The sequence below is a fragment of the Urocitellus parryii genome, chromosome 1 (assembly GCF_045843805.1).
Source record: "Urocitellus parryii isolate mUroPar1 chromosome 1, mUroPar1.hap1, whole genome shotgun sequence".
Taxonomy (NCBI): domain Eukaryota; kingdom Metazoa; phylum Chordata; class Mammalia; order Rodentia; family Sciuridae; genus Urocitellus; species Urocitellus parryii.
In genome coordinates this window covers 95,046,235-95,189,436 of record NC_135531.1, presented here as the reverse complement: position 1 = coordinate 95,189,436, position 143,202 = coordinate 95,046,235, and the positions used below count along the sequence as shown (strand labels likewise).

General features: G+C 39.7%; 8 protein-coding genes and 1 non-coding gene across 11 annotated transcripts; 4 read left to right on the top strand and 5 right to left on the bottom strand.

Moving 5' to 3' along the window:
• Positions 1-81,836: 81,836 nt before the first annotated feature.
• On the bottom strand, positions 81,837-88,593 carry Zmat2 (zinc finger matrin-type 2). Its single transcript, XM_077800866.1, has 6 exons — positions 88,526-88,593; positions 88,085-88,178; positions 86,437-86,560; positions 84,947-85,020; positions 84,251-84,396; positions 81,837-82,930 (listed from the first exon to the last, which is right to left on the bottom strand). Exons 1-6 carry the CDS (start codon positions 88,541-88,543, stop codon positions 82,787-82,789), a joined length of 600 nt encoding a protein of 199 aa, XP_077656992.1. The 5' UTR covers positions 88,544-88,593; the 3' UTR covers positions 81,837-82,786.
• An 889-nt stretch (positions 88,594-89,482) lies between these two features.
• On the bottom strand, positions 89,483-96,675 carry Hars2 (histidyl-tRNA synthetase 2, mitochondrial). Its single transcript, XM_026384341.2, has 13 exons — positions 96,412-96,675; positions 95,132-95,206; positions 94,082-94,201; positions 93,868-93,963; positions 93,087-93,212; positions 92,884-92,991; positions 92,615-92,713; positions 92,073-92,166; positions 91,623-91,750; positions 91,305-91,547; positions 91,029-91,145; positions 90,690-90,836; positions 89,483-90,272 (listed from the first exon to the last, which is right to left on the bottom strand). Exons 1-13 carry the CDS (start codon positions 96,517-96,519, stop codon positions 90,213-90,215), a joined length of 1,521 nt encoding a protein of 506 aa, XP_026240126.1. The 5' UTR covers positions 96,520-96,675; the 3' UTR covers positions 89,483-90,212.
• A 75-nt stretch (positions 96,676-96,750) lies between these two features.
• Hars1 (histidyl-tRNA synthetase 1) lies at positions 96,751-111,534 on the top strand. Of its 2 annotated transcripts, XM_026384338.2 has the most exons (13): positions 96,751-96,909; positions 97,189-97,278; positions 101,967-102,086; positions 104,890-104,985; positions 105,651-105,776; positions 107,157-107,264; positions 107,420-107,518; positions 107,745-107,838; positions 108,013-108,140; positions 108,233-108,475; positions 110,177-110,293; positions 110,632-110,778; positions 111,118-111,534. In XM_026384338.2, exons 1-13 carry the CDS (start codon positions 96,820-96,822, stop codon positions 111,187-111,189), a joined length of 1,530 nt encoding a protein of 509 aa, XP_026240123.1. In that variant the 5' UTR covers positions 96,751-96,819; the 3' UTR covers positions 111,190-111,534. The 2 variants fall into 2 exon arrangements, with proteins under 2 accessions (XP_026240123.1, XP_026240124.1); XM_026384339.1 differs by lacking the exon at positions 110,632-110,778.
• Positions 111,535-111,925: 391 nt separating this feature from the next.
• On the top strand, positions 111,926-114,162 carry Dnd1 (DND microRNA-mediated repression inhibitor 1). Its single transcript, XM_026384470.2, has 4 exons — positions 111,926-111,949; positions 112,083-112,200; positions 112,557-113,018; positions 113,705-114,162. Exons 1-4 carry the CDS (start codon positions 111,926-111,928, stop codon positions 114,160-114,162), a joined length of 1,062 nt encoding a protein of 353 aa, XP_026240255.2.
• A 268-nt stretch (positions 114,163-114,430) lies between these two features.
• On the bottom strand, positions 114,431-118,622 carry Wdr55 (WD repeat domain 55). The gene is made up of 7 exons (XM_026384402.2): positions 118,341-118,622; positions 116,195-116,295; positions 116,028-116,115; positions 115,749-115,928; positions 115,562-115,661; positions 115,291-115,460; positions 114,431-115,207 (listed from the first exon to the last, which is right to left on the bottom strand). Exons 1-7 carry the CDS (start codon positions 118,529-118,531, stop codon positions 114,889-114,891), a joined length of 1,149 nt encoding a protein of 382 aa, XP_026240187.1. The 5' UTR covers positions 118,532-118,622; the 3' UTR covers positions 114,431-114,888.
• Positions 118,623-119,890: 1,268 nt separating this feature from the next.
• Positions 119,891-119,964, top strand: Trnaa-agc (transfer RNA alanine (anticodon AGC)). The gene has a single exon. It is a non-coding gene; the product is annotated as a tRNA-Ala (tRNA).
• An 864-nt stretch (positions 119,965-120,828) lies between these two features.
• On the bottom strand, positions 120,829-132,904 carry Ik (IK cytokine). Its single transcript, XM_026384380.2, has 20 exons — positions 132,765-132,904; positions 132,113-132,179; positions 130,184-130,276; positions 129,649-129,708; positions 128,464-128,631; positions 128,221-128,335; positions 127,698-127,768; positions 127,423-127,469; positions 126,390-126,553; positions 125,664-125,772; positions 125,078-125,117; positions 124,689-124,914; positions 124,428-124,446; positions 123,697-123,775; positions 123,338-123,418; positions 123,050-123,107; positions 121,514-121,602; positions 121,289-121,397; positions 121,094-121,128; positions 120,829-121,005 (listed from the first exon to the last, which is right to left on the bottom strand). The coding sequence occupies exons 1-20, from the start codon at positions 132,778-132,780 to the stop codon at positions 120,978-120,980; spliced, it is 1,674 nt and encodes a 557-aa protein (XP_026240165.1). The 5' UTR covers positions 132,781-132,904; the 3' UTR covers positions 120,829-120,977.
• Positions 132,905-133,063: 159 nt separating this feature from the next.
• On the top strand, positions 133,064-134,779 carry Ndufa2 (NADH:ubiquinone oxidoreductase subunit A2). Its single transcript, XM_026384383.2, has 3 exons — positions 133,064-133,206; positions 133,327-133,433; positions 134,574-134,779. Exons 1-3 carry the CDS (start codon positions 133,106-133,108, stop codon positions 134,663-134,665), a joined length of 300 nt encoding a protein of 99 aa, XP_026240168.1. The 5' UTR covers positions 133,064-133,105; the 3' UTR covers positions 134,666-134,779.
• A 91-nt stretch (positions 134,780-134,870) lies between these two features.
• Positions 134,871-142,558, bottom strand: Tmco6 (transmembrane and coiled-coil domains 6). Of its 2 annotated transcripts, XM_026384381.2 has the most exons (12): positions 142,408-142,558; positions 142,167-142,279; positions 140,181-140,296; positions 139,900-140,083; positions 139,334-139,438; positions 139,087-139,172; positions 138,746-138,862; positions 138,417-138,528; positions 138,009-138,195; positions 136,078-136,172; positions 135,595-135,762; positions 134,871-135,340 (listed from the first exon to the last, which is right to left on the bottom strand). In XM_026384381.2, exons 1-12 carry the CDS (start codon positions 142,490-142,492, stop codon positions 135,227-135,229), a joined length of 1,482 nt encoding a protein of 493 aa, XP_026240166.1. In that variant the 5' UTR covers positions 142,493-142,558; the 3' UTR covers positions 134,871-135,226. The 2 variants fall into 2 exon arrangements, with proteins under 2 accessions (XP_026240166.1, XP_026240167.1); XM_026384382.2 differs by lacking the exon at positions 134,871-135,340 and having other exon boundaries at positions 135,600-135,734.
• Between the last annotated feature and the right edge of the window lie 644 nt (positions 142,559-143,202).

Genomic DNA, 143,202 nt, shown 5'->3' with positions numbered 1-143,202 from the left:
CAACTTCAGTACCCAGAACTTTCTCTTTCTCTCTCCTCGATCCTCCTCCCATTCCCCTTTCTACTATACTTGCCTTCCTTTTATTTATTTATAGTTTTCTAAATTGGGGGTTTATAGGTATATATAAAGGTAATTCATGATGATATATTTATGTGAACATACCATAACTATGTTAATTTCATTCCACCAACCCCCTTCCTCTGTTCCACTTATCTCACTTCTATTTTCATGAGATTACACACACACACACACACACACACACACTTTCCCCCTTATTTTGTTCTAGCTTCTACATATGAGAGAAACATTGGACCATTGACTTTCTCAGTCTGAGTCATTTCACTTATCATGATGTTCTCTAGTTCCATCCATTTGCCACATAAACACTGATGTGCCTGTACCACCATAGTATGCTTATTTTAGTTATTTTGGACAAATACTGAGTAAGATAGGTGGGTTATATAATAGTTTCATATAATAAAGAAATAGTCATACTTCTTTCCAGAGTAGTTGTACTAATTTACAGTCTCACCACGAATATATGATTTTATCTTTCCCCCACATCATCATTATTTATTATTAATTGTATTCTTGATGATTGGCATTCTAACTAGAGTAAGATGAAATCTCCATGTAGTTTTGTTTTGTTTTGTCTTGCATTTTCCTCATTGCTAGGGATGTTGAACATTTTTTCATATATTTTGGGCTACTTGTAATTTCTTCTTTTGAAAAGTGTCTGTTTAGTTACTTTGCCTATTTATTAATTGGCTATTTGGTTTGATTTTTTGTAAAGTTTTTTTTGAGTCATTTATATATTCTGGACATTAATCACCTGTCAGAGGAGCAGCTTGCAAAGATCCAAAGATCTCCAATTCTTTAGGCTCTCTCCTCAGGCTACTAAATTATTTCCTTTGTTGTGTAGAACAAATTCATAGAATAGATACTCTGTTGCTGAGCCATACCCAGCATAGAGACGATGTATATTACTCCACACATTAATTTGCCATGCTCAAACTTTAGCAAAAATTTAATACAAAGAATATATAAGACAAAACCCCCAAACTAATGACCAGGTCTCAAGTAGGAATGGCTTGAGGAGGCCTCTCAGGTCCTACTAATGGACTTCAACTCCTACAGCAAAAACAAAGAGAATAAACACAAAGGCTGTGGATACCACACCTATAGGGGTGTCTCCATCTAGTTCACTCTAATATACTTTGGAAAGAGAAGGCTCTGTCCTACAAAAGCCCACAAATTAGAGTGGCTGACTCCAAAAAATATTGAAGTGGATGAAATGCATGAAAAAGAATTCAAAAAGATGATTATGTAAATTATAAAAAATTCCAAGGGAACATAGAAAAACAACTAAAGGAAGTCAGTAGAGGATATGAATGATAAATTCAATAAGGAGACAGATATTGAAAACCTTAAGAAAATCTTGGAAAAGAATGACAGCAAATCAAATAAAACACTCACTTGAAAGAATCTCTTATATAGAAGATCATGATGAAGACAAAATTTCTGAGCTTAAAGACAAAGGGGCTGGCTTTGGACATTCAGACATTATTAAAGAAAAGAGAATAAAAATTACAATAACCATAATATACAAGAACTCTGGGACAACTTTAAGAGACCAAATTTAAGAATCATTGGAATTGAAGCAAGTTGTGAGATGCAGGCTAATGGCATGGAGAACATCTTTAAGAAAATAATAACAAAAAAATTTCCAAACTTTGAAAATAAGGTGAGCATCCAGATATAGGATGCATTCAGAACCCCAAATAGACAAGAAAAGAACCTCTCCATGACACATTAATATTAAAATTTCTAAGATACAGAAAAAGAGAGAATTTTTAAAGCCTCAAGAGAAAAATGTCAGTTTTTCCACATTTAGAGGAAAAGCCAATTAGAATTATTTCCAATTATTTATCACAAACTCTAGAATCCAGGACTTGGGACTGAAAGAAAATAACTGCCAATCAAGATTGCTATGTCCAGGGGTTGGGGTTATGGCTCAGGGGTAGAGCACTAGCCTCACACATGAGAAGATGTTGAGAGCCACAGCTGAAGGGGCCCCAGCAAACTTCCAGCTGCCAATTGATTGGCTCCTCTGCGGTGATGCTCACTGGGCTGTTTCCCCGCCCTTTCAGACCACAGAGCTGCTCATTGGGAGACTCTTTTGGCTCCGCCCATGTGACCCAGCCAATCGGCCTCAAGAGCAGGAGGAGTGGGGGGGTTGAGAGGCTCATGGGAAGCTGGTGATGGCAGTTGGTCTCTGAGGGAATTCCTGAAGAGCTCCAGAGTGCGGTGTGTGTGTTCTAAAAATAAAGTTCCTTTCTGCTTGATAAGTGGCTCATGAATTGTGCCCAGCCAGACTGCGGCATTTGGTGGCCCATACAGGGAACAATTGAGGGTAAACTGCTCGCCCCTGAGGGAAGGGTGAGAGGATGGGTAGCCATTTTAAGATTTTTCTTTCATTTTTGTTTCACTTTTGTTTTAAGTTGCCTGTCCCTGGAGATGAGTGAGATGGAAGAAAAACCGCTCACATCTGAGGAAAAATTATTTGCATCTCAGGAGCAGTTAGGGAGAAAGGACGGATGGACATTTCAGGAGGACAGAAAGGCTATCATAATAATTTTTTGTTGTTCCATTTTTGTTTCATTCTGTTTCGGTTTTGTTTGGCGTCATCTTGTTGCGTTATATTATAGTAGAAATATGGGATCCGAAATTAGTAAAAAACAAACCGAAAGAGTGTTAAGTAAATTGTTAGAGGAAGGAGGCATCTCAGTAAAATCAAGGTCAGGGCATACGTTGATACAATACAAAATGTAGCCCATGGCTTTTTAAGGAGGAGTTGTTAAATATATCACAATGGAACCATCATGGTGAAGATTTAAGGGAAAAGGAAAAGAAAAACCCAGGAACTCTGCCAGTTGGCACATTGCCATTGTGGGCATTGGTATCTTGTTTGCTTAGTCCAAAGCTTTCAGTTCAGACAATAGTAGAGGAAGGAGAAGACATATTGATTCAAGTAAAAGAGAAGGTCTCTCAAGTTAGTCAGACAGAGGAAAAGATTCAAGTAAAAGAGAAGATCTCTCAAGTTAGTCAGACAGAGGAAAAAATTCAAGTAAAAGAGAAGGTCTCTCAAGCTAGTCAGACAGAGGAAGAAAGTTTAGAGCAGAAAAAGCCATCAGGGGAAAAGTTACAACAGGAGACTGCTACTAACACCTTTCTATCACCAGAGGGTGTAAGTGTCCAACCAACAGCGCCACCTCCATATGCTGGGAGGCCCCCAACCCCCGTAGTTGATAGATGGGATCCTGAGACAGGACCTAAAATATTAGCATGCCCTGTATTTGAGCAGGCAGGAGGGCAGCGAATTCACCATGCTTTACATTTCAAAACAGTGAAGCAGCTAAAAGAGGTTGTAACAACTTATAGTCCTCAAGCACCCTTCACTGTAAGCATGGTCGAATCCATTACCAACTTGAACATGACACCAGCAGATTGGACTAGTATGTGTAAAGCTATGCTAAACGGAGGACAATACCTGTTATGGAAGATTGTTAATGAGGAATTTTGCAAGGAGATGGCTAGGCAAAATGCAGCAGCTGGTTATCCTCAGAGAAATTTAGATATGTTGTTAGGAAAGGGACTTTATGAGGAACAGCAGCAACAAATTGCATATGATCCTGCCATATACTCACAAATTGCTGCAGGTGTGGTTAGGACATGGAAAACTTTACAAGGACATGGAGGTTTACAAGGTCAATTATCTAAGATAATACAAGGAGCTAATGAACCTTACACTGAATTTGTAGATAGGCTTATTCAAACAGCTACCAGAGCTTTTGGGAATACAAAACAAGCAATGCCATTAATAAAACAACTGGCTTATGAGCAAGCAAATCATTGGTGCAGAGAGGTCATTAGACCATGGAAACAAGAAGATTTAAACACATATATTAAATTATGTAGAGACATTAATGAACAAGGGCAAGTCTTGGCAGCTGCAGTGCAACAGGTTTTAGATGCCAGGCCAAAAACATGCTACAGTTGTGAACAAACAGGACATTTTAAAAGGAATTGCCCCATAGGAGGAGGGTTTAACAAAACTAGGTATAAAAGGAGGGAGACATTGGGCTAATGAATGCCGTTCTCAAACCACCATACAGAGTACTCCATTATCAAAAAATGAACAAGGACCAGGTGTCTATCCACGATATCATGGAGAAAGGCATCAGGCTCCATTGCCAAAAAATGGACAGGGGGGCCCAATGCTCCGGGACCCAAGACCACAAATATACAGGGCACTGGAGGAACCCAGCAACCCCATCAGGGTAGTGCCCAGGACACATTGTCCATTAGATCCCTCACTAGACAAACCAGAGGAAGCACAGGATTGGACATCTGAGCCTCTGCCAGAACAGTACTAACACCAGAGATGGGAGTTCAAATCATTCCCACAGGGGTAAAAGGACCTCTTCCCAAAGGAACAGTAGGCTTATTACTGGGACACAGTTCTTCTACTCTAAAAGGACTTATGATAAGTCCTGGAGTAATTGATCCCAATTATGAAGGTGAAATAAAAATTATAGCCAGTTCTCCAAAGGGTATATCAGTAATTTCACCAGGAGATAGAATGGCACAGTTACTAATAATACCCAGCCTACATGATAAATTTTCCAGTCATACTATAGAAAGAGGTTCCAGGGGATTAGGCTCCACAGGTGTAGATTGGGCTATGCTTTCTGTAAATTTAGATTCTTGCCCCATGCTAAAACTAAATATTCAAGGACATGAATTTAATGGGCTACTGGATACAGGTGCAGACCTTAGCATCATCTCTCATCAAGAATGGCCAAAACATTGGCCATTACAACAAGCCACTCAAACGCTTCAAGGCCTAGGAGTGGCGACTAATCCCCATAGAAGTGCAATGGTATTAGATTGGAAGGATCCTGAAGGATGTGAAGGAACTATACAGCCATATGTATTAGATCATCTTCCTATAAATTTATGGGGACAAGATGTACTAGATCAATTAGGACTAACATTAACAAATAACATCAATTCAAATGCATCCACTATTATGGCTAGACAAGGTTTTAGGAAAGGAAAAAGATTAGGAGAACAAGAACAAAGTATAGCAGCACCAATACAAATAGATCAAGGAACAGACAGACATGAATTGGATTTTCAGAAGGGGTCACTGAGACAATAAAAATTACTTGGAAATCAGAAAACCAGTGTGGGTTCCTCAGTGGCCCCTGACTAAAGAAAAGATACAAGCAGCCCATGACCTGGTCAAACAACAATTAGAGGAAGGACATATACAACCTTCTGTATCTCCCCATAATACTCCATAATACTCCCATTTTTGTCATCAAAAAGAAATCTGGTAAATGGAGATTATTGCAAGATTTAAGAGCCATTAATGAGATGGTTATTATGGGACCTGCTCAATCGGGGATTCCTCAATTGTCTGCTTTGCCAAAAACCTGGTATGTTTTAGTTATAGATATTAAAGATTGTTTTATTTCAATTCCAATTCATAGTCCACGTTTTGCATTTACTATCCCTGAGGATAGTCCACATTTTGCATTTACTATCCCTGCACTGAATCATGAAGGTCCTGATCAGAGATATGAATGGAAAGTACTCCCTCAAGGGATGGCTAACAGCCCAACTATGTGTCAAATTTATGTTAACAAAGTAATCCAGCCACTTAGAAATCAAAATCCTGAACTACAAATATTTCACTATATGGATGATGTATTATTAGCACACAAAGCTAAAAACACATTGCTAGAATGTTATGCCACACTTACAAACTTATTAAAAAATTATAATCTAGATATAGCAATAGATAAAGTACAATTAAATTTTCCAATTAATTATTTAGGAGTTCTATTATCCTCAACCATGGTCCATCCACCAAAAATTCAAATACAAGTAGATCAACTCAAAACGACTTTCAAAAGTTATTAGGAGACATAAATTGGATAAGGCCTTATCTAGGCATATGAACAGGAGAGTTGGGACCTTTACTTGATGTCCTAAAAGGTCCATCAGATCCAAATTCACCCCAAATGTTAACACCTGAAGCAAGAAAGACATTAAAAATCTTTGAAACATATATGGAAAATATTTGGATAGAATTGATATGTTTGCCTTTATTATTTATTGTACTACCAACAAAAAATATTCCTACAGGAGTATTTTGGCAAGAAGGTCCATTATTATGGATACATTTATATTATTCTCCAAACACTATTCTTACTAGGTATCCTGAGGCTGTAGGACAATGAATACTCAAAGGAATAAAAGCAGCAAAGGGAGTGTTTGGAATTTCTCCCAATAAAATTATTACTCCATATACTATGGATCAAATTGATGAGTTAGCTAATGAGTTAAATACGTGGGCAATAATCATGTGCAAATCCAATGTTTCATTTGATAACCACTTACCATCTAATCCTTTATTGTCTTTTTGGTCATCAAATCCTGTAATTTTTCCAAAAATGACAAGAAAAACACCTATCATGAATGCTCCAAATATATTCACTTATGGGTCAAATAATGGTACAGCAGCAATAGTTACACCTGATCAAACTTTTACATTTTTAGTACCCAAACAATCAGCTCAAAAGGTAGAGCTTGGGGCTGATAATGCCAAGGTTGCGGGTTCATTCCCAGTACAGGCCACCAAATGCCGCATGGCTGGGCACAATTCACAAGCCACTTATCAAGCAGAAAGGAACTTTATTTTTAGAACACACACACAGCACCACTCGAGCTCTTCAGGAATTCCCTCACAGCCCAACTGCCACCACCGGCTTCCCACAAGCCTCTCAACCCCCCCCCCCACTCCTCCTGCTCTTGAGGCCGATTGGCTGGGTCACGGGGGCAAAGCCAAAAGAGTTCCCCAATGAGCAGCTCCGTGGTCTGAAAGGGTGGGGAAACAGCCCAATGAGCATCACTGCAGAGGAGCCAATCAGTTGCCAGCTGGAAGTTTGCTGGGGCCGCTGTGAGCCAATCATCAGCTGGCAGCTGGAAGTTTGCTACCCTGGGTTCAATCCTCAGCACCACATACAAAAATAAACAAGTGAAATAAAGGTGTTGTGTCCAACTACAACTAAATATATATATATTTTTAAGATTGCTATGTCCAGCAAAGCTGTCATTCAAAATTAAAAATGGAAATAAAAACCTTTCAAGATATGAAGAAACTAAAAGAATTCATGATTACTAAGTTAGCACTGCAGAAAAAACTTAAAGAAATAGTACACATAGACAAAATAAAAAACAAGTCTTGAAACTCACAAAACAACAAATCTCATTTGAAGAGTGGCTAACCAAATAAGAAACAGAGTGAGAAGGTGAAAGACAGATACTAGGGTCTGAATTACAACAGGATATATTCCAAACTCTAAATAAATAAATTATGGATTTTTTTGAGCCATCGCAAGGCAGAGGCATTGCTCTTCTGAGAACTCTCAGTGTTATCTCACCGATTCAAGACTCTTCAGTCGTTGCTGATGCCCTGCTCATGCCCTATTGGTTCAAATAGCCCTGGGTTCAAATGCAGATCCCTTGGCAGTGGAAGAGATATCAGTGTGCTTAAGTACCCTTGAAGTATCAGCTGCCTGGAGAAGGAAGAAATACTGTGCAAGTTGAGAAGCCCCCAAATTAGGCTGTTTTCCCCATAGTCTTACTTTTATTCATCTTGAAGAAATTTTTTCTCACAATAAATCCCATTGATGTTTTTGCCTATAAAATAAAGCACTTGGGCTATCACTCTCTTTTAGAGATCAGACCCATCAAGCCTGACCTGCCCACAGAGTCCTGCTATTCAATTGTAATTGAGGGCTGGGCTTGTGGCTCAATGGTAGAGCGCTTGCCTAGCATGGACAAGGCACTGAGTTCTATCCTCATCACCACATAAAAATAAATAAATAAAATAAAGGTCTTGTGTCCAAATACAACTAAAAAAGTTTTTAAAATTATGATTGAGTCTTTGTCTTTATTTATTATTATTTCTCATAACTTCTAATCTTATTTTCTGACCCACTGCCTGTGTTTGGGGAACTGTTCATTCACTGTGCAGGATGCAGCAAGACATGCTTTTATAATTATGTCAAAAATGGATTTTACTGTGATGTATAATTAAAAGGAACCAAAAAAATGTATAGTTTTTGCATCCTATCTGAGCCTAATGAATGAAACTAGAAAGCAATAGAAAAAAAAAACCTACCAAAACTAAATAAACACATGGTTATTGAGCAACATACTTTTGAATAATGAAGTGGGATAACAAATCAGGGGAGAAATTTTAAAATTCTCGGAGTCAAATGAGAATAATAATACAACAAATCAGAAACTCTGAGACATTATGAAAGGAGTTCTAAGAGAAAAGTTTATAACTTCTAGTTCCTGCATAAGAAAATCAGAAAAATCCAAAATAAACAACCTAATGATGCATCTCTGAGCCCCTGAAAAACAAGAACAAACCAATTCCAGGAAAAAAAATCCCACTCACAACCTCCAAAAAATACCTAAAAATAAATCTAGCCATGAAGATGAAAGACCGTTTTAATAAAATTTATAGAATATTGAAGAAATAAATTGATGAATACACGAGATAATGGAAAGACATTCCATGTTCTTGGATAGACAGAATCAATATTGTCAAATGACCATACTACCAAAAGTATTATACAGAGTCAATGCAATCCTCATCAAAATACCAAAGACATTTCTTATAGAACTAGAAAAAAACAGTTCTTAAATTTATTTGCAGGACAAAAAAAATATCCAAATCAATTCTAACCCCAAAAAGCAAAACCAGAAGCACTAAAATACCTGACTTCAAATTATACCACAGAGCTATAGTAACAAAACAGCATGGGGGCTGGGGTTGTTGCTCAATAGTAGAGCACTTGCTTAGCATGTGTGAGGCACTGGGTTTGATCTTCAGCACCACATAAAATAAATACATAAAATGAAGTTTTTATATCATTTTCAATTAAAAATATTTTTTAAAAACAGCATGGGACTGGCATAAAAATATACATATAAACCAATGGAATAGAATAGAAAACACAGAGACAAACCCCAAATATACAGTCATCTGATCCTTGGCAAAGTTTCCAAAAAATATGTTGCAGGAAAAAAAGCCTTTATGGTAATAGTGCTGAGGGAAATATCTACCCATATGTAGCAGAAGGAGACTAGATCTTTATCTGTCATGCAGCACAAATGTCAACGCAAAAATGAATCAAACCTAGGAATTAGACCATAACCTATGTAACTCCTTGTGAAAATGTAGGTTCAGTACTCCAAAATATCCCAACAATTCAGGAGGTTGAGACAGAAGGATTGTAGATTCAAAGCCAGACTCAGCAAAAGTGAGGTGCTAAGCAATTCAGTGAGACCCTGTCTCTAAATAAAATACAAAATAGAGCTGGGGATGTGGCTCAGTGGTTGAGTGATCATAAAGATCAGGAAATAGCAGCAAAAATCAATAAATGGGAGGACATCAAATTAAAAAGCACATTAAAGGAAATAAGAATGCAAAGAAGACACTTGGAAAAGCAGGGATTGCCAGGAGTTGAGGGAGAGTGAGGGAGGGATAAATAGGTTGAGCTTAGGGGCTTTTTAGGGCAGTAAAGCTGTTCCAAATAATGCTGTAATGGTAGGTACATAACACTACAATACAAAAAAATCAAATTCTAAAGCATATTTAATGTTCATAATAATGTATTTGTGTTGAAAAATCAATTGTAACAAATGTCTCACATTAAAACAATAAATAATCCAAACAAACAATGTCAATAAAAGGGGAAATCTGGGGTGGACAGCATGGGAGTATAGGAGAACTCTCTGCAACTCCTATTCAAGTTTTTTTTTGCCCTAAAACTGCTCTAAATATACATAAAATTGAAATTCACTGTTTATCTCTAAAGCACTAATATTGAAACTATAAATAAATAGAAGAAAAACAAGTAGAGTAAAAAAAGGAGGACATGGGGAGGGAGAGGAGGAAAAGGGGAAGTACAGGGGACTGAAGTGAATAATCCACATTTGTATGATTGTGCCAAGATGAACCCCAATATTATATATAACCATAATACACTAATAAAAAGTTTTAAAACTGCTCTAATAAATAAAGTCTATTTGTATTTAAATGCTAAATGTAGCATACAAACCAATGTTATATAGGGGTTTTAAAGCACAACCAAAATAACAGAACTTTCCCCTGATTATCCAAGGAAAATTTGCTTTCTATATGGTGGCTATTACAACTACTACAACTATAATCAGCAGGAATTAGTGTTTCTATGAATTTGAGGATGTAATGGAAGAAATGTCAAAAAAACCATAAGGGAAATTTTAACTTAGGAATTTGATATCCAGAGTCCCCTTTCCTTAATGAGCAAAACTTTCTAAAATCCATCAAGATGGCAGGTTAGAAGAAGGTTGTATTTCTTATTGTTCTGTGACCTGGGATTACAGGAGCAGGAGTACTGTGAGGTGAGTGAAAGAGGCATTTTACTAAAACTCAATATTGGACAGTCAGAATGCCTTAGAGACTTAGAAATTTAGGTACATTAAACAAAGAAAAGAGATCACATTGGAACCAAGCAGTAGCAGTAGCAGTAGCAGTAGCAACATCAGTAGTGGTACTGCAATGGCACAGAGTAAGGGAAAACACTGGAAAATACAACTGGCAGATTTAGTGCAGAAAATCCTGAGAGTGGAGGGGCATTCTGACTAGGCTGAACCAGATTCTTTACTATACTGTACACTGGTGTATGAAGGGTGCCCTGTGTTTCCCAACTGTCCGTGGACAGCTGAGGCAGGAGCCACTTGAGGTAACCATGCTGGCAGCAGCTGCTACAGGGGCAGGGAACTAGAAGATCTGAGCTGGGACAGATACATAATTATGCTGCATGTCTTTGGCTATGCCTGGCAGAGTGTGAGCAGAGTGTGAGACCCTCTTTGAGTCTTGTTGGAAATTGAACTGGCAGGTATTAATATGCTCAGGGACTATGCCTGGGAAGACTGGAAAGGCACTGTCCATGGGCAGCAAAGGGAGCAAAGGATTGCCTACCCTACCCCATGAGTGAACCCTGGGGAGACTCTGGGTGTACAGTATCCCAGCAGAGATCAGAAATTGCTGGTCACTAGAGGTGCAGTGATATAATCTCTACAGAGCACCTGGGGTCTGGCTAGACCTAAGCTCCACCTTCAGGAACTCCATCTATGAGCATACCTCTCACAGAACTCTATAGTGCTCCACCCTGGGAGTGCATTGAGCTGGTCTATGCAGCAAAAACTCCAGCTTACAGTACTTCCCATTCTATCCTACCTCATATTGCCAAGAAGAGAAGCTGAGAATTTTTGAACTCCTACAGGCAACGTGGTGAGCAACATGAAAAGAAGAAGGGTTTTAAAAACTCAGCCCTTATGCTCATATTCAGTACCTACCTCAAGAAGAAATGGAAAGAAATATGATTGAGCATAGACAGTAAACACACATTCTCAATGATTTTTGCCACCTCAGTGGAAACAATTTCTTCATTTTTCATTTAAAAAATCTCCTTTTTTCTCTTTTCTTCTCTTTTTTATTGTGTGTGTGTGTGTATGTGTGTGCACATGCACACATGCTTGCATGCTGAATGGTACATGTATATTTATACATATACATATTTGTTTCTTTTTTCTCGTTTGTAGTATTTTTAAATATAGTTATTTTTCTTTGCCTTTTCAGGTTTAGGGTTTTTGTTTGGTATATATTTTGATTTTATTCTGAATTGTTTTTAATTTGTCTGCTTCTTTTATCTCTTTTCTTTGCCAATATCCAAATTCTATTATTCTTACTTTCACTCTTCCTTTAATTTTTTACTTCCATTTTTCTCCTCCTTCCTCATAACCATCATATCCTACATCTCTTCTGCATTCTCTCTGTTCACCTTTTGAATTTGTAAACTCTTTTCTACCCACTTATTGCATTTTATTCCCTCTAAATAAGCTATTTTTACCATGTTTTATCACTAATTGATTATATAATGCTTTCTCCCACCATCAATGCTGTTGCAATTATTACTGCTGTGGATGCCATTGTTGGCATCTATTATTTGATTTAATGCCAGATATAATACATGATTAATTTCTGTTTTTACTGAGAGCAATTGCTGACGCCACCACTTGCCGCAGTCTGGCTGCAGCAAAATAACCGGGGGGTGACGAGCAACTTGTGTACATTGATACAGCAGGAGTGGGAGCCGTTTATTGTAGGACAGGAGGGGTATATACACATTCCACACAGCTTATCTTAATTAATGTAAACTAGATACAGCAGTCAACCAATAAGGAATCTCCACACTTAATGGCTGGCTGGCGTTACTTCACAAACCACTCCCTCTGCAAAATGCCAGGCGCCATCCTGACTTGTTTACAGACCCTAACAACCACTTCTATTTATTGTGACAATTAACATTGTAGATATCACAGTAGGAGCCAAGTATTTACTTTAATGCTATGTATTGTTTGCATTGGTTGTTGCAATTATTTGTCTTCCCACAATATTTGAGATATTGGAAACCTACAGGGACACTACAAGTTCACAGGGTAGAAACTCTGCTGCTTCAGAACCATACTAATAGATGGGTAGACACAAACAATATAAAAAAGTCAAGGGAAAAAACCACTCCAAAAAAAAATACAAAATGTCTCAAGAACCATTGACACCACAGTGGAGGAAATGTCAAAGAAGAAATTTAGAAAATTCATACATTAACTCTTTTATGAGATGGAAGACAATTTAAGGATTAAAATCAGAGAAAATACAAGAAGTGAATGATCACTTTAATTAGGAGATCAGAGATTCTGGAAAAGAATCAATCAGAAATCCTCAAAAAGAAGGAATTAATAAACCAAATTGAAAATTCAATGGAAAGCATTGCAAATAGACTAGACCACTTGGAAGATAGATTGTCAGGCATTTAAAACAAAATGTATGATCTTAAAAATAAAGATGACCATTGAGAAAAGATATTAAGAGACCATGAACAGAATATTCAAGAACATGGATAATGCTGGGTGTAGTGGTGCAAGCCTGTAATCCCAGCAGCTTGGGAGACTGAGATAGGAGAAGCATGAGCTCAAAACCCGTCTCAGCAACAGTGAGGTGCTTAGCAGTTTAGTGAGATCCTGTCTCTAAATAAAATAAAAAATAGGGCTGAGGATGTGGCTCAGTGGCTGAGTGCCCCTGAGGAGTTCAATGCCCAGGGCCCACCCCCAAAAAAAGAATATGGATAACATTAAAAGGACAAATTTAATATCAGGATAGATGAGAGCTCTGAAATACAAACTAAATGAATGCACAATCTTTTCAATGAAATAATATTAGAAATTTTTCCAAACCTTAAAAATTAAATGGAAATTAAAATACAGGAGTGTTATACTTTCATTGAGAAGCCCTCAAAAGCTTAAGTGTGAGACAATGCAAGAAGGTTTACAGGAGCAATGATAGGGTCATGAAAACCTTAATCCAATCATTTGAATGATCATATGATGAGATTAACTGAGTGAGAGCTGAAGGGGGTAGTGTGTGGCTGGAGGAGGTAGGCTATTGAGAGTGAGGCTTTGGGGTGTATATTTTGTATCTGGTGAGGAAACCTCTCTGCTCTTCATCCTAATTATCATGTGAGCTGCTTCCCTCTGCTATGCTCTTCTGCTATGATATTCTTCCTCACCTGGAACAATTGTCAATGGACTGAGACCTCTGAAATCATGAGCCCTGAAATAAAATTTTCCTCCTCTATAATTACTCTCGTTAAGTCTTTTAATCAAAGCAATGAAAAAGATGACTAAAACAAGGAGGTATACAGAACTCTGAATATACAAAATTACAATAGATCCACTCTAAGACACATTATTATGAAAATGCCTAACATACAAAATAAGGATAAAATTTTAAAAGGTTCTAGAGAAAAATGACTGGTCACATTTAAAGGCAAACCAATCTGGATCTCAACTGATTTCTCAACCCAGACCCTAACACCTAGGAGATCTTGGAATAACGTATACCAAACTCTGAAATAAATTTGATGCCAGCCAAAAATACTTTATACAGCAAAATTAAGCTTCAGAATTGAAGATAAAATCAAAAACTTTCCATAATACGCAAAAGCTAAAAATTCACAACTAGAAAGTCTGCACTATTAAAATGTACTCAATAATATATTTTATGAAGAAGAAATAAAAATAAAAGTAAAAACCAGCAAAGGGAGGAAATACACAAAACGAATATCAATTAAAGAAGAATTAGCTGCCACTTAAAAACTAGACTAAATCAAAATAACAGGGAATAAAAATCATCTAAGATTGAATGTAAATGGTATAAAATTTTTAATCAAAAGACATAGATTGGAAGACTGGATTTAAAAAAATACTCAACAATATGTTGACTCCAAGAGACTCACCTCATAAGCAAAGACATCCACAGATTGAAGGTGAAAGGATGGAAAAGTAACTAACCATTCACATGGATTTTTGTAAACAAGCATGGGTTACTATTCTTATATCAGAAAAAGTGGACTTCTTTTCTTCAAACAGAAGAGACAAATAAGGTCATTTATACTGCTTAAGGGAACCATAAGGGAACAACAAGAAATAATAATCATAAATATATATGCCCCAAACAATGGAGTATATAAGTACCAAATCAGAAAACTCTCATAATATTAAGGAGCAAATAGACTACAACATAATAATATTGGGTGACTTCAACATGCCTCTCTCATCACTGAATAGAATCATTCAAACAAAAACTAAATAAAGAAGCCTCAGAACTAAAATATACAATTAATAATTTAAGGTTAACAAATATCTATAGAATATTTCATCCATCAATGACTGAATTAACTTTCTTCTCAGCAGCACTTGAAACATTTTCTAAAATATACCATATATTAGGCCACCAAGAAACTACTTCAGGGAGAGAGAGAGAGAGAGAGAGAGAGAGAGAGGAGAGAGAGAGAGATTATACCTTGCATTCAATTAGATCAACATGGAGTAAAATTAACCATAAGATAAAAAATAGAAACTAACACCTGGAAACTAAGTAATACGCTTTTTTGGTATTTTTTTTTAGATAAAATACCTTTATTTTATTTATTTTTATGTAGTGCTGAGGATTAAACCCAAAATGCCACTACTGAATCCTAGCCCAATAGTACACTTTTAAATAATTAATTAATAGCAAAAGAAATCAGAGTGAAATAAAAATACTTAGAGGTAAATGAGAATAGTGATACAACATATCAAAATCTCTGGGACATTATGAGGTGGTTCTCAGAGGAAAGTTCATAGCATTGAGCTCATCCATTAAAACAACAGAAAGATACCAAGTAAATAATCTAACATTACATCTCAATGTCCTAGAAAAAGAACAAATCAACAATAAAATCAGGAGAAGACAAGAAATAATTAAAATCAGAGCCAAAATGGATGAAACTGAGACATTAGAAAATTTTTTAAATCAATGAAAAGATGGATCATTTGAAAGAATAAACAAAATTGATAAATCTTTGGCAAAGCTAATCAAAAAAGAGGAAAAAATTCAAGTTACTCATCTGTGATAAAAAAAAAGAAAATATTACCAGTCACTACTGAAATACAGAGAGTTATCAGAAATTATTTTGAAATTTTATACTCTAATAAGCTAGAAAATCTTAAAGATATTGACAAATTCCTAGAGACATGTAACCTACCCAAATTGAACCAGGGGATACAGAAAATTTAAACAGATCAATTTCAAGTAATAAAATTGAAGAAGCCATCAAAAGCCTATAAACAGAAAAGTCCAGGGCCAGATGGATTCTCAGCTGAGTTCTACTAGAACTTTAAAGAACTAAAACCAATCCTCCTCTGATTATTCTACTTAATAAAAAGGAGGGAAAATTTCCAATCTCATTCTATCTGGTAGAACCACCCTGATAGAAAAACCAGAAAAGGACACATCAAGGAAAGAAAACTTCAGACCAATATCCTTGATGAACACTGATGTAAAAATTCTTAATAAAATACTGGCAAATTGCATACAAAAACATATTTAAAAGATAGTGCACCATGATCAAGTGGGTTTCATCCCAGAGATGCAAGTTTTATTCAACATAAATAAATCAATAAATGTGATTCACCACATAAATAGATTTAAATACAAGCATCACATGATTTCCTCAATAGATGCAGAAAAAGCATTTGACAAAATACAGCAGCCATTCATGTTTAAAACACTAGAAAAACTAAGGATAGAAGGAGCATGCCTCAACATTGTAAGATTTACATACAATAAACCCAAGGCTAACATCATTCTGAATGGAGAAAAACTGAAAGATTTCCCTCTAATATCAGGAAAAAGACAGGGATGATCACTTTTACCCCTTCTATTCAACATTAGCCAGAGTAATTAGGAAAAAGATGGGAATTAAAGGGATATAATTAGGAAGTCAAAAACTCAAACTCTCTCTGCTTACTGATGACATGATTCTACGTTTAAAAGACCCAAAAAGGCTCCACCAGAAAACTTCTAGAATACACAAATGAATTCAGCAAAGAGGCAGGATACAAAATCAACACTAATAGATCAATCATGTTCCTATATTCCAATGATGAATTAGCTGAAATAGAAATTGGGAAAACTATCCCATTCACAATAGCCTCAAAAAAATAAGATAATTGGGAATCAATGTAACAAACAAGACGAAGGATCTCTACAATGAAAACTACAGAACAGGGCTGGGGATGTGGCTCAAGCGGTAGCACACTCGCCTGGCATGCGTGGGGCCCAGGTTCAATCCTCAGCACCACATACCAACAAAGATGTTGTGTCCACCGATTACTAAAAAAATAAATATTAAAAATTCTCTCTTTCTCTCTCTCTCTCTCTCTCTCTCTCTCTCTCTCCTCTCTCACTCTCTCTTTAGAAAAAAAGAAAGAAAACTACAGAACATTAAAGAAAGAAATTGAAGAAGACATTAGAAAAGTTGGAGAGACTTTCCATGTTCTTGGATATGCATAAGTAATATTGTCACACTAGCCATCCTACCAAAACTTCCATGCATATTTGATAGAATTTCCATTGAAATTATAATAAAGTGCTTCATAGAAATAGAAAAAGTAGTTGTGAAATTCATTTGGAAAAATAAGAGGCCCAAAATAACCAAAGCAATCCTTAGCAAGAAAATGCAGCGGGAGGTATCACAATACCACACATTAAGTTATACTACAGAGCTACAATAACAAAAAAAGAGCATGGTATCAGAACCAAAACATGGATAAAGACCAATGGTACAGAATAGAAGAAATGAAAACAAAGACACAAAAACATGGTTATCTTATACTAAAAAAGGGTGCCAAAGACATACGTTAGAAAAAACAACACTTCAAATGCTGCTGGGAAAACTAGAAATCCATATGTAATAGAATGAAATTTAACCCCTTTCTCTCAACCTGAAAAATAGTCAATTCAAAGTGAAACAAAGACCTAGGAATTATACCAGAAACTTTGCACCTACTGGGAAAAAAAAAAAAAGTAGGCCCAACACTTCAACATATGGGTTCAGGAACTGACTTCTTTAACAAGACTCCTAATGTGCAAGAAATAAAATTAAAAATCAATAAATAGTGTGGGGCACAGTGGCTCACATCTGTAATCTCAGCAGCTTGGGAGGCTGAGGCACGAGGATCGTGAGTTCAAAGTCAGTATCAGCAACTTAGCAAGGCCCTAAGCAACTTGGTGAGACCCCATCTCTAAAAAAACGATAAGAAAAAAAAAGGTGATGTGGCTTAGTGGTTGAGTGCTCCTGAGTTCAACCCCTGGTACAAAAAAAAAATCAATAGGGCTGGGGTTTTGGCTCAGTGCTAAAGCACTTCCTACCATGTGTGAGACACTGAATTCAATCCTCAGCACACATAAAAAAATTATTATGTCCATATGTGATTTTAAAATATATATTTTAAAAAAACAATAAACAGGATGGCATCAAATTAAAAAGCTTCTTCATAGCAAAGAAAACAATCAAGAATGTAAAGAGATAGCCTACAGAATGGGAGAGAATCTTTGCCACCTACACTTCAGATAGAGCATTAATCTACAGGATATATAAAGAACTCAAAAGGCTTAACACAAAGAACAAATAATCTAATTAATAAATGGGCAAAGGAACTGAACAGACATTCCAAAGAAGAAGAAATAAAAATTGTCAACAAATATATAAAAGAATGTTTAACATCTCTAGCAGTTAGAGAAATGCAAAATAAAACTACACTGAGATTTCATCTCACTCCAGTCAGAATGGCAATTATCAATAATGCAATAAATGTTGGCTTCCGCAGTCCAGCTGCAGCAAAATAACCAGGGGGTGACGAGCAACTTGTGTACATTGATACAGCAGGAGTGGGAGCCGTTTATTGTAGGACAGGAGGGGTATGTATACATTCCACACAGCTTATCTTAATTAACATAAACTAGATACAGCAGTCAACCAATAAGGAATCTCCACACTTAATGGCTTGCTGGAGTTACTTCACAAACCACTCCCTCTGGCAAAATGCAAGGCGCCATCTTGACTTGTTTACAGACCCTAACAGTTGGCAATCATGTGGAGGGAAAGGGACACTCATACATTGCTGGTGGGATTGAAAATTGATGCAACCACTCTAGAAAACAATGTAGAGATTCCTCAGAAAACTTGGAATGGAACCACAATTTGACCCAGTTATCTCACTCACCCAAAGGACTTAAAGTCAGCATACTGGGCTGGGGCTGGGACTCAGTGATAGAGCATTTGCCTAGTATGGGTGAGTCATTGGGTTCAATTCCTGGCACCACATACAATAAACAAATAAAATAAAGGTATTGTGTCCATCTACAACTACAAAAATATTTTTTAAAATGTCAGGATACCACAATTATGCAGCCAATTAATGTTTATAGCAGCTCAATTCACAATAGCTAAACTATGGAACCAACATAAGTGACCTTCAACAGATAAATGGATAAGAAACTGTGGTATAGGGCTGGGGTTGTGGCTCAGTGGCAAAGTGCTTGCCTCACACACATGAGGCCCTGGGTTCAATCTTCAGCACCACATAAAAATAAATAAACAAAATAAAGATATTGTGTCCATGTATAACTAAAAAAATATTTTAAAAAGAAAAAAGAGAGGTCAGGCCCAGCAACCTGCCGAGTGACAGAGCTGCCACACGTGCCTGCAGGGAACGCAGACCTGCGACCCACCAGCAGGACAGGTCCAGCGGCCTGCTGAGGGGCAGGCCCGCCCCCTCCCCCAGTGCCTGCAAGGTAGGCGGACCTGCGACCCATGGGGAGGTTAGGCCCAGCAACCTGCAGAGTGACAGAGGTGCCCCTCACGCCTGCTGGGTAGGCGGACCTTTGACCGACCAGCAGAGCAGACCTAGGGCCCACCAGCATGGTAGACGGATCACACCAATTGGAGGAGGATCACAGCCACTACCTGCCCTGCAAGGGTGATTTTTCAACTATACAAGAGCAATATAAATAAATAGAGGGAAAATTTCAAAAACACAACAGTTTCACCAAGCAGAAAGAAACACCAGCAGTATGAAAAGACAAGGAAAGAAAGGACCACAGGCAATGCAGGTCAACTCAACTTTAGAAGAGGTAATAGCTGCAACAGATGGAATGTCAGATAGAGAGGTCAGGATATACATGCTTCAGATGATCTGGAATCTCAAGGAAGACATGAGACAGCAAAATCAGACAATGAAAGATCACATTGACAAGGAACTACATAAACAAATCCAGGAAGTAAAAGATCAATTTCACAGGGAGATAGAGGTAATAAAAAACAAACAAATAGAAATCCTAGAAATGCAGGAAACAATAAACCAACTTAAAAACTCAATTGAGAATACTACCAGCAGAGTGGTTCACTTAGAAGATAGAACATCAGACAATGAAGACAGAGTATTTCAACTTGAAAAGAACATAGACAGCTCAGCAAGTCTGCTAAGAAACCATGAGCAGAACATCCAAGAACTATGGGATAATATCAAAAGACCAAACTTAAGAGTCATTGGGATACAGGAAGGCACAGAGCTCCAAACCAAAGGAATAAACAATCTATTCAGTGAAATAATACGAGAAAACTTCCCAGACTTGAAGAATGAGACAGAATCCCAAATCCTAGAAGCCTACAGGACGCCAAATGTGCAAAATCATAAGAGATCCACACCTAGACACATTATAATGAAGTGTCCAACATACAGAATAAGGAGAGAATTTTAAAAGCTACAAGAGAAAGGAAGCAGATTACATTTAGGGGTAAACCAATCAGGATAACAGCTGATCTCTAACACAGACTCTAAAAGCTAGAAGATCCTGGAATAGCATATTTCAAACGCTAAAAGAAAATGGATTCCAACCAAGAATCGTGTATCCGGCGAAATTAAGCTTCAGGATGGAAGATGAAATTAAAACCTTCCACGATAAACAAAAGTTAAAAGAATTTGCAGCTAGAAAACCATCTCTTCAAAAAATCCTTGGCAAAACACTACAGGAAGAGGAAATGGAAAACAACAATGAAAACCAACAATGGGAGGTAGGACAGTAAAGGGGGGGGAAATAATCAAAGAGGAAAACAAATCAGGTTTAATAGCATTAATAAACAAATATGGCTGGAAGAACAAACCATATCTCAATAATTACCCTAAATGTTAATGGCTTAAACTCACCAATTAAGAGACACAGGCTAGTTGAATGGATCACAAAACAAGACCCAACAATATGCTGCCTACAGGAGACGCATTTGATAGGAAAAGATATACATAGTCTGAAGGTGAAAGGTTGGGAAAAATCATATCACTCATATGGACTGAAGAAACAGGCAGGAGTGTCCATACTCATATCAAATAAAATAGATTTCAAGCCAAAGTTAATCAAAAGGGATAAAGAGGGACACTACATACTGCTCAAGGGAACCATATACCAACAAGACATAACAATCATAAATATATATGCCCCAAACAACGGTGCTGCTATGTTCATCAAGCAAACTCTTCTCAAGTTCAAGAGTCTAATAGACCACCATACAATAATCATGGGAGACTTCAACACACCTCTCTCACCAATGGACAGATCTTCCAAACAAAAGTTGAATAAGGAAACTATAGAACTCAATAACACAATTAACAACCTAGACTTAATTGACATATATAGAATATACCACCCAACATCAAGCAGCTACACTTTTTTCTCAGCAGCACATGGATCCTTCTCAAAAATAGATCATATATTATGTCACAGGGCAACTCTTAGACAATATAAAGGAGTAGAGATAATACCATGCATCTTATCTGATCATAATGGAATGAAACTGAAAATCAACGATAAAAGAAGGAAGAAAAAATCATGCATCACTTGAAGAATGAACAATAGGTTACTGAATGATCAATGGGTTTTAGAAGACATCAAGGAGGAAATTAAAAAATTCTTAGAGTTAAATGAAAACACAGACACAACATATCGGAATCTATGGGACACATTGAAAGCAGTTCTAAGAGGAAAATTCATTGCTTGGAGTGCATTCCTTAAAAAAAGAAAAAACCAACAAATAAATGATCTCATACTTCATCTCAAAATCCTAGAAAAAGAAGAGCAAAATAACAGCAAAAGAAGTAGAAGGAAAGAAATAATTAAAATCAGAGCTGAAATTAATGAAAACGAAACAAAAGAAACAATTGAAAAAATTGACAAAACTAAAAGTTGGTTCTTTGAAAAAATAAATAAAATTGACAGACCCTTATCCATGCTAGTGAAGAGAAGAAGAGAGAGAACTCAAATTACTAGCATACGGGATGAAAAAGGCAAGATCACAACAGACACTTCAGAAATACAGAAGATAATTAGAAATTATTTTGAATCCTTATACTCCAATAAAATCGAAGATAGTGAAGGCATCGATAAATTTCTTAAGTCATATAATCTGCCCAGATTGAGTCAGGAGAATATAGACAACCTAAACAGACCAATATCAATTGAGGAAATAGAAGAAACCATCAAAAGATTACCATCTAAGAAAAGCCCAGGACTGGATGGGTATACAGCAGAGTTTTACAAAACCTTTAAAGAGGAACTAATACCAATATTTTTCAAGCTATTTCAGGAAATAGAAAAAGAGGGAGAACTTCCAAATTCATTCTACGAGGCCAACATCACCCTGATTCCGAAACCAGACAAAGACACTTCAAAAAAAGAAAACTACAGACCAATATCTCTAATGAACCTAGATGCAAAAATCCTCAATAAAATTCTGGCAAATCGGATACAAAAACATATCAAAAAAATTGTGCACCTTGATCAAGTAGGATTCATCCCTGGGATGCAAGGCTGGTTCAATATATGGAAATCAATAAATGTTATTCACCACATCAATAGACTTAAAAATAAGAACCATATGATCATCTCGATAGATGCAGAAAAAGCATTCAACAAAGTACAGCATCCCTTTATGTTCAAAACTCTCAAAAAACTAGGGATAACAGGAACATACCTCAATATTGTAAAAGCAATTTATGCTAAGCCTCAGGCTAGCATCATTCTGAATGGAGAAAAATTGAAGGCATTCCCTCTAAAATCTGGAACAAGACAGGGATGCCCTCTCTCACCACTTCTGTTCAACATAGTACTTGAAACACTGGCCAGAGCAATTAGACAGACGAAAGAAATTAAAGGCATAAAAATAGGAAAAGAAGAACTTAAATTATCACTATTTGCAGATGACATGATTCTATACCTAGCAGACCCAAAAGGGTCTACAAAGAAACTATTAGAGCTAATAAATGAATTCAGCAAAGTGGCAGGTTATAAAATCAACACGCATAAATCAAAGGCATTCCTGTATATCAGCGACAAATCCTTTGAAATGGAAACAAGGACAACTACTCAGTTCACAATATCCTCAAAAAGAATAAAATACTTGGGAATCAACCTAACAAAAGAGGTGAAAGACTTATACAATGAAAACTACAGAACCCTAAAGAGAGAAATTGAAGAAGACCTTAGAAGATGGAAAAATATACCCTGTTCATGGATAGGCAGAACTAACATCATCAAAATGGCGATATTACCAAAAGTTCTCTATAGGTTTAATGCAATGCCAATCAAAATCCTGATGGCATTTCTTGTAGAAATAGAGAAAGCAATCATGAAATTCATATGGAAGAATAAAAGACCCAGAATAGCAAAAACAATTCTAAGCAGGAGGAGTGAATCAGGCGGTATAGCGATACCAGATTTCAAACTATACTACAGAGCAATAACTACAAAAACAGCATGGTACTGGTACCAAAACAGGCGGGTGGACCAATGGTACAGAATAGAGGACACAGAAACCAACCCACAAAACTACAACTTTCTTATATTTGATAAAGGGGCTAAAAGCATGCAATGGAGGAAGGATAGCATCTTCAACAAATGGTGCTGGGAAAATTGGAAATCCATATGCAACAAAATGAAACTGAATCCCTTTCTCTCGCCATGCACAAAAGTTAACTCAAAATGGATCAAGGAGCTTGATATCAAATCAGAGACATGGCATCTGATAGAAGAAAAAGTTGGCTACAACCTACATGCTGTGGGGTGGGGCTCCAAATTCCTCAATAGGACACCCATAGCACAAGAGTTAACATCTAGAATCAACAAATGGGACTTACTCAAACTAAAAAGTTTTTTCTCAGCAAAAGAAACAATAAGAGAGGTAAATAGGGAGCCTACATCATGGGAACAAATCTTTACTCCTCACACTTCAGATAGAGCCCTAATATCCAGAGTATATAAAGAACTCAGAAAATTAGACAATAAGATAACAAATAACCCAATCAACAAATGGGCCAAGGACTTGAACAGACACTTCTCAGAGGAGGACATACAATGAATCAACAAGTACATGAAAAAATGCTCACCATCTCTAGCAGTCAGAGAAATGCAAATCAAAACCACCCTAAGATACCATCTCACTCCAGTAAGATTGGCAGCCATTATGAAGTCAAACAACAATAAGTGCTGGCGAGGATGTGGGGAAAAGGGTACACTTGTACATTGTTGGTGGGACTGCAAATTGGTGCAGCCAATTTGGAAAGCAGTATGGAGATTTCTTGGAAAGCTGGGAATGGAACCACCACTTGACCCAGCTATTCCCCTTCTCGGTCTATTCCCTGAAGACCTAAAAAGAGCATGCTACAGGGACACTGCTACATCGATGTTCATAGCAGCACAATTCACAATTGCAAGACTGTGGAACCAACCTATATGCCCTTCAATAGATGAATGGATTAAAAAATGTGGCATTTATACACAATGAAGTATTACTCTGCATTAAGAAATGACAAAATCATAGAATTTGGTGGGAAATGGATGGCATTAGAGCAGATTATGCTAAGCGAAGCTAGCCAAGCCCTAAAAAACAAATGCCAAATGTCTTCTTTGATATAAGGAGAGTAACTAAGAACAGACTAGGGAAGAAGAGCACGAGAAGAAGACCAACATTAAACAAGGATGAGAGGTGGGAGGGAAAGGGAGAGAGAAGGGAAATTGCATGGAAATGGAAGGAGACCCTCGGGGTTATACAAAATTACATACAAGAGGAAGTGAGGGGAAAGGGAAAAATAATACAAGGGGGAGGAATGAATTACAGTAGTGGGGGTAGAGAGAGAAGAGGGGAGGGGAGGGGAGGGGAGGGGGGATAGTAGAGGATAGGAAAGGCAGCAGAATACAACAGACATGAGTATATCAATATGTAAATCAATGGAAGTGTAACTGATGTGATTCTGCAAGCTGTATACGGGGTAAAATGGGAGTTCATAACCCGCTTGAATCAAAATGTGAAATATGATATATCAAGAACTATGTAATGTTTTGAACAACCAACAATAAAAAAAAGAAAAAAGAAACTGTAGTATATATACACAATGGAATATTACTCAGCCTTAAAGAAGAATGAAATTATGGCACTTTCCAGTAAATGAATGGAAGTGGAGACGATCAAGCTAAATGAAATAAGCCAATCCCAAAGAACCAAAAGCAAAATGTTCTCTGTGGTATATGAATGCTAACACATAAGGGAAGAATAGAAACTCATTGAATTGGAAAAGGGTAATAAAGGAAAGGGAATGAAGACGGGAATAGGAAAGACAGTATAATGAATTGGACAAAACTTTCCTATGTTCATAAATGAATACACAGTGAAACTCCACATCATTTACAATCACAAGAATATAAGAAGATCCTAATTAGAATAAGTTATACTACATATGTATAATATGTCAAAATACACCCACAATCATACCTAAAAAGAACAACTTAAAAAATAATAAAAATAAATGTTTCCCAGAGGCTCGGGAGGCTGAGACAGGAAGATTGAGAGTTCAAAGCCAGCCTCAGCAATGGCAATGTGCTAAGCAACTCAGTGAGACCCTGTCTCTAAATGAAATACAAAATAGGGCTGTAGATGTGGCTCACTAGTTGAGTGCCCCTAAGTTTAGTCCCCAGTACCAAATTAATAAATAAATATTGATGAGGATATGGGGGAAATGGTACAATCATACATTGCTGGTGTGACTGCAAACTGGTGCAACCACTTTGAAAAACACTATGAAGCTTCCTTAAAAAAAAAACAAGAATGGAGCCACCATTCAACCAGTTTTCCCACTCCTCAGTATATATCCAAATGATTTAAAATCAGCATACTGCAACAATGCAGCAACATCAGTGCTTACAGCAGCACAATTCACAATAGGTAACATATGGAGCCAACCTAGGTGTCCTTCAACAGATAAATGGATAAATAACATGTGGTATTATACACAATGGAGAATTACTTAGCCAAAGAAAAATGACTTTAAGTGATTTTCTGGTAAATGGGTGGATCTGGAGACTATCATGCTAAGTGAAGTAAACTAGTTCCCCAAACGGAAAGATCAAATGTTTTCTCGGGTATGTGGAAGCTAACCTACATTAAAGATGGGGGGGTCATCAGAAGTTCAGTGGAGTAGATAAAGAAGAATGGAGGGAAGGGAGGGGGATAAGAAAAGGAAAGACAGTGGAATGAATCTGACATAAATCTCCTATGAACATATATGAATAAATCACATTGAATTTCACCATTATTTATATCCACAAGAAATTAATTTTTAAAAAGTAACTCTTGGTAAATGGCAGAAAGATCAATAGAGAAAGGGAGCAGGGTATGGGGAGAGGGAAGGGTAAGGAGAAGTACTGGGGTTTTAATTAGAACAGGATATATTCCATGCTTGTATAATTATGTCAAAAATGGATTCTACTGTCCTGTATAAATAAAAAGAACTAATTTTAAAAAAACTTTTTCTAAGTCATCTTTGTAAAAAGTCCTAGACCTATATTAAATTGTTTTAAGTATAGGAGATGTTGGCATCTTCTCTTCATCTGCCATCAATCTGGTAATTATTTAATATGACACACAGAATCTTCAACATTTTTTTTTCTTTTGGTACTAGGAATTGAACCCAAGGGCACTTAACCACTGAGCCACATTCCCAGTGCTTTTTAATTTTTGAGACTGGGTCTATGTAGGTTTCTTACAGCCTAAATTGCTAAGGCTGTCTTTGAACTTGTGATCCTGCATCAGTCTCCCAACCTGCTGTGGTTAGAGGCATGGGACACCACACCTGGCTCTTCAGCATTTTTAAAATTTTTTTTGTAGTTGTAGATGGACGCATGCCTTCATTTTATTTGTTTATTTTTATGCGGTGCTGAGGATCAAACCCAGTGCCTCATATGTGCTAGGCAAGCACTCTGCCACTGAGCTTCAGCCCTTTCTTAGCATTTTCTGAAGAAACATCTGACAATTCACTCTGCCATTTGAAATTCATGTTTCTTATGAGGCTGAGTAAGAATGACAGCAGTCTATTTCCAAAGTTGAGTAGAGTCCATGTGATCACCATGTAAAATGTTATTATGGTTTGAATGTATCCTCCAAAATTTCATGTGTTGAAGGTTTAATCTCTAAATTCATATGTTAATGGTATTTGAAGGTGGGGGTCTTTTGGAGGTAATTAAGATTAGATGAGGCCATGAATGTAGGATCCCCATGATAGCATTAGTGATTTTATGAGAAGAGTAAGATACTATCTTATTATCTTAGTTTAAGTATGCTTGCTTGATCTTGCTATGTGATGCCCTCGGCCATGTTAGAAGATCTCATTAGATACTATACAGGTGCTGGTGCCTTGCTTTTAGAATTTCCAGTCTCAGAGCTTTAAGTTAAATAAACCTTTATTCTTTATAGTTTTTTCAGTCGTGGGTATTTTCTTATAATAACAGAAAATAGACAAAGACAAATATGCTAGAATTGTGTTTTCTCTCTTGCTTGGGTTTTACAATGTTAATAACCTTAAAATTATACTTTTAAGTTTAAGGGTAGAAGAAAATTCTTTGACATGTTTATATTTTAATGATAATTTTAATACTGACAAAAATATACAAGAAAAGACCACTTACACACTGTAGGTGTGAAACCACTGTAGAAATCACTATGGACCTTCCTCAAAAGACTAGAAATGATGCCACCACATGATCCATCTAAACAACTCCTTAGTATTTATCCAAAATAATGTGTAAGCCAGGCATTATGGTACATGCCTATAATCTCAGCAACTCAGGTGGCAAGGGCAGGAGTATTGAAAGTTTGAGGCCAGTCTTGTCAATTTAGCAAGACTCTGTATCAAAATAAAACAAATACAAGTAGTTCAGTCGTAAAGCATATCCAGGTTAGATACCCAATAACAGAAGAAGAAAGAAAAGGAAAAAAAATGTTGAAAACTAAAAATCCATTAGACAAACATGGACCAAAGATATAAACAGACAGCTAGCAGGAAAATACTTTAGAAGGCTTTTAAACATATTAAAACTTTATCAACTTAATCTACAACAAGAAACATTAATTAAACCACAAAAGATACTATATTTCCTAATCAGATAGCACACCATCAAAAAGCTGACAATATACTCTTTAAACAAATATGTGGGAAAACGAGTATTCTGATAGGAATGAGGAAAATGGTAGAACCACAATGGAAGGTATTTGGCAATCTCTTTAATGAACAACATGTTTGGCTTTTGAACTAGCAATGTCATCTCTGAGAATTTTCTCTAAATATATGCTTCATAATATTAAACATTACACAAGTTCTTCATTGTGTAATCATTTGTAATATGACAATGTCTAAGAAACAAGATAATGTTGCTGGGCATGATGGCACGTCCCTATAACCCTAGTGATTCAGGAGAATGAGGCATGGCAAGTTTAAGGCCAGCCTCAGCAACTTAGTGAGATCCTGGTCAAAATAAGAATTTTAAAAACTGGGATGCAGCTCAGTGGTAATATGTTAATTGACCAAAATATCTGACATAAACAACTTGGAGGAAGAAAAGCTTACTTTAGCTATATAAAAGATTTTAGTTCATTGTTAGCTGGATCCATTGCTCTAGGCCTGAGGTGAGACAGAAATTATGGTGGAAATGTGAGAAAGAGTAAAGCTGCTCATCTCGTGGCAGTTGGAAGGCAGACAGAGAAAGAGGCAGAAAGATATCTGGGGGACAGGATACAGTCCTCAAGGGTGTACCCTCAAGACCCACTCCATTCTTTAGGTCATACCTCTTATATTTTTCACCACCTTCCAATAGTTAATTCAAGTTAATAATCTATCAAATTGATTAATCCACTTATAAGGCTAGAGTCCTCAGGATGAAATAATTTCCTAAAATCCCCACAATGAGGCTTTGGGTGACACTTCATATCCAAACTATAACACACAATAAAATGAAGTATTATAAAATGAAGTATGCTTTATTAATATTCAGGGAAAAGGTAACAAAGAGCATATGTGGTATAGCTCAGATAAAGCATCAATCTCCAGGATATATAAAGAACTCAAAAAAAATAAACACCAAAAAAAATAATAATCCAATGAATAAAAGGACAATGGAACTAAACAGATACTTCACAGAAGAAAAAATAAAATTTATCAAAAAATATATGAAAAATGTTTAACATCTCTAACAATTAGAGAAATGCAAGTCAAAACCACACTGAGATTCCATTTCACTCCAGTCATAATGGCAATTATCAAAAATACTAGCAACAATAAATATTGGTAAGGATGTGGGGGGAAAGGCACATTCATACATTGATAGTGGGACTGCAACCACTAGAGAAAGCAGTATGGAGATTCCTAAGAAAACTTGAAAGAGAACCACAATTTGACCCAGTCATCCTACTCCTAGGTTTATAACTAAAGGACTTAAAACCAGCCTGCTACATTGACTCAGCCACATCAATGTTTATAGCAGCTTAATTCACAATACCTAAACTATGGAACCAAACTAGGGGCCCTTCAACCGATAAATGAATAAAGAAAATGTAGTGTGTATACAAAATGGAATATTGCTCAGCTTAAAGAATAATTAAATCATGGCATTTACAGGTAAATAGATGGAGTTGTATCGTGCTAAGCAAAATAAGCCAATCTCCCCCCAAAAAAAATTCTAAATATTTTATCTGATAAGTAGATGCTGATCCATAATGGAAGAGGCTATGGAAGAATGCAAAAATTTTGGATTGGGCAGAGGGGAGTAAAAGGAGTAGATGGGGTGTGGGTTGGGAAAGATGGTGGAACAAGAGGGACATTATTACCCTATGTACATGTATGATTGCAGGAACAGTATGACTCTGCATCATGTACAGCCAGAGAAATGAGAAGTTGTGCTCCATTTGTGTACAATGAGTTGAAATTCATTCTTCTGTCATCTATAGCTAATTAGAATAAATAATAAAAAAGAATAAAAGCAACAATAAATGTTGGTGAGAATGTGGGGAGAAAGGTACTCTTGTTCATTGCTGGTGGGGTTCAAATTGGTGCAACCACTATGGAAAGTAGTATGGATATTACTAAGAAAACTTGGAAGGGAACCACAATTTGACCCAGACATCCTACTCCTAGGTTTATACCCAAAGGACTTAAAATCAGCATACTACAGTGACACAGCCACATCAATATTTATAGCAGCTCAATAACAGCTAAAACATGGAACCAAACTAGGTGCCCTTTAACAGATGAATGGATAAAGAAATTGTGGTATATATACACAATGGAATATTACTCAGCTTAAAGAAAAATGAAATTATGGCATTTTCAGGTAAATGGATGGAACTAGACAATATTATGCTAAGCAAAATAAGCCAATACCAAAGAACTAAAGGCCAAATATTTTCTCTGATATGCAGATGCTAATTCACAGTGGGTGAAGAAGAATAGTGGTATTTTGGACGAGAAGAGGAGAGTGAAGAGTGAGGAGGGTCATGGGGGTTGGAATGATAGTAGAATAAATTGGACATTATTACCCTATGTGTGTATGTGATTACATGACCTGTGTAACTCTACACCATGTACAACCAGATGAATGAGAAGTTATGTTCCATTTATATATGGTGTGTCAAAATGCATTCTACTGTCATGTATAAATAATTAGAACAAATTTTACACATATATATATATATATATATGTATGTATATATATATATATATATATATATATATACATACATACACACATACATATATATGGCTGGAATTGTAGCTTACTGGTAGAGCACTTGCCTGGCATGTGTGAGACACTGGGTTTGATCCTAAGCACCCCATAAAAATAAACAAAAAATAAATAAAGACATGCTATCTACCTATAACTACAAAAAAATTTAAATATAGATTTATTGTCTAGTGAGGGCCTCCTTCTTGACTCATAAACAGCTATCTTTTTATTCTGTCCTTTACCACCCCCTTTAACATTCTGACAAAGGAGTTCTCTAGAGTCTTTTCATAGGGGCACTAATCCTATTAATAAGTGCTTCCTTCATGGCCTAATCACCTCTCAAAGACCCCACCTCCAAATGTCATTGTATTTGAGATTAGATTTCAATACATAAATTGTATAGGGACAGAAGTATTCAGTCTATAGCATTTCCCAAACAAGACATAAATTGTCTGAATGTATTTTGTATTAGTCAGTTTTTCGTTGATGTGATCAAGATACCTGTCAAGAACAGTTTGGAGGAGGAAATTTTTGTTTGGGCTCACAGTTTCAGACCTGGGTCCAATGTCAGCTAAATCCATCTCTCTGGGCCCAAGACTAGCCATAACATCATGGTGGAAGGGGGTGGCAGAGGAAAAATATTTAGCTCATGGTAGCATGGAAGCCCAAGGGAGAGAGAAAGAGAGAAAGAAGCCAAGGATAAGATATATAATCTCCAAGGGCATGTCCCCAGTGACCTACTTACTCTAGCCACACCTCACCTGCCTAGCTTACTATTACTGGATACTATCCAGTAATCCATTATTAATCTATCAAATGGATTGGTCCACTGGTTAGGTTACAGCTCTGATAATCATTTCACCTCTGAATATCCTTTCATTCTCTATCACATGAGCTTATTGGAGGATACGAGGTATCCTATAACATATATCTTAAAAAGGGATAAAAAAGATAGCAGATCAGAAGAAGGATGCACTTTCCAGAAGTTTCTCAATCCAGATTTATGAGTCAAAAAGACTGCTCTTCAGCAAGGTGGTTGACTAAGGGAATTCACTGAAATTCAATACTGAAAAGCAAAATAATCTTAGAGACACAGAAAGTTGGAAAATTTGAACATAGAAATAATATATTAGAGATGGTCCAACCACTGCAGAGGTAAGAGGGAACATAGGCAGAGAGAGAGGAAGGTAAGTGAATGAAATTGGCTTGGGAGAAACTGTGGAAGAGCAAGGGAGACTGACATTAACTGGCCCAGACATGGTGGTGACAATTGTTAAGTGAAAATCAATTAAGCACTCATCTGAGTGGCTAAGAGTGCAGCCAGAATCAGCATTTTGGTAGCAGGACCCATTTTTGAATGGCTGCAGGGCAGCAAGCAGAGGTTGGAATAGAGAATAAAGGAAGTTACTAGCCTGACCCAGAAGTTATCCATTGTGGGATTCAGATTATGTCTGGACCAGAATGATTAAAACTGGTACAGAGAAAAACATGCCTAGGGTGATACATGTTGGAGGAACAAGAAAAGAGAGCTCCCTTGGTTGCTAATGTCCCATCACATCATCTGGGAAGACACAAGTAACCCATCAGAGAGGCATGTCTCTACTCTAGGTCTGATCCTGGGTAATTCACAACCATGAAGATAAAATATGTAAAGTCTTGCCAACAATTTTGACCACATCAATGGAAACAAGGCCTTTTTTCTCATTAAGAAGTTTTTTACCTGGTGTGTATTCAAATACAAGCATAGGAAAATTATGTCCAATTAATTCTAATGTCTTTCCAATTCCCCTCTCCACTTCCTTCCCTTCATTCCCCTTTGTCTAATCCAGTGGATTTCTATCCTACCCCTCCCCACCCTACGTTATTATGGGTTAGCATCCATATATCAGAGAGAACATTTGGCCTTTGGTTTCTGTGGGACTGGCGTATTTCACTCAGCATAATAGTCCCCCAGTTCCATTCATTTACCAACAATGCCATAATTTCATTTTTCTTTATGATGTATATATACCATTTTCTTTATCCACTCATCTATTGAAGGGCACCTAGGTAGGTTCCATAACTCAGCTATTGTGAATTGAGTTACATAAACATTGATATGGCTGTATCACTGTAGCATGATAATTTTAAGTCCATTTGGAATAGATCAAGGAGTAGGATAACTGAATCAACTGGTGGTTTCATTCCAAGTTTTGTAAGGAATCTCCACACTGCTTTCCATAGTGGTTGTGCCAATTTGAGTCCCACCAACAATATATGAGAGTACCTTTCTTCCCAAATCCTTGTCAACATTTATTGTTACTTGTATTCTTTGTAATTGCCATTCTGTTTGGACTGAGATGGAATCTCAGTGTAGTTTTAACTCTGCATCGTGTACAACCACAAAAAATGGTACCTTAATCAGAGTAATACTCTATGTGTTTGTAATACACAAAATATATTCTACTGTAAAATACATCATGTGTATCTAAGAAGAACAAATAAAATAAAAATTTTAAAAATATAAAAAAGAAGTTTTTTTCCTATTTTCTCATTTTCCTCCCTTTTTATTTCTTATTTTTTTCATTCTGTGTGCTTGTGTATGTAATGTATGTGTATGTGTGTGTTCTTGCTGCACAGATAGATTTGATTAAATTATACAGATGTATATATTATATATAGATATATCTATATATTATATATAGATATGTATTATTCATATAATTCTTCATTCATTTTAATTGCTCTCTTCTTCATCCATTTATTGTTTAGCCTTGGTTTGCCTTTGGATTGGTTTGTTTTAATCTAATGTTACATTTCAAGGTAAGAACAAACTAATTCCCAAAACCCACTTGTTTTTCCCCCTCTTGTTATCCTTTCTTCACTCTCTTTCCCCACTAATAACCAATTTTTCCTGTTCCCTCTCCCTCTCCTTTTTTGGTCACTTTTTAATTAATTTTACTCCTCCACCTTTATAGCCATAATCTATTACCTATCTCCTGCTTCTCTTCTGTTCACTTTTTAAATATTTCAAACTTTTTCTTTCCTTTCTAACATATTTTTCACTTAAGAAATTTTAATTCCACTATCTGTTAGAATTATATAGTTCATGTAATTTCTACCCATTCATATTGTTGTGATTGTTAATACAGTGTGCAACATATCAAACACCTGCTGGTTTTTACTCATTCATGGTTCACTAGTTCATCTAGTTCAAAGTTGTTTATTGCTGATGTTGATGTGAAATCCTGACCCCAGGATTTCTTTACAGGTGGTAATTGATGTTAATAGATATCAAAGTATATATCAGACTGTATTTTAAGACTGTGCATTGGTAGTTAACATTGCTAGTCCTTGCTCCCTTTCTCCAAGGAGGAGCTGGGAAGTGATTGGGACATTTCAAGCTCACACAGTAAAGATCCTTTAGATGAAGAACACTCACAACTCAGCCAAGTAACATCAAACCTTACTCCATACATTAACAAGCCCCATTTAAGCCTCTATAACACTGAAACACATGGAACAGGTAAGAGAAAGACCCACAAAAGAAGACATGACCAGAACTTAGGTAGGAACAACTAGATGGGGACCTTGGGATAGAAGAGAACATGTAGATGCAAACTAAACTAAAGTGAGACAATAGAAGAAATTTTTCCCATCTCAGAAATGAGACATCCAAATAGAGGTTCCATATAGAACCTCAAAATAGACCAGATCAATAAAGAACCTCTCCAAGACACATCATAATCAACATGTCTATCATAGAATAGGGCTGGGGTTTGGCTCAGTAGTGGAGCACTTGCCTAGCATATGTGAGACACTGGGATCAGTTCTCAGCACCACATATAAATAAATAAATGTCCATTGACAACTAAAAAGTTTTTAAATAAGGAAATAATATTTAAAACTTCAAGAGCAAAATGTCATGTCCTGCCTGGTAGGGTGGCACACCCCTGTAATCCCAGCAGCTCAGGAAGCTGAGGCAGGAGGATTATAAGTTCAAAGCCAGCCTCAGCAAAAAGGAAGATGCTAAGCTACTCAGTGAGACCCTGTCTCAAAATATAAAAAAGGGCTGGAGATGTAGCTCAGTGGTTGAGTGCCCCTGAGTTCAATCCCCAGTACCAAAAAAAAAAAAAGTCAGGCCCCAGTTAGAAGCAAACAACTAAGTCTCACTTCTGATTTCTCAATTCAACCCTAAAATCAAGTAATAAAATAGTCCAAGCTCTAAAAGAAAATAATTACCAGTCAGGATTCCTATACCCAGCTGGGCATGGCACATACCTATAATCCCAGCAGTTTGGGAGGCTGAGGCAGGAGGATCAAGAGTTCAAAGCCAGTCAGCAATTTAGTGAGGCCCTAAACAATTTAGCAAGACCCTGTTTCTAATAAAATATAAAACGTGCTGAAATGTGATTCAGTGGTTGAGCACCCCTGGGTTCAATCCTCAATACCAAAAAAAATGCTATACTCAGCAAAACTATCTTTCAGAATCATTCAGAAGTAAAAAATTTCTGTGATAAAAAATAGACTAAAAGAATTCATTACCACTAAAGCCATCACTACAAAGAATAAAGATATACCATGCATAGAGGAACCCAAAAACAAACTCCAAAGCTCTAAAATAGATGTAACTCAATAGAAGAGCAACTAACTAAATGAAACCCAAGACAGAATATAGCAAACAAATCAAAATGGCAGGAAATAACACTCATATATTCATAATAACACTAAATGTAAATTGTCTTGACTCCACAGTTTAAATATATATGCTGGCAGAATGGATTAAAAAAGAAGACATGACTAAAAGCTGTTTGCAAAAGACTCATCTCATATATATAGATAGATAGATAGAGATATGTATATATATATATATATATATACATATATATAAAAACTGGAAGATAAAGGATGGTTAAAATACATATATATTTATAAATATGTAAAATATATGTGTATATATATGTGTGTGTGTATATATATTGCAAACAGAATTTTAAAATAAGTAGGAGTAACTATTTTCATATCTAAAAAGCAGATTTCAAACAAAAGTTAATCAGAAGAGATAAAGAAGGCCACTATGTACTGATAAAGAAAAAAATCCAACAAGAAGATATAACAATAGTAAATACTTAAGCCCCAATTGTCGATGCATATAATTACATTAAAATTACTTTTTGACATTAAATCCCAGATAGACCCTAATGTAATAAAACTGAGTGATTTCAAGCCACTTCTATCACCAAAAGACAGATCATCCAAACATAAAATCAATAAAGATATTTTTTAACCAAACAATGCCATAAATCAATGGACCTATAAAGAGAGCTACAGAATATTTCACTTACACACACACACAAAAAAAAGGCTGAATTCACTTTCTTATCAGCAGCTCATGGATCATTTTCCTAATTAGACCACATATTAGGTCACAATATAAGTTTTAGCAATTACACAAAAATTGATATATTCCATGCATCCCATCAGATCATAATGGGATGAAGCTAGATATCAATAGCAAGAAAAAATATAAAAACCACATAAAGCCATAGAGATTGAACAATACTCTTTTAAATGAGAAATGGATCATTAAAGAAATCAAGAAATTTTTTAAACAATGAGAACACATTACAACATATCAAAATATCTGGGACATCATGAAGGCAGTTTTAAGAGGAAAGTTCATATTAATTAATGCATAATCTTATTTTTTCTTTGTAATTCTATTTTAATTACTAAATTATTTAGTAAATACTCTAAAAGAAATATTGATGCATTATCCATGTACAACCACATTGTGCATAAAGAAAGCAAGTAAGTACTGAAGGAATTCTCATGTTAAAATTATGGTAGATAGTTTTAAAAAGTCTAAAACATCATAATAAGCAATTATTTATACAATGGTCACCACTACCTAAAATCATGAATGTATTTTAAAACCATGTAATTAGTAATATTAAGTTAACCTTATATTTCTTCTCTCCCCTTTAGTATTGCAGAGGGTGGGTCATACAAATTCTTTCATTTTTTTAAAATTGGTCTTTTTAGTTATTCATGACAGTAGAATTCATGTTGATATAGTTAAACAAGCATGGAATATAACATATTTTAATTAGGGCCCATTTCTCATAGATGTATATGATAGTGGGATTCACTGTGGTGTATTCATTTTTATAAATAGGAAAATTATATCAGATTCATTCTGCTATCTTTCCTTTTCCTATCCCTCACTCCTTCCCTTCATTTCCCTTTGTCTAATCTACTAAAATTTTTATTCTCTCCCCCCCCCCCCCGCTTATTGTGGTTAGCTTCCATATATCAACAAAAATATTCAATCTTTGGCTATTGGGGACTGACATTTCACTTAGTGTGTTAGTCTCCAGATCCATCCCATAACTGGCAAATGTCATAAAGTCATTCTTCTTCATGACTAATACTCCATTGTGTACATATACCACATTTTCTTTATCCATTCATCAGCTGAAGGACACCTGAGTTGGTTCCATAGCTTACCTATTTTGAGTTGTGCTGCTATAAACATTGATATGACTGCACCATTGTATTATGCTGATTTGAAATCCTTTGAATATGTACTAAGAAGTGGAATAACTGGTTGCATGGTAGTTCCATTCCTAGTTTTTTGAGAAATCGCCATACTATTTTCCGGAGTGGTTGCACCAGTTTGAAATCCCACCAGCAATGTATAAGAGAACATTTTTCCTCATATCCTCACCAACATTTATTGTTACTTGTATTCTTGATAACTGCCATTCTGACTAGAGTGAAATGAAATCTCAGTGTCATTTTGCATTTCTCTAACCCAATCAATAAATGAGCAAAGGAACTGAAGAGACACTTCTAAAATACATTTAAAAAATTCAACATCTTTAGCAAATATAGTGCCTAATTTTTTAAAGAGGAAAAAAATCTCAAATAAATAATCTAATATTACACCTCAAGGCCTTAGAAAAGTAAAAACAAACCAACCCCAAAATCAATAGAAGATAGAAAATAATTTTAATATCAGAGCTGAAATTCATGAAGTTGAGAATTAAAAGGACAATACAATTAACAAAAAGATAAACAGATGGATAAAGCCCTAGCCAAAATAAACAAAAGAAAAAGAGAGAAGATCCAAATTAGAGATTAAAAAGAAAATATCACTATTAAAAAGAAAATATCTGAAATCAAGAGGATCATTAGACACTATTTTGAAAATTTATATTCCAAAAAATTACATAGTAACAATGACCACACAAATTGAACCAGGAAGATATTGAAAACTTAAGTAGACCAATATCAAACAATGAAATTGAAACAGCAACTAAAAAGCCTTTCAAAAAGGGCTAGGGTTATGGCTCAGTGGCAGAGCACTTGCCTAGCATGTGTGAGACCCTGCATTCAATTCTCAGCACCACATGTAAATAAATAAAATAAAGATCTACTGAAAACAAAATTTATATATATATATATATATATATATATATATATATATATATAACTTTCAATTTAAAAAAGTCCAGGTCCAGAAATGGATTCTTGGCTGAGTTCTACCAGAACTTTAAAGAAGAACTAACACCAGTCTTCCTCAAATTATTCCATAAAACTGAAAGGGAGGAAACACTCCCAAACAGAGTCTATGAAGACAGTATAATCCTGATATCAAAATCAGACTAAAACACATAAAGAAAAGAAAACTACAGATAGATATTCCTTATGAACATAGATGCAAAAATTCTAATATTTGCAAACTGCATTCAAAAACTCATTAAGAAGGCAGTACAACATGATCAAGTGGGTTTTGTTCCAGGGATGCAAGGTTTTTTTCAGCATACACAAATCAATAAATGTAATTCACCACATAAACAGAATCAAGGATAAGAACCACATGGTTATCTCAATAGATGCAGGAAATGTCTGATAAAATCCAATACTCATTCATATTTGTAAAAAACTGGACAAACAAGTGATAGAAGAAACTTATCTCAACCTTATAAAGACCCTTTTCAGTATTATAAAGCAAATATCATAGGAAAATAGAGAAAAACTGAAGGTATTTCCTTGAAAATCAGGAAAAAGACATGGATGTCCAGTCTCATCACTCCTATTCAATATAGTTCTTGAAACTCCAGCCAGAAAAATCAAGCAAAAGAAGGAAATTAAAGGGATACAAATAGGAAAAGAAAGAAGTCCAATTATCTCTGTTTGATGATGTAGAAGTCCTCAAAACAATTCCAACAAAAGACTTCTAGAAGTGATGGCATTGATAGATAGATATCACTTTTCTATTCTCCAACAGTGGCTCTCCTGAGAAAGAAATCAGGAAAACTATCCCACTCACAACAACCTCAAAAAATAAAATCAAATACTTAGAAACTAATCTAACCAAACAGGTGAAGGACCTCTACAATGAAAATTATAGAAATTTAAGAGACAAATCAAAGAAGACTTTAGAAGATGGAAAGATCCCCCACATTCTTGGATAGGTAGAATTAATGTTGTTAAAATTGCCATATTACCAAAAGTGTTATAACACAGATTTAATGCAATCTCAATCAAAATATCAATGACATTCTTCACAGAACTATAAAAAAAGTCCTAAAATTAACGTGAAAGAATAAAAGACCCAGAATAGCCAAAGCAATCCTGAGCAATAAGAGTGATGCTGGAGGCATGACAATTCCTGATTTCAAATAATACTACAAAGCTATTGCCACAGTCCGGCTGCAGCAAAATAACCAGGGGGTGACGAGCAACTTGTGTACATTGATACAGCAGGAGTGGGAGCCGTTTATTGTAGGACAGGAGGCGTATATATACATTCCACACAGCTTATCTTAATTAACATAAACTAGATACAGCAGTCAACCAATAAGGAATCTCCACACTTAATGGCTCGCTGGCTTTACTTCACAAACCACTCCCTCTGGCAAAATGCCAGGCGCCATCCTGACTTGTTTACAGACTCTAACATTTTAATACCATTAAGTGTATCCAGTAGCCCATTAAATTCATGTCCTTGAATATTTAGTTTTAGCATGGGGCGAGAATCTAAATTTAAAGAAAGCATAGCCCAATCTACACCTGTGGAGCCTAATCCCCTGGAACCTCTTTCTACAGTATGACTGGAAAAATTTATCATGTAGGCTGGGTATTATTAATAACTGTGCTATTCTATCTCCTGGTGAAATTACTGTTATACCCTTTGGAGAACTGGCTATAATTTTTATTTCACCTTCATAATTGAGATCAATTACTCCAGGACTTATCATAAGTCCTTTTAGAGTAGAAGAACTGCATCCTAACAATAATCCTACTGTTCCTTGGGAAAGTGGTCCTTTTACTCCTGTGGGAATGATTTGAACTCCCATCTCTGGAGTTAGTATTGCTCTGGCAGAGCCGCAGATGGATAATGTGTCCTGGGCACTACCCTGATGGTGTTGCTGGGTTCCTTCATGGTGTTCCCGGGTTCCTCCAGTGCCCCATATATTTGTGGTCTTGGGCCCCGGAGCATTGGCCCCCCTGTCCGTTTTTTGGCAATGGAGCCTGATGCCTTTCTCCACTATAACGTGGGTAAACACCTGGTTCTTGTCCATTTTTTGATAATGGAGTACCCTCTACGGTGGTTTGAGAATGGCATTCATTAGCCCAATGTCTCCCTCTACAGCATCATGGGCAAATACCTGGTATTCTACCCCTTTGATACCTAGTTTTGTTAAACCCTCCTCCTATGGGGCAATTCCTTTTAAAATGTCCTGTTTGTTCACAATTGTAGCATGTTTTTGGCCTGGCATCTAAAGCCTGTTGTACTGCAGCTTCGAAGATTTGCCCTTGTTCATTAATGTATCTACATAATTTAATATATGTGTATAAATCTTCATGTTTCCATGGTCTAATGGCCTCCTTGCACCATCGATTTGCTTCCTCAAAGGCTAGCTGTTTAATTAATAGCATTGCTCATTCTGTATCCCCAAAAACTCTGGTAGCTGTTTGAATAAGCCTATCTACAAATTCAGCATAAGGTTCATTAGCTCCTTGTATTACCTTAGATAATTGACCTTGTAAATCTCCATGTCCTTGTAAAGACTTCCATGCCTAACCACATCTGCAGCAATTTGTGAGTATATGGCAGGATCATATCCAATTTGTTGTTGCTGATCCTCATAAGGTCCCTTTCCTAACAACATATCTAGATTTCTCTGAGGATAACTGGCTGCTGCATTTCACCTAGCTGTCTCCTTGCAAAATTACTCATTGGCAACCTTCCATAACAGGTATTGTCCTCCATTTAGCACAGCTTTACATATATATATATATATATATATATATATATATATATATATATATCACAAATTCTGCTTCTCTGAAAAATTGTCACTTTGCAAGTCTAAGGAATACAAGAAATTTTGCAAAAAAAGAATATAAATAATAATAAATTCTGGAGAGGATGTGGGGGGAAATTTACACTCATACATTATTGGTGGGAGTAAACATTAGTGCAACAATACAGGAAAGTCATATGGAAACTCCTCAGAAAACTAGGAATAAAAACACCATATTCACCCAGCTATCCCACTCCTCAGTTCAAAAGAACTGAAATTGGGCTGGGGATGTGGCTCAAGTGGTAGCGCGCTCGCCTGGCATGCGTGCGGCCCTGGTTCGATCCTCAGCACCACATACAAAGATGTTGTGTCTGCCGAAAACTAAAAAATAAATATTAAAAAGTTCTCTCTCTCTCTCTCTCTCTCTCTCTCTCTCTCTCTCTCTCTCTCTCTCTCCCTCCCTCTCCCTCCCTCTCCCTCTCCCTCTCCCTCTCCTCTCTCTCTTTAAAAAAAAAAAAAAAAAAGAACTGAAATTAGTATACTATAGTGATATGGTCACATCAGTGTTTATAGCAGTGCTACTCACAATAGCCAAGATATGGAACCAGCCCAGATGCCTGTCATTAGATAAATGAATTAAGAAAATGTGGTGTGTGTGTGTATATATATATATATATATATATATATATATATATATATATATACACCATGACATATATCTATGTAGTGCCAATTAAAATATATAAATGAATGGAAGGTAGACAGTACAATGGAAGGGGGATAGAGGGAAGGTGGAAGGGAGGGAAAAGGGAAGCACCAGGGACTGAAATGAAGTAAATTAAAGTTCAGTCATGTATTATTATGTTAAAGTGAGCCCAACTATTATGTACAACTATAATGCACCAATAAAAGCAAAAAAATAGAATCAATGCATACAAACACTTTAGATCTAAGGACTCATGTAGACTGCAATAAATAAGAGGGGAGGATGTGGAAAAATCATAAAAATAAAGAGAGATCATTAAGAGAAAGGGAATTTAGGAAGAGATAGGAGGAACAGAAAAAGGGAAGAACAATGGAATTAATTTGATCTAACTTTCCTATGTACATGTATGTACATACCACATTGAATCTAATCTTTGTGCATATCCACAAAGCACTAATTTTTTTTTTAAAAAAAGTATAAATAGAAGAAAGATCAGTGAACTAGAGAGACGAGAACAAGAATATGAAGAAAGAGGGGCAGAAGGGAAGGACTAGGAACTACATTTGAGCAAATTACATCCCATGCTTATATAATTTCAAAATGAACCCTAATATTATATATAGCTAAAATGAACTATTTAAAAAACACATTGGTGGGGTACTATGAAATTCTAAAGTATACAGAGACATGTCTCACCCAAGGATATGAAAAATGCATATCAGAAATTGGTACTAAATTGACATCCAGATAAAAATCCTGAGAATAAAAAAGCAGAAGAGATCAAATTCCTGAGAATAAAGAAGAAGCATATGAGGTGTTAACAGCTCTCTGCAACAGGTACACAGCTCCCAGAGGTGCAGTCCACAAGACCTCCAGAGAGGAAGGTTCCTGGTTGGGAAGTAGAAAGGAGGGTGAAATACAGTTTAGAGACTAAATTAGAGACCAGGAATTGTGAGGTCTACAGGTGACATAAGGAGATAAGACCAGGCACCCACATCACACAAGAAGGCCCCAAAGGAAATCCTTAGACCAACCCTCCCACCCTAATAACCTTCACCAACCTGAGGATGGAAATATCAGCAAACAACAGACAACCCTATCTATTGGATGAGAAAGGAAGCTGGAAAGATACTGATCTGCAACAAAAAGCAATCCTTATATCTTCCTTCAATATTTTTTCTCTATCTCTCTCTTTTCCCATGATCATATCCCCAACATTTGTGAAACCAAGTACTTTTCAAGAATTAGGCTACTGAGGACTGGGATGTCTGGCTAGCATACTACAGTGGTGCTGTATATTCTTTTACCTCTGAGTTTTACATTTTTACTTTTCTTTTTTTTCTAATTTTTTTACTTTTTTTACTTTTCTTAATATATATGTTTGTTTGTTTTCTGTATTCTACTATCTTCCCACTTACTTGTCTTCCCAAAATCACTTTGTCTCTCTTCTCCTGCTACTAACCAACTTCTTTAGATTCCTCTTTCATGCTTTCTAATAACTCTATATCCTTACCTCCTGCCCCCTCAAAATCTGATCCTACACCTCATCCCTGGTTCTTTGTCCACCATCAGAAACTATAGACTCTTTTGCAAACCTACTATTTATATTGTACATAATAATTGAGCTTACCATTTCTGTATATTGTGACAAAATTGTAAATGTCTTGATAGCAGATATTTGGCTTAAGGTTGTATATTGTTTGTATTGGAATATGTTCACATTGTTCTCCCCCTTAAAGGAGAGGTATTGAAAACCTGCAGGGACATAATAAGTCTATAGGGTAAAACTGTAACACCTCAGACCTGCAGTGCTAGAAGAGAAGACACATAAACAACAAGGGAAGAAAGTGCCCCCCCAAAATGAAGATATTATATTATTTGAATCCATGGCCAGCACAACAGAAAAGATGACAGAGAAGGAGTTCGGGATGTACATGATTAAAATGTTCTGTGAATTAAAGGATGACATAAGAGAGCAAATATAGACAGCAAAAGATCATTTTGATAAAGAACTACATAAGCAAATACAGAAAACAAAAGATTACTTCAATGAGGAGATAAAGGTTCTGGAAAAAAAAACAGAAATCCTTGAAATAAAGGAAACAATAAGCCAAATTAAAAGCTCGATAGAAAGCATCACCAACAGATTAGACCATTTGGAAGACAAGGCCTCAGACAATGAAGACAAAATACATAATCTTCAAAAGAATGTTGACCATACAGTGAAGATGGTAAAAAACCATGAACAGAAAATTCAAGAATTATATGGTAACATAAAAAGACCAAATTTAAGAATTATTGGGGGCTGGGGTTGTGGCTCAGTGACAGAGCGCTTGCCTTGCATATGAGGGGCACTAGGTTCAAGCCTCAGTACCACATAAAAATAAATAAACAAAATAAAATATTGTGCCTATGTATAGCTATAGATACATAGAGAGATAGATAGATGGATGGATGGATAGATAGATTAGATAGATAGATATAATTTTGGGATAGAGAAAGGCATTCAGTTCCAAACCAAAGGAATGAACAATCTATTCAATGAAATAATATCAGAAAATGTTCTAAACATGAAGAATGAATTGGAAAATCAAATATAAGAGGCTTACAGAACACCAAATGAACAAAATCACAACAAACCCACACCAAGTCACATTATAATGAAAATGCCTAGCATATAGAATAAGGAGATCATTTAAAAGCCACAAGAGAAGGGAATCAGATTACATCTGTAGGGGCCAGGCTATATGGGAAATGACCAAACAGACTCCATTTTACCCTGAGATTCCATATCCTCTGCATTCATTAATAGTTACCTAGCATAATATACTTGACAATGCAAAATAGTAATTCTTATACAATGTAAAATTGTTATCTTTGCTTTCCATTTTTCTTGGGCAATGTACTTTGTCAGAGATTGATTGTCTAGATGTTAGTAACCATTCTCTAATTTGTACTCAACTAGGGTCATTTTGACCCACTTCCTTCTGCTTGCTTGCTGCTATGTCAACCTGGAAACTCCTGTGGGAAATACCAATGTACCATTGCATTGTCTAGCTAACTGCCCAATTTAGTTTCTGTATCTGCTTGCTTACAGCTACATCAACCCAAATGTAGTTTTTGCCTTTAAATATCTTAAAATGCTCAGGCTCGGGACTGTTCCTTGCAGAAACAGTTATGGGTCCTGCAGGGAGCAGTCTCTGGCTGGCCGGCTAAATAAAGGTTCTTCAATTTGGACAAAACTGGGACTTGGTGTGTTTTCTGAGTGACCTGCCCCACAACACATATAGGGGGAACCAATTAGAATATCTGCAGATTCTTCAACCCAGACCCTGAAAGTTAGAAGGTCCTGAAACAACATATACCAAGCTCTGAAAGAAAATTGATACCAACCAAGAATCTTATATCCAGAAAAATTAAGCTTTAGATTTGATGACAAAATAAAAACATTCTCTGATAAACAAAAGCTAAAAGAATTTACACTAGAAATCCTCAACTACAGAACATCCTCAGCAAAATATTCCATGAGGAGGAAATTAAAAACAACAATGAAAATCAGCAAAGGGAGGTATTATGCTAAAGGAAATACTAATCAATGGAGAAATCAAGTCAAGTTAAATATAAAAAATAAACAAATATGACCAAGAATATAAATCACGTCTCAAAAATAACTCTGAGTGCTAATGGCCTAAACTCACCAATCAAAAGACATATACTGGAAGATTGGATTTTTTAAAAAAGACTCAGCAATATACTACCTTCAAGAGACTCATCTCATATGAAAAGACATCCACAGACTGAAGGTGAAAGGTTGGGAAAAAACATATGACTCACATGGACTGTGGACACAAGCAGGGGTTTCCATCCTCATATCAATAGAGTAGACCTCAAGTCAAAGTTAATCAAAAGGGATAAAGAAGGACGTTTCATACTGCTTAAGGGACTCATACACCAACAAGGCATAACAATTAAAATATATATACCCCAAACAATGGAGCATCTTCTTTCATCAAACAAACTCTTCTCAAGTTCAAGAGTCAAATAGACCACAACACAATAATTCTGGATGACTTTAACACACCTCTTTCACCACTGGATAGATCTTCCAAACAAATGCTAAACAAAGATACTATAGAACTCAATAATACAATCAATGACTTAGACTTAACAGACATATAGAATATTTCATTCATCAATGAGCAAATACACTTTCTTCTCAGCAGCACATGGATTCTTCTTTAAAATATATATATATATATATATATATATATATATATATATATATATATATATATCACAAAGCAACTCTTAGAAAATACAAAAAATAGAGATACTACCCTGCATTCTATCAGATCATAATGGAATAAAATTAGAAAAAATGATAAAATAAAAAATAGAACATCCTCACCTGGAGACAAAATAATATACTATTGAATGAACAATGGGTTGCAAAAGACATCAAAGAGGAGATTAAAAATTTCCTAGAAGTAAATGAGAACACTGATACAACATATTGAAATCTATGCTAAGCTCCAGGCCAGCATCATTCTAAATGGAAAAAATTGAAAGCATTCCCTCTAAAATGTAGAAAGAGACAGGGATGCCCTTTTTCACTACTTCTATTTAACATAGTTCTTGAAACCCTAGCCAGAGCATTTAGATGAAAGAGATTAAAGGGATATTGATAGGAAAAGAAGAAATCAAATTATCACTATTTGCTGATGATATAATTCTATACCTAGAAGATTAAAAAAAATTCCACCAGAAATCTTCTAGAACTAATAAATCAATTTGGCAAAGTAGCAGGATATAAAATCAACACCCATAAATCAAAGGCATTTTCTTTACATCAGTGACAAATCCTCTGAAAAAGAAACTAGGAAATCTACGCCCTTTACAATAGCAAAAAAAAAAAAAAAAAAAAAAAAAACCTTGGGAATCAACTTAATGAAAGAGGTGAAAGACTTCTACAATGAAAATTACAGCACGCTAAAGAAAGAAATTAAAGAAGACCTTAGAAGATGGAAAGATCTCCCTTGTTCTTGGACAGACAGAATTAATATTATCAAAATGACCATATCACTAAAAGTACTACACAGATTTAATGCAATTCCAATCAAAATCCCAATGACATTCCTCATAGAAATAGAAAAGGCAGTCATGAAATTCATCTGGAAAAATAAAGAGATCCAGAAAAGCCAAAGCAATCCTTAACAAGAAGAGTGAAGCAGGTGGCACACTATACCAGACCTTAAACTATACTACAGAGCAGTAGTATCAAAAACAGCATGATATTGGTACCAAAATAGATTTGTTGACCAATGGAACAGAATAGAGGACACAGAGACAAACCCACACAGATACAGTTATCTCATATTAGACAAAGGTGCCAAAAACATATTGGAGAAAGGATAGCCTCTTCAACAAAATGGTGCTGGGAAAACTGGAAATCCATATGTAGCAAAATGAAATAAATTTATCTCTCACCATGCACAAAACTTAACTCAAAGTAAATCAAGGACCTAGGAATTAAACCAGAGACCCTGCATGTGGGAAGCTGTCTCACTGAATGATTCACATTCTCCTTTCTGTGAGTGGAGAGGCTCTGTCCATCACTTTCATAGTGACCTGGACATTACCTGGATCCTGGATGTAGAGAATGTGTCCTTCAGGTGTAGGTGTGCCATCCTGAAGCCCCTTGGGTCAAATTACACTCACCTGTCCTTGTAATCCTGCCCCTCCTGACCTTTTTTGGATGGAACTTTCTAAGAATGAGGGTTCCCCCCCCCCAATAAAAGCTCATTTCTGAATGTGCTTTTTCTCTCTCACCAGCCTCTCATGACTTTCCTTGCTCTCTCATTTGGGAAGCTTGAGCCCAAGAGTGGAGGAACCATCGTGAAGCTTGATTTAAAGGTAAAATGTGTGTCTGTGTTCTATTTGGTGTTCCAGGAAATTCACATGAGTGGCCTTAAATTCAGCTTCCCATGCAGGTCAGAGGCGGCACCTGCACCTAATAGAAGAAAAAGTAGGCCCAAATCTCCATCATGTCAGATTAGGCCCTGACTTCCTTAATAAGACTCCTAAAGTGCAAGAAATAAAATCAAGAATCAATAAATGGGATGGATTTAAACTAAAAAGCTTCTTCTCAGCAAAGAAAAAATCAGTGAGGTGAAGAGAAAGCCTAGAGAATGGGAGCAAATTTTTACCATATGCACATAAGGTAGAGCACTAATCTCTAGGGTATATAAAGAACTCAAAAATCTTAACACCAAAAAATAAATAAATAACCCAATCAATAAATGGGCCACGGAACTGAAGACATACTTCTCAGAAGATGATATATAATCAATCAACAAACATGAAAAAATGACCAACATCTCTAGCAAGTAGAGAAATGCAAATCAAAAATACTCTAAGATTTCATCTCATTACAGTCAGAATGGCTGCTATCAAGAATATGAAAAACAATAAATGTTGGCAAGGATGTGGGGAGAAAGGTTCAATCATACATTTCTGATGGGACTGCAAATTGGTACAACCAATCTCAAAAGCAGTATGGAGATTCCTTGGAAAACTTGGATGGAACCATCATTTGACCCAGCTATCCCACTCCTCAGTTTATATGCAAAGGACTTAAAAACAGCACACTATAGTAACATAGCTACATCAATGTCTATAGCAGCACAATTCACAGTAGCTAAAGTAGCTATTACTGCCCTTCAGTAAATGAATGGATAAAGAAACTGTGGTATATATACAAAATGGAATATTACTCAGCATTAAAAGAGAATAAAATCATGGCATTTGCAGGTAAATGGGTGGAGTTGGGGAATATTATGCTAAATGAAGTAAGCCAATCCCAAAAAAAACAAATGCCAACTGTTTTCTCTGATATGAGGATGATGATCCATAATGGGGATGGGGCAGAGAATGAGAGGAATGGAGGAACTTTAGATAGGGCAAAGGGGAGAGAGGGGAAGAGAGGGTTGGGGGGGTAGGAAAGATGGTGGAATGAGATGGACATCATTACCCCAAGTACATGTTTGAATGATGTGACTCTACTTTGTGTACAACTGGAGACATGAAAAATTGTGCTCTATATGTGTACTATGAATTGAAATGCATTCTTCTGTCATATATAACAAATTAGAAAAAAAATAAATCTTTAAAAAATAGAATATGGATATAATATTAAAAATTGCAAGAGAAAAACATCAGGTCAAAAATAGAAGTGAACCTAGTAAGACTTACTTCTCACTTCTAGGCTCAGACTCTAAAATCCAGGAAGACTTGGAATAAGATAGTCCAAGCTCTGAAAGAAAACAATTGCCAACCAAGATTATACTATCAAAGCTATCATTCATAATTGAAAAACAAATAAAATTTTTCCAAAATAAGAATAAACTAATAGATTTCATGACACTAATTTATCACTAAAAAAATTGTTTAAAATAATACAACACATGAAGAATTTAAAAATCAACTCCAGAGCACCTGCATGGATGAAACTCACTAGAAAAGAAGTTAAGCAAATTAAAATTGAGACCAAATTAAATATATTGAACAAATCAAAATGACTGGAAGTAATAAACATCTCTCCATAATATAACACTGAACAAAAATTATCTTGACACTCCAATTGAAAGACAAAGACTGACAGAATGAATTAAAAACAAAACATGACTATATGTTGTTACAAGAGACTCATAGGCAAAAACATCCACAAGCTGAAAGTAAAGGAATGGAAAAAGATACTCTATGCAAATTGAGTCTAAAAACAAGCAGAAGTAGCTATTTTCATATCAACTAAGAAGATTTCAAACAAAAATTAATCAGAATAGATAAAGTTCAACTTCTGTGTTGGTAAAGAGAAAAATACAACATGAAAATAGAACAATAACAAATGTTTATGCCCCAAAATTTGGTGTGCCTAACTACTTAGGCACAAATAGACCACAATACAATAATACCGAGTTATTTCAACACATTTTGCTCACCAATAATTATGTCATCCAGACATAAAATCAACAAAGTCACTTCTGCCCTAAATAATACAGCTGAATTCACTTTTTTCTCAGAAGTTCATGGAACCTTATTCAAAATAGACCATTTTTTATTTGGGTGCATGGTTGTAATCCCAGTGACTCTAGAGGCTGAGGCAGGAGAATTGTAAATTCAAGGCCAGCCCTGGCAACTTAGCAAGACCATGTCTCAAAAAAAATAAAAAGGATGGGGCATATAGCTCAGTGGTGAACTGAGTTCATTCCCCAATACAAAAAAAAGACCATATTTTAAGTCATAAAACGAGTTTTAACAAATACAAAAAATCAGAATAATTTTTTGCTTCTTATCAAATCCTAATTAAAAATCAACAGCAAAAAATAAAGAAACCAAATTAATATATGAAGATTAAACTATACTATTCTGAACAAGGAATAGATAGATCATAGAAGGAATGAGAAGATAAATTTTGAAATTCCTGGAATCAAACAAGAATAGTGACACAACATATCAAAATCTCTGAGATGCATAAAAGCAGTTCTAAGAAGGCTAGCCTGGAAAACTCAGTGAGACCCTGTCTTTAAAAATATTTAAAAGTGAGGCTGAGGCTATGGCTCAGTAGCAGAGAGTTTGCCTAGCACATGTGAGGAACTGGCTTTGCTCCTTAGCACAACATACAAAAATAAACAAATAAAAATAAAGGCATGATATACCTCTGCAAATACCAAAAAAATTTTTAAAGTTACAAAAAGGACTGGGAATGTAGCTCAGTGGTAGAGTGCTTCTGAGTTCAATCCATAGTACAAAAAAAATACACATCAAGAAGGAAAACTGTAGAGTCATACCCCTGATAAACATAGATACAAAAATCAATAAATGTAATTCATCGCATAAATAAAATTAAGGACAACTAGCTCAAAAGATACAGAAAAAGGCTTCCACAAAATCCAGCACTCGCATTTATGTTAAAAATACTGAATAAGTGGTTAAGGCAGTAGTAGTAGCTCAGTGGCAGTGCACTTGCCTAGCAAGTGCTGGGTTTGATCCTTAGCACCACATAAAAATAAACAAATAAAGGCATTCTGTCCATCTACAACTACAAAAAAAATTAAATACTGAAGAAACTGAGAATAGAAGAAACTCCCCTCAAAATTATAAAGGCTACATACAACAAACCCAAAGCCAACATAATAGTGAGTGGGGAAAGACTGAAAGCATTTTCTTGAAAATTAGGAACAAGAAAATGATGCCCACTTTCACCACTCCTATTCAATACATTTATTGAAACCCTAGCCAAAGCAATCAGGTAAGAGAAGAAAATTAAAGGGATACAAGTAGGGAAAAAAAAGTCAGCTGTTCTCTTTGCTGGTGACTTGATCCTATATATTTTGAAGGCCCAAAAACCTCCACCAGGAGAATTCTATAACTGATAAATAAATTTAGCAAAGTAAGAGGATTCAGGATCAACTTTTTTAAAATATTTTTTTAGTTGTAGGTGGACATAATAACTTTATCTTATTTATTTATATGTGATGCTGAGGATCAAACCCAGGGCCTCACACATGATAGGCAAGCACTCTACCACTGAGCCACATTTTTTAAAAAATTAATAGCTTTTCTATACAACAATAGTGATTCTGCTGAGAAAGAAATCAGAAACATGAAACTATTCACAATAACCTCAAATAAATAAAATATTTGGGAATAAATCTAATGAGGTGAAAGACCTCTACAATAAAAATTATAGAGCACTGAAGAAAGAAATTGAAGAAGACCTTAAAAGATAGAAAGACCTCTATGTTCTTGGATAGGTAAAATAACAATGTCAAAATTGTCATGCAATGTCCATCCAAATACCAATGACTGGGGCTGGGGATGTGGCTCAGTGGTAAAAGCTCTTGCCTAGTACATGTGAGGCCCTGAGTTCAATCCTCAGCACTGCCAAAAATAAAATGATAATAATAATAATAATAATAATAATAATAGGATTTCCAAATACCAATGGCAGGCTGGCAGTATGGCTTGGCATGTGTAAGGCCCCACCACTGCAAAAAAAAAAAAAAAAAAAAAAAAAGACATTCTTCACAGAACTAAAATGCAGTCTTAAAATTCAAATAGAAGAATAAAAGACCCAGAATATCCAAAGCAATTTTGAACAAGAAAAGTGATACTGGAGATATAATAATACCTGATTTCAAATTATACTACACAGTCATAATAACAAAAAGAGCATGGTAATGGCATAGGACCAGACATAAAGGCCAACAAAATACAATAGAAGACCAAAGAGTGCCGCAGTCTGGCTAGGCACAACTCAGGAGCCACTTGTCAAAAGAAACGAACTTTTTTTTTAGGACCACACACTCCAAACAAAACAGCTCCTCAGGAAAACCTTCAGAGCCCAACTGCCACCACCGGCTTCCCACAAGCCTCTCCACCTCCCCCACTCCTCCTGCTCTTGAGGCCAATTGGCTGGGTCATGTGGGCGGAGCCAAAAAAGTCCCCCAATGAGCAGCTCCATGGTCTGAAAGGGCAGGGAAACAGCCCAATGAGCATCACCGCAGAGGAGCCAATCAGTTGGCAGCTAGAAGTTGCTGGGGCTGCTGTGAGCCAATCATCAGCTGGCAGCTGGAAGTTTGCTGGGGCCCCTTCGGCTGTGGCTCTCAATATCTCCCCCTCTCTGTTTACCGGAGTGGGGAGTGAGGTTCTTTGCCTCACCTCTGTTGGCCCCCAAATTTTAGCTGAACGACCATGACAAGCAGAAGGGAGGAAGATACACCAAGCCAATTGACGGCTCCTTTTGGAGAAATTGTACCACCGATGACATCATCAGCAAAAATACCCCAACACTACCATAAGTCGCTGCACCAACAGATAGTTCACAATGCATACAAGTGAGTTCACAACGCATACAAGTGATACAGAGTCCAGGCAAGTTCTGCAAGCAGTTCAGTGATGGCTATTGCAGAAGCTGAAGATTGGTTTTATCTTTGTCTTCACCAGCACTGGGATGAAGATAGGAATTCTGGCAATAATGGCACTAAAAGAAAACAATTTTCCAGAAGGCACTAAAAGAAAACAATTTTCTTAACATTTACATTATCTTGAACAGAATTATTAAATATAATGAAAAGGAAAGGTGAAAGTAAACAAACAGATCTGTTAACCTCCTTTTTTGTTCATATATTAAAACAATCCTCAACAGCTGTTTACCCAATTTAAATTAAACCATTTAAATCACGTGAAAAAAAAGATTTGGATCCATTTTTTCATGAGCGTTCATCATATATGATATATGGACATACGTACATTCAAACATATAACACAAAACACAAGTGTGCACACATAATATAATACATACAACACATAACATAATAGTAAAGGCCTTATAACTTTTTACAGGTAAAATTTCCATTGCAATGTTTAAAAACTCTATAGTCAAAAAATAGAACTGATCAGCAAAACATTAACCTAGGTCTGTATGAGCTCAAAAAACAAAATAGAACTTCATGATATGGGAAAGGGCAATAATAAAATAGATATTGAAAAAAGCATCCTGGTTCTGTCGCAGATGTAAGAATAGCCAAACTGGAGTTTTGGATATCAGTTGTTATGGATTTGAGCCAAATCATCTTCTTTTTGGTCTGTAGAAATCGCTTTAGTTAATCTCCCTGGAATCCAAATCGGCTGCTGTTCTCCCTGTGGAAACACATAAACAGACCCCCGACTCCAGACAATCACTGGGTCAGGACCTTAGTTAATCTCTCTGGAATCCAAATTGGCTGCTGTTCTCCCTGTGGAAACACACAGAGACCCCCAACTCCAGACAATTACTGGGTCAGGACCTTTCCATTGTCCTGTTAGAATATCCTTCCAAAGTATCTTGGGCTTGTGTACATTTTTTGGACACATATGCCTTTCTGCAGCACTAAGCCCTGATGAATCCAAATTTTAAAAGTTTAGAGGAAAAGGGGTTATTTTAAGTTTATCTTTGGGGAAAAGTTATATCTTAGGATCAATGAGATGCAGCATTAAAAATGTATCCCTGCCTGGTGCGATGGTGCACACTTGTAACCCCAGTCAATGGAGAAGCTGATACAGGAGATCACCAAGTTCTAGGCCAGCCTCAGCAACTTAGACTCTATCACAAAATTTTTTAAAAGATGGGGAGGGGTGCGGTTTGCAGGTATAGCTCAGTGATAAAGCACTACTGGGTTCAATTTCAGTACCAAAAAAAAAAGTGCTCTTTAGAATATTTTCCAAAGAACATATTTAATATAGAGTTATGAAATTGGAATGAATTCATACACAATAGCTCATACTTAAAGCCATTTACCATTTTTGTTTCAACAATAGAAGACCCAGAGAGAAATCCACATAGATACAGCAACCTGATCTTTGACAAAGTTGCCAAAAACATACATGGAAAAAGATAGCCTTTTAAACAGATGGTGCTGGAAAAACTGGATATCCATATGAAGAAGAATGAAACTAGATCCCTATCTCTCATCCTGCACAAAAATAAACCCAAAATAGATCAAAAACTTAGGAATTAAATCAGAAACTTTTCAGTTGCTAGAAGAAAACATGGGGTCAACACTGCAACATATTGGCACAGGTATCAACTTTCTTAATAAGACTCCTAAAGAACAAGAAATAAAAACAAGAATCAACAAGTGGAATGGCATCAAATTAAAAAATTTCTTCAGAGTAATGTAAATAATTAGGCACATGGAAAGAGAGTCTATAGAATTGTAGAAAAATCTTTGCCAATTTCTCCTATGACAGGACATTAATATTTTTTAAAAAACTCAAAAAACATAACACCAAAAAAATAATAAATGGGCAAATGAATTAAACAGGTATTTATCCAAAGAAGAAATACAAATGGCCAACAAATGTATGAAAAATGCTCAACATCTTTGGCAATCAGAGAAATACAAACCAAAACTACAGAGATTTTATCTTAGTCCAGTTAAAATGGCAATTATCAATAATACAAATGCTGAGGAGAATGTGGGAGAAATGGTATTGTTGGTGGGACTGCAAATTAGTATAATCAATTTGGAAAGCAAATGGAGATTCCTCAAAAGTCTAGGAATGGAACCACTATATGACACAGTTATCCCACACTTTGGTATTTACTCAAAAGAACTAAAATCATCATACTATAGTAATTCATGCACATCAGTATTTATAGTAGTACAATTTACAATTGCCAAATTATGGAACCAACCCAGGTGCTCAATCAATAGAAGAATGGATAAAGAAAATGCAGTATATATCATGTCATGGCATACATGATATACATACATATCCCAAAAAAACTTCTGTAACTGTAGGAATGTTCAGAGGTCAGATGATTAGATTATGAAATCAGTAACCTAATCAGTAGGTTTGATTAATCTCTCTTATGCATGAATAATGTGAACTAAATAACTGAGTGATAACTGTAGGATAGTGGGGGCCACACTGGAGAAATTTAGGTAACTGAGGACATGCCTTTGGGGTTTATATTTTGCTCCAGGTGGTGACTTAGTCTCTCAGCTTTCTGACTACCATGGAGTAAGCAATGCCCTTCTGCCATGAAGCTCTGACTCTCCTTAGGCCCAGAGCAATGGAGTTGAACAATTCTAGGCTAAACCTCTGAAACCATGAGTTCAAAATAAACATTTCCTCCTCTAAGTTGTTCTGGTTAGGTATGTTGGTCTCAGCAATGAAAAGCTGACTTACACAATACACCATGTAGTTTTAGTCAGCCATAAATAACAATGAAATTATGTCATTTGCTGGTAAATGGATGGAACTAAAGAACATCCTGCTAAATAAAATAATCCAGATTTGGAAATCCTGTTTTCTCTCATATGCAGAAGCTAAAGTGTGGGAGGAATTTTAAAAAGGAGATCTTTTAATTATAGAAAGGAGACAAATAGGAAGAGGATTAAAGAGGGAGAGAGGAGAAGAGGGTATAGGAAAGTCCTGGGAACCAAAATCTACCAAATTATGGTCTGTCCATGTATGAATGAATTCTTCTTATATATAATGCACTAATTTAAATAAAGATAATAGTACAAAGATCAGTAGAATAGGACAAACAGATTAGGGGGAACAAGAAGGGAAACAATCAGAGAGAAAGGGAAGGTTCTGGGGAATGAGCTCAATCAAATTGTATTCTATGCATGTGTTATGGCTTGAATGTGAGGTGTCCTCCAAAAGCTCATGTGTGAGACAATGCAAGAAGATCCAGAGAAGAAATTAATTGGGTTATGAAAGCCTTAACACAATCCGTGAATTAATCACCTGATAGGGATTAATGGAGTGATAACTGAAGTCACAGAGTGTGACTGGAGGAGGTGGGAATTGGGGGCATGGCTTTGGGATACATATTTTGTATCTGGAGAGTGGAGTCTCTGTCTCTCTGCTTTCTGATCATCATTGGGAGCTGCTTCCCTCTGCCACACTCTTCTGCCATGATGTTCTGCCTCACCTGGAGCCTCAAGGAATGGAGCTGGTCTTCTGTGGACTAAGGCCTCTGAAACCATGAGCCCTCAAATAAAGTCTTTCTCCTCTAAAATGTTCTGGTCAGGTCCTTTAGTCAAAGGAGCAAAAAAGCTGACTAAAACAGTGTATGTAATGAATCTTACTGTTATGTATAATTATAATTTACTTATAATGTTTTTAAAGTATCAGGAATGAAAATCTAAGATGATTTCTACCACTTCAAGAAGTTTCTATACAAGTCATCAACAGCTAGCAAATCTGCTAGCTTCTTTTGCCATCAAGCAGACATTCAAGCCTCCAACACAGCAGAGGGTACAAAATGTCTCCGTATCAAGGTTTTTCACTAATGTAACCCATTAGTGAGTCATGAAATCAATTCTGTGAGTCACAGTGAACATTTTTTAAACAAAATATAAAATCAGAAAAATAAATTAAAATGATTGTCTACCAATGATTCGGATAGCCCAGTGGAAAGAATAAATTCCTAGAAACACCCAACTTACCAAGATTGAATCATAAGGAAACAGAAAATCTTAACTTATACCTAATAAGGAGATTGTATCAGTAATCAAAAACTTTCCAACAAAGAAAAAACCAGGACCAAGATGGCTTCACTAGAGAATTCTACCAAGCAATTAAAGAAGAACTAATAGCCATCCTTTTCAAATGCTTTTAAAAAATTGAAAGTTGGAACACTTTCAAATTCATCTGATAAAGTCAACATTATCCTGACAAAATAAAAGTCAGACAAGGACATTGCAAAAGTAATAGCCCTTAGGAACACTGATGCAAAATCCTCAACAATGTTCAGGGTACAGCTAAGTGTATTACCTAGTATTGCCACAGCACCACAAAAGAAACACAAACAAAATGAACAAAAAACTAGTAACTGAACTCATCAGCATATTTAAAGGTTTATATGCCATAATTAAGTTCTTTTAATCCTCAAATGCAAGAATGATTCAATATGTAAAAACCAATTAATGTAATTCACCACATTAAGAGAACAAAAACCACCACATGATGATCTCAGGTGATGCAGAAAAAGCATATGGTAAAATTCCACACCCTTTTATGAAAAAAAAAAAGAAACAAAAAACTAGGAATAGAAGAAAACTACTTCAACATGATAGAAACCATATAAGAAAATTGAGCAAAAAAATCTTACTTAATGGGGGCTGGGGATGTGGCTCAAGCGGTAGCGCGCTCGTCTGGCATGCGTGCGGCCCGGGTTCGATCCTCAGCACCACATACCAACAAAGATGTTGTGTCCGCCGAAAACTAAAAAATAAATATTAAAAATTCTCTCTCTCTCCTCTCACTCTCTCTTTAAAAAAAAATCTTACTTAATGATAAAATACTGAGAAGCTTCTCTTCTATGATCAGGAATATGACAAAGATACACACTTTCACCACTTTTATTCAGCATAATACTGGAATTTCTAGCCATACAAATTAAGAAATTTTTTAAAATCTACAGTGTAAAGGAAGAAATAAAATTCTCTCTGTTCATAGATGATATGTATAAAACTCTAAAGATTCCTCCAAATATCTAATAAGTAAATTCAGTAAAGTAACAAAAATCAATTGCAGCTGGACGTGGTGTTGCACACCTATAATCCCAGTGATTCAGCAAGCTGAGACAGGAGGATTATGAGTTCAAAGTGGGATTCATAATCCTCCTGTCTCGGCAACTTTGTGAGGCCTTAAGCAACTCAATGAGACCCTGTCTTAAATAAAATACAAAAAAAAAAATCAGTCGCATTTCTACACAATCCTGAAAAGGAAATTAAGGGTAAATTCCACTTACAATATAATAAAAAAATTCTTAGACATAAACTTAACCAAGGAAACAGAAGACTCACACTGAAAACTACAAATCATTGTTAAAATAAAAAAGATAAAAATAAATGGGAGGGCTGGGGTTGTGGCTCAGTGGTACAGTGCTAGCCTAGCATGTGAGGCACTGGGTTCAATCCTTAGCACCACATAAAAAAAATAAGTAAGCAAAATAAACATATTGTGTCCATCTACAACTTAAAATTTTTTAAATAGGAAAACAGCCTAGTTTATTTATTGGGAAAATGAACATTATTAAGATATCAATATTACCCAAAGTGATATACAGCTTCAGTGCAATCCCTATCAAAATACAATGTAATCGCAAGGCACTGTGGCCCATGCCTGTAATCCCAGCACCTCAGAAGGCTGAGGCAGGAGGATAAGTTCAAAGCCAGCTTCAGCAACTTAATGAGGACCTATGTAATTTGGCAAGACTCCATCTCTAAATAAAAAATTTAAAGAGGGCTGGAGAAGCTATCCCACTCCTAGGTTTATACTCAAAGGATTTAATCAGCATACTATAGTGACCCAGATACATCAATGTTTATAGTAGCTGAATTCACAATAGCTAAATTATGGAACCAACCTAGGTGACTTTCAACAGACGATTGGATAAAGAAAATGTGGTATATATACACAGTAGAATATTACTCCACCTTAAAGAGGAATGAAATTATGGAATTTGCTGGTAAATGGATGGAGTTGGAGAAAAGTATTCTAAGTGAAATAAGTCAATCCCAAAGAACGATTGTTTTATCTGATATGCAGAGCTAATTCACAATAAGGGGGGCAGGTGGCTAGGGATGAATTTTGGATTAGAAAGAGGGAAGTGAAGAGAGGGGAGTGGGTATGGGGGTAGAAAGGATAATAGAATGAATCAGACATTATGACCCTATGTGCATATATACTTACACAACCAGTGTGAATCCTACATCATGTACAACCAAAAGAATGAGAAGTTATACTTCATTTATGTATGACATGTCAAAATGCATTTGGATGTCATGTATAACTAATTAGAATAAAAATAAACTTTGAATTGAAAAATCTATTTTCATTATTTAAAAAAAAAGACTGGGGATTTGGCCTAGTGGTTAAGCTTCCCTGGGTTCAATCCCTGGTGCCAAAAAAAAAAAAAAAAAATCAAATGGCATTTTTTGCAGAAATAGAAAAATCTATACCCTAAAACTCATATGGAATCATAAGAAACCCAGCATAGCCAAAACAAACTTGAAAAAGAACAAAATTGGAAGTCTCACACTTTCTGATTTCAAAACACATTACAAAGCTACAGTAATCAGAATAATGTGGCATGAAAACAGACATATTAGCCAATAGAATAAAATAGAGAAGCCAGAAATTTGTGTATGCAAAAAATGATCTTTAACAAGGATGCCAAGACCACTCAATGAGAAAAGCATAGCCTCTTCAACAAATGTTATTGGCAAAAGAATGAAATTGGATCCTTAACACCATATACAAAAAATAATTCAAAATGAATTAAAGACCTAAGTATACAAAACTCCTAAAAGAAAATACAGAGGAAAAACTTAATGAAATTGGATTTGGTAATGATCTCTTAAGATATGATGCCAAAAGAACAGGCAACAAATGCAAAATCAGAGAAATGGGACCACATCCAACTTTAAAACTTTTGTATCAAAGAACACACCAGAGTGGAAAGGCAACCTATACAATAAGAGAGAATATTTGCAAATCATATATCTGATAAGATGTTAATATCCAGGATACATAACAAACTCCTATAATTGATCAACAAAAAAATAATCCAATTAAAAATGTGCAAAGCCAGCAGTTTGAGAGACTAAGGCAGGAGGATTGCAGGTTCAAAGCCAGCCTAAGCAACTCAGTGAGACACTGTCTCTAAATAAAATATAAAAATGGGCTGGGAATATGGTTCAGTGGTTAAGCCCCCCTGGGTTCAATCCCTTGTACCAAAAAATAAATAGATAGGAAAGAAGGTAACCCAGGTATCCATTAACAGATGAGTGGATTAACATGAATGTATAAATAAAATGTATTATATACATACAATATTATATCATTTACTCATAAAGTGAAAGGAAATTTCAACACATTCTATAAGATGAATGAAACTTAAAACAATATGCTAAGTAAAATAAATCAACTACAAAAAGATACTGTATGATCACACTTAGATACTTATAGTAGTTAAATTCATGGAGACAGAAAGAATTGTGGTTGCCAGGGGCTGGGGGGAATCGAATTGAAAGTTATTGTTTGTTGGGTACAGAATTGTAGTTTTGCAAAATAAAAAGTTCTGGAGCTTTGTTGTATAACAATGTGACTATACTTAACATTACTAGACTGTGATTTTAAAATGGTTAGAAGGTAATTTTTGTTTTATATTGTTTGCAGTTCTGGGAATTGAATACAGGGCCTCATACATGTTAGGTACGCACTCTACCACTGAGTTATATCCACCTCCCATGAAGATGATAAATTTTATGTGATGGATTCTGCCACAGTTTTTAAAAATGATTTTAAAACTATGTCAAGAAAGAAAAAACTGTCAGGTGACATAGGAAACTAGAGAAATATAACAAACCAAATAAATTCAAAGCATGATTTTTAATTGGTTCAAGAATCAAACATCGTTTGTACTTACGTATACCTTCATGTATGTATACAAATGTCCAACCAAGTAATGAGATTTTTTGTTTTGTTTTTTTTAGTTGTAGTTGGACACAATATCTTTATTTTTATGTGGTGCTGAGGATCAAACCCAGGTCCTTGCTCTACTGCTGAGCCACAACCCCAGCCCACAATACCTTTATTTTATGTATTTATTTATGTGGTGCTGAGGATCGAACCTAGCGCCTTGCACATATTAGGCATGTATTCTACTGCTGAGCCACAACCCCAAACTCAACAAGTTTTATTCTCCACTTTTTTTTTTTTTTTTTTAGTTTTCGGTGGACACAACATTTCTATTTTATTTTTATGTGGTGATGAGAATGGAACCCAGTGCCCCACACATGCCAGACCAGCACGCTACTGCTTGAGCCACATGCCCAGCCCCTTATTCTCCACTTCTTGTGGGCACTTGTAGGCGCCACAGGAAAAATCTTTTGGGCCTCTCTCAAAAAAATAAATAAAAATAAATAAAAACAAAAATCTATAGTACAATTAATAAGAATAGCACATTTTCTAAATATAATGGTCAATATTCACCAAAGGGTTATGAGAAAAAAATTGAGATTTATTACAAAAATAAATGTCAAATTGGCAGTGAGAGAGTAACTCACAAATTATTTTTTTGAGTGTTTTAACGGTTTATTATGCAGCAATAAAAAGCAATGCATTAAATGTATGCAAACCAGCATGTTGAGATTGTAAGAACAAGATAAAATGTGACAGAGAAACAATGACATGTATAACACCATTTCTATACCTTAAAATATATGCACACAAAACAGGAATACCCATATCAAAGATGTGTGTGTCTCACCTAAATGTCTGTAGAGAAGGAGGGGGATAGAGATAAAGGGGGGCAAATCAATCAACCAAATAAGCTTACACTCTGCACCTCTCTGAGTTTCTTGTGTTAATTGGAAAATGTGGTTATAGATGGAATTACCAACAGGTCATGACTGGTAGAATTAAGCATGAGGACAGTCACAGGACATGGGCATGTCCTCCATGGTTAGCTAAGCTGGGAGACCATCCTTAGCACAGTTAAATGGAAATGTGACTGCTGTCACTTTATTGTGCTTATTACTACCAGCACGGTTATAGCTGCACATCCCATACTTGGATTGTTCTTTTTCTTTCCTGTTGACAGCCAGACTGTTTCCATTTGTCCTCTAGTTACACGGCAGCATTCTCTTCCTGAAGGAGTGGACTTCTCAGTAGCTGCACTAATTGCCGGTAGTCTCTTCAGTTCCAGTAGCCCACAGGCAGTAGGATCAAAGGGAGCCAGATGTGGTTTTTTTTCTTGGCAGTGCACACAAAGTAGACTTCATTTATCCAGAATGTCCTCAATTCTTTGTGAGTAAAAATATGACTTTCCAACCAACATCCATGCATTCTGTTTATTTTCCATCTGGCCTCAGTTGTCATCTGCCAGAACACATCCATGTCCTTCTTTCTTCCCTCTCTGTGTTTTTTTTTTCTTTCTCTGAGCTATTCTTTATTTTTTTATATATATACTGGGGATCAAATCCAGGGGTGCCTAACCACTGAGCCACATCTCCAGTCCTTTTTATTTTTTATTTAGAGACAGGGTTGTGCTAAGTTGCTAAGGTCCTTGCTAAGTTGCTGAAGCTGGCTTTGAACTTGTGATCCTCTTGCCTCCAGACTGCTGGGATTACAGGCCTGCACCACTGCACCTGGCTTATTCTTTAAAATTTGTAATGCCTGTGTGATTTTAGAAAGTGCATTTCATCTCTTTACTCTTATTTCCTCCACTGTGAAACAGAGGCAATAATAGCATCTGCCTATAAAATCTAAGAGTCTTGAATTTAAAAATATGTACGAACAAGCAGAAGCCTTAAGCTTTTTTTTTATTGTTGATCGTTCAAAACATTACATAGTTCTTAATACATCATATTTCACAGTTTGATTCAAGTGGGTTATGAACTCCCAATTTTACCCCGTATACAGATTGCTGTATCACATCAGTTACCCTTCCATTGATTGACAAATTGCCTTTCTAGTGTCTGATGTATTCTGCTGTCTGTCCTATTCTCTACTATCCCCCCTCCCCTCCCCTCCCCTTTTCTCTCTCTACCCCTTCTACTGTAAATCATTTCTTCCATTTGTATTATCTTGTCTTACCCCTCCTTTCCTCTTATATGTCATTTTGTATAACCCTGAGGATCGCCTTCCATTTCCATGCGGTTTCCCTTCTCACTCCCTTTCCCTCCCACCTCTCATCCCTGTTTAATGTAAGTCTTCTTCTCAAACTTTCGTCCCTACCCTGTCCTTGTTTACTCCCCTTATATCAAAGGGGTCATTTGGTATTTATTTTTTAAAGATTGACTAGCTTCACTTAGCATAATCTGCTCTAATGCCATCCATTTCCCTCCAAATTCTATGATTTTGTCATTTCTTAATGCAGAGTAATACTCCATTGTGTATAAATGCCACATTTTTTTTATCCATTCATCTATTGAAGGGCATCTAGGCTGATTCCACAATCTTGCTATCGTGAATTGTGCTGCTATGAACATCGATATAGCAGTGTCCCTGTAGCATGCTCTTAATAGGTCTTTGGGGAATAGACCGAGAAGGGGAATAGCTGGGTCAAATGGTGGTTCCATTCCCAGCTTTCCAAGAAATCTCCATACTGCTTTCCAAATTGGCTGCACCAATTTGCAGTCCCACCAGCAATGAACAAGAGTGCCCTTTTCCCCACATCCTCTCCAGCACTTATTGTTGTTTGACTTTCTAATGGCTGCCAATCTTACTGGGGTGAGATGGTATCTTAGGGTAGTTTTGATTTGCATTTCTCTGACTGCTAGCAATGGTGAGCATTTTTTCATGTACTTATTGATTGATTGTATGTCCTCCTCTGAGAAGTGTCTGTTCAGGTCCTTGGCCCATTTATTGATTGGGTTATTTGTTATCTTATTGTCTAATTTTTTGAGTTCTTTGTATATTCTGGTTATTAGGGCTCTATCTGAAGTGTGTGGAGTAAAGATTTGTTCCCAGGATGTAGGCTCCCTGTTTATCTCTCTTATTGTTTCTTTTGCTGAGAAAAAACTTTTTAGTTTGAGTAAGTCCCATTTGTTGATTCTAGTTGTTAACTTTTGCGCTATGGGTGTCCTATTGAGGAATTTGGAGCCCGATCCCACAGTATGTAGATCATACCCTACTTTTTCTTCTATCAGATGCCGTGTCTCTGATTTAATATCAAGCTCCTTGATCCATTTTGAGTTAACTTTTGTGCATGGCAAGAGATAGGGATTCAGATTCATTTTGATGCAAATGGATTTCCAGTTTTCCCAGCACCATTTGTTGAAGATGCTATCCTTCCTCCATTGCATGCTTTTAGATCCTTTATCAAATATAAGATAGTTGTAGTTTTGTGGGTTGGTTACTGTGTCCTCTATTCTGTACCATTGGTCCACCCGCCTGTTTTGGTACCAGTACCATGCTGTTTTAGTTACTATTGCTCTGTAGTATAGTTTGAAGTCTGGTATCGCTATACCGCCTGATTCACACTTCCTGCTTAGCATTGTTTTTGCTATTCTGGGTCTTTTATTATTCCATATGAATTTCATGATTCTTTTATCTATTTCTACAAGAAATGCTGCTGGGATTTTGATTGGCATTGCATTAAACTTATAGAGAACTTTTGGTAATATCGCCATCTTGATGATGTTGGTTCTGCCTATCCATGAGCAGGGTATATTTTTCCATCTTCTAAGGTCTTCTTCTATATCTTTCTTTAGGGTTCTGTAATTTTCATTGTATAAATCTTTCACCTCTTTTGTTAGGTTGATTCCCAAGTATTTTATTTTTTGGGGGGATATTGTGAATGGAGTAGTTGTCCTCATTTCTGTTTCAGAGGATTTGTCGCTGATATACAGGAATGCCTTTGATTTATGCGTGTTGATCTTATATCCTGCCACTTTGCTGAATTCATTTATTAGTTCTAATAGCTTCTTTGTAGACCCTTTTGGGTCTGCTAGGTATAGAATCATATCATCTGCAAATAGTGATAATTTAAGTTCTTCTTTTCCTATTTTTATGCCTTTAATTTCTTTTGTCTAATTGCTCTGGCCAGTGTTTCGAGGACTATGTTGAACAGAAGTGGTGAGAGAGGGCATCCCTGTCTTCTACCAGATCTTAGAGGGAATGCCTTCAATTTTTCTCCATTCAGAATGATGCTGGCCTGTGGCTTATCATAGATTGCTTTTACAATGTTGAGGTATGATCCTGTTATCCCTAATTTTTCTAGCGTTTTGAACATAAAGGGATGCTGTACTTTGTCGAATGCTTTTTCTGCATCTATTGAGATGATCATATGGTTCTTATTTTTAAGTCTATTGATGTGGTGAATAACATTTATTGATTTCCGTATATTAAACCAGCCTTGCATCCCAGGGATGAATCCTACTTGATCATGATGTATAATTTTTTTGATATGTATTTGAATCCGATTCGCCAGAATTTTATTGAGGATTTTTGCGTCAAGGTTCATTAGAGATATTGGTCTGTAGTTTTCCTTCTTTGAAGTGTCTTTGTCTGGTTTCGGAATCAGGGTGATGTTGGCCTTGTAGAATGAATTTGGAAGTTCTCCCTATTTTTCTATTTCCTGAAATAGCTTGAAAAGTATTGGTGTTAGTTCCTTTTTAAAGGTTTTGTAAAACTCTGCTGTATACCCATCCGGTCCTGGGCTTTTCTTAGTTGGTAGTCTTTTGATGGTTTCTTCTATTTCCTCTATTGTTATTGGTCTGTTTAGGTTGTCTATATCCTCCTGGCTCAATCTGGGCAGATCATAGGACTCAAGGAATTTATCTATGCCTTCACTATCTTCTATTTTATTGGAGTATAAGGATTCAAAGTAATTTCTGATTATCTTCTGTATTTCTGAAGTGTCTGTTGTGATATTGCCTTTTTCATCCCGTATGCTAGTAATTTGGGTTCTCTCTCTTCTTCTCTTCATTAGCATGGCTAAGGGTCTGTCAATTTTATTTATTTTTTCAAAGAACCAGCTTTTAGTTTTGTCAATTTTTTCAATTGTTTCTTTTGTTTCAATTTCATTAATTTCAGCTCTGATTTTAATTATTTCTTGCCTTCTACTTCTTTTGCTGTTGTTTTGCTCTTCTTTTTCTAGGATTTTGAGATGAAGTATGAGATCATTTATTTGTTGGTTTTTTCTTTTTTTGAGGAATGAACTCCAAGCAATGAATTTTCCTCTTAGAACTGCTTTCAATGTGTCCCATAGATTCCGATATGTTGTGTCTGTGTTTTCATTTAACTCTAGGAATTTTTTAATTTCCTCCTTGATGTCTTCTAAAACCCATTGATCACTCAGCAACCTATTGTTCATTCTCCAGGTGATGCTTGATTTTTCCTTTCTTCTTTTATCATTGATTTTCAGTTTCATTCCATTATGATCAGATAAGATGCATGGTATTATCTCTACCCCTTTGTATTGTCTAAGAGTTGCCCTGTGACATAGTATATGGTCTATTTTTGAGAAGGTTCCATGTGCTGCTGAGAAAAAAGTGTAGCTACTTGATGTTGGGTGGTATAGTCTATATATGTCAATTAAGTCTAGGTTGTTAATTGTGTTATTGAGTTCTATAGTTTCCTTATTTAACTTTTGTTTGGAAGATCTGTCCAGTGGTGAGAGAGGTGTGTTGAAGTCTCCCATGATTACTGTATGGTGGTCTATTAGACTCTTGAACTTGAGAAGAGTTTGCTTGATGAACACAGCTGCACCATTATTTGGGGCATATATATTTATGATTGTTATGTCTTGTTGGTGTATGGTTCCCTTGAGCAGTATGAAGTGTCCTTCTATATCCCTTTTGATTAGCTTTGGCTTGAAATCTATTTTATTAGATATGAGTATGGACACTCCTGCTTGTTTCCGCGGTCCATATGAGTGATATGATTTTTCCCAACCTTTCACCTTCAGTCTATGTATATCTTTTCCTATCAATTGTGTCTCCTGTAGACAGCATATTGTTGGGTCTTGTTTTTTGATCCATTCTACTAGCCTGTGTCTCTTAATTGGTGAGTTTAAGCCATTAACATTTAGGGTAATTATTGAGATATGGTTTGTTCTTCTATCCATATTTGTTTATTGATGTTACTAAACCTGATTTGTTATCCTCTTTGACTACTTTCCCCCCTTTACTGTCCTACCTCCCATTGTTGGTTTTCAATGTTATTTTCCATTTCCTCTTCCTGTAATGTTTTGCCAAGGATTTTTTGAAGAGATGGTTTTCTAGCTGCAAATTCTTTTAACTTTTGTTTATCGTGGAAGGTTTTAATTTCATCTTCTAACCTGAAGCTTAATTTCGCCGGATACACGATTCTTGGTTGGAGCCCATTGTCTTTCAGTGTTTGAAATATGTTATTCCAGGATCTTCTAGCTTTCAGAGTCTGTGTTGAGAGATCAGCTGTTATCCTGATTGGTGTACCCCTAAATGTAATCTGCTTTCTTTCTCTTGCAGCTTTTAAAATTCTCTCCTTATTCTGTATGTTGGACATCTTCATTATAATGTGTCTAGGTGTGGATCTCTTATGATTTTGCACATTCGGCGTCCTGTAGGCTTCTAGGATTTGGGATTCTGTCTCATTCTTCAATTCTGGGAAGTTTTCTCGTATTATTTCACTGAATAGACTGTTTATTCCTTTGGAATGGAGCTCTGTGCCTTCCTGTATCCCAATGACTCTTAAATTTGGTCTTTTGATATTGTCCCATAATTCTTGGATGTTCTGCTCATGGTTTCTTAGCAGACTTGCTGAGCTGTCTATGTTCTTTTCCAGTTGAAATACTTTGTCTTCATTGTCTGATGTTCTCTCTTCTAAGTGATCTACTCTGCTGGTAGTATTCTCAATTGAGTTTTTAAGTTGGTTTATTGTTTCCTGCATTTCTAGAATTTCTATTTGTTTGTTTTTTATTACCTCTATCTCCCTGTGAAATTGATCTTTTACTTCCTGGATTTGTTTGTCAATGTGATCTTTCATTGTCTGATTTTGCTGTCTCATGTCTTCCTTGAGACTCCAGATCATCTGAAGCATATATATCCTGAACTCTTTATCTGATATTCCATCTGTTGCAGCTATTACCTCTTCTAAAGTTGAGTTGACCTGCATTGCTTGTGGTCCTTTCTTTCCTTGTCTTTTCATACTGCTTGCGTTTCTTTCTGCTTGGTGCAACTGTTGTGTTTTTGAAATTTACCCCCTATTTATTTATGTTGCTCTTGTATAGTTGAAAAGTCTCCCTTGCAGGTGCGGGCGGCGGCTGTGCCCCTACTCCAATTGGGGTGACGTGTCTACCACGCTGGCGTCTCTCTGGGCCTGTTCCGGGAGTGGAAGGCGGCTCTGCTCTGTCCCTATTCCAATTGGGGTGTCGTGACTACCATGCTGGCAGGTCGCTGGGCCTGTTCCGGGCGTGGGCGGTGGGCTTGGCTGGCAGGATTCCACCTAATGGCAGTCCCTAACCTCCCTGCTTGCTATTAATGGCTTCTCTGAGGCGCCACGTCTTCTGTAGCCGCAGGGCTGGCCGCTCGAATCAGTTGGCCTGGATCTCCCGGGTCCTGCTGCTGGCTGTTGGGATCCCTGGCACTCTATCACTTTGATTTTTTCTGCTTGCTCCTCCCCCAGCGCTGGCTAGCCAGGTTTCGTTTTGGCTGCTACTGGGAGAAGGGGTTGGAGGTCAGGTGTCTCTAGTTTCCCCCTAGTCTTTATGGAGGCTCAGCTTGATACTCCCTCTCCCGGCAAGCCTAGGAGAGATTTTATTCGAATTCCCGCTGTCTGGGGGGTGAGCTGAATGACACCAACCTGTTTTGATGTTGCACTCTGAAGGAGAGTGGCGGTGTATCCTTCAGCTTTACCAGATGGTGGCCGCTGACTGCCTCGGTGGAGTGTCCGCTGTGGGGGATGGGACTGTACCGCTTCCTTCCCCTTCTGAGATCCTGTGCTCGGCCCAAGGGTCCGTGTGGGCTTGGCTGGCGGGATTCCACCTAATGGCAGTCCCTAACCTCCCTGCTTGCTAATTAATGGCTTCACTGAGGTGCCACGCCTTCTGTAGCCGCAGGGCAGGCCGCGTGAATCAGTTGGCCTGCATCTCCCAGGTCCTGCTGCAGGCTGTTGGGATCCCTGGCACTCTTATCACTTTGATTTTTTCTGCTTGCCCCTCCCCCAGCGCTGGCTAGCCAGGTTTCGTTTTGGCTGCTACTGGGAGGAGGGGTTGGAGGTCAGGTGTCTCTAGTTTCCCCCTAGTCTTTATGGAGGCTCAGCTTGATACTCCCTCTCCCGGCAAGCCTAGGAGAGATTTTATGCGAATTCCCGCTGTCTGGGGGGTGAGCTGAATGACACCAACCTGTTTTGATGTTGCACTCTGAAGGAGAGTGGCGGTGTATCCTTCAGCTTTACCGGATGGTGGCTGCTGACTGCCTCGGTGGAGTGTCCGCTGTGGGGGATACTCACAAATTATTTGATTAATGACAAATGTGATCGTGAAAGGCCATACTCTGGAGTCAAATTGAAAGGCAATTTTTCCAAATAATGCAAACAGTAACTCAGAAAGGATGAATATAATTCAGAAACATATTTAGGAACATAAAGAAATGCACCCTTTTTTTCTTGGTTTTTGTTATTTTTAAATGCTGGGGATTGAATCAAGGGTCTCAGGCAGGCCAGGCCTGGCAAGCCCTCTACAACTAAGCTACATCCCCAGCCCCAGGTATTTCATGATCAATAAGTAAACGGAGAACAAAAGGAAGGGAAAGAGTATCAGGAGAATTGCTACTGAAGGAAATCTATATGACATTTTGTTTGTTCTGATTTTCACTTCATTGTTTTATTCTTCTTGCCTTCATGTTACTCCAATATTCTTCAAAATTCCATTTTGACTTATTTATGATGTTTTGGCATTGTCTTCCTTTAAATCCCTTTTTATGGGGGAGGACAGGTAACAGAGGATTGAACGCAGGGGCACTCAACCTCTGGGCTACATCCCAGCCCTATTTTGTGTTTTATTTAGAGACAGGGTCTCACTGAGTTGATTAGCACCTCACTTTTGCTGAGGCTGGCTTTGAACTCACGATCCTCCTGCCTCAGCCTATCAAGCTACTGGGATTATAAGCATGCACCACCATACACAGTGTCCTTTAAATCCCTTTATCCTCTCCAACTTATATTGTAATCTTAACTATTTCCTCTAGCTACATTTAGAATCACTTTGAACAGTAAATAATTTTTTCTTCAGCCATCAAACACAATATAGGAAACTCAACATAAGGAAAGCCTATTTTATTTATCCATATTCTTGTTAACTGTGTATTTTGTTTTGTTTTGTTTTGTTTTGTTTTGTTTTTTACTTACTGGTGTTCTTTTTTTTAGTGAACATCCTTATGTCATTTTTTAAGGACAGATCTGCTGGCAGCAAATTCTCTTGGTTTTCTTTTACCTAAGAACCTCTTGATCCTCCTTCCCCCACTTCATTCTTGAAGAATATTTTGATGGCATAGGATCCTGGATTGCCAGTTCTCTTCCTTTAACACCTGAAAAATATTGTGTCACATTCTTCCAGTACCCACAGTTTCTGGGGGAAACGAGTTTACTGCTCTAATTTTTTTTCTTTGTGTGTGTTGTCTTTTTGCTCTTACTGCTTTAAGGAATTTTTTATTGTCTTTAGTTTTCAGAAGTGTACTATGGATTTCTTTGAGTTTATCTTGTTTAAGGTTTGCTTGGTTTCTTGAATCTTTAGATTTAGTCTCTTGTCTAAGATGGGAAGTTTCAGCCATTGTTTCTATATTGTTTTCAGCTCTGCTCTTTCTCCTTTTTTTAAAAAAAAATTGTGTGTTCTTTTTAAATATACATGACAGTGGAGTGTATTTTGACAATTTATACATGCATGGAGTATAATGTCCCATTCATGTAGTTACACAGGGTGTGGAGTTACACTGGTCATGTATTCATATATGAACATAGGAAAGTTATGTCCAATTCATCCTACTGTCTTTCATATTTCTATCCCCACTCCCCCTTCCCTTCATTCTCCTTTATCTAATCCAATGATCTTCTATTCTTCCTTCCCCCGCCCCTTAGTGTGTTAGCATCAGCATATCAGAGAGAATATTCAACCTTTGGGTTGTTTTTTGTTTGTTTTTGGTTTTAGAGGGATTCACTTAGCATGATCATCTCCAGTTCTATCCATTTACCGGCAAATGCCATAATTTCATTCTTCTTTATGGCTAATATTCCTACGTGTGTGTGTGTGTGTGTGTGTATGTGTATCAGATTTTTTTATCCATTCATCTGTTAAAGGGCACTTAGGTTGGTTCCATAGCTCAGCTATAGTGAATTGAGCTCCTATAGACATTGATGTGGCCTCATCACTGTAGTATGCTGATTTTACATTCTTTGGGTATAGATGGAGGAACGGGATAGCTGGATTAAATAATGGTTCCATTCCAAGTTTTCTCAGAAATCTCCATACTGTTTTCCATAGTGGTTGTACCAATTTGTAGTCCCACCAGCAACGTATGAGTGTGTACCTTTTCCCCACATCCTCACCAACATGTATTGTTACTTGTATTCTTAATATTTGCCATTCTGACTGGAATGAGATGAAATCTTGATGTAGTTTTAATTTTCATTTCTCTAATTGCTATCTCCTTTCCTTCTGATGAAATGAATAATAGGTATTTTATAGTCCCAACTATTCATAAGGTTCTGGTCATTTTTTTTCCAGCAGTGCTGAAAGGCAAATGTACTTAAATACACCAAAGAACAAGAAAGGGTAAAAATAAATGAGTTAGGCTGGAGATTAAATCAATGGTAGAGTTCTTGCCTAGCAGATGTTAGCAGGTGTGAAGTCCCGGGTTCTATCAACAGCACTGAAGAAAATAAAATGAGTTGTCACAGAAAAATTAAGTCCATAGAAAAGAGTTGTCACAGGACAAGAGAATACTTCAACATTTTAGAATAGCTACTGTCAAAAACAAAAACAAAAAGCATATTAAAAATAACAAGCTTTGGGCTGGGTTGTGGCTCAGCGGTAGAGCACTAACCTAGCATGTTCGAGGCCCTGGATTTGATCCTCAGCACCACATAAAAATAAATAAATAAAATAAAGATATTGTGTCCAACTACAACTAAAAAATAATATTAAAAAAAAGTGTTACCAAGGATGTGGAGAAATTATAATCATTCTGTACTGTTTGTAGGAATATAAAATGATTTAGCCATGATGAAAAAGCAATATGATAGTTCCTTAAGTAATTAAAATTGAATTATGACTGAGGAATTCCACTTTTAGATATTGAACCAAAATAACTAAAAGTAGAAACTTAATTATCTATATAGCCATGTTCATAGCAGCACTATTCATAATGGCTAAAAGGTAGAAACAACCTAAATGTCCATCCACAGATAGTTATAAACAAAATGTAGTATCTGCAGACTTTGTGTATGGGTGTGTGGTAACTGGGGATTGAACCCAGGGCCCCATACATGGTAGGCCAGTGTTCTACCACTAAGCTGCATCCCCAGCAAACCACCCCCCACCCCACTTTTTTTTTAAGACAAGGTCTTGCAAAGTTACTTAGGACCTAAGTTGCTGAGGCTGGCTTTGAAATTGTGATCCTTCTGCCTCAGTCTCTGGAGCCACTGGGATTCCAGGAATGTACCACCATATCTATTTATTTAACCCCCTCTAAAAAAAATAAAATTCAGCCAAGCAAGATGACAAAAGGTTTGGGGTTGTAGCTCCGGGGTAAAGTGCCGCTGAGTTCTATTCCCCAAACTGAAAAGAAAAGAAAGGAAATTCTGACATATGCTACAACATGGATAAACTTGAGGATAATACACCATGTGAAATAATCCAGTCACAAAAAGACAAGCCCTGTACAGTGGTGTGTACCTATAAACCCTGGGCAGGCTGAGGCAGGAGGATTGAAAGTTTAAGGCCAGCCTGGGCAACTTAGCAACCCTGTCTCAAAACAAGCTGAAGATGGAGCTCAGTGGTACAGCACCCCAGAGTTCAATTCCCAGCACTACCAAAAAAACAAAATAACAACAATAACAAAAGAGACAAATACTGCATGATTCTACTTCTATGAGATATCTAGAGTAGTCAAATTTAAAGAAAGAAAATATAATGGTGGTTGCTAAGGAGTTGAAGGTTGGAGGGAGATGGGGAGTTACCATTTAATAAGTATAGAGCTTCTATTTTACAAGATGAAAAGAGTTCTGGATGTGGGGGGAAACAAAGGTCCACTCATACATTGCTGGTAGAACTGCAAATTGGTGCAGCCAATATGGAAAACAGTATGGAGATTCCTTGGAAATCTGGGAAAGGAAACACCATTTGACCAAGCTATCCCTCTCCTCGGACTATACCAAAGCACTTAAAAACAGCATACTACAGGGACACAGCCACATCAATGTTTTTAGCAGCACAATTCACAATAGCTAAACTGTGGAGCCAACCTAGATGCCCTTCGGTGGATGAATGGATAAAAAATGTGACATATATACACAATGGAATTTTACTCAGCAATAAAATAGAATAAAATCATGGCATTTGCAGATAAATGGATGGCGTTGGAGAAGATAATGCTAAGTGAAGTTAGCCAATCCCAAAAAAACAAATGCCAAATGTTTTCTCTGATATAAGGAGGCTGACTCATAATGGATTGGGGAGGAGGAACATGGGACAAACAGATGAATTCTAGATAGGGAAGAGGGGAGGGAGGGAAAAGGAGGAGGCAGGAGATTAGCAAGGATGGTGGAATGTGATGGACATCATTATCCAAAATACATGTACAAAGACACAAATTGGGTGTCAACCTACTTTATATACAAACAGAGATATGAAAAATTGTGGTATATATGTGTAATAAGAATTATAATGCAAAAAAAACAAGTACATATATAAAGACATGAATTGGTGTGAACATACTTTATACAAAGATATGAAAAATTGTGCTCTATATGTAAAATAAGAATTGTAATACTTTCCATTGTTGTGTATTTTTAAAAAATAGAATAAAAAATAAAAATAAAGAACAAAAAATTCTAAAAAAAGAAAAGAGTTCTGGAGATGGATGGTGGTGATGGTTGCATAACAAAGTGAATATACCTATACCATTGAACACTCGAAAATGGTGGTAAATTTTATCCTCTGTGTATGTTTACCATAACCAATTTTGGTGGGTTAGGGTTACTAAAGATTAACCCAGGAATGCTTTACCACTAAGTCACATCACCCACCCTTTTTATTTATTTATTTATTTTTTTTTGAGACAGGGTCTGTTAGACCAGGACGCAAGAAAAGACCACTGACTCCAATTAAAATCAAATTAAAGCAAGCTTATTATTTCGACCGGCCGGGCTGCCTCTCCCTCCCAAAACGGCGGGAACAAGACAGCCCCGAGGCTTCTTTGTGGCCCAGTTTCATAGCCCAAAAAATTACACAAAGGGGGGGTTACAGATAACAACATTCTGAAGAGCATAACACAAGTTTACATTTTTGCTGGCCCCGGCATCAGAATTTATGGAGATCTTAGAGACTCAGAGAGGGTCGTTATCTGGCCAGGGAGGGCCAGAATTTATGAGGGGTCACTAAGGTTTAGGAAAGGGTTGTTATATGGTCAGGGAAAACCGGACCTGGGTGAGTTCAGGGCACGGCCAGGCATTCCAATCAGCTTTACAACATCAACTAATGGCCAGGCCATACAGACATCCTGATATTTTTACCGAAAACAGAAATGAATCCTTCATAACTTGTGACAAGCTGGCTTCTAATCTAATGAGATAACTAGGCTAGGTATATCAGGTCTCACTAAGTTGCTTGGGGCATCGCTAAATTGCTGAGCCTTGCCTCAAACTTGCAATCCTCCTGCTTCAGCCTACTAGCTAGGATTACAGGCATATGCTGCTGCACCTGGCTCCCACAATCAAAAATATTTAAAGAAAAATGCCAATGTCTCGGCTTGGCACAGAATCACGAGCCACCACACAGCTTTGTAGATTCAAACAGCAATTCTTTATTCCGGATCTCACACCAGCTTCCACACACGTTCAGGGGCAGTCTCCAATATCTCCGTTCCCAAATCCTACTCCAAGAGGCTTTTTTCCAAATCCCATTTTAATCTCACGAGAACTCAACAGGAACAAGCAGCAGGAACACCCTAATCCCAGCAGCAATAATCTTCAACCTCAACTTCCCTAAAACCCATATTCTTAAACCGGGAAACGCCTTAAACCGGGAACACCCTAAACCCAAGGGATACTTCCTCAAACCTGGATCCACCCTCAATCACCTTGAGCAGGGTCATCTTACTAAAGCATACATGCAATGTCCCATCGAATGTCCTCTAAGCAGCATGGCAAGGAGATTTTGATGTGTCATACCTACTTGGTAATGGCCCTCAGCAGAAAAACAAAAAATAAAAGTATTATTCAATTTTTCCACATAAGAACACCAGCCACCTGAATTTGAATCTTTGAAATTTCAGCCACATCTAAAAAGAAAACATTCACACAAACAAAGTTAAGAAGAACAAATAAAACCATCTACATTGTAAGCAGCATCTACCATAGACATGCTAGGATAGGCTGGGACTCACTAAGATGCTGGCCATAAGGAACAGCAGCCACAGGCATGCTTAGTCATGACTGGATGCAATTGATAAGTACCATCATCTACAGACAGAACAACGCTGGAGTGTAATAACAATGAGCACCAACTTGCAACTGTATATAAATGGCTTGTCCTGCCACATCAGAGAGCTTCACTCTGAGGACATCAGTGAGACTAGCCACCTTGCTGTCCCTCCCCAGATCAACTCCACCATTCCCTGACGTCCAACCATGGCTGGAGAGACCCACTGGACAATGACAACATCTACTCTTAGGCTAAGAGAAGTTGCATGGCATCAGAGGTACTTTGGGGCTCGTGGTTGCCCTAGGATTGTGTGATTTGCTTGTAGTGTTTAATTAGTGTATTGTATGCTAATTGGGGTGCTCCAGCACACCTAACACTTTTTGCATTGTGTTTGATGACTGCTGTGATCTAATATACACTTGCATTTAAAGACAATCCACCTCTGAGTAACTATTAATAGTGCCGCTGGCGACATACATCTCACCATAACTTGAAGAAAAAACTATAAACCTCAATTTATATATATACAGGTAAATATACCTCCCAAGTCAGCAGATCCAGTTATAGAGCCATGTTATAGAACAGAAGCCAAGATGGCATTGAAAAGACTAGAAAGAAGCAGGAGCCTGCAATGGTAGAAGACAAGTAAGACCACGACCAGAAAAAGACGGTTTAATATTAAGTGGAGCAATACTGACAGTACCTCTGAGACCTGGTGGATGCAAGGAACGGAGAAAGGCTTAAAAGTGCTTGAAACTAAAAATTAGGAAGACACCACTTCTAAAGAAAAGAAATGATGTGAAGGAGAAGAAAACTTTGAGCGCTGATGGTGATGCGAAAGAAAAAAAACACCAAGAGAAAATTAAGAATCCCGCAGAAATTAAAAAATAATCTCAAAATCTAAAGGCAGCCTGTGCTCGCTTCTCCACCTCCCCCAAAAAAGAGCCAGGTTACTACCGCGAGAGGGTGCATTCTGTTCTTTCAACACAAGAGGGCAGTCGTACGTTAAGAAATCTGATAGAGCACCCGAACTCCTGACTCATTTACCATTGTTGAAACGTAAATAAAACATTTCAAAATGCACAAAAAATGAAGAAAATAGATATTAAAAAACTAACCATGGATCAGAAACAGAAACAAAACACCCTAAGCTAAATAACCTTAAATAGGTGCTTGGTGACGTGAAAAAACTCCTGTGAATCCGAAAAGTAACTCATTGACAAAAAACAAAAAGAACAGAATTGGCCTAAAAACATGAGATATTAAGGGGAAAAAATTCAGATAGTGAGGAAGAATACGACTAAATTTATAAGATTCCAAAGGGTAAGATGTTTTAATTTAAAAGTTGGTTTTAAGGAAAAGACTTAAAATAACTTAGAAAATAAAAAATCAAAGCAATATAAAAACATGAGAATGTGGTGTGTACAGGCGCAAAGAAAATCCAACATGTATTACTGTTTCTGAAGAAGAAAATAATAGAACAGATGTAATATTCAAAAGTGTAAGACAAGGAAACTTTCTGGCCATAGGAACATTGAAAAGGTCTTCGATGAGCCTACGAAAATTGATCCGGATTGATCAACTCTGAGGTATATCTTAGAAAATCAACTAGATTTGAAAGAAAAAAAATTCTATGGGTCGCAGGTAAAAAAGACATTTAAAAAGATGCGAGTATAATGGTAATTATTTGAACAAAAACGCAGATATTAGTAACTACAAAATTACAAAAGTTAAGTCTTGGCACTTAACGGGCTAGGGAGGGGTGGCTTTTAAGCACCCCCTTACTTTCCCGCACTACAAGATGCTCCGGGCTCATCTCTCCATTTCTTGCCCCAGTATTAGAATCCGCCGTTTCTCCAAAGAAGCCTTGATTCCTTCAATCACGGAAAGGTTGCTGAACTTCGCGGGAAACAGGTCCTTCCAGAAGCTCCGGGTAGAGAAGGGGTTTCAAAACTCACTCCAAAGTAGGTTACGGAGAAATGGAGGCAGAGGAGGCGTCTTGAACCCTCCTGGCTGGTTACTTGGGAAAATAAAAGTTGGAGGTTGCAGCAAAAGGACTGGTGAGCGCCCGCGGGTCTCGAACCACCGAGATGATGATAAGTTTTGTAGCGAAGGAACCGCTGAGCTAAAGCCAGCCCGGGAGCCGAGATCTGACTTTATTTACCTGACTGTTGGGAAAGACCTGCGTCACAAAGAGTGACTCACGCTGGGAGCTCTCCGGGATGACTCGGCGTTCCACTGTCCAATCCGTTCCCAGCTCCAGAATGCTCCTCTCCCGACGTGCTGCCGCAAGGAAGGACTCAAAAGCTACCCTTCGGTGAACTCTTCCGCAGTAAAGTCCTCCTACCGCCTTTCGGTCCCTTTGCCCCTCCAACAAACACACGGGGTCTCTCAATCAACTTTTACCACCCCGTGATAATCAACTCTTTCAGGGAAGTGAAAGCTTTACAAGGTGCAAACTGTAATTCAGTCCTTGGGACTTGCATGCTTAAACCAGAAAAACGCTACAGACCTTCGTCCAGAAGTTATATACTTCTAGTATCATTTCCTCTATTACTGTTTTCTCTAAAATTATTTTAACCACAAAACACCTATTCTGGCCGGGCGCGGTGGCACACGCTTGTAATCCCAGCGGCTCTGGAGGCTGAGGCAGGAGGCTCAAAGTTCAAGGCCAGCCTCAGCAAGGGCCAAGCTCTAAGCAACTTCGGTGAGACCCTGTCTCTAAATAATATACAAAATAGGTATAGGGCTGGGATGTGGCTCAGTGGTTGAGTGCCCCTGAGTTCAATCTCTGGTACCGCCCCCCCCTCCACATACACACACCCAAAGAACACCTATTCCTTTACCTGCCCTGTAAACTGCTAACATTCCCCCGAAATTTCAAGTTTTCTCCAGTTGGCCACTGTTAAAATTTCACTGTGTATCTTCCCAGTCCTTTTCCTCAATCTGTATGCCTAACTAACTGTACACACAACAATTTTTTGTTTCTGAGGATCACAAATTTTTCCTTGACTAAGTCAAACTGAAAATCCAGTTTGTTGGGTATTCTTTTTGTTTACTTAATGTCTTGTGGAGGTTTCCTATCAGTACATATAAGACCTAATTCATATGTATTGTAATGCTTGCTTTATATTTAAGTTTAAATATACTAGTTTTAGATGCTTTGTTATCATAAAGCTGAAGTGAATATCCTTGTACATATATGTACACATACACAGGTATATTGTTTGAATTTGTCGTGCTGGGGATCCAACCAGGGTCTCCTGCACACTAGCATGACACAGATATGAAGATAGGTGCTTTTAAGTAGAAATGTTGGGAGAATCTGCTCATTTCAATTTTTGTAGGAGGTTATGGGAGAAAGGCCAGAAGCCCAGAGGATGCCTGAAGCCACAATCACCTAAAGGCATAAAGATCTTTTGTTCCTCAATTTTTTTTGTGGGTTTTTGTTTTGTTTTGTTGTTGTTGCATGTACAGGGAAGGGCATTCTTGGTAAAAGAAACAAAACAAGGCAAATTCACTCACACAAGTCTCATGCCCTCAGCTCCAAGATTAGCTCATTGAGGACAGAGATCAGTCGATATCTTACTCCCTGCATCATCATCTCTGAGCATCTACAGCTTAATGAGACACAAAGCTTCTCCCTGTCAAGACTTGCAATTAACCTACATGATTAGGTGTCTGTCTGATGGTAACAGCTACCTCAAAGGCTGTTTTCAAAATCACCAAGGGAAGCCAGGCATCTGTAATCCCAGCAGTTTGTGAGCCTATGGCAGAAGGATTACAAATTCAAGGCTAGTCTCGGCAATTTAGGAAGGCCCCAACAACTTAGGGAGACCCTGTGTCAAAATAAAAAAATAAAAAGGACTGGAGATGTGGCTCAGTGGTTAAGTACTTCTGGGTTTAATCCCTGGTACCAAAAGTCAAAAACCAAGATCAAGGAATTGCCTGTGAATGGTATGGAGCAGGTCAGGTCATCCAGGAGATTATTGCACAGTCACTTAAAATTCCTCCTGTGTTTGACCCGCTGGTGCCCACTTAGGGACTTTCAATTTCATTAGGTTTCTGCTAATTTCCAATTACCTAAGAGCCTTTTTTCCGTAACTGTGGAAGGAAAGCTTATCTTCCCCATCTACCAAACATACCAGGAAAACAATAACTTCCCCAGCAGCCCTTGACTCTCAGGAAAAACACTCCAGCTCCCTTACTCTCCCCTCCAGGTAGGATATTCTGAAACCAGTGTTCTATGTTGGTCTGTGCCGAGTTCCACAACATAAGGCTCCAGCTATTCACACTGGTAGCCATCCAAGTAATCTAACCCTCCTGTCTCAATTCTCATACATGATCTAAATCAATGACTTGCATCAAATCGCTGCTCCAGATCTGCTTCTTGGAGAATCCAGACAGACATCAACCATGCACCTGGAAGTTGATATACATTAATTGATGGAACCTGCTTAAAAGCAGAGAAGTCTTTCAGAGAGTTAAAAGTCATGACATGGATCAGAGGAGACATACACAATGTCACTTCTTAAGAGAAAGGCTCCTAATCACAAGGCTATGATATGACTAGATAAGGTTATTTACCACCACAATATGGAAACACAAAAAGATGGGGCAGTTCACTGGTGTAAATACAAGCAGAGCTGATGGGAAAGGGTAAATACAAGCAGAGCTGATGGGAAAGGGCTATGGTCACTTGACTCAAGTGAAAGGCATCTTGTCCCATGGATGATGCTTTCCTTCTGGAAAACAGATCCTTCAGGCCCTATCAACTTAATGCCCTTGGCCACTGAAATCACACCATCCATACCTCCTTATTTCTGACTTGTGTTTACATAGTGCCACCTAAGCACTTTCAAACAGCAATTTCACCAGAATGTATTCCATGACATTTGGGATCTTGATATTTTGCCCCAGAGGATACCACCAAAAATTAAGATTGTTCACCTAAGCATTTACCAAATAAACACATCTAAACCCGTTACAGGTACATTCCTCAACTAGAATGCAGTTGCCATGGATTTCATAAAGTTTTGAAAAATAAATTCCTCTTCCAGAGATTTCTGAATAATCTGGGATTATTCTTGGTTCCTAAATTTTCATACTATCTCCTGCCTCCCTTTTCTAAGCCAGCACTTTGAGCCCCTCTGAACACCCATGACCTGTCTAGGTCCCTTCAAGACTTAGGAATGGCAGCATATGCCTATAATCCCTGCTAAAGAGAGGTTGAGGTAGGAGTATCCCAAGATTAAGGGCAGCCTTTACAATTTAGCAGGATCCTATCTCAAAATAGCCCCAGAGTTCGAGTTCCAGTGTGGGGGTGAAGGGACCTCTCAAATCAGCCAAGAGAGTTTAGAAAATCTGGAATTCACAATTGCTTTTTAGTAGAGATGACCAGAAGATTCCACTGTACTAGAGAAGAAATCATTTGAAGCCAAGTTGAATTTCCAAAAATGGGTTTCCAAAACAATGAATACTTAACCACAGAAAGAACTCCCCATCAATAATATATCCAGCCCGTCTTGAAAAGGATACTTTTACCCAAGGCCCTGGAATGTATATGATCCTGGCAAGAGCAGCCACTGATCTACCCAACCTTGAGTCATAGGTGGACAAATTGTTTCCAGTAGCCAGATTCAGTATCAGAACTAGGCAAAAGGCATGCCTGATAGCAAGGGCATTTTATACAAAAGCCCAGAGTACGATGCTTTGCAGGACCCACAGTGGTTCAGATATTTCATAAAGATGAAGAGCTAGAAAGAGCAGAGAAAGGTGGAAGCCTTAGCCTGAATAAATCCTCCTTTCTAGCGTACAAAAGCAAATGTATTTTCAATGAGGTTTTTTGTTTTGCTTGCGTTATGGCTGTTTTTTACATCTGTATCACTAGATCTGGCAGTACCCGATTTAGATCAGATTTCTGTTTTGCTTTTAGACTGTGCTATTTAATTCTCAAGTTAGATCCTGGTAGGGAAGTCGCCTTCTCAGTGATTCTCAGTGGAGGTTAAGAGGAGGCAATTTGCCTACCTCCTGAAACAGACATTTTTAGTTGTCAAACTAGAGGTGCTGTTATGCCAACTAGTGGGTAGAGGCCAGGGATGCTTTTAAACATTCTATAATATTTAAAACAGCCCCTATACCAAAGACTTATCTAGCCCAAAATGTAAATAGTGCTAAGACTGAGTAACCTGGTGCCTAGCCCCCCACTGCAGATAAGAAAAACTATTAAGTTCAACCCTGACTTCTATTCATGATCAGGAGGCTGAAATTATAGGAAGTTTTGTCTGGACTCCTCAGGACCCAGACCTTTCATCAGAGAAAAACAACTCATGCTGAAGGAACCTAAGTTAATATAAAAACACAAAGGTCAAATGGAGAGAGAAAAAAAAGGCTCTATAGTAAATCCTCAGTATGGGAAGGAAAAATATACACACAGCAAAGAATATGGAATGTTCCCACCAAATGTGAAACAGGCCCAGTCAATGCCATTTATTATACATGTTGAATAACCTCTGAGACCCAAGGGCTCCCACAGTGAGTTTGTTTGCTTGGTTGTATTTTTTGGGTTTTGGTTGTTTTTTGTTGCTTTTTTTTTTTTTTCCATTTACTTTTTTTGCATCAAACAGGTTCTTCCAAGAGCCTGCTCACAAGGAAGACAAAAACAAAAGAAATCTTCAGTAAAATGAAACAAACTGGAGAAGGTAAAACAGTCCACATCTGAAGAACAATGTTAAAAAACTCAGCAGACAGAAACCACACCAAACACTCATCCCATTTAATTTCCTGTTACATGCGCTAAGGAAACCAAGAACATCAGGCCCCAGGGCAGCAATGCTCTGAGAGTCTAGCTCAGGCTCCCCTCTTTGTGACAGATTCATGCACACAATCCACACATACCATTGACCCAGGCAGAAATACACATGCATGCACAGGAGGAGGCTAGAGAACCATAGGGCAGGATGGGAGGCAGGGCTGGTCAAAAATATGGCATCAGCTGGAAAATGGGGACCCAGAGAATCCTTCTGTTGCAGGCTGAACAAGTCAAAAATAAAGGCAGAACACAGGATAAAGGTAGGATGCTCACACAAGAGGTTAGATAGATGAAGAGGGAAAGATGCAGAGGGAGTTTTGGGAAAGCAGTCTCAGAAGGGGAGGCCTTTCTTTATTGGGAACTCAGATGGGCAGAGGTCTTGTGACTCCGGTGATATACTGGAAGCTAAAGGAATATGCCACAGCATTACCTCTGCATCCTGTGTCCTCTCCCACAGTAGAGGGAAGCCACAAACACCCACCCTTTAGTCCTGCCCACAGACACTCTTAAGGACTTTCCCAGTACCCAAAAAGAAATGATCCCCCTAACACACACACAAAGTTAGGTCCAGCATAGGCCAAAGTTAGGCCAAGCATAGAAAGCCTCAGTAACTCTTCTTGGTGGAACCAAAGCCAGAGAAGCCCATCACAGCTGCCATCTCATCATCTTCTTCAAATGTCAAGTCTTCCTCAGCCCTCCTCTTCTTCTCCTTCTGTTTCTCTTTCTTATATGCTTTAGCCTTTTCCTCCTGGGGGGAAGTGCAGAAATAACTCAGTTCAGACTCCTGAGCCAAATGTTGTCAAAAGAGATGGGAGGGGCCGGGGTTGTAGCTCAGTGGTAGAGTGCTTGCCTAGCATATGGGAGCACTGGTTTTGATCCTCAGCACCACATAAAAATAAATAAATAAAATAAAGGTATCTATCTACAATTAAAAAAAAAAATATATATATATATATATATATATATAAAGAAAGAAATGGGAGCCTCAAGATTCCTTTCTTTTTTTAAAATTTTTATTTATTTATTTATTTATTTATTTTTTAAGAGAGAGTGAGAGAGGAGGGAGAGGGGAGGGGGAGGGGGAGAGAGAGAGAGAATTTTTAATATTTATTTTTTTTAGTTCTCGGCGGACACAACATCTTTGTTTGTATGTGGTGCTGAGGATTGAACCCGGGTCGCACGCATGCCAGACGAGCGGGCTACCGCCTGAGCCACATTCCCAGCCCCTCAAGATTCCTTTTTATCTTTAGAAGAAAGTAAAAAAATCTCAAGGGCAGAGTAAAAGCCACAGTAAAGATTATAAGGTATATAACAAATTAGAGTAATTTTTTTTTTAAACAAAGATTATAAGGGATAATCTGGAACTTCCAATCCTATACCCAGTTCATCTCTAGTTCTCCTCCGCTGCTCTTTTATTTCTAGTTCTTAACAGGGTTATAGGTACAAAACCATTTAACATTTTGAAACATGTAGCATATGCCAGGAAGTACTTCTGAGTACTTTATGTATTATTATACTAAGATCACTAATATAGGGAACCTGAATCATGGGGAAGTTATATAACATAACCCAGTTTCTAAGTTTCCTCCACAGTCAGTAAGTGGAGGAAACAGAATTCTGACACTATCAACCTAGATCCACAGACTACTCAGAGACTAGGTACACTGAGCTAATCCATTTTTTTTTTTAGTCTTATAGTTTTAAAAAAGAATATGGGGAGTCTATGCATGTGTGGGGTGCAGGAGGTAAATTGAAAATCTTTATACCTTCCTCTAAATTTTGCTGTGATCCTAAAATTGCTCTTAAAAAAAATAAGTCTTCTTAAAAAATTAAATAAAAAAATAATAAGTTGAAACAGTCTAGGAAAATGGCCCAAACAGTCTAGGAAAAAAGGTATATTTGGAGCCATTTCCTTTAGCTCATGAGCAGCTCAAAGAACGTTTTCCCCTAGTATACAGAAATTCAGGGACAAAACTAGGGAAGAGAAAGTATAGCATGAGGAAGGAAGCCAACCATGAACAATAAGATAAAATTCAAAGCTAAAGAGGGGCAGGGATAAGAGTCTCACCTCTTCTCTGAGCTCCTTCATCCTTTCCTCAAAATCATAATCTTTCTGCTTCTCTTCCATCTTTTTCTTGTTGACTTCAAAACGTTTCTTCACCTGATCCAGGGTGGAACGTTCCACACGCATAGACATACCCAGGTTTCGCTGATCTGGGTGGCATCAATAGGGAATAAATCAAGGTTATTATTACAAAGCCCCTCAAAAAGTCTTGGAATTTTTTTTTTAATGTTTCAAAAATAATAAAATAAGAAGACATTTTTTCAGGGCAAGGAGCTCAGTGGTGGAACAATTGCCTAGTATATGCAATGCCCTGGGTTTGATCCCTAACACCACAAAATAAATAATAAATATATATATATATATCTTTTTGCAAAATACCCCAAATAATTATATAGCAGAAATAACTATGGCTAAAAGAAATTCTTATCCTCACCTGTTCCCAGAAGCAACAGTGGCTTTCTACTGCCCTTACTTAGCAGATAAGCACCAGTGGGGCTACCTAGGCCTAGAAGGCCATATTTGGGCTGAGAACCTAGAACAATCTCTCACCTTATAGCCTCAAGAAATATTAAACTAAGAAAGTAAAGGATGGCCTGTGCTAAAGCAAATGGAAGAGTTCCTGGGTATTTAACAACTCTTCCCTACCCCACTTCCAAAACCCAATCCCAGTCCCACTCACAAACTACCTCCAAGCCTTACGTTTCTTTCCATTAATGTGATCCAGGAAGTTGATAGAGTCTTTCACCACACAGTCACAGACATTGCAGTAATATCTGACAGATGGGAAGAAATAGCACATGGGTAAATCTGGTTTTAATCAAACAAGAAATTACAATTTCAGGGGGTCAGGCTTACTGGTGATTGAACTCAGAGGTGCTTTACCACTCAGCCACATCTCCAGTCCTTTTAATTTTGAGACAGGGTCTCACTAAGTTGCTGAAGTTGGCCTCAAACTTGGAATCCTCCTGCCTTAGCCTCCTAAGATGCTGGGGTAAGTGTAAACCAACACACACAGAAAGAAACTAATTTTTATGTAATCTCTTTAGAGTTTCCATTATAGCTTAACTCTTGAGAGAGGGTGGTAGCCAACCTCCAAAACAGACCAACCCTCCTATTCCTACCTGTGTTGCCTCCTCTCAGTTTGTACCAGGGTTGATCTGTATGACCAACATACCAAACATGTCAAAACTGATGGTACGTACTTCTAAGGACATCAAAAAACAAGGCTTCTGTCCTTGTGTGGATTACTTGCTCTGGGCAAGTCAGTTGCTTTGTTTTGAGAAGCCCATGGGATGAAGAATTTCAGTCTCCAAATCACAGGCATGTGAGAGAGCTTGAAGGCAGATCCTCCAGCTTTATTTAGACCTCCAAGCCAATTCCTTGACTACAGCCTTACAAAAGACCCTGAGCCAGAAACACCTGGGTAAACTACTCCCAGATTCCTTGCCCACAGAAACTATTTTTTGCTGCTTAACTCTGAATTAACTTGATAATTTACATAACAAAAGATAATAGAGATAAAAATGATATCAGTGGGTATACTAAACAGCTCAGAGAAGGGACACTAATTGGTATCTATATTTTTCTCCTGCTGGAAATCCTAACTGGACAGAGGAAGAGTTGTAGGGTGACAAAAGGGTAACAAGCTATTGTGGAACCCTACTTCCTACAGAATGTAGTCTCGGTCTGGAAAGAAAATTAATAACAACTATGGACTTTGCAGCTAATCTGGAACCTCAATACTCTTTCTTCACCATTAACAGCTTCTTAGTTCTAATCTAGCTCTATTAAATTTCTCCCCTAAAAATCTTCTCAGTAATTCCTTCCCTCATTTCTTCTGACAGAATAATCCCTTTCAAGATTTTAAGAAATAGTTATAGTACTAATATTAAAATGCCCACAAAGCAACTTCTCCTAAAGACCACAAACTTGAGACCTTAACAAAGAAAAACACCCCAGTAGTCATAGGACTAACATACCGAAGTTCACAAAGCAATCCCTCCCCTCCCACAGACTATTCACTAAAGACCCTGGAAAGAAATAAAAATACATGTTTACATAAAAGGATAGAATTATGGTCAAAATAAGATTGTTCCCTGGGGTCAGGGACCCTCCTCTACACTTCCTAAAACCAACAGGTAGTTTATTATACACATCTTTGCTTCAAAGAAAGATGAAAAACTACTTACCCTCCCATCTCAGACTGTGGGGTGGTCTTGGTAATGACAATTGTCTTCCCAAGCTTAGATTCCAAGTCCACTTTGTAGTCCCTATGCCGCAGAAGTTCCCGTTTGACTGGCTGCACTGGTTTTCCTAAAACATGATGGGAAAGAAAGTCCCTTCAATATTATATTTCTTCAACCAGAAAGAAAAATGAATGAAACTCAAAATCCAGGGAACTACTCTCATTTCTTTTTATTTCTGTTTCTTTTGTGGTACCAAGGATTGAACCCAGCTCCACTCTATCATTAAGCTACACCCCCCAGTCCTTATTTCTTATTTTGAGACAGGGTCTGGCCAGTTGCCCAGGCTGGCCTAGAATTTGCAATCCTCCTGCCTCAGCCTCTTAAGTAGCTGGGATTACAGGCATGTGTCACCTTGCTCAGGTTTTCATTTCTTTTTTGATTCATGAAAGATGAAACACAATATGCACCTTAAGAGACAGTTAGCAGCAGCTGAATGAGAACCTGAACACAGAAAAAAGTGATAAGCAATCCCCGATTCACTACAGTTTTTCTTCACTTTAAAGCCAGCAAGTCACCAGGCACGATGGCACATACCTGTAAACCCAGCAGCCTGGGAGGCTGAAGCAGTATGATCACAAGTTCAAAGCCAGCCTCAGCAACTTAGCAAGGCCCTAAGCAACTCAGCAAGACCCTGTTTCTAAATATATATATACATAAAATAAAAAAAAAAAAAAAAGCTGGGGATGTAGCTCAGTGGTTAAGCACCCCTGGGCTCAATCCCTGGTACCAATCTAATAAAAAATAAAGTCAGCAAGTCTAGAAGCAACGTGTTTTCTATTCATTAACTTAACTGAAGGGGAGATATGTATTTCCACCAGAAGCTACCTTTTTAAGAGAAGCAAGGCACTCAGTAATGCTTTTATGCATACAGATACCCTAAGCACCACACAAAAAGGAACACTCGGTCAAATTTTCAAAAAGACCACCTAACATTTGGGAAATACTTATTCATTTAACAGGCACACCAAGCACTATTTATTATACACATTACATAAAAAACAAAGAGGATTAATGTTAGATAAGGTGGTATGGAAGTAAAGCATAAGACTATGTTTGAAAACAGATGAGAAAATAAGAAATTTTTTTTTGTAAAACGAAGAGGAGCACCAATTCCCTGACACTGTACCAGGTACTGAGAAACGGCATCCACTAAGCATCACATGAAACAATCACAAATTCCTCATGGGTACCCCTGCTTTTCTGAGACTTTGCGGGAGGGTCTTGATTGGGCCTTCTCTCCTTAAGAAATTTCAAAAGACAGCAGTAGTGTTCAGCAGTAAACTATTCCACTTTGCTTATTCTTTGTTACTACTGCAAATTCCAGTCCCCTCTCTGTATGTCCTTCAAGAAAGCACTAATTGAACAAGCGAAGGAATGGCAAGGAAGCAGAGGATAACAAAGCTGAAAAGAAACTCAAACTTCAGTCTACCTTCTCGCTCTCATTTTGTTATACATGTAGAAACCGAAGACCAGGGAGGCCACGCTCCCAGAGATGACATGGGGCAAGTGAGCAGCGCTTTTCAACTCCCACCCACTCTCCAGCCATTGCATCGCCTCTATGATACCCTTAACCCTTGAAGTGGGCACCCACCATCCTTCTTTTCTCTCTCTTCCGTGAGCCTCTTCTCGGCGAGCTTCTCGTATTCATCTTTGTCCCACTTTCGGCGAAAGTCCAAGTTTTTTGTCTGTAGGGGAAAAAAGTGCTCAAGATCCGTCGCTAATGGTGTCCGGACCCCTAGAGAAAATGAGGTGACAGTGTTCTCGCCACCAAGTCAACCCCAGACTTTCCGAAAGCGAAGCTTCTCTCGACCGCACTAGGAGGCTAAGATGGACTCAGGACCCCAACCCGAGAGACCTCCGCGAGTTCACCGGTCTCTGCGCCTGGACCTTAAGGGGGAGTTCTCGAACCCAGACCCTGGGATCGCCAAGTGGTGTTGGGAAGCCAGTCGGGTGCCGTTGTCTGTCTTTATTCAGCGACGAGAAAGCACACCCGCCCTTACCCGCAAACATTCTCCTCACACACAACACCTACCCCGCTGCCCGACGCCATCTTCACAGCGAAGTGAATGGAAAGCCGGAAAATGCCGTAAAAAGCGGCCTGGAGCTGTAAAGCAAGACCGCCGTCCAATAAGTTTAGAGTCCCGTGTTCTAAAACGCGCTAAGGACTGGAGAGCTTCTAATACTCGCTCGTCGGCCCCGCCTCCGCTCCTAGGAGATGGCGCAGGCGTAATAAGAGCGTGAAGCAACGCGGAAGTAAGGGCGCCTGCAAGCGTTCTTTTAACTCAGGCTTTCAAAACAACCATCAAAGGATTATTAGTTCAACTCATCTGTTTTACAAAAAAGGAAACCGAGTTTCAGAAACTGATCTAATCCAATCAACTATACATGTATTGTCAAGGAGTTGATCTAATCCAATCAACTATACGTGTATTGTCAAGGGGTTGATCTAATCCAGTCAACTATGCTTGTATTGTCAAAGAGTTTCTAACCTTTGAAAGGCTGAAGTGCTAATTAGGGGATCTATAAGTTCCATTCACCAGCAAGCACTAGGAATATGGTCCTAAGCTAAAGGATATTTGCAACAGCTGCTACCTTTCCCCAGGCACAGAAGAAAAACTCTTTTTGCACTTGGGCCCTAATTCTTGAAATAATGGACCCACCCATTCCTTAACTCAGTTATCATTGAATTGGCCATTCAGTTTGTAGGGCACAATTTAATCAACAGGATTAGATATGGAAAGAAAGGTCATCAGCACACCATCCTAAAGTGAAGCATTCTGGCAAATGGCTCACAATATGGTGATTTTTAGTGACATAACTGTATGAAGGGAGAATAGAAAGAGGGAACTGTGGCAGCTCCCTTTACTAAATGCAGAAGTATCACCCCAGGGAGGTTTCTCCTAGCTCACAGAATTCTCTAGTGTAGTGTACACGCAATCATTTTCTATGGCCTATGCAAATGAACCCCATGATAGCAAATTACCCAAACTATTACACTTAATATTTTATTTAATATTTTATCCAACCAATTCTAGAAGAGCCTCCATGGCAGTGTCGAATAGTCACAGCAATGATTCTGGCATAGAAAATGGTCTCCAAAATCTCAAAAGATCAGATCTCCATCTATTCAATTCACCTATTAAGTTCAATATTCAAGGTTATTAAACAGACAGCCCCATCCTGCTACTGTTACCAGTGGATAGGCTAGAAATAATACCATGCTCTTGAGATACCATCTATGTCCTCAGATGTAGCAGAAAATAGCCATTGTCCATCCGCGCTGTCTTCCCAAAACTCTCTGGACAGGCCAAGGACTTGTGGACAAATTCCCCAGAATCTGGTTCCAACACTACAATGAAAAGCTAAGTATCTGGCATCTGATCTCCATGGTTCAGAATCCTCAGCCTGAGGCAACTCTTCCAGAGCCTTGATCATAGCAACCATTTTAGCACCTCTTCATAGCATTCAGAGGCATTTCAAATTTGCCTCTACAGCAAAAGTATGTCTCTTTCACATACCAGCCATCTGCACCAGGCAGAGTAGCTGCTTACACTAGCCCAAGAGTCCTTAGGGCCTTCTATAGTTCCATATTCAGAAAGGACAGAGGAGGCAGAAGGCACTTGTCACCCATCCTGGCCAGCTGTTGTGAAGTCTATCAGGAATTCAGTCCTGGATGAAAATTTTTCTACAAAGAGCAGCAGATGGCAATCAGGCAAGGATCAAGACTCAGACAGTCTCTTCTGAATTTCAGCCACAAGATTTTCCCGTTTAATGGCAACCTAAAACATAAGAGAACCCTCATGTGACAAACTAGAAAGGGTACTACTATCTTCTTAGCCATTGTTTTTCCAGATTTATTTTACTCTGTATCAGTTCCAACTATTTATGCAACCAGTAGGGAGTAGTAAAGGCTCCAAGTGTACCGAGAAAATGTATGCCCTCAAGACGAAAAGGATTAAAACATCTGATCTATTTTGTTGATTAGTCTCAAAACACCAATTCAAATTTCATTTGTCCTTCTTCTGCCCACACAGCCAATATTCACTGGCTACAACTGTTGTTTGGGGTAGGTCTTCATTCAACCCTAATACTACTACCCCTGAATTTATTTTCTCAGCCAGAAAACACATATTTCTTAAGAATCTAGAAAAGATACAAACACTTGATCCCTTCTATTTCTGCCTGCTCCCACTCACCTCCTCTCTGCTGGCCACCGAACGGAGTTTGATGACCCCTTCCTTCTGTTCTTGCTCACCAATAATGACCACCAATGGAATGCCTGTGTTCTCACAATAGTGCAGTTGAGTTAATAGTTTAGGGTTGTTCTTGTATAGCATCTCTGCCTGAAAGGAGTCAAGACACAGTAGGGGACCTTACTACTATCACCACAGCACATAAACTCCAAAAACATACATTTCCAAGGAAGCCAGAAATAAGTGGCTGGCCCTCTAGTGGTATACTAAAAAAGGTAGAAATAAGCCTTGCTCCTGAGTTCCATATATGCCTAAATGGCACAGATAGCAGCCCCACTATACCTTGATTCCAGCATCCCAAAGCTCTGCAATTAGTTTCAACCGTTCCCGGAGAAAGTTCTTCTGGGGCGTGGCCACAAATACTTGGGTCTCTGTGGTCCGTACCTTCTTGAAAGAATTCTGATAAGAAATAGAAGAAAGTAAAATTAATAAAAACATCCTCTGCACCAGCAATTCCAAAAACCAAGATAAATAAATTATCAGAAAAGCAGTCCAACTATACTGCCAGAAATAGATTTTTATATCTCTAACCCTACCTCAGCCCTACCTAGGACCTACCTTCATCCTCTGCTCCACAATGTAGAAAATTCGCTCTATTCCAATGCTTAGGCCCACACATGGCACTTTGTGGCCCTTGGGGTCAAACGTGGCCACCAGCTCATCATAACGCCCACCAGCTGCCACACTGCCCACATTCAGGGGCTCCTCCCCAGCCTGAGCTGGGGTTTGTAGCAGTACTGCTTCATAGATCACTCCTGTATAGTAGTCCATGCCCCGAGCCAGGCTTAGGTCAAAGCATATCTGTGAGGACAAGGCTATAGTCAATCCCAGACCAGGCTCTCACGACACAAGAGGTCCACTCCCAACTCAGCTTACCTTCTCAGCAATTCCAAATAAAGTCAGGTATTCAAAAAGCAACTTCAGGTCCCCTAGGCCCTCTAGGGCCTGCTTATTCTGGGATAGTCTGGGATCCTGAAACAATTGCTCTATCAGAGATACTCCACCTGGGAAGAAATGTAGGGAGCAATAAGGTGTATGCTATTTACCCGGATGTGCTTCATCCAAATTTATCTAATCTTGTTTTTAAAATGAAGGAGAAGGAGAAAGAGAAGATCCTGGTCTCGTATCATGAGGTCCTCTCCCCTGCCTTTACCTCTGCCATTTGAAGATATAACATACTTATATTAAGTAAAAAGAAAACTAAATTCAGACCAGGCTCTGAAGCTTAATAAATACATCTATAGAAAGTAGCTGATTTGGAGGTGGAAACTGAAAATGTCAGCAGCAGCCTGGTTCTATCACAGTTCTGAAAACCCTGGTTCTTACCATGACATTGGATATACTCCCCAATTCGATCAGCCACCTCAGGAGCCAAGCCTTTCTTTGCCACCATCTCATGTCTCACATCTCTCCAAGACATCTGCATAAATATCCAAATGTTAGCTCAGTTCCAAATCCTTTGTCTAACTGGAAAAGGGTATCTGTCATTTAATAAGTATGTCATAAATAGTTAAGTATATTAGTATACTCAGAGGCAGTTTTTTAAAAAATATTTTTCAGATGTTGATGAACCTTTATTTTATTCATTTATTTATATGCAGTGCTAAGAGTCAAACCCAGTGCCTCACACATGCTAGGCAAGCAATCTAACACTGAGCCACAATCCAAGCCCTCAGAGGCAGTCTAAGATACTCAGCCACTATCCTCACCATACAGTACAACTCAGATCTTGCTTCAGAATATCTCCTTAACTTCCTCCTTCAAGAACTCACTTCCAGACACTGTTCCTTATTTTCTTCAAATGGTATGAATTTGAGGACATGGCAGAAATCCAAATAGGGTCTACTGAAGCATGGTTTCTTCATTACCTTGTCTAGTTTGTCCATTGAGGCACAGATGGCACGGAACTTGCTTTCAGGAACACCACAAACAGCAAACATCCCGTCCACTACCCGCCGGTCATTGACCTGTAAATTCAATGCGAGTAACCCAAGTGCCTTGTCAAGACCCTTTCCCTTAAAACCTCCTGACTCATAACAGGAATAAGAAAAAAAAAAATCTTACCAAAAGAGTACACGTATATTCACATTATCAGGCCAAATCCAGACATCTCCCCCAGTCCTCAGCTAGGCCTCACCTTAATGAGAAAGTCCCCTAGCTGTAACCCACTTAGGACTTCACACATGATCTTCAAACATTCTGCATCAGGGATCATAGGGTCAAAGTGACCAGCAATGTCAAAATCCTACAGTAAAGAAAAAAAAAAAGGAAAAAACTTCCACTAATCAGTCAATTCCCTGTTTAACTATCAAGCTGTGCTATCCCCATCAGGTCACTCACACACTGGCAGAACTCCCTGTAGCGGCCTTGGACTATTGTTGGGCTCTCTCGCCGCCACACCTTTCCAACTTGGTAGCGTTTCATCTTCTTCAATTTATTCATGGCCAGATAACGAGCAAAGGGGACCTCATATAGATAGATTAAGGAAGAAAGATATTGCATTCAAAGTTTGGGCCCATTAGAGAGGATTTGTCCTCTATCAATTGGATCTTATCCACTAGGATTGAGAACAAGGACTTTCTATGTATTATTTCCCACTATCCCTAAGGGGTAGCAGTGCTTGGCATTCAAAATATATTGAAGAGTGTCAAGTGAAGGAATCTCACCTAGCAAAACTGAAAGTTGAACAGAAAGAAGCAGAGAAATTCAGGTCTGGGCCATTTCCTCCCAAACCCTACTATTTCAAAATAGTCAAGCTTCAGAACCTGGATTTTCCTACAATTTCAAATCCTTATTTCTAAAAGTGTAGGCCAAGGACCACATGCATTTTAATTACCCAGGATGCCTGTTTAAAATGCAAATTGTTGAATTCCACTGAAGTTACAGAAATAAGAAACTCTGGAATTGATGTTTTAGCAAGCTTCCCCAAGGAATTCTAATACACAACAAAATTAAATGACAGGGCTCCAGCCCAGGCTCTGCTGGAACAATTGCCTTCTGGGAGAAACCAGAAGGCTACTGCCAATAAAACTATAGTGTCCCAGAATCACTCTCTTCCCTTTTGTCAGAGAAAGTTCTCTGGATCTGGACAGAGGTCAGACTGCAGCACTCAGAAGGATACAGTAAGGTCATAGCGAAGGGACAGCAGTTCTCCACCTTGATCTTTCAGATCATACATGAGCCCAGAGTGCTCTTCATATTTCTCAGTTAGCATTTCCTACAGGGGCCAAATAGAGCCACAGTTCAAAGGATGACTAGAGAACACAGATGAGAAACCCTTTGGGACTCTGAAGGTAGGTAAAAAAAAGGGGTTCTAGGCCCTCTTCTGTTCTTACCGTTAGCTCAAATGCTGGGGTATCCAAACCCTTTGCTCCATGACGTTTAAAACAGCTGACAACCATATCAAGAATTTTCTCCCTCACAACCATCTGTTGAGGACTAAGATCCCTGGTGCCCTTGAGGCCAAAAGCAGTCAAAATACAAGCAAAACAAAACAAAAAATTTAAATGACCATTTAAGAGAAAGAGTTAAACTATACCTATAATCTAAGGTTTAGAGCTAACATTTTTTTCTGACTCTGATACTCACCCAATATCTCAAAAATAGTAAAGGTTTTTTAAATTTTTTTTAGTTGTAGTTGGACCCAATACCTTTATTTTGTTTATTTTTATGTGGTGCTGAAGATCAAACCAAGCACCTGGCACAAGCTAGGCGAGCGTTCTACCACTGAGCCACAACCCGAGCCCAGTAAAGGGTTTTTGTAAAAACAAAACAAAACTTTGTGGTGCTGAGGATCAAACTCAGGACCTCTTGGATTTTTTAGATTGGTGATTGAACCCAGGGGAACTTTACCACTGAGCTACATCCTCAATTCTTTATATTTTTATTTTGAGACAGGGTCTCACTAAATTGCTTAGGACCTCACCAAGTCTTTAAGGCTAGCCTCAAAGTGTGATCCTCCTACCTCAGCCTCTTGAGTCAGTGGGATTACAGGCATGCACCACCATGGCCAGCTGTAAAGGTTTTGTATGAATGTGTTGTTTTCTTTTAATTTAGCTTAAAAGGCTAGGTGTGGTGGCACATGCCTGTATTCCCAGCAACTCAGGAGGGCAAGCAGGAGGTTCACAAATTTAAGGCCAGCCCTAAGGCCTTACCAAGGCCCTAAACAACTTAGTGAGACCCTATTTCAGAATGAAAAAAAAAAAAAAAAAAAAAAAGACTGGGGATGTGGGTCAGTGGTTAAGTGTCCCTGGGTTCAATCCTTGGTCCAAAGGGAGGAAGAAAACTTAGCTTAAAAGGATTCTAAAAGGGGTCAGAGAAATAAGTGATGCAGAGGTCAGTCCTTGAAAGCATGCTAATGGGACAGGATGAGCAAAGGGTATTACCTTCGGGATCTTAATGATAAAATTTGGTTTCTCTTGATGTGGTTTAGGTTGGGATGTTAACAATGCCTCTGCAACCTGGAAGAAAAAGGAATATAAGATGTGGCTCCATCACACACTGGTCAGACCTGTGACGTCACTGATCCTATGGACCACCAACCTACAAAAACCCTTGACCCTAAGCAACAGGAAGCCTGAGTGCTATCCTGATCTCAGCCGCCCTCCTCAAGAACCTATGCTGTATCTACAAATATACATGTAATATATGAGGTCAGGTCTTCACCACACAAGCTTCTTCACTGTATCTTAGTTTTTTAAGTGTCTGAAAAAGTTTAAATAACTGAGAACAATGAAGGCACAGAACACCACTACACCAACAAACATGTAAAAGCAGGAATTAATTATGACTTCTTCCAGTCTTCAGTTCCTACTCAAACAGCAAAAATAGGAATCCTAATAAGACAGTTTTGTTTATCAGGCTTGGAGATAAGGAAAATGTAAACTGAAACAGAAGTAGCCCAAGAACCCCGAACAAGCCTGAGGTGAAAAGGAAAGCATTTCTTGACAAAACTTAAAAACTCAGGCTAGTAACATGCTGTGACTGAAAATTAATTTTTAAAAGGAGTTCTGTTGTTTGTGACAGTACATTGCATCTGCTAAGAGGACATTAAGGAACTTTCCAAAGCACAGCAAAACAGAACATTGTCTTTATTAACAGCATGTCATATGCCCTTCCAGAAATAAAGGGTTTGGTAGTTCCATGTTTTAGTGATTCTATCCCCCAAAGAGAAGTACAAGTTCAAAGCCACAATCCCTCATATGTAATACCAAACTCCAAAAATTTCTGAAAATTGAAGATGTCCTTCTGAGATTCATTTTAAAGTAAACTCTAATGTGAACTCAATGTGTTTATGGTCTCTGGCCATCCCATTTAGTGGGAATATCCACAATATTTTGCTTAAGAATATAATGTGTTCGACTCCAAAATTTTCAGTTAATAGAATATAGACCTGTATTAAAATAATGCCCTTGCTGCATGACTTCAGACATGGCATTAAACCTTGCAGCCTCCGTTTCCTCAACTGTAAAATGAAAATAAAAACCCCAACCTCCCAAGATTGCTCCAAATGTTAAATGACAAAGCACCCAAAATGCTTAGTTCTGTGCAAGTACATAATGAGCACTCCATTTTAAAAGCCGTGATAATATAGTACAGGTCGCGAGTCATGTTTCCAGACCTGAAGACCCAACCCTGAAAGACAAGCTATCTCAGTCCGGCTCACCTGGCTATGACAACCTACTGCAGAGATGCACGCAGCGCGGGGCGGTCGCAGGAGCTGGCTGAGCAGCGTAACCCAGGTCCTCCTGGGCAGGAGTCCGAGCTGGGGCATCGTGCGGCAGAGCACCGGCCTTCCGGGACAGGAGCCAAAGGCCTGGGAACCAGTGGGGCGGGGCCCCCGTAGTGCGCGGGAGAAGCGAAGCAGGATCGCCAGGAAGGACCAAGAACCGAATCAGTCCAGGTTGACTGAGATCCTGTCTTCCCAGGCTCTCTAACCCGGAAGTGGATTTTGCACTCTGCGGAGGCTCTCTAGGCAGGCGGGCCAGCGACTCGATAGCCGGAAGTCGTCCGGGTTGTAGTCGAGTCCACCCAGGCTGGTCTAGACCTCAGTTGGCTCTGGTTGGCAGACGGAATGGCAGAGCGAGCTAAGCTGGAAGAGCTGGTGCGACTTCAGGGAGAGCGCGTGCGGGGTCTCAAGCAGCAGAAGGCCAGCACCGAGCAGGTGAGACCCAGGCGGCAGGGGAATGGCCAGGCAAAGCCAGGGAGGGCATAAAACGGGGGTGGTCTACATGGAGGTCAGGTATGTGAAGGAAGGGGACTGGATTGCTAGGGAGAAGGATGGGCTGGGTGGAGAGGTAGCCAGGAGGGGTCCCCAGAGAAGTAAGGCTAGTCTAAGCAGAGAGATCTGCCCCAGTTCCTGATGAGGGAGGAATATCGAATGAATGGCGGGGGAGGATGGGAGTGACAGATGAATAGCTCAGAGGCCTTTTTCTCTCCACAGATCGAAGAGGAGGTGGCAAAACTACTGAAACTGAAGGCACAGCTGGGCCCTGATGAAAGCAAACAGAAGTTTGTGCTCAAAACCCCCAAGGTAATATGATTCCTGTGGGGCCTCTGAGAATCCTAATTCCATTCACAAAGGCACTAGAATGTTTGGTTCCCTAAACCAGGTCATTGAGGAGGCTCTGAAATATTGCAGAGGAAACAATAATTGCTCTGGGCACTGGGCTGGATTGAACTCTATCTGACTCATTATGGGAAGGCAAAATGATGACAGAAACTAGTTAGGTGGATGCTCAGGGGAGTCAGCCTGTTGCTGCTACTCCTTTAATTCAGTAACTCATTGAGTACTATGTTCTTAACATTGTACAAATCACTTAATACAACGTGGTAGTATTAAAAGGAGTTCTGTTGTTCATGACAGTACATTGCAGCTGCTAAGAGGACATTAGGGAACTTTCCAAAGTCCGTCAAAACAGAACATTGACTTTATTAACGGCATGTCCTATGCTCTTCCAGAAATAAAGGGTTTGGTAGTTCCATGTTTTAGTGATTCCTATAGTCCACTGAAAAACAGATTTAGGACAAATTATCCCACACATGCATATGTGATGGGTAATATAAAGAAATTAACAATAATTGTCTGAAAAACATAAAAGAGAGTTGGAGGATCTAAGAAAGATTCATTGAGGCTTCAATGGATGAGAGAGACAGCCAAGAGAAGAGTGTAAGGAAATAGGTCCAGCAGTGTATGGAAACCCTGAGGCAGGAAAGAACTTTTTTTAGTAGTTTCCAGGAACTAGAAACAGACCTACATGACTAGAACCAGAGAGGTAGAGTGGAATGAAGTTGAAGATTCCTAGCTCATCCTTGAGGATTTCAATTCAAATGCGATTTTCTTTAAGTTCTGCAAACAGAATTATTTACTCCTTCGTCTCAGTTCTCTTGCCACTTCATACAAATCTCTATTATTTCACTGACTTTTAATAGTTACTCATGTGGTTTACTTACCCTGAGAGGCTTAGACTAGATGCCTAGAAATAAGTAGGTATTCAGTGAAAGTAACTGAAATTGAATTTCAAGGAAGAAGAGAAATAGTTTGTTTTCTTTGAGTTAAGGTTAAATTCTTTGGGCTCCTAAATTCATTGAGCTTTTCCTTTCTATATTCTCTTTTTCAGAGGTTAAAGAGAGTATAAAATCTTGAAGCATAATGATTAATAATTATTCAAACTACTGAATGAGGTGTAAAATTTCTGGGGAATTTATGATAGCTCAGTCCAGCCTTATCTAAACTCAGCAATCAGTCCTGACATCACTAAAAGCAGGACAACTAGACATATGTTCCTGCTGATATGATGCAATAAGAAATACATAGCACTCACTATGAAATATTCTTGCCAAGGGAAGTTGAACTTAAATCCAATCAGGTCTTTCGACTATTAATTTAAACAAAATACCCAAAATGAAGGAATATGTTAAATGACACATGGAAGGTATTGTTAACCAAATTTAAAATGTGAAAAAAAAAATTAAGTCAAATGACCCAATTTCCTCAATAAGTAAATTATATGAAAAGGAAAAAAAAAAAAAAAAAGAAAGCTGGGATGTAGCTCAGTGGCAGAGCAAGTACTTAGCGTGCACAAAACCCTGGGTTCAATCCCCAGCCCCACAGAAAAAGAAGAAAGGAAACTGAGAAATTGTCATAGATTAAACAAACATATCAACCAGGTACAGTATATAGACTTTGTTTAGAAGCTGATACAATTAGATTTAGTATTAAATACTATTAAAGGGTTGCTATGTAGTTTTGTGATTAAAATAAAGGTAGTGTTTTGAGTTTTCTTAAAATCATTACATGTTAGAGAATCATACTGAAATAGATATGGATGAAAATGATAGAATATCTAGAATTTGAAAATACTTCAGGAACAAGATGTCAGGGTTTAAATGAAATAAGAACTAACAGGTGTTACTGGTTGTTGAAGTTAGGTAATGGCTATATAGTGATCTATACTATTATTCTCTAAATGTTGTCTTTGAAATTTCCCATAATATAATGTTAAAAGAAAATGAGGATTAGCGCATGCCTGTAATCCCAGCAGCTAAGGAGGCCGAGGTATGAGGATATCGAGTTCAAAGCCAAGCTTGGGTAATGGTGAGGTGCTTAGCAACTCAGTGAGACCCTGTTTCTAAATAAAATACAAAACAGGGCTGGAGGTGTGGCTCAGTGGTCAAGCGCCCCTGAGTTCAATCCCTGGTACCAAAAAAAAAAAATGAGGTTATGCTAAAGAGTAAATATCTACTTCACTTGTTGAAACACATTTCTAAATGTGTAATTCATATTTTTACCAAAGATAACTCAGTAATGTAGGGGTAAGGCCCTTTCAAGGCGACTTCATGGTCAAAAACATTTTTATGATAATAAAACGTTATTTGCTTTTTCCACTGTTAACATTTGCACTGAAGGTGCAAAAGCACTGTATGAGTAGAACGTCTACCTTAGGCACAAATCGAGACAGTGGCACTAAACTATACTAGTAGCCAGTACAGTCATCTCTTGGTAACTTCAGGGGATTGGTTCCATTTGTTTCCTACTAATATCCACAGGTGGTCAAGTATTTCATATAAAATGATTAGTATTTGCATACAAACCATGCACATCCTGTATACTTTAAATCATTTCTAAATTACTTATAGTGCTTAATATAATGTAAAAGCTACATAAATAGTTATTATATTGTTCAGGGATAATGACTAAGGAAAAAACTGTGTGTGTGTTCAGTACAGATGCAATTTTTCCCCAAAATATTTTTTAATCCAGTTTCTTAAATCTATAGATATGGATTTATGGTCCTTTGGATACAGAGGACCAACTATATGTTCTTTCCTCAGTGTACTCACAGTTAAAAAATAAAATTCAGTGTCTAGGGCTGTAGCTCAGTGGCAGAGCGCTTGCTTGGCATGCATGAAGCACTGGGTTCGAGATCCTTAGCACCACATAAAAGTAAACAAATAAAATAAAGACATTTTGTCTATCTACAACTACCAAAAAAATAATAAAAAAAGAAGCAAAATTCAGTTTCTCTCAAGAATGTTCTTTATAAAACAGTAAAAGTTTTTAATTTTATTTGATCTCAACCCTTGAATATGCTACTTGTACTTCATTCGGAAATGGGGAAAACACTTGAGCCATTGTTCAAGTTTTGAGCTTGGCTAGTTACATTTTTCATAGAACATCTTTTTAATTTGAAAGAACAACTGAACAATAAATTATGGCTTTTCAGACTTGGATATTTAGCAGACATTTTTCAAAAAAATGAGCCTTGTCATTTTAAGGAAGACATGGCAGTGATTTATTGTCAGTGATAAAATTCAGGCATTCAAGTAGAAGTTAGAATTTTGGAAAATTTTTATTTTCCACCATGAACTTGACAGTTTTCCAATGCTTTAAAGACTTTCTTGATGAGATCTGTGGTGATAATTGACAAGTATAATTTTCTGATATTGCATAATGAAACGTGTCAACATTTGAAAGATCTGTATAACTGTTATCAATGTATTTTGCAAATGACCCATGTATGTATAAAATCATGCATGGGTAAAAGATCTATTTAAAGTACAAGATACAGTAATGGGTTTGTTTTTTTACTGTGATAAAATATACATAATGAAATTTACTATTTTAACAATCTTTAAGTGTACAGCTCAGTAGCATGAAGTACATTCACATTGTTTTATAACCATCACCACTATCCGTTCTAGAACTTTTTCATCATCCCAAGTAGAAACTATACCCACTTAACAAAAACTCCCACACCACCTGCCCCTTCTGCCATCTGGTGACCACTATCTTATTTTCTGTCTCTGTCAATTTTACTATTCCAGTTACCTTATATAACTGTGAGGCTAATGCATTCTAATGTACCTGTATGAAAAATCCACTGATGTAACTTTCAGATTCCACATTACATGCAATCTTTAAGAAACAACTGCTTGTTGTTGTATTAGCTGAAAAGTTTGCTAAAATACTCCTTCTTTTATAAATATATATCTATTTAAGATTAGATTATCTTCGTATACTTTAACCAAAACAACATATTGGATATTGAATACAAAAAGCACAGCTGCCTTCTTTTAAGCCATACATTAAAGAATTGCAAAGATTACTCAGTGCCACTGTTCTTACTAAATATTTTTGTTTAGGAAAAGAGGTCCTTTGACGAGAGTTCTCCTGCTACAAACCTGGCTTCGGGTGATGACTTAACTTCTCAACATCCTATAATTTATCTACAAAATTTATCTCCCTAACCTGTGTCTTAGGACTACTAACAGAAAAAATTAAAGAACAAACAATAGTATTAATTAGAATTTAGAAGAAAATTACGTTGAGAAAGAAAGGCTGCTTGTAAACTTTAAAATTCAACTCTGAACTGCTTTGAGTTAGTTATGTGCCTGTTATCAGGTAGGTATTTTCTGTTAGACAAGGAAATTCTGTTATTCCCAAAATTTTTAAAAACCTGCTTGGAGAAAAATGGTCCAAGAATTCTAGAAAATAGAACCAAACTAAAATGGAAATGGAATTTAAAAGGCCAATAGCAAATGAGTATAGAAATTAATAGGGAATTTGTATTCATTTTACTATTCAGTGGTCTATAGGAAAATCTGAGTTTAGGAAAGGATTTGTTTTCCTCATTGTCGAGATCATTCTTTTATATTTCCAGAACTTACTCTTCTTTGTTTTAAATCTCATTCCTGATTCTTTGGTGGATTTTGACTCAGGGCACAAGAGACTACAGTCCCCGGCAGATGGCAGTTCGGGAGAAGGTTTTTGATGTAATCATCTGCTGCTTCAAACGCCATGGTGCAGAAGTAATTGATACACCTGTGTTTGAACTAAAGGTAAGAGAAGTGTGAAGAGAAACATATGCTTTTCATAATAGAAGTCATTCTCGCTCCTATTTACACTGAATTCCATAGCATCTGTACTTGGGATGTTTTCTAGATACATGGATGCCCCTATGTATATGAAGTATAAATATGCAACCAGTATCCCATTGATGGACCCTACAGTTGTTTCTAGTTCTTTGCTATTAAAAACCAGCTTGCCCCAGCAACTTGGGAGGCTGAGGCAAGAGGATTACAAGTTCAAAACCAGCCTCAGCAACTTAGCAAGACCCTGTCTCAAAATAAAAAATAAAAAGAACTGGGCATGCTCAGTGGTAAAGCACTCCTGGGCCCAATCCCTGGTCAAAAAAAAAAAAAAAAAAAACCCACACAGATTGCATCAATATCTGCTTGATGCCCATTACACTCAAAATACAATTCTGGCTCTTTACTTGAGCTTAGGAGGCCCTAGATCACTTGGCCACTGCCTTTTCCGCTTTATCTCATGCTATTTTCCCCCTTACCCATTATATTATTCTGGTCTTCCTTCTAATCCTAGAACATATTAAATATGTTTTACCTCAGGATGTTTAATATTCTTGCTCTTCCCTTTTCCCAAACTCTTTTTTTCCCCAGCTCTTTGCATGACTTTAGTTTCAGAGTAAATTAAATTAGAGATTGCAGGCTTTAGTTTTAGATCTCAGCTTAGATACCATTCCTCAAATAATCCTCTCCAAATTGTCTACAGTAACCCCTCTCTATCACATCAACCTATTTTATGTCTTTTAGAGTAATTGTGACTATCTGAAATTATCTGTTAATTTCTTTCCTTGCATAATATAGTACCTGTTTCTTCTCACTGCCTTTGTCTTGTTCACTGATATATACTCAGTGCTTAGAGCAATGTCTATTCATGGGCATTTATCTACAGGGCAAATTCATATAAATGGAATTGCTGGGTCAAAAGATTGAACCCACTGGGCACACACCTGTAATCCCAGCAGCTCCAGAGACTGAAACAGGAGGATCGCAAGTTCAAAGCCAGCCTCAGCCTTAGTGAGGTCCTAAACAACTCAGTGAGACTGTGTCTCTAAATAAAATACAAAAAAGGGCTGGGGATATGACTCAGTGGTTGAATGTCCCTGAGTTCAATCCCCAGTACCAAAAAGAAAAATTTTGAACCCATTTATATTTTTACAAACTATTCATGTGCTAGAGCCACAGACTGGGTAGCATAAACAACAGAAATTAATCTTTTCACTGTTCTGGAGACCAAAAGTTTGAGATAAGGTATTGGCAAGGTTGGTTCATTCTGAGGGCTATGAAGGAAGAATCTATTCCATGGTTTATAGATGGCCATCTTCTTCCTTTTGTCTTCACATCAACTCTTTGGGTCCAAATTTCTTCTTCTCATAAGTTCACCAGATGTATTGAATTAGGGCCTTAGCTTAATTATCTCTTTAAAGACCCTGTTCCCAAATACAATCACATTCTCAGGTTACTAGAGGTTAGGACTTCAACATGAATGGGGGTACTCATAGTTCAGCTAAAAACAACAATCAGCATGTGTTTCTTATTCAAGGCACTGGGAATTTTCAGGCTTTTTACATCTTTGGCAGTCTGATGACTGAAATATGTTGTCACTGTTGAACACATCACAGGTTAAGGACTGCTATAATACCTTTAAGACATTCTGTTTTAGCTTTTGACATTGTTTAGCTCTCTCAGGCATTATAAAAAACACTTGTTTGTTGGTCTAATGACCCCTCTTAGAAGCTTTTCCTCAAGAAAAATATTCAAAAACAGAAAAGATATGTATCCAAATAGGCTTATTGAAATGTTACAGAATATTTCTAAAAATTAGAATAACCTGGTGTGTACAGTTCTCACACCTATAATCTCAGCTGCTTGGGAAATTAAGGCAGAAGGATTACAAATTTGAGGCCAGCCTGAGCAACTTAGCTTTTATTATGAGACTGCTGTTATATAATAAAAGTACATAAATAATTGCTCAATGGTAGAGTACCCCTGGGTTCAATCTCCTCAACCACCAGCAAAAAAAAAAAAAAAAAAAAATAGAATAACCTAAATACCTAAAAAGATAACAATAGGGAGGAAGTAAATACAGAGCTTCTTCTCACTGGAATATTGTACATCTTTTTAAAAAAATATTTTAAGCCCAGATACAGTGGCATGCATCTGTAATCTCAGAGACTCGGGAGGCAGAGGTAAGAGGATCACAAGTTGAGGCCAGCCTCACCAACTTAGTGGGGCCCTAAGCTATTTAGCAAAATTCTGTTTCAAAGAAAAAAGGTCTGGGGATGTAGCTCAGTGGTAAAGTGCCCCTGGGTTCAATTCCCATTACAAAAATAATTATAATTTCTGCCAAGCACAGTGGTGCATGCCTGTAATCCCAGTATCTCAGGAGACTGAAGCAGGAGAATCTCAAGTTAGAGGCCAGCCTCCACAATTTAGCAAGACCCTTCTCAAAATCTTAAAGAAGAGGGGACTGGGATGTAGTTCAGTGGTTCAGCACTTGCCTAGTATGATGAGGCCATGAGTTCAATCCCCAGAATCACAAAATAATAATATTAATAATATTGCTTTAGCTCCATCACAGAATGGAAAAGTAATAAGCAGAAAAATCAATGCAAAATTGGTGTTTCCTTTTTATTTTAACTGCATCAAACACATAAGCATTGGAATAAAGAGCAGAGGGAATATGGACATGTTGAAATTAGTCATGTTAGCATAGTGGATTTTTGTTTTCAAAACTTTCTTTTAAATTATTGTGACCATATTTCTTTGTTTTCTCCAGGAAACACTAACAGGAAAATATGGAGAAGACTCGAAGCTTATCTATGACCTGAAGGACCAGGGTGGGGAGCTGTTGTCCCTTCGTTATGATCTTACTGTATCTTTCTAAACCTGGGCTCTTTAGACTTTGGATGGATTAACTCTTACTAGGCTGTGGCTATTTCTAGCCTCAGGTATAGGGACAGGCAGACAGGTAAGATTAAATATGAAACCTCAGGCAATTAGGGGATTATTTCTCTAAACCAGAAATGGGATATTACTAAAGAGCACAGCCTTAGAAATCTTCTGAATCCCAAGTGAAACTTCAGCTTTATGTCAAGGCCCAGATCCCAGTTCTACAACAATCCCCTGGTTCAGAATATTTCTCCCCTGCCATTTGTAGTAGATAAAGTTCTCTTTTGTTGACCAACAGCACAGTTCCTTTATCTCTAAGCTACACAGAGAATCTTCTGTTTAGAGATTTCCCCATGGCTCAGTGGCAGAGCACTTGTGCCCAATCTGCTCTGTGCCCAATCTGCTTAGCCCCCTGCTGTGTGAGCACAATGAGGGGAGACACTATCAAAGAGGAAGGAGTCCTCTTTTTGAGACTTCAGCTGCTCTTTATGGTATCACTATTGATTCTGTCTGATGTTCAAAAATGCTTTTAATCTTATGGGTGGTGGTTTTGCCTATACAGGGTGAGGTTAGACCCCAGCTTCTGTAGGTGATGATAACTTCCAAACTGTGATAGGAGGAACTTCCTCCTTAACTCTCTGTCATCAGGTTCCTTTTGCTCGGTATTTGGCAATGAATAAACTGACCAACATTAAACGTTATCACATAGCTAAGGTATACCGGCGGGATAATCCAGCCATGACCCGAGGCCGATATCGGGAATTCTACCAGTGTGTGAGTACTGGGAAACTATGGGGTAGGATGGGTAACTCCAGCTCTCCTTCAAGCCACTAGAATACTGAATACTGTGGTGTCTTAAACTGGTTGTCTCAATAATGTTTCTAGGTTTCCATGTTGTTTTCATATAGATTTCACAATGGCCTTATGGGGAAGGGAAGAGAGATTTTCTCCATTTTACATAGACGTAAACTTGAGCCAGGTGCGGTGGCGCATGCCTGTAATGACCCAGCAGTTGAGGAAGCTGAGACAGCCATCCTCAGCAATGGTGAGGTGCTAAGCAACTCAGTGATTCCCTGTCTCTAAATAAAATACAAAATAGGGAGCTGGGATTGTGACTCCGTGGCACAGCGCTTGCCTAGTATGTGTGAGGCACTGGGTTCAATTCTTAGCACCAAGTATCAAAAAATAAAATAAAGGTCCATTGACAACTAAAAATACATTTATTTATTTAATCTTTATTTTATTTGCTTATTTATTTTTATTGGTGCTGGGGATTGAACCCAGGGCCTCACATATGTGAGGCAAGTGCTCTACCCCTGAGCTACAACCCCAGCCCCAAAACAATATATTTTAAAAAATACAAAATAGGACTGGGGATGTGGCTCAGTGGGTGAGTGCCCCTAGGTTCAACAATCCCTGATACTCCCCCCCACCAAAAAAAAAAAAAGTAAACTTGATATTCAGCAGATGATGAGATCAGGTCTAGTGCTTTTTATATTAAACCACTATGTTAAGATTACATAAGTGGATAAGGAAATTCAATTTGAGATATCAAATCATCCGAGCTGCCACACAGCCTTGTAGGTTCAAAACAGGGACTCCTTTATTCTCAGCACTCCCGCGAACCCACGCGAGGTGGAGCGAGGCCTTCTCCTCACCTGAGGACACACCACACACCAACCGGAAATCCCTCCTCCGGCACTTCCCCAACCAATGGGAACTCTCCAGAAATCCAAAGTAGCAGGCCAGAGTGACAGCAGGGGTCTAATATTACAATTGAATACACAGCTTAACATAACCATTATCATCTCAATGGCTTGCTGGTGTCACTTCTCAACCACTCCGTTCTGCATTCTGTGTCATGGCCCTCAGCTTCTGATGAATAGAAAAAAATGGTTAATGACTAAGGCCTTATAACAATAGGAGGAATTAGGGAAAACCTGATGAAGATATAGATAATGAAGGAAAATAGCCCAATACATAGAAAGGAAACCACACCTGGGATTTTCCTCTGAGCTGATGATTGCTTGTAGAAAGTGAATGAGAATGTCTGTGCTTGAGTGCAAATAGGCCTTCATAGAGAGCTGAGCTCCCAAGAGTCTCTCCTAAGATGTTTCAAACTCTGAGGCCCTTTAACTACCCCTCTTCCTGCAGGATTTTGACATTGCTGGGCAATTTGACCCCATGATTCCTGATGCAGAGTGCCTGAAGATCATGTGTGAGATCCTGAGTTCACTTCAGATAGGCGACTTCCTGGTCAAGGTCAGAACTGAACAGGGCTGGGAGGCAAGGTAGGGCCTGGATTCTCACAGGAGAAAGTCCTTGTGCAAAGGAACCAATAGCCCCGGTGATCAAGGAATATTGAGGTCACAAAAAAGAAAGATATTCCCTCTTTATCATGTCTTGGGTCCCCACAGGTTAATGATCGGCGCATCCTCGATGGAATGTTTGCCATCTGTGGTGTTCCTGATGACAAGTTCCGTACCATCTGCTCCTCAGTAGACAAACTGGACAAGGTAACAACCCAAGCACCTGACTCTCTTCCTAGATCCCACTCTGCCTTGAGAAATGAAAAATAAAATTAGGAGGAGGAAGTGCCTGCCTCTGTGCCCACCAAAGAAAGTTTAGCCCCAGGATCTAAGTTGAAAGGCAGCTTCTGCTCTAAGACTACCCCCACGGAGGGTCCACCTTGCTGAGGTAGGGAAGCTCTCCAGGGTCAACAACTGGTATCTCTCTGTCCAGGTATCCTGGGAGGAAGTGAAGAATGAGATGGTAGGAGAGAAGGGCCTTGCACCTGAAGTAGCTGACCGCATTGGGGACTATGTCCAACAACATGGTGAGGAACAGAACCCAGCATCCCCATCAGCCTCCCACTGCTCTCAGTCCTAAGTGTGTGTAGAGAGTGAGTGTGTGTGCTAATATACACATGTGCTTGCAGTTCAGGCAAAAAGTTGAACCTACTGCCTTTTTCCTCTCCTGGACAATCTGGCTCATGAATCTTTCTCCCCAGGTGGGGTATCTCTGGTGGAGCAGCTGCTACAGGATCCTAAACTATCCCAGAGCAAGCAGGCCTTGGAAGGCCTAGGAGATCTGAAGCTGTTGTTTGAGTACCTGAACCTGTTTGGCATTGCTGACAAGGTAAGTCAACTTGGGGATGGAGGCCCTGGCTGACCTCTGGGGCTTCAGGTCCCTGATCCTAATCTGTACTGACCATATCCTTATCTCCACAGATCTCCTTTGACCTGAGCCTTGCTCGAGGACTGGACTACTATACTGGGGTGATCTATGAGGCAGTGTTGCTACAGACCCCAACCCAACCAGGGGAAGAGCCTCTAGGTGTAGGCAGTATAGCTGCTGGAGGACGCTATGATGGGCTGGTGGGCATGTTCGACCCCAAAGGGCGCAAGGTGCCATGCGTGGGGCTCAGCATTGGAGTGGAGCGGATCTTCTCCATCGTGGAGCAGAGATTAGAGGTAGGTCCTAGGGTGTGGGTACAAGACAGTCTGGGAAGGCAGTGGCATCCAAGCTACCTTTGATCTCCAATTGAGCAAGAAATACAGAAAAGATGATTGTTGGCCTTCACAAATTCTAACCCAATTAAAGCCCCTTTTTATAGATATTTGATCTGTCTCCACTAAATCCTGTGCTCTGGACCCCTACTTCCTCAGGGCTGTCAGGAACCTAGGCTGGTAAATCCAAAATTCAAGTCTTCCTCATAACAGAATACTTAATATTTTAATGTTATATGTCGGGACAGTGCTTGGTGATTTTCATGCATTAGCTAATTCTGGCAAATAGCCATCTATTTAGCATAGCTATTTTTTTTGCATGTTTTTATATATGAAATTGATAATTTGCTCAAAGTCATGAAACTTGTAAGTGGCAGAGTCAGAATTTAAATTCAGGTAGCCAAACTCAAGTCTTACTCCTAACCACTCTGTAACATTCTTTCTCTGTGTGTCTAAGACTTGAGATGGCTGCCTTGTCTCTCTAGCACCTAGATTAACACCAAGGAAGCCCCTCATGGCCTCAAGCCCTCCTTTTTTTTTTTTCTTTTTTTTTTTTTTTTTAACTGAGGGGGGGGGATACTAGGGATTGAATTCAGGGGCACTCGACCACTGAGCCACATCCCTAGCCCTATTTTGTATTTTATTAGAGACAGGGTCTCACTGAGTTGCTTAGCGCCTCACTAAATTGCTGAGGCCGGCTTTGAATTCACAATCCTGCCTCAGCCTCCCAAGCCACTGGGATTACAAGTGTGTGCCACAGTGCCCAGCTAAATATTCTTTTATGCAGTGCTGAGGATCAAACCCAGTGCCTCATATTTACTAGGCAAGCACTCTACCAGTGAGCCACAATATCAGCCCCAAGCCCTCCTTTCATGCTGCTGCTCTTAAATGGCTGGCTGCATTTTATCCTTAGGAATATTCTGGCAACCTTCCCAATGTTCCTGTGTTACTATAATCATAGCAGGACCTCTTCTACAGGGTGGACATGATGCGTGTTTCCCAGTTGAGGTCCAATGTAGGCATCTTACATTGTAACAACTTTTTTTTTTAAGTTATTGATAGAACTTTATTTTTATTTATGTATATGTGGTGCTGAGAATTGAACCCAGTGCCTCACACATGCTAGGCAAGCGCTTTACCACTGAGCTACCACCCCTAGCCCACATTGTAAGAACTTTGACAGTAATTTCCAGAAAAAGTCAAAGGGCAGCAGCAGCATTTGCCCTTGTCCCCCATACCTTGGGTTCTCTAATACTGAAGTATTAGAGACATAGTCTCCTGAATGGACAAGTAGTTAAGTAGGGACTTTAGAAGGCCAGGGCTGATTTGCTTGCCTGGGATGGGCTCATAGTAGTACTTCTGTGTGAATGTTCTTATGGACCTTTAACATATTAGACAGAAATGAGCTTGAAATAATGCAAATAAGATATATTTTCCCTTGCCCTAGATTATTTTTTCTGGCAAGGCATATGTATAAGTTTATTTCTTCTATCTTCTGAGAGCTACCCTAAGCTAAATTGCTACATGAGAACACCGATACCCTTCCCTGGTAAAACTCACTGACTTGGACCTAGTCTCAGAATGCTAAGTAGAGCCTATCCTGTCAGTGTTTGCTCCTTGACAGTGTTAGCCCTGCTGTCTGACTTTTATCTGCCCATTCACCAGGCTTTAGAGGAGAAGGTCCGGACCACAGAGACACAGGTGCTTGTGGCATCTGCACAGAAGAAACTGCTGGAGGAGAGACTGAAGCTTGTCTCAGAGCTGTGGGATGCTGGGATCAAGGTAGGGTACAAGCCCCAGGATGGCAGCAAACTTGGAAATGCTAGGCACAAACTAAATAGAAGTTCATCTATAGGGTCTTTTGCAATTATTTCTTTTTTTTTTTAATATTTTTTTGTTGTTGTCAATGGACCTTTATTTTACTCAGTTATATGCAGTGCTGAGAATTGAACCCAGTGCCTCACACATGCTAAGCAAGTGCTCTACCACTGAACTACAACTCCAGCCTGCAATTATGTCTTGAGGTGGAACTAAGAGCAGGATGCCAGTTTGGGTTTCCAAGAATTTGTCCCTGAAGATAGCAGAAGCCAGTCTTCATCATCTGCCCTGGTCCCTTGCAGGCTGAGCTGCTCTACAAGAAGAACCCAAAGTTACTGAATCAGTTGCAGTACTGTGAGGAAGCAGGCATCCCACTGGTGGCCATCATCGGGGAGCAGGAGCTCAAGGAAGGGGTTATCAAGCTCCGTTCAGTGGCTAGCAGGGAAGAGGTAAGGGGGAGGTCAGGAATGCCAAGGAAGGAGAATATAAGCCAAGTTGATGGGCTCATGCCCATTTGAGACCTGAGCAAAAGCCTGGCATTCAGACAAATGCTTAAAGGAGTTAAATAAGGAAGGACTTAACATGTTACTATGGTCATAGCAGGATAAGATATCCAATACCACATATACCCTGTGTCTTTCTGTCTCCTGAAGAGGCACGGTCTACCTTAGGGTGTCTGAATGGGTTCTTGCTCCCAGTGAGCCAAATCTGATGACTAGAAGAAGTAGGCACTCAAGGAGCAATGGAGTGGAAGATGCTTATACTACCTTCTTCCGTGTTCTGCCCAGGTGGACGTCAGAAGAGAAGACCTTGTGGAAGAGATTAGGAGGAGAACAAGCCAACCCCTCTGCATCTGCTGAACTGAGTAAACTATGAAAGGAAAGTGGGACTGGCATTGTTTGAGACTAAAACAAAACTGCATATGTACTTCAACAGCTTTGCACATTCCTGTTGCAGCAGGAAGACTTCAAATGTGGTCAGAACAGAGACTTTTTATTTTTATTATGATTATCTTACCGGTAATCAGTGACAAAAGTGGCCAAGTACTACACCACTTTTATAGAAGGCCCTGGGGATTAGACGAGTCTTTTTCCTGAGTTACCTGTGGGGGTTCTGAAATGGCCTCAACCACAGGGTCCCATACCAGATGGAGCAGATGTCTTCCTGCAACTAATCGCCAAAGGTCTAATAAAATGTCTCAACCACTGGAGCCTGTCCGTTTCATTAATGCCTAGCATGGCCTTCCCCATCTGAGCCTGACCCACCCATTCAGATCAAGTCAGGAGTGGAAACGGCAAAAAGACACGGTACTGCCCATGAGCTATCCCCCAAAGTGAAAGGGGCATCCAGGGGCCACCACCCTCCCCATTGCAAATGACTCCACTCCTTGGGATGCAAGCCTGGCTCGCCAGGGTTTCTAGTTTTCCACTTGAGTGTCCAAGGGCCCATGGCGCACGTGCAGTGGTTACCTCCACCCTCGGGAGGCGGGGTCGCGCTCTGCCAATAAGAGCTGGGGGCGGGGGTGGAGGGTAGGGAAGATTCCAGAGGCCGACGAAGGGAGTTATAAAGAGGGTGCTGGCGGGCTTGGATAGAGCCATGCAGTCCAAACGCGAGTGTGAGGTAAGTGGTTGGCGATGTAGGGGTTCCACGAGCTCCGCCCGTGCAGGGGATTTTCCGCAGGGATCCCAACATTGTAGGCGAGGTGGGGACTTACTTGGCGATCCGCCATTCCAGCCTGCCTTTTTTCTCTCAGCAATGGTGTGAAAGAGTGAATCCTGAGAACAAGGCGGCCTTGGAGGCATGGGTTAGAGAGACGGGCATTCACCTGGTGCAGGTGAACGGGCAGAGGAAATACGGCGGGCCACCCCCAGGTACCGTAGCCCTAGCCCCTATGCCTGCACTTGCTGCGCTGCGCCAGCCTGACGCCGGCACCCATTGAGGGAGGGCCTGCCCCGAGGTTCCGCAGTAAGAATACCCTAACTACCGGAGAGCAGATGTGGAAATTTATCCAGTTACCCGGTCACTCTCCCGTCGAGGAGCAACTACCCTGTGCCACCCGCATTGTTTGCTGTCACCTAATTTATGCCCATGACCTGAGTGGGATACGGGCATTCCCATTTTATAGACGTTCGGTGGCATCGCCCCCTCCCTTGCTGGTTCCTTGGGCCCAGACGTCCATGGAACCATCCCGGTGACTGACGGTGCCCCTCTACACCCTCTTCCCCAGGCTGGGTGGGAAGCCCGCCGCCGGCTGGGTCAGAGGTGTTTATCGGACGGCTGCCCCAGGACGTGTATGAGCACCAGCTGATTCCACTATTCCAGCGCGTGGGCCGCCTCTACGAGTTCCGCCTAATGATGACCTTCAGCGGCCTGAACCGCGGCTTCGCCTACGCCCGCTACAGCTCGCGGCGCGGCGCCCAGGCCGCCATCGCCACGCTGCACAACCACCCGCTGCGGCCCTCCTGCCCGCTGCTGGTGTGCCGCAGCACTGAGAAGTGCGAGCTGAGCGTAGACGGATTGCCGCCGGGCGTAAGCCGCCGTTCGCTATTGCTTGCGCTGCAGCCGCTGGGTCTCGGCCTGCAGGAGGCGCTGCTGCTGCCCAGTCCCGGACCTGCGCCCGCACAGATCGCGCTGCTGAAATTCAGCTCGCACCGCGCAGCTGCCATGGCCAAAAAGGCCCTGGTAGAAGGTAGGGGTGGAGGCTGCGGGGAGGCGGCTGGTTGGCACTTAAAGTCCTAAAATCTTAGGGTCAAGCGTGCTTGAGTTTGCTACCTAACACTAATTCCAATAGTGCTACACCTACCACTTACGGAACATTTCTCCTTGCATTCCCTAGACGACTTCTTTAACATTTCAATGAAAAAACTGACTTGCCCTAGGGAGCCCAACTAAGCCTACCTTCTATCTATTGTAGAACTTGCTTCCTTAGACCAGTGTGAATTAAATACAATGGGTAGCCCCAAAGGTTAGCTATTGTAATGGCTATGAGGTAGATAAAGCCTGCTTCAAACTACTCCAAGGAATCTTAGAGGGCAGCAGTTTTTTGTTTTTGTTTTAAGAGAGAGAAAATTTTTAATATTTATTTTTTAGTTTTCGGCGGACACAACATCTTTGTTGGGCCGCAGGCATGCCAGGCGAGCATGCTATACCCGCTTGAGCCACATCCCCAGCCCGAGGGCAGCAGTTTTTACACCCCCTTTACACATAAATACAGTGAAGCCTAAAGAAGTTGTTTAACTTACCCAGGGTTACACAGCCAGGAAGTGAGGAGGCTCTAAATTAAACACAGGCTTATGTAACCCCAGAAGGTTCAGAGTCTGGGGAACTTGGGCCCAGGGCTTAGACTTGCCCTTATCTCTTGCCTTTTTCCTGCAGGGCAATCACGCCTCTGTGGAGAACAGGTGGCTGTGGAGTGGCTCAAGCCAGACCTGAAGCAGCGACTGCGCCAGCAGCTCATGGGTCCCTCTATGCGGTGCCTACAACCAGATAGCAACCGACTAGCCCTGGCCAGGGACAAGCTAGGGTCCCAAGGGGCTAGGGCTGCCTTGCAGCTACTCTGCCAAAGAATGAAGCTGGGCAGCCCAGTATTCCTCACCAAGTGTTTGGGCACAGGACCTGCTGGCTGGCACCGTTTCTGGTACCAGGTAGTGATCCCTGGGCATCCAGTGCCTTTCAGTGGCCTCATCTGGGTTGTACTGTCTCCAGATGAGCAGGACAGGCATGAGGTGGCCAAGGATGCTGTGTCTGCACGGCTGCTGGAGGCACTGAGTGATTCTGGGGCCAGCCTCCTGTGGTATGCTGGGGCTGAGGCAGGTGCTATGGTTAAGCAGTGACCTCATCCTCTCCACGGGCAGCTTGAACAGGTAGGCAGAGTCTGTGTCTGTCTGCAGCCCAGCAGGCCTGGGCAGTCACTATCTGATCCCATAAGGGGAAGTGGCACAGGCCCTGCCCTAGGCCTGAGACAGCCACCCTGCTGGGACAGGGCCCCATCACACCTGGGGCTATTCAAGTTTCTCTTAAGTTGTGGTGAGGGACCTTGGCCTCCCCCTTTGAGCCTAGGGTCTAACCTGACCCTGTATTCTTCCTTGGTCTTTCCCTGTGGCACACATCATACCTATCTACCCGCCCCCATCCAAGCTTAGCATGAATCGTGTATTTCTCTTTATTTTTATTTGGGGAATTTGCTGAGCCAAAGGGTTGAAGCCTGCCCTTTTACCACTTGTCCTTCTGGTTTTGGTTCATGTATGGTTTTGAGCTTTTCTATGCTAATTGTATTTATATTAAACCCCTCGTTGGTATACACATGTGTCTGTGCTGTCTTGCCACAGTTGAGGGTTTGTTTTCTGGTAGTGAGCAGCTGCTACAGAGCAAGTACTTCCCACTTCAGTGCCCTGAATCCTGGGCCTCTGTGCAACTTCTTACTCTGCACAACACAAATTGATGTTGTAGCTAAGTAGGTTCAATCTCCAGCACCAAAAATGATTTGAATATTCGTGTCCTCTTTGGAGGTCCATTCCAGGAAGCAAGGCTCTTTCATATAAAGACCTGTCCTCATCCTCTCAGTCACTGTCATTCTCACTGTCCTCCTCTTCTGAAACCTTGGAATCCTCTCCCTCTTCCCTCAGCCCTGCAAAGAAGTCATCAGTGCTCCAAGCCTTGCTGCTCAGAGCACGCAATGGGCCTCCCTTTTTCTTGCGTCGACGGTAGTCATCCACCACCACAGCACGTAGCTGGGTCATGTCCCAAAACTTGACATGCTGGTCATGACCACTGCTGGCTAAGAAGCGGCCACAATGGGAAATAGCCAGCTCTTCCACAGGTTCTCCAGCATGCTGGCCCACACTGCCCACCACTCGATTTGGCAGGATGTTCACAGCCCTGGGTGGGGAAAGAACAGTGTTGGGTACTGGCTAGCTGGACTTGTCCTTTTTGTAACCAAGGGTTGTCCCAGCTTCCCTTACCTGATGATTCCATCAGTAGAGCCAGTGCACAGCAGACTCTCAGTGACTGGAATCATACAGTCAATGGACTCAGCTCTTAGGGCAAAGCGGTCACTTGTAGCCCCAAAACCATTCCAGTTAAAGAGATAGATGGTACCTTCACTAGATCCACAGGCCACTTTCTTCCCATGCTGAAGGAAATAAAGAAAAACATGTCTGTGGAGCCACCTCAAACTACACCTTTATCTAGCACATACACACACACACCCCATCCCATCATTCCCAGCTGTACTTTCATGAGAGTGACAGAAGTCAGGTCCCCGGACTGAGCTTCTGAGAGCAGCTCGAACCGACGTCGCTTGATATTAAAGACTCCAAGGCAGCCATCCCCACTGCAGAGAGTAGAGCACTAACTTAGCCAAAAGTTTCTTTGAGGAAAACTGACTCGGGGACGTAAGGAGGCATCTCTGAGGCTGTACCTGGCTGTTAGTAGCAACTTCTTTCCTGGGTCCAGGGCCATGTCAGCAATGTATTCCTCATGCTGCCGCATATCCATCAAGGGGCCCTCCTTCCGAAGGTCCCAGAGCCGGACTCCACCTGTGTCATCCCCAGTGGCCAAAACATTCTCATCCACCAGCAGCAGACTGTTGATGGGGGCACTGGAGAGGCAGATGCAGAACTTCTTAGAGTATCTGTCCTCATAGGGACCTCCTGATCCTTACCCTTCACTTCAGCGCGCAAATAACTGGCTCCCTTACCTATGAGCCTTGGAAATACGTCTTTCCAGTCGGCCCTGTTCCACATCTAGAATATGGATGGCTTTGTCCTTGGAGACAGTAACAAGTTCTGGGAGGAAAGGTGCTCAGGTCATAGTGCTGCTCACTGTACCATTCCCACATTACCAGCTGTCTTTACCAGTACTTACTCTGCCCATCTTCAGAGAAGACCACAGCTCTGCAGGACTTGAGATGGTGACCTGAGGACCAAAGTTCCTTGGTTTCTCCCTCTTGGCAAGAGTAGGAAAACCTAGGGAGAAGGGAGGGAGGTGAATGACCCTCAGGCCATGCCTGGGATACATGGAGTGCAGAGACCAACTAGGTAGACCAACCTTCCGACCTAAATAAGCATTCTTGCTTGCACACCTCCGAGCCCAAAGAGCTTACCACCCTGGTTATCCATTTCCAGTGAGCTTCAAATGTTAAGGTTTTTCAGTAGACATTAATTCAAGGTGTTTTTGCATAGGACTTCTCTGTGATTTCCCTCCACCCTGACTTTCTTTTACCATCCTTTGAAAAGACTGGGTCTGGACCACTATGGAGGCCCAGAAATTCTTGTTAAATCAGTGATAGAAAACTAGCCCCCAAAAGAAGGGTGAACATCAGGGTATGTGCCCTCCATGTCCCCAGGAGCTAAGAAACAAAAAAGGCTGGGGATGTTGCTTAATGGTAAATCCAAGTAGCAAAAAAAAAAAAAAAAAAAAAAAGTGAAGCAGAAAGGCAGTAGCCTATAAACCCATCCTTGAAGCAATTACTCATCAAGGAATATCACAGTGCTTGCCTCCCCAACAGATCATTCAGTATAGCTGAATGAGATCCCACAGGACAAGCAGTCTGATTTCAATCTCCAGAAAAGGACCCCTTTCACAATGGTTATGGGAAGAAGAGTCAGAGGCCCAATAGAAGGCAGCAACTGAGGATAAACAGAACTGGATGACAGAGGAAGGAGCGCTGGAAATAAAGGTGGAGGTCTAGAGAACTCCCAAGTTTATCTTGCACTGTAAATACGGATAGTAATAGAAAAGAACCTATATTTGTTGATCTACTTGGGGTCTATACTGAACATTTGTCCCCTCTAAAGATAAGTGTTGTTTTCATTTTTAGAAATATAACTACAGAAGTTAACCTGCTATAAACCTTTTTAACTAATGAGGGGTTAAAGTAAATTTCATAACAACCCTCCTGGTTATAAACTTTAGTGGCTTTCCACTGCTTCCTGCCTACATTTCTTGCTCAAAATCAAACTTGTATTGAACACCTTACTTGAATTAGAGGGAAGAGATAAAATGGAGAACAAAACAGACTATATACTACACTCCTGACAAGTGTTTTTCAAATTCCAGTCATAATCCATTAGTGAGCTGCAATCAGCACTTTGTGTGCATGTAATAATGATAAAGAAGAAATTATCAGAATACATTATACATAAATACAAATGGTATTATTACAATGGGGCAAAGCCAAAAGTTTTAAAAACCTTAGTGAAGAAGACAAGCATTCAAATAACTACACCAGGAGGGAAAAGGACAACGGCATCTGGCAGGTATCTAATTTTTTTTCAGATTCTAATATTTATTGAGCTATAAGTGGACACAACATCTTTATTTTATGTGGTGCTGAGGATCGAACCCAGTGCCTCTTGCATGCTAGGTAAGTGCTCTACCTCTGAGCCACAACCTTAGCCCTAGATATCTAATTTTAAGTCTGGGGAATGGTGGAAGAGGGAAGAGAGGCTGAGAGCTCTGGAATAGTAGGTAAAGGGGAGGGGAAAGTATTTTCCAGACATAAGGAATAGCATGTGCAAAGGCGCTGAGGCTTCAAGATACTGAGCAAGGAAAGGGTGAATGAGCACAGAAAGCAAAAGAGTACAGACATGGGCCTAGCAGAAAAGGACTTGAAAGCCAAATTAAGGGGTCTCTTCTAAATCCTAAAAGCAGATTATTGAAGGATTTTAACCTCGGGGGTGACGTGATCAGACGTGTTTTTAAAAGATCAGTTAAAGGTAGAAAATCACGGAGCCCGTTAATCCTGTGTCGGGCTCAATATAATCGATGGTAAATAAGTCTCATACACCCTTTATTCTGCTAAGCTCTTGTGAGCCACGACGTTCCAGCTTTGTCTTTTCAGTTCTTTCAACAAATTGTGTGGTAACTTGGTTAAGTCAAACGTTAAGGAACGTATGAGATTAAATGAAATCCTGCAAAATGAGTTTCCCTGCAACATTTTCTCCTCCCTCGTCCCCGCTCCATCCCTGGGAAAGGAGACACCATGCCACTAGCCCAGCACCTCACTCACACGAATACGTCCCCGTCCACATCCCCTGCTGCCAGCAGGTCTCGGGTTGGATGGAAGGCCAGCCCACTGGCCGGCGCTTCCAGCACGATATCTTCCGGGGTGTCCCGGATCCGGGACGGGGATTCGGTGGAGTCAGGGTTTTCCTCGTCGCTCTCATCCTCGGCGGGTCTCTCCGCACACGTGCTGTCCATACTGGGGAAGATTTGGAGGCGAAACTGCCGGCTGGCTAGCGACAAGTGAAGTAGCCGCAACGCGGAAGTTGTGCCCCAGCACGCCGCTTCGGCGTCGGGGGCGGGGAAAGGGAGAGGGCGGGGCGGGGAGAGGGCGGGGCCGGAAGCGCCTTGTCAACACCCTCCTCAGTCACTTCTTTTTTTCTTTTAAACTCTTTTTTTTTTTTTAAGAGAGAGAGAGAGAATTTTAATATTTATTTTTTAGTTATGGGCAGACACAACATCTTTGTATGTGGTGCTGAGGATCGAACCCGGGCCGCAAGCATGCCAGGCGAGCGCGCTACCGCTTGAGCCACATCCCCAGGCCCCTCAGTCACTTCTTATAGTCGGAACTGCACATAAGTCCTCTCCCCTCACACTATCCCATTCTGGTGGATGCTCCCTCAGGTAACTAGGAAGAGGACTTAATTCATTCTTAAATAGGAGAAGGACACCAGTCATTTGTGGTTTGTTGAAATTCAAGACCATGGTAAGCAGCAGCCAAAGCGCTTAGGAAGCAGCAAAAGCCCACAAAGCCAAAGCCTCGCAAAGATGACCTACAGGGGTCTTAAGGAGACAACCCGCGTACACTTTAAAGTCACCATCCATGCCCAATGTATTTGAGTCGGGAAACTAAACAATGCCTGTGAGCCTTCTTACAGTTTAGCCCCAGACTCTCAGCCTGCTAGACTGGAAGTGCTCAAGGCTATTGAGCAATTGCTGAAGAAAAAAATGGACATCAGAACTGATGCTCTGGATATCTCTATTACTAAAGGTCACTCTGCACTTCGCATGGTAAGGCAGAGGAGGAGCAGGAGCCAGGTTTAAGAAAAACTGCTCACATCTCTTTGGTACTAAGCCTTCCAAGACATTTTTATATGCTGATGTCCAACACCTTAAAAAGAGATGAAATAAATGAGGTTACAAACTTCTGAGAGAGGCTTTGTTCCATTTGCTGATTGGAAAGTGTCCTGGTCACCCACCAGAGAGCCTTGATCACTTCCTTAAGGTTGGAGGTATTGCAGAAACTGTGTATGTGGTGCTGAAGATTGAACCCAGGGTCTTGTGCATGTGAGGCAAGCACTCTACCAACTGAGCTATATCCCTAGTCCCCAGAAACTGAATTTTAAAGTTGCAGTCAACCCCCAGGTCTTATTCTTACTTCCCTTCTAGGTATCAATAATAAGCCATGTCTCTTGACATTTTCCTTAATTGGGACTAAAGCCCACACTTGTCATTATTCTGAAATTAGCCATTCTAGATCTGTTGGAGACAGGGCCCAATATCAGCCTCTTAGGTGCCATTGACAAAGCTGGCCTCCTCAAAAGCCCTCTCCCAGGACTGGGGGTAGTTCAGTGGTAGAGCATTTGCCTAGCATGCAAGAGGCCCTGGGTTCAATCCCCAGCACTGCAAGACAACAAAGTGCCCTTTTCCATCAAGCTGAAAATTATCAAAGGTAAGGGTTAAGGTGACTTTGGAGCTTTCCTGGGACGTGGTGAACCTACATGCCTTGAGCTCAGGGTAGGCAGTGGCAGTTTGGCGTCCAACCAGAAAGAAATGGGTAACTCCTAATGATAAACACCACACCACAGTGCTGGCAATGAGCACAAAGGGAGAAAAGAGTACAGGGCATGGGATGGAGTGAAATGAAGGCCAGTAGGCCCACCCCAGACATTGGCAAACTTCAGGGTGATGAAGGGCACCAACACCTTCTGCACTATGATAAGGGATTTCCATACCTGCAGGCCTGGGTACATCAATTTTACCCTTAAGACTTTTATTTCTTCAACCAAGGAGGTGGTGATTTTCACTCAGCACTACTAAAGCTCCCAGGACATAAACTTATGAAAGGTTTTTCTTCCCATAAGTTTTACCCCTAAGGCTTGTAAGGTTTTTCTTTCCATTTTCATGATGCCTTTAGCAAAAGCCCAGTACTGTATAGCCTTGACACCATAAGAATGGCAACCCATCCTGATGAACTTAATCCACAGGGAATCTCTGCTCTGGGATTAACCCCCCAGACAGGACTGAATGAGTCTGACATTTGAAGCAATCATACATATATTCCTCTATTTCTTGCCCATCAGTGACAGTCATTCTTCTCTTTTCCACAGGGCATTCTTCCTAGTAAACATCTTTACTATCTAGGATTCTAGAACTTCAGCTCAGGAAGGAGTGATATGATTTTCTGGGTGTGATTTTTTATATAACGAGTACAGAACTAGTCTTCTTGGTGTTCTAGTGGTCCTAGAATGAAGATGCTCAACACAGAGAAGACAGCAGGTTAACCAGTTTTAATGGAACCAAATGGTTATACAATAAAATTTTATATACATTCACAAAGACATCTTGCAACCTTCCTAGGACTTGTAGAAAGTAAGCAGTAGGGAGAACATCCATATGAAGATACTCCAGTAGGAAATGGAGATTAGTATTTTGGTCTTTTCACTTCAACCCTACAATGGAAGGAAAAATAGGTCAGTGTAAGATCAATACACTGAACAATTCCCACAGGTCCCACAAAGGAAGAAAAATGCTGCTCACCCATCAGCTTCCATCTTCTTTCTCTTCTCAATGATCTGCAAGAAGAACAGTGACATTCTAAGTTCACTGGAGGTTCAAGGCTAATAATCTATCTCTCACTTACATGGCTCTCCAACCCCCTGCTTGTTCTTGGGTCTATTGAGCCAGTATCTTCTCCCAGCTAAAACACTCCCACTAAGGGACAATCCCACTTACTGCACTAATCTTCTTCCACTGTCGATCAAGCTCTGCCTTGTCATTGGTTTCCTTGAAGCGCCTGGTTTTCCTTCCTTCAGACATCTTGATACCATACTGGAATGCAGCCCTGAAAAGATCCATTGGGAGAAGATGATATTAAAGATTTTATAGCAGTAACAAGGTTTTCCCCCAAAATTTCCATATCCCTCTCCTTACTCCCTACCCATATTCAGATCAACTCACTTGGGCAAAGCCTCCTTGTTGTTCATATACTCGCTGTATTCTTCCTGGGTATCAAAGTCCCAGCGGCCTAAGGGGCCTTTTTTGTTTCCCTGTAGTAGGACAGTACAAGTGGATGAAGAAAGAAACAGAAAAAGTATTTTAATCCTTGATTAAAGTCAGGCTGGGCTGGGGATGTGGCTCAAGCGGTAGCGCGCTCGCCTGGCATGCGTGGGACCCGGGTTCGATCCTCAGCACCACATTCAAAAACAAAGATGTTGTGTCCGCCAATAACTAAAAAATAAATATTAAAAAATTCTCTCTTTAAAAAAAAAAAAAAAAGTCAGGCTCTCCTGAAATCCCAGGTGCCACCATTCATAAATCCTACCCTAATAAAAAAATAAAAGCTTTCTATTTACTCACTCTGTATCAGGTATTGTTCTGAACACTAAACATATATCTTAATTCATTGATGTGACGAGGGAATTATATTTTTGTTTTCTTCATAAAGAAACTAAGGCAGTATCAAATAATAAAATAACTTAGCAAGGTCACAAAACTAATAAATGGCAATCACAGGATGAAACAATTATAGAAGAAACAATTAATCCATACTCTTAATCACTGAAGTATACTGAAAACAAGGAAATGAGATGTCTCCACAATTAATGGTATTAAGGGTGGCTTTATTTTTAAATTTTGTTTTGTTTTGGGGTTCCAGAAATTGAATTCAGGGGAACTCGACCACTGAGCCACATCCCCAGCCCTATTTTGTATTTTTATTTTGAGTGAGGATCTCATCAAGTCGCTTGGCACCTCACTTTTGCTGAGGCTGGCTTTGAACTCGCGATCCTCCTGCCTCAGCCTCTTGAGCGACAGGGATTATAGGCATGCACCATCATATCTGGCTTAAGTTATTATTTTTTAAGACAGAGGAAGGCTGGGCACAGTGGCACATGCCTGTAATCCCAGCAGCTCAGGAGACTGCAGCAGGAGGATAGCAAGTTCAAAGCCAGCCTTAGCAATGATGAGGTGCTAAGAGACTTGATGAGATCCTCACTCTAAATAACAATACAAAATAGGGCTGGGGATGTGGCTCAGTGGCCGAGTTCCCCTGAATTCAATCCCCAGTAACCTCTCAAAAAAGAGGAAAGGGCTGGAGTTGTGGCTCAGTTGTAGAGCGCTTGCCTAGCATGCATGAGGCACTGAGTTCGATCCCCGGCACCACATTAAAAAAATAAATAAATAAATAAAACAAAGGTATTGTATCCATCTACAACTAAAAAAAGTTAAAAAAAAAAAAAAAGATGAAGACTTCTAATACTGGCTATAACAAAATTCAGTTATTTTCTAAAAACTGCAATTCCTTCTGCCATTCCACTTACATATTAATGCTTGCTTACTGCCTAGGAATGGGACCAAAGCCTGATACATAACTGTAGTAAATAAAAAAAGAATAGATTTTTGGACATATCTCATTTGATCTTGGCAAACCCTAAGGAAAAGGAAATGTGCTAAAGAATAAATGCCCAGGTCCCAAACATCCTTCTAATTTCATACCTGGTCCATTTTGCTATAATCCACCTCCTCATCACTATCCACAGCCATGTCATCCATCCTAAAGACAAGCAGCAGTTAAACAGATGCTGTAGACTCAACAATCATGCTTCATGATTCACAAACCCATGCATCAGAAAAGGCCACCCCTCCACACTTCATCCAGAACCTAACAGTTCTTCCAAGTAATAAATAAGCAGCCTTGGATCTCAGTATATCAAATTTTTACTTCACCCCACAATTTGTTCTCCAGTCATCCCAGCCTCCCTTTCTTAATAGGGTCCTACGTACGTGGCTGGGTAGCACTCTGCATAACTGTTGGACATGCCAAAGAAATCTCCCAGCTGCTTTTTGTCCTCTGGTTTCTTCAGCATATGCTATGTTAAAGAATATACTACACAGAATACCACCTCTTGCAGAAAAGCTTCAGGCAAAAGGAACCAAGGGCTGAAGACCTCAACATGAAAATTCTCAGAAGCACACTGTGAGTTTGGATGGATCCTCTAAGGAAGGGGCAAGGCATCATTTTATTCCTGTCAAAATTGAGCATAAGGCAAAGCACGTAGAGGTAGGAGGGATCAGGGAGGCAGGCAGAGCTGTAATGAAGATAAAACAGCTCTTTAACTCAGAAACATTAAAATAAAGGATATGATTCTGTGCCTTCCCAGCCAGCAGACCCAGCAAACTTTTCATTGATGGACTTGATCAACTCCTTGGCAGAACCAGGTCCTGAAGGAAAGAAAGCTCTGTTTAGACTTTGAATTAATACGTTTATAACCTCCACCTCACAAGCCAGGTGCAGGGGCACACCTGTACCCCCAACTTGGCAGGCTGAGGCAAGGGGACCACAAGTTCAAGCCCAGCCTTAGCAACTTAGCAAGACCCTGTCTCAATATAAAAAAGGATGCAGATGTAGCACAGAGGTGAACCCCTGGATTCAGTCCCACAAAAAACAACAAAACACCTCCCCATAATACATCAACATATTTCCAACTCATGCCTTCATTAAAACTTTTTTGTAAAAGCACAGAATTTTATGTAACAAAATTTTAACCAAACTCCAACTCATAACAAATTTCTGTGGTTAAAATGGCAGTTGGGAACCCAGAACACTGCACACTCAACTTCTGTCTCACCTCTTTAGAACCTCAGAGCTGGAGGAATTATATCTAAAAGCAAATATGTCCTACCATTGCCCAGGAAGATGGGAGAATTCCAGACTCATCCTGTCTATTCCATGAAATAAGACATGATTCTTAAAATGAGTCCAGAACAAGGAAGTTTCCTAATGCCACCAGCCCTTGAGCATTACTTCAGATTCTCAGTCCAGGGGAAAGCAAAGCTGCTAGATGAAATAAGAGATGCTATGAATATGACCCACCTTTGTCAACATCCATTGGCTGGAAAGGAAATGAAAATTAAGGTGAGTATCACTTTAATAGATTCCCACCTATCCAGCCCCCAAGTCCAAATTGATTCCCTGCCCCACCTTGCCTGTATTTCCAGATTCAGTGACCCACCCATTAGTTGATGCAGGTGCTGCTGTGGAGCCACAAGGTGCCTATAACAGCAGGGTCCCACACCTGGCTGAATGGGCAGAGAGGAGCAGCTCCACCACTTGGTACAAGGGTCCACATCTCACCTCATCATCTACTTTGGGTTTTTCAAAGTAGCTGTGCCGCTTCTTTTCCTCCTCTCTCTCCCGGTCCCGCTCTCGCTCCCGCTCCCTATCTCGTTCTCGTTCCCTCTCTCGATCCCGATCTCTGTCTCTCTCGCGATCACGCTCCCGTTCCCGGTATCTCTCCCGTTCCTTGTCCCGGGGTGTCTTGGTCGTGGAAGGGACATAGTCCCCAATGTCTTCAAAAATGCTTGGGAAAACAGAGATCACTAGCTGTGAAAGTCACATACATTTCTACTTAACCTAGCCATTGCTCCAGTTTCTCATACCACCACAAACAACTTCCCAAAATGCCAAAGGAAAGAAACACAGAGGCCCTCCCCTCAGATTAGGTGCTAGGTTTAAGTACATACTTCATGTCAGCTTCAGGAGGTTTCTTCTCTTCCAGCTTCCCTGCAATGTAACCAGGAGTCAAGAAAACAATCCTTAGTTAATACCCACTCAGCTTCACCATCCTTTTCATCTAAATGCCCTTTCAAGCTTCTTCTGTTTAGAATACAGGACAGGGACAGGTGTGATAGTGCATGCCTATACTCCCAGCTACTCAGAAAGGTGAGGCAGGAGTATTCCAAGTTTAAGGCCGGGCTGGGGAACCTAGTAAGATCCTGTCTTAAAAAATAAAAAGGAGAGGGAATATAGCTTAGTGGCAATATGCTGGCAAGTTCAATTCCCAGTACCAAAAAAAAAAAAAAAAAAATTAGGATGAATGCTACCACTCTTCCTTCTCATGCTTCAAACCTGACCACTGCTTTCTTAGTAGGTCAAGTAGGAAGAATCTGGATATACTCATCTTTGCCAATGCTCCATTGCTCCCATTTTTATCTGCTCCCTGAAAACCTCCCAATGTCCTGGAGACACAAAGCTCCAGGAGACCTAGGTTCCATCACTGAACAGCCAGCACTCCAGAGCTAAGGTTTCTCTCCCTAATCCTCCAGGTACCTTTATCCTTCTTCTTGAGCTTCTTGTTGCGGGTACCCTGCCTCAGGTACGAAAGAATCTGGGTAAGCTTGCTGATGACAATGTCATTTGTGGTCAGTGTAGTCTGGGCCTGCAAACCCCAAGCAGCAAGAATATTATTCCACTGAACAGGAAGCTCTTTTATTTATTCACTACTGACTTGGAAAATTAAAGGATGAGTTACAGTTAACCAGGTAAAGATAAGAAAAACAGATGTTGCAAAGCAGTCCAGACAGAAGAAACAACCTGCACAAAGGCCCTGGATCTAGAATATTCAAGAAAGTCAAAATGACAGAAGAATAATAGAGAGGCATGGTGAAGAGACTATGAAGGCCAAATGTTGCAAAGGCTCATAGGCCATGGTAGAGATTCTGCTCTTTACCCTGAGAAGGAACCACAGAAAGTTTCTAAACTATAGTGAGATAAAATTTGCATTTTAAAATCACTATGGGCATGTGTAAATATCATAGTGAAAGCTGGGATGGAGAGATTAAGGATGTCTAAAGAGTTCAGGGTTTCCTTTTGGAAGGAAGAGTGTGGTTTGGACTGAAATATTACTGATGGAGATGAAGAAAAGTAATGGATTCAACTGAAACTTATGAGGTAAAAAATAAAAAGGAGTTGGTGATAGGATAAACAAAGGACAGAGCACAGGTGAGGCCGATTCTGAGATTTAATGATTATGATAGACTCTTACAACTCACTCACCTCCATGGTGGGGCAATCAGCCTTGCTGCGAATAAGAGTAGTGGGGATATCCGTGTCAGCATACTCATCATCCAGGTCTACCACATAGGCCATACGACCTGGTAGAAACAGCTCATTCCGTTCATATGCTTTGCTCTTGAAAAGCATACGGTAAACATTGCGGCCTGCACAAAGGGGAATAGTAGCAAGTAGCCAATAAAAACCTTCTATTATATCAGCAGTCATTTATTAAGTACTTGCTCTGTACCAGGAGCTATGCCAAGTGTTATACATACTTTGCTTCCTTCAATCTTTCACAAAAGCTCTGGGAGATGGGCATTATTATTCCCTAACAAGACTGAGAATTAACTGATTCACCTAAAGTCATACAGTTACCAAGTAACAGAGCAAAGAATGGGACCCAGGCAGCCTAACTTCAAAGCCTGAGTTCCCATTCACTCTTCTACAATGCCTTCTCAAGGGCACTATGTGCCCACATTGTGTTAGATCCTGCAAGAAAGAAGGATGAGGTTTAAGGCAATACTTACAATGATGGTAAAATAAAGCTACACTACATACTCAATATTATAAGTACGCTTGCTGTACATTTCATTTTTCTTCATCCATACGACAATTTCATGAAGTAAACATTAAACTAACTTTTCACATATGAAAGCAAAATCGGTTACCTAACATCACATACTTAATGTGATTTCATCATGAGGATTCAAAGCCAGAACTCGCTGACTCTATATCCTGAGTTTCTAATCACAAACCATGCTATCTTCCTTTTTTTGGGGGGTGGGGGGTAGTGCTAGGGATGGAACACATGACCTCATGCATATGCATGCTAGGCAAATACTATAGCACTGAGCCACAACCACATGAAATAACTAGGTCCATGTCTGAGTTCTATTGGAATATTTCATGGGAACTAGTTAATTTGGAGGCAAAATGAGATTGAGGGAAAAGGAAGCATACCCTGCTGAGAGCATCAAATTCCCTACAATTCACCTGAATTGCCCTATCATTAATATAGAAATCCTGTACTCACCCAGACGTGTTTTAAATTCAATTTTGTTTTCAGGATCCTCATCTTTCCTGAAAAGACAAAAAATAATTTTTTTCTTTAGGTAAATGTACTTTTTTTTTTTTAATATTTTTTTAATTGTCAAGGGATCTTTTATTTATTTATATGCAGTGCTAAGGATCGAACCCAGGGCCTCTCTCATGCTAGGCAAGCACTCTACCACTGAGCCACAACTCCAGCCAGGTAAATGTACTTCTATTTTAGGGCCCAGCATTCTAAACTCTTAAGCCTTTCCTTACTTGGTTTCCTTCTGGGGCTTTTCCATCAGTTCCTCTTCTTCTTTCTCTTTGCTGGCAATCTCAGCTCGTACCTAACAGGAAATCAAGATTTAGACACTATTCACTTTACATACATTTACTGAATATCCACTATACCACACTGTGGTCAGAAACAGAAACACAATATTAAATCAGACAGACACTGTACTTAATGTAATGGAGGTTACAGCAAGATGAATAGACAAACAATTTCAACAAAGTGTAATAACTGTTATGTGAAGTAGATGGGTAATACAACGGTGCAGCGCAAGGAGAGTAGGAGGGCTTAACCATATCTAGACGATCAAGGAAGGCTTCCCTAAGAAAAAAATTGTAGGCTGATACCTGATGGGTGAGTAACAATTAGCCCTACAGGGGGGCCATATTTTGCCCTTCCCAACTAGATGGTTGGGACTACCATGTATCTCCATCCTCATCTCAGCAAGGTCCACACAAAAGAATTCAACACTTTAGTATTACGGCACACCTGATCACCATGACTCACCTTTTGAAGCAGAGCAAAATCCAAGCCTTTCACCAAATGGGTATGTTCCATGTCACCACCCAAGAATTTGGATTCCTGGATCAACTGTCTTCTCTTCTCTGCGGCTGATTTGTCCCTGCATAATGAAAAAGACCCCACCGGAAGAGTCCTTTGTGGCTATCAAGTGCTTCTTAAAATGGCATAGTATGCTTATATGACAGAGATGCTGAAGGAAGCATGCCCCTTGGTCCTCTTGGTACTCACGCCTCAGCAGTAGGGCCCACAGCTCTATAGTTAGCTGTGGTGCTAATTAGCTCTGTTTCCTCATAATCCTTGTTCACACCATCTCTGCGTTCCTTGGCCCGGTCCCGATACTTCTCTGCTAGTTCTCTTTCTCTCTCAATTTCCTGTTGGCGTAACTTGGCATAATAACTGTAACCAGAGAAATCAGACATGTAAGTTATACTATCTCAGGGTCATCAGAACCACTTCTGCCTGTTTCCCTACATCTTCCTCCAGCTCTCTATGATAAAAACTGATAGAACTGCCAGCCAGTTCTTGATAAGTCTTCAAAATAAGAATTAGAGCTTCTTCCAGTTCACAGACATACTGTTCCAATGCCCACTTGGGACACTCCAACCATCACTAAAAATCTTTTTAATGAACCTGTAAGGGTATGAGAGACTCTTCCATATTGCAATTAAAAAAAAAAAATCCCCTGAAACTATATCACTTTTTAAATTTTAGTTAAAAATACTTTATTCCTTGTTGGTCCACCTTAGAAGAGCAAAAAAGGAGTGTAACAGGTCCAAAAAGTTTAATATCACATAAATAATAATCATAATGATAGTAATATGATGAGACTCCAGAGTCTAAGCTGAGATAGGACAATAACAAGCTCAAGAACAAGCTGGGAAAATTAGTGAGACACTGTCTTAGAATAAAAAGTAAAAAGGGTTATGTAGCTGTAGCTTAGTGGTAGAGCACCCCTGGGCTCAAACCCCCCTGCCACCAAAAAAAAAAAAAAAAATCCATAATGAGGGCAGCCAAGACTTAATGAGTAGATTAGAAGTTAAACAAAGTACCCCAAGGCTATCTGGCTAGAAACAGATAAAGACAAGATTAAAATATAGGTAGGCTGACTCCAAAGCCCTACAATACCACTTTTTTTTTTTTAAATATTTGTTAGGTGTAGATGGACACAATGCCTTTATTTTATTTACTTATTTTATGTGGTGCTGAGGAACGTACCCAGGGCCTTGTCCGTGCTAGGCAAGCGCTCTACCACTGAGCTACAACTCCAGCTCCCCCTACAGCATCACTCTTAATGTTATCACTCCTCTACATTTATAAAGTAGAGAACCTAAAAATGAAGGAAAATCTCAGTCTCTACTCTTTCCCCAAACACTATCCACCTTAAAACCCACCACCCCTTCACACCCACTTCACCTTTTCTTTTTTCTCCTTCGTGCAGCAGGGTCTTCATCCTCATTGTACTCCCTTGGCATTCTAGAAAGAAAACAAGAAATTCACTGAAAGTAAAATATTGCCCCAGAAATCCCAAGAAGTGTCCTTAAGAACTGAAGCTGGTCTAGAATTTTGGCCAAAGCAACAGACTAAATTGGGCAGAAATCCACATTAATACTTACAGGTAAACAGTTCTCAAATTTTAAAAAGCATCAAGAAGATCTAGAGTACTATGAAAATTATATAGTCTCAAGTATACCCCCCCAAAAGTCTGAATCTGTGGGCTGGAACAGACCCAGAAACCTATATTTGCAACTGTAATGACTCATTAATGTAAGTTGTCCATGGAATATACCCTGAACATCCCCATCATCATTGGAGCTTCAATCTTCTCAAGGAGAAAATCAGAACCTCAGGCTTTAAAAAAGGATTAGCTTTCCAGCTCCCAGGATATTCTGGATCAATAGAAAGGGATAGGAAGGAAATGGAAGAAAAACTGGATCACTTGAAGACTTACTCATGGTGACGAGATTTAGAAGGTGGTGCAGAAGTAGGTGCAGCCCTTGGGGTCATAAGAAGTTTCCTGAAGTCTTCATTGGTGAGTTTTGATCTAAAAGAACAGGCAAATTTTTAAAAAATAGCACCCAATAATAAATGTAAAAGAAACATGAAAAAAAAAATTACCTTTATTAAAAAACAGGGAAATATGAACTAAAACAAAGACATGCCACTTTCAACACATTAGGGTTGACTTCTAAAAAATTTGATAAATCAAGTATGAGTGAGAACTTGGGAAGTGGGAATTTGAGAATTTGAGAAGCAATATATTCTCATATACTGCTGACAGGAACATGAAAAAGTATAAGCAATTTGGAAGGTAATTTGGTAGTATTTATTAAAATTTAAATATAAGGATCATATGAATCAGCAACTCTCATTTTTCTATATTTAGCCCAGCCAATGAGTCATATGTACATAAGAAAGCCTATAAAAAGTAGTTCAATTACCAGGCGTGATGGTGCACGCCTGTAATCCCAGCAGCACAGGAGGCTGAGACAGAAGGATCACAAGTTCAAAGCCAGCCTCAGCAAAAGCAAGGTGCTAAGCAACTCAGTGAGACTCTGTCTCTAAATAAAATACAAAATAGGGCTGGGAATGTGTAACTCAGTGGTCAAGTGCCCCTGAGTTCAATCCCCAGTACCAAAAAAAAAAAAGAAAAGAGGTTCAATTGAAAATATCATGAGGTTGGAAACAACCTAAATGTCCATCAACTGAAGAGTAACTAAATAAATTGTGATAGTGTTTCTCAAATGTGGGACATACAGCAATGACAGTATAAGCAATCATTTAACGGGCATACTGACAAGAATTCTCTCTTGACCAAACTAAAGATAGACTCCTTTGAGTCCTCTTCTGATTAGGCCTTTCCTTCTCCTACTGACTGCATTCTTCAACTCTAATACAAGAGTAGGGATTTATAGAAAATTACTAATAAACCTTGCTGGTCCACCTTAGAAGAGCAGAAACGGAGAGTAACAGGTCCAAAAAGTTTAATATCACATAAATAATAATCATGATGACAGTAATATGATGAGACTCCAGAGTCTAAGCTGAGATAGGACAATAACAAGCTCAAGAACAAGCTGGGAAAATTGTTCGTATGGTATGGTGGAGGGAACGACTTAATTCTTTGCTCAAATCAAGCCAAGGAAAAGGTTTAGTCAAATTAGAACTCTTGGAGGGGCTGGGGTTATGGTTCAGTGGTAGAGTTCTTGCTTAGCATGTGCAAGGCACTGGGTTCGATTCTCAGCACCACATGTAAATAAATAAATAAAAGGTCCAACAACATCTTAAAAAATTTTTTTTTAAACAGGACTCTTGGAACTTGACTAAAGTTTAGTCAAGGAGGAAATCCTTATCACCGTTGTGAAAATAATCTCCAAGATATTAAGTGATGTTTTAATAAAAAATAGCAAAATGATAGCTGCAGTATACTACCATTTAAATATTTTAACTAGCAAAACAATGATAAATTTTCCTCAGGTATTTAAATATATGTACAAGTATATTTAAAAATAATAGGAGGAAAAGATACACATAAAAAAGTGAACAGTTGTTATCTCTAAGAAATAGGCTGAAATTTGTGAGATTATTAAAGACAACTTTACCCTTATTTCCAATCTTCTAATTCTGTACAGGAGAATTAACTATATAATGTATAATAAAACAACATATTTCAAAAACTAGAAACTTTCCTGACAAAATTTAACTCTAATACTCTTATTCAGTGGGCTTGATACAGTCAAGGTTCATAGAGATAATGGGCCAAGTTATGCAATTTTTTTGACCATCCTTGCTGACAAGATATTCTCAATTCTTTCACCATCACCATCACCACTCTTACTCACTGATAACTGTTTCCATGGTCCTAGGGCAAAATACTCACTGGTGGAAGGAGTGAGGATCATCCACATCATGGCCATCTGGGGCCAAAGGGTTGGAGAACGGCTCACCTAACAAAAATAATTGACATTAATCAGTCTCTTGTACATCAGGTCCTGTGCAAAAACTGGAAATTAGAGCAGTGAACAATACAGAAAGCAAGAATGGCAGTGATAATACAATGTAATAAGTGCTGAAATAGGAAAATACAAGGAGCTATGAGAGCAAAGGAGGGCTCCTAAACCTGCTCTGGAGGATTAGACTTTCCCAAAGAGCACATCTAAAATTCATGAAAGATCTGGGGCACTCCTGTTCTCTGTGCTACTTGGAGACTGAAGCAGAAGGATCGAGAGTTTTAAGGGTAACCTAAACGATACAGCGAGAAACACAACTTAAAAACGAAACAAAACCCTAGGAGAAAGCAGAATCTCTGCAACCCACTAGTCGAGTTAAGTAAGGAGGTGACGGGGGAGAGGGCGGGGTGGATTCACTGATAACAGACACCGGTCGCTGCTAAGGCAGAGGTCTGGAAGTCTGAAGCTGCCTGGCGTCTCTCGGGGCCCACCGGCGTCTCCCGACTTAAGCTTAATAGCCAAAATGACGCGCCAAGTGCTCCTAGTGGCGCGGGAAAGAAAGAGAGATGGCCACAGCCTTACTATCTCGCTCTGGCATTTCGTCCGCGGTCTTTCAACGCCAGCAAGTGCTGAGTTCCCAAGAACCAAATGGACAACAAAACAGGAGCCACAGGCCTCTTCCCAGAGTACGCCCCGGAAGTCGACCACACTGCTTTGCGTTCCCAGCTCTTCCGTTTCCTCCCTCTCGCACCTCTCGCCGTCCGCCCGCAGAGTGCAGTCTACAAGGCTTTTTTGGCATTGGCTAAAGCTTACCCCGCCTCCTCGCATCATCCAATCAATGGCGTAGGCTGTGTGTCCGCTATTGGTCCGACTGGAGAACTTGGCTGGAAGGCCTGAGACTGGGAGCTTGAGTACTAGTTAAGATGGCAGCGGCCGCAGCCGGTCGAGCAGCGGGGGCAAAGTTGGGCCTGCGTGAGATTCGCATCCACTTATGCCAGCGCTCGCCCGGCAGCCAGGGCGTCAGGTGAGGCGCAGCGTGGCGAGGCGGGAGGGCTCCGGGACGCCGGGGTCACGACCTCGACCTCCCGGGTGTTTGGGGAAGCCCGTGCCCACAGCACGCGCGGCGCTCTCTCCGGCCCCGTAGGGACTTCATCGAGAAACGCTATGTGGAACTGAAGAAGGCGAACCCCGATCTGCCCATTCTAATCCGGGAATGCTCTGATGTGCAGCCCAAGCTCTGGGCCCGCTACGGTGAGTACGGTCGCTGGGAATGTTGGACCCGTGTGGAGGAACAGGTTCGAGAAGAGGGGCTGTCCAAGGTCACACAAAAACGTGTGGAGAGGGTATAATTCCAACTTGAGGCTGCTGTTGCCAATGAAGAAATTAACATTTGTGGGGTTATATAACGCTTTGTATCTCGGGCAGCATGTCTATGGGGGTAGCCGGCCCCCGCCTAGGTACCGGGAGTTTTATAGAATGGGCTTGATTTGAAGACGCGCCTGTAATCCCAGCTGCTCTGGAGGCTAGCCTCAACAATGGCGAGGGGCTAAGCAACTTAGTGAGACCCTGTCTCTGAAATACAAAGTAGGGCTGGGGATGTGACTCAGTGGTCGAGTACCCCTAAATTCAATCCCTGGTACCCCCCCCCCCCCGCAAAAAAAAAAAAAACAAAAAACAGAATTGCTGGTTAGTTCGCCTCAGCGTAAGTTCTTCCCAATTACTTGTGGCCAGTGCGATGGGTGTAAAATCTCAGTAACGTGCAGCACTTAGTTTTAGAGGCTGTCCTGAGTGCTTATCTGCTTAACTCATTTAATCTTCATTAATCATTTGAGGGTGTTGATTCTTTTCTCATTGTAGAAATTAGAAGACTGAATCAAAACTTTATAAAATATACCTAAAGTTATCCAGCTAATATATAACAGGGCTCAGCCTTTGTATTCCCCCCAACACACACCCTTTTTCTAGAATGCACCTCTCCTGGACTTCCATGGCTTTTATGTTACTATCCAGGTTGTTGTTATTGCAGGTCTGAATATATATTACCCTCCTCAAAAGTGCATTCCCTGACCAGTTATGTAACATTGCATCAGTCCCTTTTAGTCATACTACCTTATTCCAATTTATTACAGTCCAAAAATCTCTTACCATGTTGTCTGACACACAATAAGCATGCAGTAAATATTTATATTACCAAACAGTGGCATTTTAATCACAGCTGTTAATTATATCTTGCTAAAGCATAAAGGGGAGACAAACATAAGTAACTTAAGTGCATTGTGCCATATATTATGCCAGAAGTTCACTGGATTAATTCTATACATACAATTTGGTAGTCCCACTCTGCACAGTACATGCTAATTACCTCTCCACCTCTTTTTCTCTTCCCCTCAGCATTTGGGCAAGAGAAGAATGTCTCTTTGAACAACTTCAGTGCTGATCAGGTAACCAGAACCCTGGAGAATGTGCTAAGTGGCAAAGCTTGAAGTCTCCACAGAAGTGTATGAGCAAGAGCCCCAGAATCTGAGCTCTGTTGGACTGAATACAATATGGAAAAATGTGTTCCCCTGTTCCTTATAAAGCTTGTGCTGTAAAATGTTGCCTCAGAATGTTCTTTATTTTACCCTATACTCCTTATTGTACAATCACTGAGACAAGGTAGTTTAATACAAAAATAAAGCTTTATTATCAAAAGCCACCAGCTGACCCAGGTGCAGTGGCAGACACCTGTCATCCAACTACTTGGGTGAGGCAAGAGGAGCACTTGGGAGTATGAAACCAGTGTGGGCAACACAGTACAACCCCATCCCAAAGGGGGGACCGTAGCTGATGGGGGAGGTCCAGGGCCTCCAGAATAAATGAGCCAGAGAGTCCCCTCTGGGCCATGCTGGGTAAAAATCTGAGCAACTGGGCTCCAAAGGTGTTGGCTTAGGTGCAGGAGCAAAGAGCATGAGACCTCATGATGGTTCTAATATCCCAAAGACGCCATTGTTTACCCCTAAAAGAAGCTTGGGAGGCAGGATAATGTGTGACATTGAGAAGCCAGGTCAGCTGCGAAGAGCTATCTGCTGGAGGGCATGCACCCGATCCTGAAGCTGGACCTCCTCCTGATGCCTTTCCAGAGCCCGCAGCCCCGATTGCTGCAGGAAGGCCTGGACAGCCTGGGGGCAGAGAAAAAAATAATAATTAAATACTTGAGTCCCCATGCCCTAAAACTCAATTCCCACAACCTCATGGGTTCCACTTCATGGAAGAGGGTGCATTGCCAACAAGATGAGTTCTAACCTGCAGCCCACATTAGGCCAGTCTAGTCCAGAGAAGCAACTATAGTTAGGACTATAAAGTAAAGGAAGTATGGTGAGACCAGAGGTGTCGGAGCTGGGGAGAATAGCAGGGCCCAGGGCCAGAAATCTACCTCTGGCTGATACAGGAATAGCAGCTGTAGCAGCTCCAAACTCTGGCCTACTACTTCAGTATCAGAGAGGGCCAACGTGTTCAGCAAGCAGGGAAGCAGGGGTCCTGGCCACAGCTGCCGGCAGTAAGCTGGACCCTTCTCTGCAACATTGCAAAGAACTGTGAGTACCTGTGGAGAGACATGTATACAGTCCCCAAAAAGATGAAAACCAAAGATTTTAGAGAGAATACATGTAGTGCTGATCACACACCTAGACACTGCCTGGTTCTTTCATATACATGTATTGTAATCCCCATTTTAAGTGAGACTGAAGCTTAAGGAAGGAAAGTGCACTAATCCAATTTAGGAACTCGCCTAAACTGGTCTACCTCTGAAATTATACCACACCACCTGCCAGCTCTCAGTTAACTGTTCTGAGGGTTCAGGACTGTTTTTGTTTATACTTTGACAAGGAGGTCCTAGACTCGTGACCCAAATACATACCAGTACACTAACCACATTAGATAGTGGCAACAGCTGCAAGAGGGGCTCAATCAGATCCAAGGAAAGCAAGGAGGTACACAAAGTAGGACTGTTTGCTGTAAGGGAAAAAGTCAGCATGAAGTACCTTAAATTTGGGCCTGAACCACTGTCCCCCAAATCCTACCCACTTTAGACATAGGTGTACTTCCTCATAGCCCAAGCTAAAGTCCAGGCCCTTCTCAGTCTGGAGCAAGAAGTGCTGCTCCAGACCAATGGTCTATAGGGCCCTGTGGATAAGGAATACCTGCCCCTGATGCCATCTCAGTCCTGGCATGTGCAGGAACTTGACTTCCTGAGTTCAACAGCCTCTGCCCTTCTTCACAAGGCCCTTAATTACCATTCTCATCTCCCTAGGAAGGCAAGGATTTCAGAGACCTGACTATGATTTTGGGGACCTGAGCTCCTGGATTTCTGAAAAGGCTTAGGGAAGCCACAGTCTCATAGAGATCCCTACCCTATCATCATCCTTGGAGTCCCCTTCTCCTGGCCTGACTGGAAGTTTAATTTATACCTCTATATCCTATAGCACAGTAGCTTCTGGCTCTGTGGTCTGGCTATCACCAGGGGATTGAGTCAGGAAAAGGATTCCATATTTGTGATGTGTATGTATGTACATCCAACACCCCATAGATGTGTACTTGAAGTGAGTATGATGTTTAAGCACGGGAGCGCATAGTAGGGAATTAATTGTGAGCACATCTGTGTGTATTGCAGATACACCCATTCTGTCCCCATGTGTGTTTGAGTCCATGTGTGCCCATGGCAGAGAGTTTTAACTGCACTTCCAGTCTCCTTGCTCATGAGACCCAGTGTGATCACTTATCCCCAGAATCCTGTGTACTGACTAGGTCAGGCAGCGGCCTGGCTGGGTTTGAAGGACAAAAAGAATGCTTCTGTCTTAAAAATGTTTCTGACTGAAGCCTTAGCGGAGCCTTATTTACTTATTGAGGCCTCTTTGGTAAGCCTGGGGAACAAGCCAAGGGCAGGAGGAGTATAAGGCTGATACCTCACTTCCCTATACCCACAAGCAAGGACAGGGATCCCTGAGCTATTCTTTCAACCCACCATGAAGGAACTGGGGCAACTGGAAAGGAAAAGTGCCTGACAGCCATAGTAGATAAAGGGTTCCTCTCCAGGAAGTCATTTCAGGGCCACCTGCCCATCAAAAGATACGTATAAAGTGGGAGAGGTTAAGTGCAGATCTTCACTAATGGTCAGCAGGAGGGATAAGTGAAGGGCATCTCCCAGCCCAGAATGCAGGGCCCCTGTTATGGTATTAGAAATGCTCTCCCCCATCCTCTAGTCAGCATTTGCTGGATTTGAACTTTCATTCCTCCTGCTTTAGTGGGTTTCTTTCTTTCTTCTTTCTTTCTTTCTTTCCTTCTTTCTTTCTTCCTTCTTTCTTCCTTCTTTCCTTCTTCTTTCTCTCTCTCTCTCTCTCTCTCTCTCTCTCTCTTTCTTTCTTTCTTTCTTTCTACTAGGGATTGAACTCAGGGGCACTCAACCGCTGAGCCACATCCCCAGCCCTATTTTGTATTTTATTTAGAGACAGGGTCTTGCTGAGTTGCTTAGCGCCTCATTTTTGCTAAGGCTGGCTTTGAACCTGTGATGCTCCTGACTCAGCCTCCCGAGCCCGAGCCACTGGGATTACAGGCATGCACCACCATGCCCAGCTGTGCGTTGGTTTTAATAAACATTTTGGTAATGGTAGAATAAATGAAAAGTAAAATTTTAAAATAAATTTTAAAAATTGAATAAATCTTAAATATAAAATAAGGACTGGGGATATAGCTTAACAGTAAAGTGCTTGTCTAGCATGTGCAAGGCCCTGAGTTCTATCTCCAATACCACAAAAAATGAAGTTCCAGGTCTGAGAAGATTGTAGTGCATACCAGTGAGATTATTGAGTAGCCAGAGGCCCTCTGGAAGCAGGCTGGGCTGTTTCTGAAGGAAGAACTGGAAGAGGATAAATAAGGCTGCCACAATACGTTCATCTTTGAGTTGCATTTGCTCTCCCACAGCCTCTACTGCCACCTCTGTCAGCAGGTTGCTTAGACACCGGACCACAGGGCATGCGAGCTGCAAAGACAAGATGAGGGTTAGGTGTGAGAAAGAAGGGGTTATCTGAACACCAGAAGAGAAGAATATCTTCATCTAGAAAAGATGTCTACCAGGCTGTTCTGTTTTTTTGTTGTTTGTTTGTTTGTTTGTAGTGCTGGGGATATAACACAGGGCCTTGCACATGCTAGGCAAGTGCTCTACCACTGAGCCCCAGCCCACTACCTGTTCTTTTAACTTACCAGCTCCAGTCCTGCCTCCTCCGTTCTCTGGACAGCCCCCGCCAAGTCCAACAGCAGTAGCCCCAGAGTAGACAGAGCCCCATGGGTGATGAGCAGAGCATTATTCACCTGACTGTGCAACAAAAAGCAAGCAGTCACTATCCAGGTAATCCCACCTTTAAGCTGGGAAACAGCCTAAGTCTGTGGGGCTCCTGGGCCAAAGAGAGGACCCCAAAAAGGATGAAAACTCACTACAGCAATTCCAAAAACCTAAAATTCAAAGGCCTAAGTGTCATGGAAGGAAGCCCTTTCCCTGGAGTTCTGCAATTTTCCCAAATGGCCTATGTTACCTACAGATGATGTAGTGAAGGCACCAGGCAAATTCCACAGCAACCCCAGGGTTCAGTTTGGGGCCAGGTTGCATCAATCGCAGCATGTGCTGGGGGAGGAGGGAGTCCAGGATAGAGCTGCCAACAGAAGAGCTGTGAGTAGGAACCATGAAAATGTCAATGGTTCCTCCCAAATCCTTTTAGCAAGAGGCAAAGTGTCCAAACCCAAGGCTCTTCCTAGTCAGACATACAGAGTTAAAACGTTCAACAGCTTTGGAAATCAGATCTGATCAGGTATCCATGGGCTATACTACCAAGAACATCAACCTAGGCTGCACATGTGGAAAAATAATTTTACTTACGGAATGATCTTCTCTGGAGCTTCCTTAGCCTGTAGAAGCTGGGACAAGGCATATCCAAGGGCTTCCAGCACAGCCACATGAGGGGACTAGAAGTAGACAGTAAAATCTGTCTCTGGAAGCTGGATCATAAGGTCTCCTAAGACTCAGCCCCTTGACAGAGCAGAGACTAGAGCTACCCAATCAAAGCCAGTGGAGCATGCAAAGAGGAGTGATAGGTTTGCCCAGGGAAGAAAAAAAAGGCACTCACCTGGATGCAGGCAGCAAAGGCTGAAACAATGCCCTGTGGCAGGAGCTGCTGTCTTACAACCTCACTCTCCACGATCAGATTCCCCAGTGTATACAAACAGAGCTCCTGAGAGCAGGAAACAAAAACAAGGGCTGCATTCATCTCATGCCACAACAGAGATGGGATAAGAAAGATGGAACAGCCTGGTCCTTGAAGCTTATAGAGGGTAGCTAAATGATGGGTATACACATTGCTATAGCATCACGGGAAGCAGGGGGGTTTTTGTTTGTTTGTTTTCCTTGCCCCTACATATAGCTTGAATTGGAACCAATTTGTTTGGTTTTGGAACCAGGGATTGAACTTGCCACACTGAACCACTAAGCCACATCCCCAGCCCCCTTTTTATCTTCTATTTTGAGACAGGGTCTCATTAAGTTGCTTAGGACCTTACTATGTTGATAAGGCTGGTCTTGAACCTGCAATCCTCCTGAGTTGCTGGGATTACAAGTATGTGTCACCACGCCCAGCCCCCAAATCACACTTTTAAATTCTAAGCTCAGAGCAAGGTAGGAGGGTACAGGGCTTACTATGAAATCTGAGCTGTGACCAGAAAGGTAGGTGAGGAGGTAGGAAGTAGCTGGCAGGCAGGCCTCAGCCACCACAGACTGCTCAGAATGAGAAAGCTCATGCAGGCACCGAGCTGCCTCAAGCTGCAACAGGGCTCTGTTGCTGGTCAGGAGCCCAACCAAGGTCCGCATGCTGCCCTCCAGCCTACATGAATGAACACCAGAGACCTGTTAATCATGTGCTCCATTCCCTTTACACTGTCCCCTCAGAGCCCCAGCTGACCCATATCATCCACACAGACCTGATGAAAATTTGCTGTGTCTCAGGGTGCTGCAAGCCTCGACGAAGATTGACCAGAGCCTTCTCTCTCTCCTTTTCCTCTGTACCCCGCTGGGCTAGCCGCAAGAACTCCTGGACCTGAAGCCCAGAACAAAGACAGAACACACAACAGCCAAGAAGCAAGTTCTGAGATCTTCTCTACCCAATTCACCTGGGAGGCCTTCAATATCACACCACCATCCCTAAAACTTGTCATGAATACTAATATAGCTAAATCTTGCAAGGGAGCACACAGGTTGGGAATCAAGAGTGAGTACGAATACCCGCCCTACAACATACCCTGTAAGGGACCTGAACCCCAGTTTCCTCACATGAAAATGAGAATGACAGTATCTACTCTGCCTTTTTAAAAGGTTATTTCAAAGGTAACATTTAAACTCCTCAGCCTGGCAAAACCTACTCCTTCAGCCATTCTCCCCATGTAACCTACACTCCAGCAACACCTGGCATGATGTGATTTGTTTTAATGCTTCCAAGCTTTTGCATGACCAGTCCCTCTAGTCGTCCTTCAACAGACTAAAGAGTTTCTCTTGCCAGGCACAGTGGCATACGCCTATAATTCCAATGGCTCTGGAAACTGAGATAGGAGAATTGCAAGTTCAAAGCCAGCCTCAGCAACAGTGAGTGGCTAAGCAACTCAGTGAAACTCTGTCTCTAAGTAAAATACAAAATAGGGCTGGAGATATGGTTCAATTGGTAGAGTACTTGCCTCACATGCACAAGGCCCTGGGTTCAAACCCCAGTACCACCAAAAAAAAAAAAAAAAAGGGTTTCTCTTGAGCCTCATGTTTCCTTCCATTATGATAGGTGGTATCATATCACAACTGTCTCCTTCATTGGTCTGTAAGCCCTTCAAAGAAAATAACTTTTCATCTTTGTGTACCTCAATGCCCGCCACATTGTCCTGGCATAAAGTAAGCACACAATGAATAAGCAGTATAGGCTAGGTGTTAAGTGCTTGGTAAACTATTATATGAAAGCATGCACAATACAAATACAAGGCATACCCCAGTGCTTGCTGAATGTAATTTCATTTATTCATTCAATAAATACTGAACATTTACTGTATTTCATATACTGTGCAACCATTTGATTTTTTTTCTTTTTCTTCCCTCCAGTACCAGGGATTGAAGCTAGAGCCACTCTACTACTAAGCTACATCCCCAGCCCTTATTATTTATTTTTGAGACAAGGTCTAAGTTGCCAAGGCTTGCCTTGAATTTATGATCCTCCTACCTCAGCCTCCTAAATCACTGGGATTACAGGCATGCAATCGCACTTGTCTGCCATCTGGGTTTTCAATGATGGCAAATAAGATAGGAGGATTTTGTGAATTTAGAGTCTAGTTGGGGAGTCAATAAACAAGCAAATTAGAGAATACGATTAATATTCTGCAAAAAACAAACAGGTTGCCAAAATACCAATGCCAAAAGAGATCCATTTTAGATATTACAGATACAAAGTCCTTGAAACAGGAAAGGAATTGGTATATTATTCCAGGAAACGAAAAGGGGGCAGTAGTTGGGTTGAGTAAGCTGATACAGGCTGGAGATAGGCAGAGGTGAGACCATGATGGGCTTTGCAGGTCACACACAGGAAGGATTTTGGTCTCTGTGTTTTTAAAAGACCTACAGCGAGTGGCAAATGTAGAAGCTTTTAGGAGCCTGCTGTAATATCCAGAGATGGTGGTGACAAATACGATGGCTAAGTATGTAAAAAAAATTGTTAAGAGGTAAAAACGGTCAGGACTTGACAATGGGATGATGTAGAGAGAGAAGGGACAATTTATTGTGGAGGATGATGCCCCTATTGCTGGTTCGACCCACTAGATGGAGACGTAGAGTGGATCGCGTTCAGGTAGGAGGCAGACACACTTCAAATACTAGCGAGGCTTGGTGTCCGCAGGAATGGACTATAGCCCGAACCCAGTCCTGCCTGGCCCGCTCACCTCGGCTTCTCCCAGAACCGCGGCCGAAGATTCCCCTCCGGCTTCCTCCGGGTCGTCCTCTCTCAGCAGTCTCTTGCTGACCAGTTGCTGCTCCCTCCGCGCCTTCCGCAGTGCTGGGAACAGAATCGGCTCAGTGGGTGAGAGGCGACGTGGACCCAGAACTCGCGGGTCGGAGCGGAGGATCGCCTCCCCCCATCTCCAAGCGCCACCCTCACACCAGTGCTGCCTCGCCCGCCCACACCTGCCTCCCGCTCCCGTCGGCGGCGCCGTAGCTCTTCCACCCCGCCGGCCATCAACCCGGGGCGGCGGGGCTTTCGAGTCCACATGGTAGAGCTGGGGGATATCCACAAGGAGCTCACTAATCTCAAAACAGCTACACCCGGCCGCACGGAGAAAAAACGGCACCAACTGCGCAGCCGCAGCGCAGAGCGTGGGGGGGGGGTGGGGTGGAGGGACGAAGTGAGGGCGGGGCGAAGTGGAGAGGAGGGGTAGGGCAGGGCCGGAATTCCAAAGGAGGGCTGGTTGGCCAAATCTCACCACGCCAGAGAGAGAGCTAGGATTCTAATACTAGTTGCCGACTTCGCTGTCATTGTATTTAATGAGGAGCTGTACTCACTGCTTGGTCCTCGAGGATGTCTCAGTGATCTAACCTAGCCTTGGGGCATGGCTCAGGCAATCAGAGTATGCCAACAGGATACGCAGGAGGCAATGTGGTCTGAAGCTTCCTTGTTTGGGTTGGGGACAGATGTACAACTACTCCTCAATTAAAAAGCAAGTGTGAGGGGCTGGGGTTATACCTCAGCGGTAGAGCGCTTGCCTCACACATGTGAAGCACTGGGTTCGATCCTCAGTACCATATAAAGGTAAATATATTTATATCTATCTATATATGTTATCTATAGATAGATCAAGTGTGAGAGTCAGATGGGATAGTGCACGCCTGTAATCCCAGTGACTCAGGAGCCTGAGGCAGGAAGATCACAATTCAAAGCCAGTCTCAGCAACTTAGTGAGCCCCTGGGTTCAATCAATCCCTG

What these genes read in the sequence shown, in the direction of transcription:
- Hars2 (XM_026384341.2), bottom strand. Translation starts at nt 96,519, where the DNA reads ATGCCCCAGCTCGGACTCCTGCCCAGGAGGACCTGGGTTACGCTGCTC. An exon ending in CAGTAGGTTGTCATAGCCAG is followed by an intron (nt 95,207 to 96,411) that starts GTGAGCCGGACT and finishes TTTTTCTTCCAG; the next exon opens with GTTGCAGAGGCATTGTTAAC. An exon ending in ACAGGGAGTTCTGCCAGTGT is followed by an intron (nt 92,992 to 93,086) that starts GTGAGTGACCTG and finishes TCTTTACTGTAG; the next exon opens with GATTTTGACATTGCTGGTCA.
- Dnd1 (XM_026384470.2), top strand. Translation starts at nt 111,926, where the DNA reads ATGCAGTCCAAACGCGAGTGTGAG. An exon ending in AGTCCAAACGCGAGTGTGAG is followed by an intron (nt 111,950 to 112,082) that starts GTAAGTGGTTGG and finishes TTTTTCTCTCAG; the next exon opens with CAATGGTGTGAAAGAGTGAA. An exon ending in CAAAAAGGCCCTGGTAGAAG is followed by an intron (nt 113,019 to 113,704) that starts GTAGGGGTGGAG and finishes TTTTTCCTGCAG; the next exon opens with GGCAATCACGCCTCTGTGGA.
- Wdr55 (XM_026384402.2), bottom strand. Translation starts at nt 118,531, where the DNA reads ATGGACAGCACGTGTGCGGAGAGACCCGCCGAGGATGAGAGCGACGAG. An exon ending in CGTATTTCCAAGGCTCATAG is followed by an intron (nt 115,929 to 116,027) that starts GTAAGGGAGCCA and finishes CTGCCTCTCCAG; the next exon opens with TGCCCCCATCAACAGTCTGC. An exon ending in AAGTTGCTACTAACAGCCAG is followed by an intron (nt 115,662 to 115,748) that starts GTACAGCCTCAG and finishes TACTCTCTGCAG; the next exon opens with TGGGGATGGCTGCCTTGGAG.
- Tmco6 (XM_026384381.2), bottom strand. Translation starts at nt 142,492, where the DNA reads ATGTGGACTCGAAAGCCCCGCCGCCCCGGGTTGATGGCCGGCGGGGTG. An exon ending in ACACAGCAAATTTTCATCAG is followed by an intron (nt 140,084 to 140,180) that starts GTCTGTGTGGAT and finishes TCATTCATGTAG; the next exon opens with GCTGGAGGGCAGCATGCGGA. An exon ending in GCTCCAGAGAAGATCATTCC is followed by an intron (nt 138,863 to 139,086) that starts GTAAGTAAAATT and finishes TTCTGTTGGCAG; the next exon opens with CTCTATCCTGGACTCCCTCC.
- Ndufa2 (XM_026384383.2), top strand. Translation starts at nt 133,106, where the DNA reads ATGGCAGCGGCCGCAGCCGGTCGAGCAGCGGGGGCAAAGTTGGGCCTG. An exon ending in CCCGGCAGCCAGGGCGTCAG is followed by an intron (nt 133,207 to 133,326) that starts GTGAGGCGCAGC and finishes CCGGCCCCGTAG; the next exon opens with GGACTTCATCGAGAAACGCT. An exon ending in CAAGCTCTGGGCCCGCTACG is followed by an intron (nt 133,434 to 134,573) that starts GTGAGTACGGTC and finishes TCTTCCCCTCAG; the next exon opens with CATTTGGGCAAGAGAAGAAT.
- Zmat2 (XM_077800866.1), bottom strand. An exon ending in TCACATTAATGGAAAGAAAC is followed by an intron (nt 84,397 to 84,946) that starts GTAAGGCTTGGA and finishes GATGCCACCCAG; the next exon opens with ATCAGCGAAACCTGGGTATG. An exon ending in TGAAGGAGCTCAGAGAAGAG is followed by an intron (nt 82,931 to 84,250) that starts GTGAGACTCTTA and finishes ACTTCCCCCCAG; the next exon opens with GAGGAAAAGGCTAAAGCATA.
- Ik (XM_026384380.2), bottom strand. An exon ending in CGAAGGAGAAAAAAGAAAAG is followed by an intron (nt 128,632 to 129,648) that starts GTGAAGTGGGTG and finishes CTCTGGTTACAG; the next exon opens with TTATTATGCCAAGTTACGCC. An exon ending in AACAAGGAGGCTTTGCCCAA is followed by an intron (nt 121,398 to 121,513) that starts GTGAGTTGATCT and finishes GGATCTTTTCAG; the next exon opens with GGCTGCATTCCAGTATGGTA.
- Hars1 (XM_026384338.2), top strand. Translation starts at nt 96,820, where the DNA reads ATGGCAGAGCGAGCTAAGCTGGAAGAGCTGGTGCGACTTCAGGGAGAG. An exon ending in TAGGCGACTTCCTGGTCAAG is followed by an intron (nt 107,265 to 107,419) that starts GTCAGAACTGAA and finishes GGGTCCCCACAG; the next exon opens with GTTAATGATCGGCGCATCCT. An exon ending in TCGTGGAGCAGAGATTAGAG is followed by an intron (nt 108,476 to 110,176) that starts GTAGGTCCTAGG and finishes CCCATTCACCAG; the next exon opens with GCTTTAGAGGAGAAGGTCCG.